General features: G+C 31.6%; 7 protein-coding genes across 8 annotated transcripts in view; 3 read left to right on the forward strand and 4 right to left on the reverse strand.

Annotated features, from left to right (window-relative positions):
* The first annotated feature begins 46,281 nt into the window (after positions 1 to 46,281).
* On the forward strand, positions 46,282 to 62,731 carry LOC139528759 (uncharacterized). Of its 2 annotated transcripts, none has more exons than XM_071324948.1 (5): positions 46,282 to 46,615; positions 49,383 to 49,588; positions 55,126 to 55,242; positions 57,133 to 57,774; positions 59,124 to 62,731. In XM_071324948.1, exons 1-4 carry the CDS (start codon positions 46,361 to 46,363, stop codon positions 57,221 to 57,223), a joined length of 669 nt encoding a protein of 222 aa, XP_071181049.1. In that variant the 5' UTR covers positions 46,282 to 46,360; the 3' UTR covers positions 57,224 to 57,774; positions 59,124 to 62,731. The 2 variants fall into 2 exon arrangements, with proteins under 2 accessions (XP_071181049.1, XP_071181048.1); XM_071324947.1 differs by having other exon boundaries at positions 46,283 to 46,615; positions 55,123 to 55,242.
* A 9,091-nt stretch (positions 62,732 to 71,822) lies between these two features.
* LOC139526702 (C-type lectin domain family 4 member M-like) lies at positions 71,823 to 78,127 on the reverse strand. Its single transcript, XM_071321863.1, has 2 exons — positions 78,102 to 78,127; positions 71,823 to 72,195 (listed from the first exon to the last, which is right to left on the reverse strand). The coding sequence occupies exons 1-2, from the start codon at positions 78,125 to 78,127 to the stop codon at positions 71,823 to 71,825; spliced, it is 399 nt and encodes a 132-aa protein (XP_071177964.1).
* A 415-nt stretch (positions 78,128 to 78,542) lies between these two features.
* Positions 78,543 to 79,088, reverse strand: LOC139526703 (perlucin-like protein). The gene has a single exon (XM_071321864.1). The coding sequence runs from the start codon at positions 79,086 to 79,088 to the stop codon at positions 78,543 to 78,545; it is 546 nt and encodes a 181-aa protein (XP_071177965.1).
* A 10,271-nt stretch (positions 79,089 to 89,359) lies between these two features.
* On the forward strand, positions 89,360 to 90,949 carry LOC139526704 (GATA zinc finger domain-containing protein 14-like). Its single transcript, XM_071321866.1, has one exon. It carries the CDS (start codon positions 89,360 to 89,362, stop codon positions 90,947 to 90,949), a length of 1,590 nt encoding a protein of 529 aa, XP_071177967.1.
* Positions 90,950 to 93,084: 2,135 nt separating this feature from the next.
* On the forward strand, positions 93,085 to 109,209 carry LOC139526850 (retinal-binding protein-like). The gene is made up of 13 exons (XM_071321995.1): positions 93,085 to 93,180; positions 93,429 to 93,498; positions 96,132 to 96,175; positions 97,195 to 97,257; positions 97,959 to 98,147; positions 99,879 to 99,954; positions 101,161 to 101,241; positions 102,704 to 102,787; positions 103,184 to 103,290; positions 104,582 to 104,721; positions 105,527 to 105,675; positions 106,086 to 106,180; positions 109,098 to 109,209. The coding sequence occupies exons 1-12, from the start codon at positions 93,148 to 93,150 to the stop codon at positions 106,163 to 106,165; spliced, it is 1,116 nt and encodes a 371-aa protein (XP_071178096.1). The 5' UTR covers positions 93,085 to 93,147; the 3' UTR covers positions 106,166 to 106,180; positions 109,098 to 109,209.
* Positions 109,210 to 111,869: 2,660 nt separating this feature from the next.
* Positions 111,870 to 114,840, reverse strand: LOC139526705 (uncharacterized). The gene is made up of 3 exons (XM_071321867.1): positions 114,775 to 114,840; positions 114,248 to 114,339; positions 111,870 to 112,599 (listed from the first exon to the last, which is right to left on the reverse strand). The coding sequence occupies exons 1-3, from the start codon at positions 114,838 to 114,840 to the stop codon at positions 111,870 to 111,872; spliced, it is 888 nt and encodes a 295-aa protein (XP_071177968.1).
* A 25,944-nt stretch (positions 114,841 to 140,784) lies between these two features.
* The window catches only part of LOC139528758 (perlucin-like protein), a 7,471-nt gene continuing 4,076 nt past the window's right edge, over positions 140,785 to 144,179 (reverse strand). The window contains exons 4-5 of the mRNA XM_071324946.1: positions 143,085 to 143,169; positions 140,785 to 141,151 (exon numbers count right to left, since the gene is read on the reverse strand). Of these exons, the coding sequence (XP_071181047.1) occupies positions 140,931 to 141,151; positions 143,085 to 143,169 (306 nt within the window). The 3' untranslated portion in view covers positions 140,785 to 140,930. The remainder of the gene's footprint in view (positions 141,152 to 143,084; positions 143,170 to 144,179) is intronic.

Genomic DNA, 144,179 nt, shown 5'->3' on the forward strand with positions numbered 1-144,179 from the left:
GATGCATATTAAGAACCCATTGGAATATCGACTGTTTGTTGACATATCAAGCCCCCAAACTCAACAAGTATGTTGTTGATCAAAAGGTCGACCGTTTTTATAATATTTTAAGTGAATTTGGGGTTGGAATGAGTGCGGTTCTTCACATAGATGATTTTTCAGACCTTGATTAGGGTATTTGTATCTACGATTTAGGAGATTACTGTAATGAATCTTCAACTGTGATGACATCAATTGGTGATTTGATTATAGCAAATTAAGTTTAACGGCGACGCGTTAGCAGAGACAGAAAACGGGTATTTGCGACTTTCAAATCATCAATTTGGGCCGTCGGAGATTAAAATACAATATTGTAATATCCATTAAATGATAATAAAAAAATCTAGAATAACAAAAATACTCCGAGGAAAATTCAAGACGGAAAATCCCTAATCAAATGCAAAAAATCAAATGATAAAACACATCAAACGAATGGAAATAAACTGTCATGTTCCTAACTTGGTACAGGCATTTTCAAATGTAGAAAATCGTGGATTGAACCTGGTTTTATAGCGCTAAACATATTACTTGTATGACAGTCGCATCAAATTCCATTATATTTACAATGATGCTTGAACAAAACAGACATAACAGGTAAAATTGTGAAAAAAAGGTAAATAAAGGCAACAGTAGTATACCGATGTTCAAATTCATAAATCCATGGACAAAAAACAAAATCGGGGTAACAAACTAAAACTGAGGGAAACGCATTAAATATAAGAGGAGAACAACGACACAACACTACAATGTAACACACACAGAAACGGACCAAGCAACAGACAAAATCTCACGAGAATAACACATATAACATCAAAACCAAATACATGAATTTGGGATAGACAAGTACCGTGACACGTCTTATCGCAATGTGAATTTACACTAAAAAATAATAGAAAACAAACGACGCAACGTTGAAATGTAACACATACAGAAACGAACTATAATATAACAATGGCCATATTCCTGCCTTGGTACAGGACATTTTTAAAGAAAAAATTTTTTTAAAGAAAAAATGGCGGGTTGAACCTGGTTTTGTGGCATGCCAAACCTCCCCTTTTATAGCCATGTGAAATATAACATTAAGATGACAACTCAACACCACAGGACTACAATATAAATAAATTGAAGAATACAATTGACAAAGAATCACACGAACAACAGCCAATAAAAGGCAAGAAGTTGAAAATTTTAATACGCCAGAAGTGCATTTTATCCACACAAGATCTACTAGTGATGCCCAGATACAAAAGTTTGAAAGCCGAAACAAGCACAAAGTCGAACAGCATCGAGGACCAAAAGATAAAAAAAAGTTGTGCCAAAAACGGCCAGGGTTTTCTGTTAGTTACCATAACATCCTTATCATAGAGAATAATTTATACTTTTGCAAACAATAAATTTATAAAATTAATAAACAAAAGCTTTACATGATAGAACTGAAATATTAACTAATTACAGGAAACAACTGAAATACATTACATAAACAGACATTTGCAACACAATAGGTAGACACATCCGAATATGTTTAAACCTCAACGCCAAGTGACGTCATATTTGAAATTGTAAAAAATGACAAAAAAATGATGAAGTCATTTGAATTTGTAAAACAGATCATCAAAAAATGAAAAATGACGTCAGTTGAATGAATAAGATGGAACTAGGACTGACCAAAGATTACATTTGAACTAAATACTGATATCGCACTTAATAACAATGCACATTTCAATATTTATTAATAGCAAACTAAGGCAGCAATTAACTATATTATAAAGCTATGTCCGGTTTGTTTTGAATCTCACTTCAAACGTAAAATATCGCACTGATTACGTTGAACAAAATGAAATCTAATAAATGAATGCGGTGATTGATATTATTTACCATAACACATAAATATAATAGAAAAGAAGTCAACACATTGACAAAATCCGATGAGAATTACAAATATAACATTAAACATTTAAACTAAATACATTAAATTGGGATAGACAAGTACCGTAACACGTCTTATAGTAATGCGAATTCACACTCAGCAAAACAGTCACAATCGGGAATAAGTCACGTTTGGTAATTAAAAGATAAGACGACATAATGACAAACAACAATCTACCATGTGGTAAAAATGTCCTTAGCTAGTTTGGTCAAAGATACATCGTATGGATCCACCAATTCGTGATGGTGTCCATAAAATTTACGGAGTGTCAATTTTAATCTGTCCTCCTCATAACTTTGTTGGAGCAGTTTCTGCGTAAGGAGCACATTCCTGTATATGAAGTCCGTATAGTGTGAACAAGCACGAGAATAACGTATCAATTGTGATATGTAAACACCATACGAAGGGGCAGAGGGTATGTTACTGCTAAGAAATGGGAAATTGATAATTGGGAAGTTGAAATCGTCCCGTTTATCATAGATTTTCGTGTGAAGTCGTCCATCTACGTCAATATTGAGGAAAAGATCAAGGTATGAAGCAGTCCTTCTAGTATCAGTAGTATCCTTAATTTCAAGTTCACTGGGATATATGAGATGTAGGTATTGGCTAAAATATGGGTTATTCAATGATAGAACATCATCAATATATCGGAAAGTAAAATTAAAGAATTTCGCAAGGTGCTTTTTTTTTTTGTCTTTTAGAAGGTTCTGAATGAATTCTGCTTCATACGAGTACAAAAACAAATCTGCCAGCAGGGGTGCACAATTAGTACCCATTGGAATACCGACTGTCTGTTGAAAAATAAAACCTCCAAACTCAACAAATATATTGTCGATCAAAAAGTCCAGTATTTTGATAATATCATCTTCGGTATATTTTCTCCAAAGCAGTCATCACCGTGTCACAATCTCAATCAGAACAAAAACAAACAAATATTTAACAGAGAAGCACAAAAATGCATATAATGACAGAAAAAGAAGCCAAATCATACATTTTCAGATCATCAATTGTGAATTGATGCCATTAAAAATTCTGACGTTATCGAATCTAAAATGAACGTTACAAACGATGACGAATTATAATTACAATGTTTTAAGCATTTGTTTTTAGATTGAACAATGTAGAGGATACTAAAGCAATATTTGTGTAGAGTGTATTTAATTTTTCTTTCATGATAAATATGAGAGAAGTATTCCGATTCAGTGAAGATATAAGACAAACATAGACAACCCTGCTTCAGTGAGACAGGAAAAGATATGTCAGATTAAATGAAACATGAAAAATTAAAAACAAATAAGCCAAGACAGGAACAGCAAGCATGTATGGAGGACAAGAACAGAAACTTCAGATATTACGAGACAAGAAAATAAGAGTTCAGATATAATGAGACCAGATATAACGAAAAAGGAAAACACCCAGATATACACAGACAGGAAACAGAGTCCACACATAATGTGTCAGGAATAGACGAGTCGCATATAACGAGACAACAAAATAAAAACAGATATGAAACAAGATTCCTTACAAAAAGAGACAGGAAAAGACAATTCGTAAACAACGAGACAATAAAATAAAAAAGACAGGAAATGATAGCCCATACATAACGAGTCAGGAAAAGAAAAATGGTATATAACGAGAAAACAAAATATGAAGACAGGAAATGAAAGTCTATAAATTACGAGTAAGGAAAATAATACTCGTATATAACGAGACAATATAATAAAATTGAAATATGACGGGAAAATATAAGCAAGTTTGGAAATGACGTGACATGAAGAAAAAAAAAAACAACAGACAAATCAAGACATAAAAAAAATATCAAAACAAAGCGAGACAGGAAAAGAAAGTTGCGATTTTACGAAACGGGAAAAGACAGCCATTTCATAACGTACCATGGAAAAAGGTCAAATATTATGTGAAAGGTAAAGAAAAATCTAGACATAACGAGAGAAAAAAACACAAAAAAACACAAAGTCAATATAAGACAAAAAGATCAAATTCATGTAAAATAAAGTTCAGATATGACGATACAAGTAAATAAATTCAAGATATGATCAGATAAGTTACGAAATTTCTGTAATGACAAGACAAGAAAAGAAAAAAAAAGAATGAGATTGGAAAGTATAGTTAAGATTTTGATCAAATATAACGAGATAGGAATAGAATATTCTAAAATTACATAACAGATTAACTTTTTTTTTAAATATATAAGCTCTGTCTGGAAATTATTTTGAAGAATTTTAGGTCGTCGATGACCTTCGACTGCAAACTTTTTTCGGCCATTTTGACTCTTTGGATTCGAGCGTAACTGGTAGGGTTTTTTTTGGACGAAACACGCATCTGGTGAAAAAAGTTTTAATCCTGGTATATAAGATGAGTTTAATCAATGTACCAGATTAATATTTTCAAAGTAAGACCAAAATGTAGTTTTACTAAAATAAATTAATAAATGATCAGAATAAAACTATTGATTTTGACAACACATTGACATGTTAGATGTCAAACAACAAACCAAGCTTGAAATCGACTCTAGTATCGAAAATATAAAACAGAGACTATCTACATGTACAAAGCGTCGAATTTGTTTTTATTGACGCCGATAAAGGTAACATGTATGAATAGCAATAAAAGATGAAAATAAGATATCGACCTGGATCAATTGCAAAAGATTTCAAACAGTTCAAAATATCAAATCAAAATGTCTCCAGCCTGTGTTTGCATCATAACATTATAGATATGTGTGCCCAAATAGTTGTCGGAGTGATTCTTGTTTGCACCTATTATAATTGCCTCTATTCTTAAATGTACCAAACGATCTGCATGTGTTTGTTTCAATTTGAAATTACCATTTTTTTGGGGTTAATTTAAGTAAAATCAGGAAGGTATGAGAAAATACTATATGTTCCTGTGGCCTTCTTCCTCTACACAATGTCCCCGACGGAAATAGTATCTGGGATACTAAATACTACTTTGAAAATCGTCATTTATAGTGCCTATAATTTAAACAAAATAAGGATTTTTTTATGCGCAAATAAAATATAACTTTGGAACTCAAGTAAATCTATAGCTTTAGTGTGCAAACTAAATACTGTATTTCATAAAGGGTTATATCATTCAGGTTTATTAACAGTTTATACATGATATGAAAAAACAAAAAACAAATACCAGAACAATATAATGAAAAATTGAACCAGGATTGGCACAAACTGAAGTGATTGGCACAAACTGAAGTGACAGAATATGTCCAAGAAGCTGACATTGTATTTCAATGAGTTTATTTTCCTTAACATGAACACAAGTTAATACACAAATAAAACTGGCGTGTAAACTTTGCACTTCTACTTCCAATATAAGAAGTAGATGATGTACCCATAAACCCTACATTTTGTCGGCCTTATTAGAAATTATGTCCGCATTGTGACACTTTGCATTGCCGTGTGTTAGATTTAAAAAGGTGAGAACTGAAACGGTTTAAACTGAACATAGTTCCTTGGAAAAAAATATAATCCATCATTTTCTACATAAGAAAATGCCTTTACCAAGTCAGGAATATGACAGTTGTTTTTCATTTGTTTGGTGTGTTTTGGCATTTGATTAGGGACTTGCCGTTTTGAATTCTTTTCTATTCACTTTTTTTCTGAAATATGTGTCACTATTTGAAAACTTTTCTTGCTCTAAAAATTTCAATATAGCAAATGTATATCGAAATGCGATATTGTCAGAGATTTAAATAGACGGAAGTATGTCAGTTTAACCAGTCAAAAATAAACAAATTTCAGTGCAGAAAGGGCATCGACCGATAACACACTGGCTTATATCCAGTTTATTAATTATTTTCAGGTGATTATATAAGTACATGTAATGTTATTAATAAATTAGCTGAATGTGCAAGTTTAGGCAATTTAAAAAGTCATCAGAGATCAAGTTTGAAATTTAGACAGCAAAAGCGTTTCGTCTACTAAGGCAGCAACCATTTGATTTGCTGGGGGCCGGGGCTTTGGGGCTATGGTTTTTTTTGGAAAAAAAAGTTTGTTTCCAGTTTTTGGAGAAAAAAATAATTTGTTTTTGATTCTGAGAAAAAAAAATTGTTTGTTTCACCCTCAGCTGCCACTATATGTAATGCTAAAATTGATAGAAAAAAATTGTTTTCGAAATGTCGCGAAATTTGTCCAGAAAAAAAACCCCATAGAGCCCCCCCCCCCCCCCCCCCGAAAATCAAATGGTTGCTGCCTAAAATAAAAAAATCAGTACGAAAATATTCATGCAAAGGGTAGAGAGATAAATGTCAATGGAAAGACATTTAACTTTATCAAATAAGTCACGTATAAAAGACAGGAAATACAAATTACACAATATTTTATTGGGGCACTTTTCATGAAGTGATGAGATATCAATGTTGATCATAATTAAATATAAGCAATTAGTATTCACGAACAAATTAAAAGAATAAGGGCATTGAGGTGTATGATAGAATTGAGTCAGTTTGATGCTTTTAATGACCACAGACAATAACGACATGATTATTTTATTTATTACATACCACAATATTTTGTTAATTATATCTTACAAATGATAATTGCTTTCAATAAAATAGTTTTACATGTGTTACAATGTACTGTTGAAAGAACGTGACCATTTACCAAAATTTAGGGACAGCACTGTAAATTTGACGTACGTCTTCGTGATTTGTAAGATAAAAACGAAGGAAGAATGGAATACAGTGCATAATTTTTGTCCGTTTTGTCTTTCATAAGTAAGGATATACATTTTCTAAATACACTTTGAATAGAAACAAATGAATGAGTGCATCGTTTATTCGAGCGACAAAATGTTGCACTTTTACTGATATAAATGAAGATTAATAGTAATAATATACAAAGTAAAACGTAAGCATACATTAATTTAAACCGCATAAAATCATGCAATAATATTAAATGATAAAAAAGACAGTAAACATGCAATTATTGTTTAGAATAAAAATGAGCATGCAATTATAGCAATATAAAATATTGAAAAAACATTCCATAGCATAAAATGTAAGAAAACAATGCAACAACAAAACTAATTATATTAAGTAAACATTACCATGTAGGTTTACGTGAAAGTTATTCATACAATACAAAATGTTAGAAAAGTGTTGTCAACATACATGTAAGAAAAAAAGCTTAGATATCACCCTTTATGTATTTTCTTGCCATGATTCCAGAGAGTTGTATCGTCTTAAAAACAATAAGAATGAAATGATTAGAAGTGGCAAGCTGCAATCAAATTAACTTTTGTTTTCACTTTACAGACCAGCTGTAACATATTTTTTTTTTTTTTTTTTTTGACAAATCAAAAAATCAAAAGTCGACGATACTTCAATTTCTTCTTTATTCTATGCTTTACAAAGAAGATTAAGTTTTCGTTAAGACAAGTCAAAAATCTAAAGTCGAAGATGTGTCATTTTTCAATTGGAGATTAGAAATATGAGTAATATACCCCAGACTTCATTTTTCAACACGTAAGCAACATTTGTAGGGGAAATTAAAATTTGACTTTTCAAAGTAAAAAATGAAAATTTTAGATATATTCCCTTCCACAAAATTTAATAGATATGACTACAGAAATATTATGTTAAAATTTGGACACATTTCAATAACTTTTTAAGAATGTGATATTATTGTTACTCCAAAGGAATCAGTATAGTTACGCGTTTCTTAAGTTGTTGAGTTTTAAAAATCTCATATATGCTGCATCTAAATACAAAAAAATAATAAGATAAGTGTTGCTGTATTCAATCAAAGCAGTTTCATTTGTTTTTTGTCACACTGCTTTTTAGGTAGATACAAACTAGATAGCGAGTTTAGCTACCGAATGGAAATGTTTTGAAGTGCAAACAATTTAAAGAAATTGAAATACTAATGGCATACTATTACATTACACATGTCTAAGGCGTTATCACATCAGAAACAAATTGCCGATAAGGAAATTATTTTTATTTATAAACCCCGTTTACACTTGTACGAATTGAACCGATCTTTATTTGAAATCACAAATCTTCATAGCTTTACTAATTTATGAATCTATTTTTTCTTATAGCTTCCAATTCTTTTTCAATTCATACTAAGATTATCATTTGATATAACCATCAGAAGCATTTTATTACCAAATAATACTGTGTTTTTCATACAAAGTTCATAAACAAAGTGATGGAATAAACTAGCATTAATAATAGTATCAAATAACATGAAATAGTAGTGTACTGATGTTTAAATTTCATTAATTCAATGGAAATTTACAAATCAAGATAAAATAAATAAACTTATGGAATTTAATTAACTCCAAAAAGGAGCAAATATGGTACGTCAATAGGGTAAATAAACTCATCATAGATACCAGGATTGAAATTTTATATTTACGATAGACGCGCGTTCGTCTACAAAAGACTCACCAGTGACGCTCGAATAAAAAATGTTAAAAAGGCCAAATAAAGTACGAAGTTGAAGAGCATTGAGGACCAAAAATTCCTGAATTTTTTGCCAAATCTATTCCTGAGGAAAAAAGCCTTAGTATTTCAAAAATTCAGTTTTGTTAACAGTAAATTTATAATTATGAGCATATTACGTCTCTACCCATACAGGCCTTAATTTCAATCAAACTTTCACAATCGGTAAATGTACAGGTCTTTTGAGATCTTTTTTTCTCTATTTAAAGTAACTTATTCGGATGTTCACTATGTAATTTATATAAACCATTTAAAAAAATGTGTTTGTCTCACATAATGTAAAATAAACATTTATTGCACTCTATTGTACTGTATACGCCTGGTATCTTTTACCTGGGTACAACCAGTAAGTCACTAGGGGTGCATATTAAGAACCCATTGGAATATCGACTGTTTGTTGACATATCAAGCCCCCAAACTCAACAATAAAATTGAGAAAGGAAATGGTGAATATGTCAAAGCGACAACCACCCGACCATAGAGCAAACAACAGCCGAAGGCAACCAATGGGTCTTCAATGTAGCGAGAATTCCCGCACCCGTAGGTGTCCTTCAGCTGGCCCCTAAAATATGCATAATAGTACAGTGATAATGGACGTCATACTAAACTCCGAATTATACACAAGAAACTAAAATTTAAAATCATACAAGACTAACAAAGGCCAGAGGCTCCTGACTTGGGACAGTCGCAAAATTGCGGCGGAGTTAAACATGTTTATGAGATCTCAACCCTCCCCCTATACCTCTAGCCAATGTAGAAAAGTAAAAGAATAACAATACGCACATTAAAATTCAGTTCAAGAGAAGTCCGAGTCTGATGTCAAAAGATGTAACAAAAGAAAATAAATAAAATGACAATAATACATAAATAACAACAGACTACTAGCAGTTAACTGACATGCCAGCTCCAGACCTCAATTAAACTGATTGAAAGATTATGTCTTCATCATATGAATATCAGGTACAATCCCTCCATCTAAATACAAAAAAAATAATAAGATAAGTGTTGCTGTATTCAACCAAAGCTGTATCATTTGTTTTTTGTCACACTGCTTTTTAGGTAGACACAAACTAGATAGCGAGCTTAGCTACCGAATGGAAATGTTTTTAAGTGCAAACAATTTAAAGAAATTGAAATACTAATGGCATACTATTACATTACACATGTCTAAGGCGTTATCACATCAGAAACAAATTGCCGATAAGGAAATTATTTTTCTTTATAAACCCCGTTTACACTTGTACGAATTGAACCTATCTTTATTTGAAATCACAAATCTTCATAGCTTTACTAATTTATGAATCTATTTTTTCTAATCGCTTCCAATTCTTTTTCAATTCATACTAAGATTATCATTTGATATAACCATCAGAAGCATTTCATTACCAAATAATACTGTGTATTTTATACAAAGTTCATAAACAAAGTGATGGAATAAACTAGCATTAATAATGGTATCAAATAACATGAAATAGTAGTGTACTGATGTTTAAATTTCATTAATTCAATGGAAATTTACATATCAAGATAAAATAAATAAACTTATGGAATTTAATGAACTCCAAAAAGGAGCAAATCTGGGTACGTCAATAGGGTAAATAAACTCATCATAGATACCAGGATTGAAATTTTATATTTACGACAGACGCGCGTTTGTCTACAAAAGACTCATCAGTGACGCTCGAATAAAAAATGTTAAAAAGGCCAAATAAAGTATGAAGTTGAAGAGCATTGAGGACCAAAAATTCCTGAATGTTTTGCTAAATCTATTCCTGAGGTAAAAAGCCTTAGTATTCAAAAATTCAGTTTTGTTAACAGTAAATTTATAATTATGAACATATTACGTCTCTACCCATACAGGCCTTAATTTCAATCAAAAATGTACAGGTCTGTTGAGTTCTCTTTTTCTCTATTTAAAGTAACCTATTTGGATGTTCACTACGTAATTTATATAAACCATTTAAAAAAATGTGTTTGTCTCACACAATGTAAAATAAACGTTTATTGCACTCTATTGTACTGTATACGCCTGGTATCTTTTACTTGGGCACAACCAGTAAGTCACTAGGGATGCATATTAAGAACCCATTGGAATATCGACTGTTTGTTGACATATGAAGCCCTCAAACTCAACAAGTATGTTTTTGATCAAAAGGTCGACCGTTTTTATAATATTTTAGGTGTATTTGGGGTTGGAATCAGTACGTTTCTTCACATAGATGATTTTTCAGACCTTGATTAGGTTATTTGAATCTACGATTTAGGAGAATACTGTAATGAATTTTCAACTGTGATGACATCAATTGGTGATTTGATTATAGCAAATAAAGTTTAACGGCGACGCGTTAGCAGAGACAGAAAACGGGTATTTGCGACTTTCAAATCATCAATTGTGCCATCGGAGATTAAAATACAATATTTTAATATCAATTAAATGATAAAAAAATATAGAATAACAAAAATACTGAACTCCGAGGAAAATTCAAGACGGAAAATCCCTAATCAAATGCAAAAAATCAAATGATAAAACACATCAAACGAATGGAAAACAACTGTCATGTTCCTAACTTGGTACAGACATTTTCAAATGTAGAAAATCGTGACTTGAACCTGGTTTTATAGCACTAAACATATTACTTGTATGACAGTCGCATCAAATTCCGTTATATTTACAATGATGCTTGAACAAAACAGACATAACAGGTAAAATTGTCAAAAAAAGGGCACAGCAGTCATCACCGTGTCACAATCTCAATCAGAACAAAAACAAACAAATATTTAACAGAGAAGCACAAAAAAGCATATAATGACAGAAAAAGAAGCCATATCATACATTTAAAATCTGTCATACGTCGTCTAGGCTTGCGCATACATTTTCAGATCATCAATTGTGAATTGATGCCATTAAAATTTCTGACGTTATCAAATATAAATGAACGTTACAAACGATGATGAATTATAATTACGATGTTTTAAGTATTTTCTTTTATTGAACAATGTAGAGGATACTAAAAGAATATTATTGAAGGGCGTATTTAATTTTTCTTTCATGATAAATATGAGAGAAGTATTCTGATTCAGTGCAGATATAAGACAAACATAGAAAACCCTGCTTCATTGAGACAGGAAAAGATATGTCAGATAAATGAAACAGAAAAAATTAAGATCAAATAAGACAAGACAGGAACAGCAAGCATGTATGGACGAGACAAGAACAGAAACTTCAGATATTACGAGACAAGAAAATAAGAGTTCAGATATAATGAGACAAGATATAATGAAACAGGAAAACACCCAGATATACACAGACAGTAAACAGAGTCCACACATAATGTGTCAGGAAAAGACGAGTCGAATATAACGAGACAACAAAATAAAAACAGATATGAACAAGATTCCTTACAAAAAGAGACAGGAAAAGACAATCCGTAAACAACGAGACAATAAAATAAAAAAGACAGGAAATGATAGTCCATACATTACGAGTCAGGAAAAGAAAAATTGTATATAACGAGACAACAAAATATAAAGACAGGAAATGAAAGTCTATAATTTACGAGTTCGGAAAAATAAACTCGTATGTAACAAGACAATATAATACACGTAAAAATAAAAGCAAGTTTGGAAATGACGTGACATGAAAAACAAATCCAGATATATCAAGACATGAAAAAAATATCAAGACAAAGCGAGACAGGAAAATAAAGTTGCGATTTAACGACACAGAAAACGACGACCCTTTCCTGTCGTGCCATGGTCAAATATTATGCGAAATGTAAAGAAAAATCTAGATATGACGAGAAAAACCCACAAAGTCAATATAAGACAAAAAGATCAAATTCAGGTAAGATAAAGTTCAGATATGACGGGACAAGTAAATGGTATATGTATAAACAACAAAACAAGCTGGAAATAGCATCTTATCGAGAAAATATAAAACAGAACATCAGATTTGTTTTTTAATTGCGCCGATAAAAATAAAATGTATGAATAACAATAAATGATGGAAATAGGATATCGACCGGGATAAATTGACAGTTCAAAATTAAAAACAAAATGTCTTGAACTTGTGTTTGCATCATGACATTATGGATATGTGTGCCCTATCTAGTTGTCACAGTGATTCTTGTTTCCACCTAAAATAATTGCCTGTAGTCTTTAATGCAGGAAATTATCTGTAGGTGTTTGTTTCAGTTTGAAATCATATTTGTTAATTTAAGTAAAATCAGGAAGGTATGAGAAAATACTATATATTCCTGTGGCCTTCTTCCTCTACACAATTTCCCCTACGGAAATATTGGATACTAAATACTACTTTGAAAATTTAATCGTTATTAATAGAAACTAAAAAGTCACTCACGGTTTTTAGTGGAGTTCGTGTTGTTTCTTAATTATTATTTATAACTGTTGATGTAAATGTCCTTTGGTTTTGTGAGTCTTTGTTTACTCTTTGGTTTTGATTGTTATAGTCATTTAAACAAAATAAGTATTTTTTTTGCGGAAATGAAATTTTACTTTTGAACGCAAGTAAATCTATAGCTTAAGTGCGCAAACTAGATACTGCATTTCATTAAGGGTTTTATAATTCAGTTTATTAACAGTTTACATGATATGAAAAAAACAATAAATAACCAGGATTGGCGCAAATTGAAGTGACAGAATATTTCCAAGAAGTTGACATTGTATCTTTGATGAGTTTATTTTCCTCAACATTATACCAAATTAACACAAAAACAAACTAATGTGTCAACAGTATTTAGTTATTTATGTATTACTGTCATTTTGTTTATTTTCTTTGGTTACATCTTTTGACATCAGACTCGGACTTCTCTTGAACTGAATTTTAATGTGCGTATTGTTATGCGTTTACTTTTCTACATTGACTAGAGGTATAAGGGGAGGGTTGAGATCTCACAAACATGTTTAACCCCGCCGCATTTTTGCGCCTGTCCCAAATCAGGAGCCTCTGGCCTTTGTTAGTCTTGTATTATTTTAATTTTAGTTTCTTGTGTACAATTCGGAAATTAGTATGGCGTTCATTATCACTGAACTAGTATATATTTTTTTAGGGGCCAGCTGAAGGACGCCTCCGGGTGCGGGAATTTTTCGCTACATTGAAGACCTGTTGGTGACCTTCTGCTATTGTTTTTTTTTCTATGGTCGGGTTGTTGTCTCTTTGGCACATTCCCTATTTCCATTCTCAATTTTATTGTAGTTCTACTTCTCATATTAGAAGTATGTGATGCACCCATATCCTCCTACATTTTGTCGGTCTAATCAAAAGTTATGTCCGCATTGTGACACTTTGCATGGACGTGTGTTAGATTTATAAGAGTAAGAACTGAAACGATTTACACTAAACACAATTTACGTTGGACATATATATATATATTCTATTCACTCTTTTTTTGTTAAATATGTATCACTATGTGAAATCTTTTCCTGGCAAATGTTATATCGAAATGTGATATCGACAGACATTTAAATAGACAGAAGTGTGTCATGTTAACTAGTCTAAAATAAACAAATTTCAGTGCAGAAAGGACATCGACCGATAACACACTGGCTTATATCCAGTTTATTAATTATTTTCAGGTGATTATATAAGTACATTTAATGTTATTAATAAATTAGCTGAATGTGCAAGTTTAAGCAATTTAAAAATTCATCAGAGATCAGGTTTGCAATTGAGACAGCAAAAGCGTTTCGTCTACTAAAATAGCACTAGAATGAAAATAGCCATCAATTTAAATTTAAACTGTACGAAAATATTCATGCAAAGGGTAGAGAGATAAATGTCAATGAAAATACTTTTAATTTATCAAATAAGTCACGTACAAAAGACATGAAATACAAATTACCCAAACTTTTATTGGGGCACTTTTCACGAAGTGATGAGATATCAATGTTGATCTTAATTAGATAAAAGCGATTAGGTTCCACAGTCTAAAAAAATAAAAGAATACGGGCATTGACGTGTATGATAGAATTGAGTTTTATAAGAGTCATGTTGATGCTTTTAATGACCACAGTCAATAATGACATGATTATTTTATTTATTACATACCACAATATTTTGCTCATTAAATCTTACAAAGGATAGGACTTTTAATAAAATAGTTGTCCATGTGGTGGACGTTTCGTCCCCGAGGGTATCACCAGCCCAGTAGTCAGTACTTCGGTGTTGAAATGAATATCAATTACTGTGGATTCATTTTTATTCGTTGGATACCAATTTTCGTGGGTTTCGTGGATACAGATGAACCACGAATTAAAATGTTGAACGAATAACATATTTTCAATAGGCTTTGTATGCAGAGATTGGCAAACCCTGTTAACAAAAGTAAGAATTAATCAAAATACTAAGGATTTTCTTATTCCAGGCATATATTACTTTAGCGGTATTTGGCAAATCTTTTTGGAATTTTAAATCCTCAATGCTTGTTATCTTTGTACGTGTTTGGCTTTATAGCTATTTTGATCAGAGCGTCACTGATGAGTCTTATGAAGACGAAACGCCGATCTGGCGTATTAGATTATTTGGCACAACGTTTTGGAATTTTGGATCCTCAGTGCTCTTCATCTTCGTACTTGTTAGGCTTTATAGCTATTTTGATCTGAGCGTCACTGATGAGTCTTATGTAGACGAAACGCGCGTCTGGCGTATTAAATTATAAGCCTGGTACTTTCGATAACTATTTACAATGTACTAATGAAAAAACGTGGCATTTATCAAAATGTAGGGACTGCACTGTAAACTAGACATACGTCTTCTTGATTTGTCGGATAAAAACGAAGGAAGAATGGAATAAAGTACAAATGTTTTGTCCGTTTTGACTTTCATAAGTAAGCAAATACCTCGTTTAACTACACTTTGAATGTAAACAAATGAATGAATTCATTGTTTATTTGAGCGACAAAATGTTGCACTTTTACTGATTTAAATGAAGATTATTAGTAAGAAAATACAAAGTAAAACTATGCATACATTAATTAAAACCGCATAAAATCATGCAATAATATTAAATGATGAAAAAGACAGTAAACGTGCAGTTACATGTTTGAATGAAAATGAGCATGAAATTATAGCAATATAAAATATTAAAGATACTATAGCATAAAATGTAAGTTAACAATGAAACAACAAAACAAACATTTTTATAGTTACTCAACATTACCACACGGGGCATACAACAATACAATATGTTAGAAAAGTGTTGTCAACATGTATGTAAGAAAAACAAGCTTAAATATCACCCTTTATGTATTTTCTTGCCATGAGTCCACAGAGTTGAATTGTCTTAGAAATAATGAAAATTAAATGATGAGGAGTGAAAAGCTGCAATCAATTTTGAAGAGGACATGAAATCATCACAGCGCTATCCAAACGACAAGAATTAATATTGGACATTTTGGTAAGCCCTTAACAAACAATTTCCGTCTTATTTTTGATTTTAGGATCATCGAACATCAGTCGAAACCTTCGTTCAAAGGAGAAGGAGCAGATAGGTTGATAGCTGACAAAATGTAAAGTACATAGAACAATGTATTATAAAAAAAAAAGTAAAATACCAAAAATACAGAACTCCGAGGAAAATCCAAAACAGTAAGTGTGTCATCAAATGGAAAAATCAAAAGCTCCAGCACATCAAAAGAATAGATAACAACTGTCATATTCCTGACTGGGTATAAGCCTTTTTTATGTAGAAAATGGTGGAATGAACCTGGTTAAATAGCTCACTAAATCTCTAACTTGTGTGACAGTCGCATAACATTCCATTATATTTACAACGATGTGTGAATTGGTCCTACAATTTGACTTTTTTTTTTTATCATATCCAGAATGGTATGTTGATTTTATAAATTTGTTCAACAAATGTTTTCATGTTTATTAAATATCTGACAAAATACTTGTGCTATATATACATACATTTATAAGGTTGGCTCCAGTTTGCTAAAATTAAGAACTTCATCATAAAAAGTAAAATTAAAAACAAATACCGAACGCTAAAGAATTTCAAATGGAAAAGTCTGTTATCATATTTCAAAACCAAAAGCTCGAAAACATCAAACGAATGGAAAACAATTTTAACAGGCATTTCCCTAAGTAGAAAATGGTGAATTAAACCTGATTTAAACGTCACTTCAATGACAATACAATCAAATTACGTCAGGAAGACTCATCTTATTTCGCCATTTGCTTAAAAGTTTACATTTGATAGGTTAAAAATTAATAAACTTATATTCTAAAATTATTTTGTTGTTAATTGGTTGTGCTCGATTTCATAAAGGAAGTATGTATGGAAAATAACGTTAATTAAGTTTGTTTGCATTTGTCCTCATAATGATGTTATTGTTCTTTCATAACTGTTAGAATGAATATCTAGTCAAATAAAATTCATGTTTCTTAAAGACAATCATTTTCACAATTTGCTTTATGTGCAGATTTGAAGTAGTTCTCAAAATCTTTAAGGATAAGATTTTAAGTGTTATATATTTTTGTAACAAATCATGAATATAGAACATTAATCCGGATGCCTAGATATTTATATTTAGATACATACTCAAACGCATCTTTGTTTAAAATAAATTTATGACAGATATTTCTGTTTCGTTTAATATCAATACCATTGTTTTCCTAGAATTCATATTCAAGCACAAATCATTACAACATTTAAAGTAAACGTTTTTGCACAAAAAGGAAGGTTTTGATAATCTATTTTTGTGGGTTTACAAATATGCATTCATATTCTACTATGTTAATCTTATTTCATTCTACTTGTTAACATTGTACGATTCATTTGTAAATAATGTGGAAACAAACAAACGCTGCAAATTGAACCTGTACTCAATGCCCTAATTTTAAGCTATGTTGTAAAAATAAGTTCGTTTCGTTACTAAATACGTTATAGATTACCGACCGAGTTAGATAAGAGAAAGTCGTATGACAAAGATCAATCATTCCCAATTGCATAAACTTGACAAAATAGTCTGACCGAAATAACTGACATCCTATCAACGTACCGATTCTCAAAACATAATACAGCCAACGTATTTGTCTATCACATCAAAGTACATGTTTATTTAGAATTATTAAAGGGATATTCCCTTTCAACTAAAACAAGAGTACGATTACATGTAAAAGAAATAATATACCAAACATATATATATTTATTAAAGTTATGTAAACCGGTATGTAAACATTACCACATGTATTTGTTTATGAAATTACACGTGTTTGAAAGTATATAATAGGTTAAATGTTTTTCATTGGTCGAGGTAGAACTGACCATAATATTTGAATAAGGTCATTTCAAATATTTCGTGCTATACTTTTGGCGGTTTTGTAAATTAAAGATACTGTATATTCAGAAATTAATGCGAGGTTTTTATTATTGCGAAAAATGCGACTGGGTTGTAGACGCAATAATTTAAACCCGCATTTTGAAATATTTTATATGAATTTAATAGGATTTTTCTCAAAATCGTAAAAATTAAAATCGCATTTAAGTCTAAAATGACAAAATCGCAATAATAAAAGCATGCAATAATTTCTGAATTTACAGTATTGTCATTCGAGGTTCGCTTTTGGTGCAGTAAAGTTTTCCCACCCTCCCACCCGACTTAATGTATTTTATTTGTGTTATTTTTTTATTAATGTGAAAAATAATGTGTGTAAGAACAGAATCTTTATTTGATTCATAATATGTATTTTCGTACATAATGAAAATTGTTTTATTTTTGCAGATTGGTTTTTGTGTTTGTTACCTGCAGCGGCCTAGGCAGACAGTAACACCGATGAAAATTTTTTACGTTGCATTTGTCTTTAATAAAATTAAAGCTTTGCTGCACACTGTCAGGCGAGCTGATCCCATACAAAGGTGTTAAGTTTATTTTGTAAATAATTTATGTTCGCTTGAAGTTATGAATTGGAAAATAATTTGAGATAGATTGTGCAATGTACGGGATATTCCTTTTAACTAAAACAAGAGTAGGATTACATGTAAAAGAAATAGTATACCAGCAATATTTTGAGCTTGATTGAGCAATGTACGGACAATCTTTCTCCCTTGTATTAATATAATATTCATTTGATATTAATGTTTTGTCAAAATTAACATGCTACATCCTAATTAACATCATGATGATATCCTGCATTTATCATGTTTTCCCGTAGCATAACGTCAAATTACCCTAAGACCCCCTCTAAGTATTTCATTTTTTATAAAACATAATACCATGTGCGTAAATTAAGATACATCCGATCGGACTATATATTACACCATATCATCATGAAATGAGGTGTTACAAGGATAGGGAGAAATAACGTTGGTTTTCCCGTTTGAATGGTTTCACACTAGTCATTTTGGGGCCCATTTTAGCTAACTGTTCGGTTACGTGTTGAAAACCGTACTTTGACCTATAAGGGTTTTTCTTATACAAATTGTCACTTGGATGGAGAGTTGTCTCATTGGCACTCTTTTGCGCATCTTTTTATATTTATTATCCTCAAAAATATAATGGGCGTTCATATATATTGACCAAATACAAAGATTGCTAACGGTACTTATTGAAATAATCGCCGTTCAGTTGTCACAAAACAAAAATAAGGAAGAAAGGACAGAGCAATACGAACCCACCAAAAACTGTGTTTGAAACTCCTCTCAATTTCCAAAATATATAATTTTCCCCAGATTTTTATATTCTTGTCGCAATAATTCAATGAAAGTTGATCAAAGTTATAACGATTCATATATCAGTTATTTGTTTCTCTAACAAATCGTACAGTTAATCTGCATAAAAGTTTCAATGTTTGCACTTTAATGAAGACTTAACTTATACTTTACATAGATTTTTGAAGTAGGCAGTTCTATAGATTAAAAATATGAAGAACAGTAAGCAAAAGCTATGAAAAATGTATAAAGTTTATGCACGTTAGTTATAAATGTGTTATGCTCTTATATCAAATTTAATTGATCTATTTAAATAAATTTGACATATTGTCACCACAACCTAGATCAAGTCAAGCTAACCTAAAGGACACTGAACTTGAGGTTAATTTATGTGACCCGGTATGAACTACGCATCTATGAACCGATCGTGTATCCTGCTGCTACTGATGTAAGACATTAATATAGAAATTGACGTCATAGCAGTAACCAATATGTTCCATTCACATTTATGTACTTGATATTCTGTTGTTTTCTAATGTTTGCTTTCATTTACTGAACGAGTTATTTTTGGAACACATCTAGTCTGATTTTTCGTATGCGTAGTAATTCCCAAATTGGATTCTTCTCTTCGCAAAAAAGGATAAATCGTAATTATTACAAGGGTAATCAAATTCAAAAGAGAAGATTATCATAGAAGCACTGTGCAATCATACCACATCTTCTTTTCATGTATACGATGAAGGTTGATCCATTTCTAAATTTTTGACTGGCCAATGCATTTCTTCTTTAATTTTGAGAAACATTTTCCAAAGTCAGTTCTTAATGTGTGGTGCATAAAATATCAAGCGATAGAGACGTCAGCTTTAAAACAGTGTGTGGTTCATTAATGATTTAGTGTGGAAGAAAGGGAGGTACATGTGAATATTTGAAGCTGTCGAACGTGAAAAGAGTACTTCTAAGATAAGATAAATTTGTCTATAATTAATTTAAAGCTGTTTTGATTTTCTATTAAAGCCGTACACTTCACAGTAAGAATCTTCTAGCCTAGGGTGGATAACGTGTAGTTTTTTAATTAAAATTTCCTTTTACTGTTACTTAACATTTAATGTTGAAAGAAATGCACTTTACCACACTTGGGATATTCAACTTTCAGGAAGATATAGCCGTTTCTGTATTTGTCAAAACCTTTCTGAATTTTATATCATTAAAGCTCTACAACTTTATTTTGCCGTTTAGTTTGATTAATTCTAGCATCACAATATGAGGTTTCTGTAGACAAAACGCGTCTGGAAAATTATAAGCCTGCTAGCATTGATAAGTTTTGTTATCGCATTAAATGTATTATCATGACTCTAGCTCTAGCTGGATTTGATATTAGTGTTTTAACGCCATTTTAAGCACCACGTTTTGGCTATTTCGTGGCGGCCTGTTTGCATTAGTGGAAGAAGCCGGGGTGCCCGGAGAAAACAACCGACCCTCGATAAGAAAACTGACACTCCTAGTCAATTATGAGTGAACCCGCATGAACAGGGTTCGAACTCACAGCTTCAGTGTTGACTGGCTAGTGATTACAGTAGTAACTATTTAGACCACGCGGCCCCTAGTCCTAGCTGGAATATTGCTTTAAAAAAATGGAGAATTAAAATTAGGAGAACTGCAGCCAAGTCAGGTAGTCATTGTTTTAATTCTGTATAGTATATGTAACTCCTAATGGACAAACACGATTGATATAGCAATCAAACTTTGAATAATTCAAAGAAAAGTCATACACTGTATTGCGGAATGTAAAATTGTTGAATAAGGCCAGCGTATTTTAATGTATCTTAGTTTATGAACAGAAAAAAAAAATGAATTCATAGAAAGTCAGGCACATATTTTACCATAGGATCCAGCATGCGTAACTGATATATCAATGAATCAAAATCAAGGATATTTATAATGGTGTCAGTTTAAAATGTTAAGAGTGAGAGATGTATTTGTTTACAAAGAATGATTTGTCCCTTCTTGTACAATATATTTGTATCTATTTTGGAACATTTATTCGATATGTTAAAACTATCATTTCAATCTGTCCTTAGGCCAGTAATACAAATAAATGGTCGTTACCAATTTTACTTGGCCAGAGAAAGTAGTTGCACAGTAACTCTAAATAAAGCTATGACCGAATCAATTCGCTTTGTAACTTAGATTTGCACTTTAAAGGTACGACCTATTGTTATATTGTGTAAGATTGATAATGTACATTTTAAATGCATGCAGTCAAAGTTGAATGACTTATATTATGTAAACTATTAATTGACTATCAAACCTGATTGAATTACTGACCTACAAAATTATAATCCTCGTATCTATGATTAGTTTATGTATACATTAAAAAATGTTTAAAGTACAAACTTTCGTTCTTATTGATAATAAATTAAAAGGTAAAAGTCCCTTTCATTGTAAAATCATGTCAACATTAGATAACCGAGATATTTATCTCTTCAATTTATTTAGAACAAACAAATCAAGTTTAAAAAAACCCACAAAGGATCGATGGCCATATCAGGATCGTGGGCAATATAATCATTTACTGCAATGCATGTGTTACCCTTCATGAGTATCCACATTCACATCCACGATAAGGGGACACCCATGTCATTCTGAGTGGTACGGGTTGTTACTGGAAAACTTTGTAATGAATAATTTAACCCCTGTTTTGGTGAAAATGGATTATCTTGCCTTATTACACATGGAAATAAATATTCTTGGCCCAAATGCTTAATTTTGTATTTTGTCCATGAAATTTTCTACAACCATTTTGACATTTTGGATAATGATACCACTCTTTCATTGGACCCTGAATCCACCCCTAAATGTAAATCTTTTGTATTTTCATATAAATATAATACATATTCTAGACTTCATTTTGACTGCATTTTTTGTTTGAAGTTGTATGTGTATCCTATAAAAAAAAGGTTATCAGCACCTCAAAAGTTGCATTACTTATGTTACTTATGTAATCCATTCGTTTAATGTGTTTGAGCTTTTTATTTTGGCATTTGATTAAGGACTTCCCTTTTTGAATTTTCCTCGGAGCTCAGTATTTTTGTGATTTTACTTTTTATCAAAGATCAAACAGTTGAATATGTGGGAAAGGTCAATTTGTGGATGAGTATAAAATAGTAATTCTGGTCCTGGTCTTAGTGAAAATAGATAATCTGGTCCCCTTTATGATGGAAATAAATAATCTGACCTCATCAAATTTGGCATACCCTTTTCACAGAATGAATTAAATTGTCGTCCCCTTACAATTTCCCAAAAGGGAAACACGTATTCATTAATCTCGATCTGTAGTATTTCTAATTTCTCTTCGCTATGAGAAATACATCTACAAAATGAAACGTGGCTTCAATATTGATATTATTATAGCATCAAAGATTCTAAAAGTGAAATTGAAAAACTTTTAAGCGTTTTCTTTTTATCTCTAAGGAAATGCCCATTACAAGTCGGGGATTAAAAGTTGTTATCCATTCGTTTGATGCTTTTGAGCTTTTGATTATGCCATTTGATGGTTTTGAACTTTCCGTTTGCAATTTTCCTCGGAGCTCAGTATTCTTGTTATTTTACTTTTTACTTTTAAAAGAATGGAAGTAAGAGATTTCGAATGGTGTTTTGTTGAACACAAGAAGTGCCGGCTATATATCACCATTTCATTATCCTTTCATTATAAACACATTTTTGTGAATTTTGGTATCTAGTATAAAGGATGTCATTGTCTTTTGAAAGATTAAATCAGAAGGAATTTTTTTTTTTTTTTTTTTTTTTTTATCAAACTCCTATTTCAAATCAAATTATTGTTTAAGCAGATAACATCAATTTTGTTTGAGGCTTTATTTGCAGGAGCAACAACATATGGGTTGTGAATACATGACTAAGCACCCCAACATTAACTTGTGCATTGCGTTTTGAGTTCACATCGTCACATGTCTTTGAAAACTATATATAATTCAAAGATTATCAAAATTAAATACTTTAATGATTAAGTGGTTTTGAAAGTATATTTGGAGGAAAAAGTCAAGATGACCCAGAGGACATCGAACTAATCGGCTCAGCTATAAACCCGTATTGTTTGAGGTAGACCTATTCGTAAGACAAGTCTGGTAGATAAAAACTTTCTATTCTATAGCTTTTTGTCTCTCCAATTAATTACAGTAGTCAATAAACTTTATTTTTTATGATAAAATGAAACCCTGCAAATTTCGTATCGTCATCTCTTTCTAATCACAACTATTGCCTGCAATTATAAGTGTTGTATTGCATTTGTCTGAACAGAAGTAAACATTTGTTATTGCAATGAAATAGGACAGGCTAATCTGCTATCACAAGGTCACAGAGATGAATGTTATGCTATTACAAGGTCACACAGGTTTCTGTATAGTGGGACACGTACTTTGTTTTGGCATGGATTTTTTTCTGCAAAATATTTTCATTGTCCTCATGTTATTACCAAAGAATAAAATTGTGGATGTGAAGCATTTTTCAAATCATACTAGAGTTTAAAATTATCAAGCCATACACTTTGTGAAAAATAATTGAATATTGTTGGGCTGGTCATGACAAAGTTTATATAAGTGTTAAAAATCACATTGTCAAAGTTAAATGTTTAAAGAATTACGATGTTTGGAAAGTGTATTTAGGAAAGGCTAGGCTGACCTAGAGAACATTGAACTCATTGTCACAGATATATATCAATATGGTGTGTGGTAGATATTCTAGTATGACATGTACATTGTTCTATCCCTATAGCTCCACAATTTATGTTATTATGAGTCTCAGCCGTCAATAAATTTTTTCTGGCATGGAATTTCTTTTAAAATCTCGTCTTTCGTGGTTGAGAATTTTGTAAGATTCCAGGATTTACTGTGAAGCTTCTTAGTAAGTAAAATAAACTGATTGTTTCAGCAGATGAAAACAGATGAGGACCACCTCCGGGTGCGGAATTTTTTTGCTGCGTTGAAGACCCATTGGTAGCCTTCGTCTGTTGTCTGCTCTTTGGTGGGGTTGTTGTCTCTTTGACATATTCCCCATTTCCATTTCCAATTTTAATATTGTTTGAGACTTTGTCCGCTGGAAAAAAAACCAACATGTAATGTCGTGGTTAAAGCATGCGTTCCTGTATGGGTTAGATATATATAGAAATATGTGGATTTATTGTTGTACAACGTATGTTTTAATGTGCGTATGAATGCATAGCAGAATGCCAAACAGTCTATCATTTTTTTCTTTTTTCAAATCGATAACTTTTGCCAACAAAACATAGTTCAAAGTGTGTTATTATCAATTCATGCACTTGTAAAACATTTGAGTATCGTTGAGTTGGTCATTAAAAGGTAAAAATATATTAAAAACCCTCATCACATTTCTTTGAAACCTAAATATGTTTCAAAGATTATCAAAGTTAAATGCTTGATTTATGTAGAGGTTTAAAAGTGTACTTATTAAAAGTCAAGCTGACCTACAGGACGTTGAACTAATTGTCACAGAAAAAAATATTCCTTGTTGTATTATAACACGTAAGGTAGATGTGTACTGTCCTATCTCTTAGCTGCTTAATTTATTTCATTTTCATTCTCAGCAGTCAATGAACTTTATAAAAATTTTTTTAGAATACTATGAAAATGTGCACATTTTATATCATATTCATTTGTTTCTAATTGCAACATATACTTTTATTTATCGTTTGTGATAATAAGATATATAATACATTCGTGTAAACATAAACAAACATTTTCAATGAAATAGAATATGACAGGTTTATCTGCTATCACAAGGTCACATACATTACTGTTATGCTATTGCAAGGTCACACAGAATTTGGATAGTAAGGCAAGTACTTTGTTCTGGCATGGACTTTATTAACAATATTTCTTATACAAACAGTTCAAAAAGAATTGTTCTTCACAGCAGATAGTTTAATTTTTCTGGGCATTTTTTTCATTGACGTATAAATCTACATCCCACGTCGCCTGTCATGCATTTGATTTATGTATATAATTATCTATCTTATTGGGTCAACGATCTAAGGGTCACCTTGTTTTTACAAAGTTAAGATAACCATATGTTGTTTTATTGCAAATTTTGGTTGTGTTTTAAATTTTGATGATTTCATCATGGTTTGCAATAATAATAATAATAATAATAATAATAATAATAATAATAATAATAATAATAATAATAATAATAATAATAATAATAATAATAATAATAATAATAATAATAATAATAATAATAATAATATAGGGTTATTGCATGAATATTGGGGAATATTGTCCGGAGTAGAATTTTATATTGCACGAGCTTGCGAGTGCAATATATGTTCTACGAGGGACAATATTCCCCAATATTCATTCAATAACCCTTTTATTGTATAGCAATATAATATTTGAAAGTAAAAATTGGTTTAAACTAAGATTTAAACGTTGATGACGTCATGAATTTTGAAAATTTATTGCACTAGTGCAATATCAGAATTTATTGCACGCTAACTTTTGGTTACGTTCTGTGGGAAATATTATATTGCTATACAATAATAATAATAATAATAATAATAATAATAATAATAATAATAATAATAATAATAATAATAATAATAATAATAATAATAATAATAATAATAATAATAATAATAATAATAATAATGATAATGATAATAATAATAATAATAATAATAATAATAATAATAATAATAATAATAATAATAATAATAATAATAATAATAATAATAATAATAATAATAATAATAATAATAATAATAAGATAGTTTAAACAATACTTAACTTTATATAAACGTTAAATATTATTAAAATTGTTTCAAATCAAACAAATATAAAACTTTTGAAGATATGGTTCCAATTAAAAATAATATTCTTGAACTGATGCAGAAAGATAAATTTTGTTAATACTGGTGAGGAAAATCAAAAGAGTTACTATGTATCGTTTTCCTCTTTTCTTCCCCATGTATCAAAGGGTGTCAAAGGTATTAAGAAATTTTTAAAAAAAACTTTATAAGTATGATGAGAGATTTGTTAATCAAATATTTTCATAACAATCTGGGTATTTAGGTCTGTCTTTTTTGTTTGCTATAGGTATTCAATACGAGGCCGATCTAAGGTCGAGATAACCTAGGTCATGATATTGATTATCGAGTGTGGTAATGACCCAAGAGTCAGTGAACTCACTAGAAACTGATAAAGAAAAACTTCCTATACATTATCATTTATCATGAGTGACAGTATTTACAAATGTAGCTAGCTTAACATATGGACAAATAACACTCTCTTTATTAAACCTCATGATTAACACAAACATAAAAATTTGAAAATATAAGAAATGTGCATTCAAACAGAAATCCTGTTGCATATCATAGATAAATAGTTTATTTCTCACAAAACCATGCACATACAAAGGTTACAAAATATTAGATGTGATATATATAAAAGAAAATGCAGTTGAATAAATAAAATATGAGAATACAAAAAAAGTAAATATACTTGTTAAAAGAAATAGTTTTGGTGTTTAAAAATGTTTAAAAATGTTGAAATTATGGTTGAGAAGAAGGAGTAATTTAACTGTTGATACTTCTTATGAAATTATGAAATTGCCAATTGTCTGAGTGTCTTTGATAAAATACCAGTTGAAAAAATATTGTATTTTACCTCGTTCCAAGTTGTATCTTTTTAGTTTGTCCTTTCTAAACTTAGTTAAGTCTTAACATAATTTTTCGTTGATCTGTTTGTGTAAAGTTGTCTTATTGACAATCATATCATATCTATGATGCTTTATCTTGGTGTGATGGCAGTTCTTGAATAACCCGGTATTAAAAAAATACAACATTTTTTTAAATAAATTTTACATTTGAAAAAAAATTGAGAATGGAAATGGGGAATATGTTAGAGAGACAACAACCCGACCAAATAGTAGACATCAGCCGAAGGCCACCAATGGGTATTCAAACTATCTCTCTCTATATATATATATACATTGTATAGATCTTTTGTATATCCAACAAATAATATATTGAGAAATAGATATAATTTTGCCAGGTATAATCCTTGAGTTCAAATATTTTGAAATATTATTTTTCCAAGCTGGCAAAAGTTTATTCCCACATATTTCTTTTTTTTCAATTTAAGTATCACTATTATTTTTCATTCTAAAAGAGGGAAGAGAGGGACTTGGGTTTGTTGGAATTTTGGCTAAGAAGCAATATCTGTTTAGGAAAAAAAAAACTAAAAAACATTAATAGGAACAAGAGAATTATTAAACCAATGTTTTGCTTATAATCATTTTGTGTTATAGATTATCAATAAAAGTTAAATCTTAGATCGGGATAACCATGTCATGATATTGACTGTGGTAATGACCGAAGAGTCAGTGAACTTTATGCAGTAAAATTTTCAATGATAGCCTATCGTATCATACGTGATAATACTGTAAACTAACGAAGCCCAAAATAATATCAATACAACACTCGTTGTATTCAACATTTACATAAAACACATATAATAGATCAAACTTTAAAATACTTAACCGAAATGTGGTTTCAATTTTTTCATGTGACAAATTACAAGTCTGCAACTAGTGAATTCCACATAAAATTGTTGTACATGAGTACAATCATTCATAATTCATAATATTTTTTGCGTGCGATAGGTTAACAGGTGCAAGTTTCAAGTTTTTATTTCTCAAGTGCAAGAATAGTTTGGAAATGTTTTTATTTGAATTTGTCCATATATATTTTTGTCCTTGAATGCCTTTGCTCATTTGTCTACATCCTCATGCAGGCAAACGTTTCTAACCAGAATTTTTTTTTAATTCAAATATCACTATTTTTTTTATTCTTTTAGCAGGAAGGGTTCGGGTTTGTTTGGATATTTCTATTAGGAAAGAAAAAATAATAATATGAATAAGAGAATTATTAATCCAATATTGTTTTATTATCACTTGGTATTATTGTGTTTCTTGTTTTGTGATAGATATTCAATAAAAGTTAAATCTAAGGTCAGGTTAACCAGGTCATGATATAGACTGTGGTAATGACCGAAGAGTCAGTGAACTCGTGGGAAATTTATGAAGTAAAAATTTCAATGATATCCTATAGTATCATACGTACTGTATACAAATCTAGACCAAAATAATATCAACACAACACTCTAGTTTTAATCCTATGTATTCAGCATTAACATAAAACAAATATAGATGATATTTAGAAAATACTTAACAGAAACGTGCTTCAAATCTTTTTTTCATGTGATAAATAACAACTATGCAACAATTGAATTCAATATAAAATTGTGGTTCATGGGTACAATAATTCATAATATCGCTTGACAATTGTAAGAATAGTTTAAAAATCATTATTTGTATTCGTCTACAGATATATTAAATTTGCTCAGTTGATTTTGGTATTTGGTATACTGTTGTCAGTGCGAACGATATTACATCTATATCTTTTTAGGATTGATGACATTGATGACATTGATGACATTGATGACAAGTCTTGGATAATCCCAGGACAATTCAACATTCATTTTTTTTTTATAAAAGGCTGTTTTGTGTATGTGATCTATTTGTAATTTTCATGATTTCTCAAACGACCAGATATCAAATTTAAATATACATTACACATTTTAAAACAATGTATTGGTAAACTTAACTTGTTTCCAAAATTTTGGACAGAATCTGGACTTAACTTAAACGCTTGATGTAAAAACGTTTAACGTTTGCTTTATACCAGGCAAAATTATATAACCAGAAACTCAGTTGAACTAGTGTATTCGGTTAACGCACCAGTATTGTCTTTATTTCTAAAGGAAATAAGTGCTTTGGTGTTGTTAGGGTTTTAGAATAATAAGTAAAAATACTTTTTATATTTTTGAAACTACATTAATATGAAAAAGAGATTTGTTTATCAAATATTTTTATAGTAATTTGTTTTTTATGCTGCTCGTTTTTCCATACGTTCAATAATATTCAATAATAGGTCAATCTAAGGTCGGGATAACCTAGGTCATTATTATTGATTGGAGTAACGACCGAAGAATCAGTGAACTCGCTGAAAAAAGCATCTGTTATGCCCTGTTATTTATCATAGTTAACTGTATATACTAGCTAAAAATGTAGCTAAAAATAAAGTCAATAAAAACTAAAAGATAAAACAAATACATCAGACATGTTTCTAAAAGAATTTAAAGAAATTAGAATTATGTTGTCTTTGCGAAAAATACACCTGCACATAATTTAGAGGGAAGTTATAAGAGTACTTAATTTAACTAGTTTTTATGAGAAAAAAATATTCTTTTTACTAAAATTTTCAAAACATAATCTAGTCAAGTAAAATGAGCACTGCATGTCAATAATTCAGTAAAATATACATGACAAGGTAAAACCGGACCTTGCTAGATCTGTACTTAGTATAACAAGTTTATTTTGACAAGTGTTGCATTTACGCAGTGTTCTGTATAAAAAATAATTTCCGAGGAAAATTCAAAAAGAAAAATGGCAAAATCAAAAGCTCAAACGCTTCAAACGAATGGTTAACAACTGTCATATTCCTGACTAGTGTAAAAAATGGTGGATTGAACCTGGTTTTATAGCTTGATAAACCTCTCACTTGTAGGACAGTCGCATCAAATTCCGTTTTATTGAAAACGATGCGTGAACAAAATAAACAGACACAGTAGGTAAACATTTCAAAAATAGGGATGCAGCAGTCAACACTGTGTTATCTTAATTACTATAAAGACAAATAAATGTAACAAAGAAGGACACAAAGGCATTTATCAAATTCAACCACCTCATTCTGCTTTTTTTTTTTAACTAAACACATGTTGTGTCAAAAGCAATGTTTTAAATTATCTGACAATAATCACGTCCAATAAAAACCAATGACTACATAAATATATTGAAGAAGGGGTCATGGTAATCAAGGATGGAGATGTATAACCTGTCAGTCAATGAACTCTCTAATATCAATGAAATCAACCTTGTCAAATTACGGAGAAAACACAACTTCCATTGATCGATATATACTACAGTTTTTAATGTAATCTTTTTTGTTGTCTGTGACAATGTCTTTTCATTCATAATTAACTCGGGACTGTGAAGTTCGTTCAACTCTTGTAAATTAACATTAACGGTACCCATGTTACCGCACCAGATGCGATTTTTAATCATTTTTGTTTTGTGATGCTCGAGGCCAATTAATTTGTGAATTCAAAAGAATTATTTAACTAACGTAAAAGGCCTGATAAAAAACCCAATAAAAGAACATAAAATATAGACAAATCTGGACAATCAGAGTTTAACGTGAGGGGAAATGTTCCCAGGTTTGAATTCATTTCCAAACTTGTGAAACAGCAGCACATTTAGGATCGTAAGTTATGCCATCAGTTTTTCTAGGGAATTTTTGTTCGAAAAAAAACACATAAAATCATGAAATTTTATCAATAATGAAAATGTGCTGACTTTAAAGCATAAACGTTTTTCAAATGAATCCTGTTTCAAGAATCAGATTGTGCCTTTTTGATATTTATGATAATTTTTTTAATTTAAGGCATATTTTGTCAAAGAGGTGCCAATCCAACCACAATATACGTATGTTCATAGTCGTGTAAAAAATATATCAACAGAAAAATAATGAAGACAATATCTCAAGTTCTGATGTAATGTAGCTTTGAACCAGAATTTATGACCAGAGATAGTTTTATGTTTCAATTTGTTAATTATAATTTCATATAAGATTTCACCCTCCCTCCGCAAATAAAATCTCCTCTTCCTCCTTAAAATAATACCTGTTGTGTATTTGTCTGATTTGTTTGTTTCTTAAACAATTTTCGAATACACTGTATGATTATGAAGTTTTGTTTTGATACACTTTTTTCCGGAGATATGTTTTCCACGAAACTGTAAATTTTCATATATTGAGTTAGACTTCCGATGAACCAGAGAGAAAAACAACCTTTAGGTCAATGAACTGTCGACGGTACCAATCAGCGATTCATAAAATTGATTGTATGGTCATTCAGATAATATATTGTCGAACTCCGAAAAAAGCTACGTTGACTTAAATGATAGTTTAGCGAAGCAACGTCACTACTGTTTCGGAGTTTGATATATTGTAGAACCAATAAGCTAAACACAATTCATAAAAAAAACTCTCCAAAAGAGACAAAAGTTAACAACTATTAGTACCTGTACAGAGATATATAAAGAATCCAAATTCAAGTTTATAATTTATTGTTATATACACTTTTTTCATGATCAAATGTTTTATTTTCTACGTTCATTTCACATATATTTCATTAAACTCCACCCAAGTAGTGGAGTAATTACAATGTTCATTTTTTATACTTTTTGAATTTCCAAGATTCATTAGTAAATTATGCATATGACTAAAACAAACATATGGGCTTTGCTCATTGTTGAAGGCCGTACTGTGACCTATAGTTGTTAATGTCTATGTCATGTTGGTCTCTTGTGTAAAGTTGTCTCATTGGCAATCATACCACATCTTCTTTTTTATATATCCAATCAATGCTATTTTTTTCAACTCTCTTCTGGGTGCACGTTTTGCTGATTTAAACGGTTAAAATTTAAAAACACTGCGAAAGGAAATGCAGACGTCAAACTGCTTGTTTGTTCTATATTTTTTTTTTTGAAGGAGTAAAATTCGCCAAATGATATCCGATCTGTACTGTATTTAATTCGATTTATATATTTCTGATTTAAACCTGTGAAATTAATTTGAACTAACTCCTACATGAGAGCTCTTTGTTCTATATTTCACTTTCGAAGGAGCGTAGTAACTACTATACGTATTTCTCCAAATAATATGCGATCTGTACTGTTTTTAAATCGATTTATATATTTCTAATGTAAGCTAGGCCTTTTGCATTAATTTAATCGAACTCAAACATGAGAGCTCTTTGTTCAGTATTCTCAGAATTATTTACAATTGCATGGGGCACAAGTTCAAAGAAAGATCGATCAGTCTTGATTTTTTTATATAATTAATCAGAGATATTGCTGTGATACCTTTAAAATTTTTCAAACTTTTGGTATGAAATGGTTGCACGAGATCTATAACAATGTGATTCTTATATTATTTACATTCCCAAGTGACATTACTCTCCCACAAATAATCAATTCGATCTGATACTAGTATTCAAAGTCTGCCAAGATATTGCTGATGTAAACTTAAAGTTCTCATGTTGCATGTTTCATCATTGGTCTATGTTAGATATATGTTTTGGAGCCAGCAAACATGTATAACCCTGTCATTTTATGTGAGTGCCTGTCCCAAGTCAGGGGGCTGTTATTTGGTTGTTGTCGTTTGATGCTGCATGTCATTTTTGTTTTTCTTTTATTGTTTCTAAGATAAATCCTGCCGTTAGTTTTGCTCGTTTGAATTGTTTTACATATGACATTTCGGGGCATTTTATTACGGAATCGTTTTAGGGTCATCCTCTCTTATCTTTTTTCAAATTGTCGATTAAATCTTGGAATTATATACTTTAATCTAGTAATTATCATCTATAATCTTGGAATTATCAACTTTAATCTTGGAATTATCTACTTTAATCTTGGAACTACATGTATCTACTTTAATCTTGGTATTTCCAACTTTATTAAAGTTGATAATACCAAGATATATATATGAATATGATGTTGATATTTCCAAGATTAAAGATTATAACACATCGTCTTATTCTTTTTTTAAAACAAGTCTTTCATTAAACCCTATAAGAACTGTAAGTGTTAGAGCTCTACCAATATCAGACAGATGGACGGACACACATGTAATGTCAATATCCCCCGTTCTCTTTTGTGGGATTGTGAAGAGATTATTTGAGACTTAAACTTAATAATGGCACATGTTTCATTTTATGCTTTTACTATACTTTTGCTTTATTTTTAATCAAAATCCAGTCGGAATGTCTGCCTTGAACACTAATGTTGGTCTGTTAGTTGCATTGCATCAATAAATAAATAATAGTAGTGTATCAACCTTTATTTTCTATTTTATTCATTTAATGGAATTCTCAAAGCAGTCTGATGTTGAACTATTTACCTCAAAATAATCTAATCCATCATAACTTCTGCTTTTAAATTGATTTCACAAGTTTATTTTTTTCTCTAATTATCTAATTAAATAATTATTTAAGACATTCACCCTTTCCAACTGTCTCCGGGAATCAGTTATCCAAGGTCGTTACACTATATTTACATCTCTTCCCGAAGGACGATGTTCGTTCGTCAATAATCCCATATTTGTTATTTTGACCTAGGTCAGAGAGAGTCAGTTACCTCTTAATTGATAAATCTTTATATGATTGGATTAAATATTATAAAATCTTATTACGTCGCTCGTTCTTCAACAGTTTCTGGGCAACTGAGGAAATTGTAAACAGGAAATAGTTGGAATAAACAAGTATCAATTTAAAAAAAAAATGAAAAAAAAAATGTAACGATGATCAAAGACTAGATTAGAAAAAACAAGGGAAGAAATCATTCATTCCATTAATAATAATTCATGAATTAGATATATACACCCACCAGGCTAATATGTTAGAGTGATTGCAAAATAATATATTTCAATAATTTAGGAGTATTTCGGTAATTTGACCTTGATAAATGCAGGATATCAAATTCCATTTAATTACATATTGGCGTAAATTACAACCTTGTGCTTTTAACCCCTTTACAAGGTTGTTTACATTATTTTCTGCATAAAAATGGCAGCATCATTTTTATTTTAATAATTTAGTTAAATGTAAAAGGAAAATGTGATCGTCCCGACGAAAGCTGTGTTATAGCTGGTGTGTGCATGTTCTTTATGGTGTGATAGACGTTTCTTAGGTTTATAAAATTTGGTTCTGACTCCAATGACCAGAAATATTTTATATTAGTTGTCTTAATCATTTAGACAGTTTGATCATACAGTATCGTGAACACAATTACCGTGCATTTATTTTTTCTTCTATAAAAGGCGGCGAAAGTTACCAGAGGGACGGACAAACTTATAGATCTAAAATAAACTGACAACGCCATGGCTAAAAAAGAGAGACAAAAAGACAAATAATAGTATACAAGACACAACATAGAAAACTAAAAACTAAGCAACACGAACCTGGGGTGATCTGTAAAATATACATAACTATGTATACCGACTTTAATAGAATGAAAAAATCGAGGCTGCACGAATTCGAACTTTTTCGCTTGCCACAGCAAAATCATTATATCTTGGCTATATCTTTTGACAACTTTTGATTGCTTGTAACCTTTAAGCGATATGTCGTGTATCATTGGACATACTCGTTGATCGAACTTTTGTCCCAATATAAACTGTTTAAAGTGACATAACCCTAATCAGAACATATTTTGACATGAACTTTAGATGCTAATATACGGTAAATCACACGAAGACGACATTGATGTAACGCGTGAACAACATTGATCTTGAACGTGTATGTGTTCGGTTCCTCAATGCTCTTCAACTTTGTACTTGTTTGGCTTTATATAAATATTTTGATCTGAGCGTCACTGGTGAGTCTTATGTAGACGAATTATAATCCTGGTACCTTTGATAACTAATTGAACCTCAAAGCCAACTGCTCTAAGTGATCCTATAATTTTTTGTCTCTTGAAAAGGGCTTGATGAAATTATAGAGATGTTTGATCGGGCATATATTTTTATAAGACTACAAGAGTTTCAATAATGTCAAAAATGTGTCAATGCTTTTAAAAAGAAACAGTCCAACAGCATAAAAAAAGAATACCGACATATAATAAAACTGGTTATATATAAGAAGTCAAAAGAGACGGCCGTTATAGGTATTCAATGTTTTAGGGGTAAGTTATATTCTGCATTGGTAAGAGCTATAGTATTATAACCTTACCAAAAACAGATTTGTCCAAGTAAGCGAAGGAGACAAATGTGTACAAAATAGAATATATGTTGTTTTCGAATAAATATTTAAAGCAATTCTCACAAAATCTGTCAATCGGGACACAGCTGCAATATAAAACATGTTGTCAATTCAAATTGAAATACTTTTGTTGTCAAGCTTTCTTAACACTTTATATGGCATCGTGAAAGAGAAAAAAACAACATGACTTGTGTGTGTTGCATTATTCAGCTACAATATATACCAAAAAAATCAAAAAATCAGTTTTTTGTTTCGAAAATTTATGCAACGGAGTATTAAGGTGATAAAATTCATATATCGTATCGTTAACAGATTTTTAAAAAATGCGAGAAGTAAACGTTCCTTTAATGAAAAACACTGTAGGCTATTGTACTGAAATCAAAACTGAGAATTGAAATAGGAAATGTGTGGAAGAGAACAACTCGACCAAGGAGTAGGAATATACATAATTACGATTTTTCAAGTTTTAGACGAAATCACATTTTGTGTTAACGATTTTGATTGTTTACAATTGAAAGTTCTTGTCGATGTCGTGTTATAAATGTGATATTACGGATGTACTTACTTAAAATTCAAAAAATCAAGAATTTAAAATTGATACTTTTATTCGGAAGAGCATTAGTTAAGAAACAAAATAAGCTTAGAATATTGATAGGTCATGAAGCTCTTATTCGAGATATTTGATTTTTTTAAATATGGCGGGGGAAAAGCTCACTCGGACTTTTACCATATATTTGCATCAAGAATCTTTTTTATTTTTATTTTGGCAAATATCCTTTTATGAGATATATTTAGTCTTAAATAAAAAGATGAATGATCGTTATGGGGCAAAATACTTTACCCTGTATCGTATGGTAAAAAAAACAAGGATTCCAAACATCTAACAAAATTCCAAAACCTCCTTAAGTGTCTTTGTTGTGGACATTTGATTTTGTTACATACACACTAGTTTATGGGCCCCCTTTTATTGAATAAAAATGTTGGATGATTATGTAGGAAATCACTAAAGCATGACTGGAATTTGCCCTCTCTTTGGAAAAGAGGGACGAAAGATACCACAGGGACAGTCAAACTCATAGATTGAAAATAAACTGACAACGCCATGGCTAAAAATAAAAGACAAGCAGACAAATAATGGTACAGAAGACACAACATAGAAAACTAAAGACTTAGCAACACGAACCCCACTAAAAACTGGGGAGATCTCAGGTGCTCTGCAAGAGTAGGCAGATCCTGCTCCACATGTGGCAGCCGTCGTGTTGCTTATGTTATTAAAAATCCGGTTAATAGACTTATTCGGTAGGTCACATTCGTGAAATGGGAAGGTTATTGTAGTTACGACATAAGGAACATATCCAATAACGGTTATTGGACGTCAGTGGCCTTTGAAAATTAATATATCCGCCACTTAAAGGCCCTACATGTGTATAAAAATTGCACCAATAAAGACTTGCAACCGTCGGGATTGATTTGCCGATTTTTTGTATATTTGCAAGTTCAACGTGGAACTTGATTCTAAATCGTGAACTGTGAAAAATCTGTAGTATGACAACTATATCGATGGTCGTAAAAGCATAGTACATCGTACATTGGGTCTCATATATATATATGTGTATTTGATTTACATATAATAACAGTAGTTAATACTCATTTCATGTTTTAAAGCTGAAAAAATATTTGTTTCAATATCACAGAAATATTGAGTCTATAATTTGTACTTATTGCAGCGAAATAAACGAGTACTCTTGCAATTTAACATTTAAAACAACCAAAGTGCAAATGTACCTCGGACAAAGTTTACACAAAACCCTGGATAAATTAGCACAAAACCTCGGATAACCTAACACAAACTCTCTGATAAAACTAACACCTAAAAACCCCGGATAAATTAACACTAAACCCCGGATAAATTAAATCAAGACCACGGATAAATTAGCACAAAACCTCAGCAAAAACTAACACGATGGTCATTTTTATCACAAACTGTTTATAATTCTCCAGAAAATAAATACATGTCAATACAGTATACATTCACAAAGAAAAATGTATATCTGTAATCAATATAAACCTCCATAAATGATGTAAATGTTAGAATACACAAGAGTTCAACAACAGGACAAGGTTGATGTGTAAAATGGTAATGGATTTATTTAAAATGCTTACACAATAATAGGTAAACTATGACCGAGTAACGACCTTTTACACAGAGATAACAGGCGTTATTGATTTTTATGACTTTTATCCGTTATAAATTACAAATTATGAGGGATTGGCAAAAAAAACATCAGATAAGACATGGGGATTAAAAAATCCAAGGTGAGACTAAAATATTGTCTACGTAACCGCAATATTATTTCTTTAGCATGTTAAGTTTAATCTCCAATTTCCTGTTTACATAAAATTGGACATATAGACAATTTAATCTTAAGTAGACAGCGTGAAGAAATTTAAACATTAGCTTCGCATGGTGATCTGCTTACTTAACCGACAAAGACATTTGGTTTTTACTAGTATATTTCAATTTCACAGATAAGAAAAATGTCCCTTTTATTTTAAAATCCTGGAGTCGATTTCACAAAAAATACTAACGACTAAGATTGATCGTAAGTATACTGGTTCGATTATGACTTAAGACCAATATTAGTCGTAAGTTTTTTTTTGTGAAACTGACTCGTTTCTTTTGTTTGCCTAACTTTTCAAAAGAATAAGAGTGAAGTAACCACTGAAATAAAATAAAACTCCTGACTTAATACCACAAACTGAATTAATATGAAAATATTTATGAACATTCGTAAACCTATTTGATAAATTAAGAGGCTATCTTTAAATTTTGCTCACAAACAAATTCGAATTATATACTTTCTTGTAAAAAGAATTGTCATGAATGGTGAGAAAATTCATTTTTGGAATATTTTCTCAGTATAGAATAGAAGAGAATATAAATTATCTTTTATTTCTTTAAGAGGTAGCCTCAATGGGCGAAGTGCATATACATATACGACAAAGATATTAAAAATAACAAATTGTACAACACAGAAGAATACGAAGGTTAGACTGTTAATATTGCTTTAGTCTATATTCATACTGATTTTTGTGTACAACGGGAAGTAACTCTTAAATTTATAAGTATACAAATAAAGATGTGGTATATGATAATTGCCAGCTGTCTGACAAAGTTCGAATAATGGATGTTGGCGATGACAATTAAAATGTATATTCAATCGTAGGGACTACAATAATGAGAAAAATCCATAACGAATCGTGGGTTGTAAAAAGTCCCGACATGAAAAATATGAAACAATTTAATAGAGAAAACTAACGGCCTATTCAGTCATAACAAAATAATTTACAAAAACAAATACTGTTGTGACAGTGAGCCGTGGTGTAGTGGTTAGGGCATCGGACTACTATCACAAAGGTTCCTGGTTCGATTCCCGTTTCGGAATGAAAATTTCAGGGACTGAATTTTCGGCTCTCTCTTGACACCATTTGCGAGTATGGTCTTGAGGAAAGGATGATAGTCCGTGGGAAGGGGACGATAAATGATTGACCGGTGTTAAGAGAGAGCCATATCTCTTGCACGTTAAAGACACCCTTGTAGATTTCGAAAAAAGAGCAGGTTGATGCCGCTACAATTAAGGCAGCACTCGCACCCGCAAAGTGGAAAGGGATTAATATAAGTTGCAAAACTTGTTTCCCAATCCACAATAAATAAATATGTTTAAACTATAACCAACGACAACCCATGAACTACAGGCTCCTGACTTGGGACAGACACATAAAGAATGTGGTGCGGTTGAACATGTTTGTGAGTTCTCAACCCTCCCCTAAAATATGTCGGTTTGAAAGCTCTAACGAGCTCATATTTGTCACTGGATGGTATATTATAAATGCACTCTAAATAAACTTTAAGCTTCGAATTTAATTGAATTTAAAATGCCAAAATAGTGTTATTACACCAGACTTTTCTTACTCGGACTTGTCCAGATAAAATAGCGCCATATTTATTTATTAATAGAACTTGGATAATTTCAAAAGATTAAGTTAATTTACAATTTTTGCAATTTCAGGGTCCATAATTTAGTAAAGACTCGATCTTTTCAAACCTTCGCGTCTTTTTATTTTAATTGTTAAGGTAATTACTCATCTGAAAATTGCTGCCAATTCCAGGCATTATTAGTTTGGCGCCCTTATTGTCACTTGACTTAGTTCCAGGCATTAATAGTTTGGCGCCCTTATTGTCACTTGACTTAGTTCCATTCGACTTATTGTGAGTCATGAGTGGTTTAAATTGTGGAAACAAATTTGTTTTCGCTTTTAAATTTTGATCCCTCGAAAACCTGTCCATGGAATTTTGTATGAAATAACATGTTATTACTAAATACAATCCTGCCATATTCTGATGTGTCTGTCTTAAAAGAGGGACAACAGATACCAGAGAGACTATCAAACTCATAAATCGAAAATAAACTGACAACGTCATGGATAAAAAATCTTAACTTATATCAGAACTTCGTTAGGGGTTGTCCTCATTTTTAATGAGTTATCTCCCTTTAAACAGTTTTATATTTTTTATTCGTAAATTACTTGCAAATTGGACTGACACTGCCATATTTATACATGTATGTATTGTCATGTTTTCTTGCATCACATATAACATTATGTTTTTCTATCTGTTTGTTCGTTTGTTCGTTCGTTCGTTCGTTCGTTCGTTCGTTCGATTGTCCGTCCGAATTAGGTTTTGGTGGCACATCTTTGATAGTCATTGTTTAATTTATTCCAAACTTTTCCAGAATTTGGGACCAAAATATATCTTTGTAAAGACCTCGGTTCATTGTCGAAAATCGAATGTTGACTTAAAAATGTCTTTTGATTGTGTTTGGTTAGGTTGCTGTCTAATTGACTGTTACCTCATACTTCTTATATATCTTATATTGTAGAACTAGATGTAATGAGTTAACAACACCAGCATAATTATAAACTTAATGTATCGATAAGTTTAGAATTGAGTCAAAATAAAATAGTTAGAGGATAATGTCTAAACGTGTTAGCTTGATCAGTAATAGTTCTCTATAAAAGCTTGGCGTGAAATTTCACTTTTATTATATCCCAACTGAGACTGTTACAATGTAGATCCTACGGAACACAATCATAAAGGAACGATACATTACTGAGATCACCCCTAGTTTTTTGGTGGGGTTCGGGTTGTTTATTCTTTAGTTTTGTATGTTGTGTCATTTGTATTATTGTTTGTCTGTTTGTCTTTTTCATTTTTAGCCATGGCGTTGTCAGTTTATTTTCGATTTATGAGTTTGACTGTCCCTTTGGTATCTTTCGTCCATCGTTTACCAATAGATAAGATAAGATAAGATAAGATATTTTATTTCCTAATCATAGGGCTCATAACAAGCATGTAATTGTAACAGTAAATTTGGTCCGGTAGGAAAATTTGTCCGCCGGACATTTTTCCCTAGGTAATCAAGTCCATGGCCATAATTTTACTAGGAAAATAAGTCCTAGGACAAATTCTCCTAGGAAAATAAGTCCATAGCTAGTAAAATAAGTCTGGCATTTATTTTCCTAGGAAAATTTGTCCTAATACATGTTTTTCTAGTAAAATTATGATCATGGACTTGTTTACCTAGAAAAAATGTCTGTTAGCAAATTACATTCTGGAAGCAAAAGAAAATGAACACTTTTTACCGGATAAATGGATAAATACAATGCAATAGATTAACATAAACAGTAAATCATGACTGGTGATTTAAACATTGGTTATCTTAAAAACAAAAATCTCTACTAGAAACAATTTTATGATGAAAACTATTGAATAAACAACCCTATCTTAGTTAAGAATTGAAAGTTTTGATAATAATTTCCAATTAACATAAAGAAAGTGGACCAAATTTCCTAGGAAAATTAGTCTTAGGAATTATTTTATTTTAAATCTAAATACATAACTCTTTAACAATATCAAACAACACTTAAAAATAACAAACATGGACGTTTCTACCTAGGAATAATAAGAACATGGACATGATTTCCTAGAAATACTACTTCTTCTTCATAATATCAATACACAATTCTAAAACAATATTAAAACAACACAAGCCATGTTAATTAACCTTTAAACATAATTGATATGGGTGTCTTTAATTCATTATTATTCCCCGATAAAGACTGTATCGAGGAATAATAATGACATTAACATGATTTCCTAGGAAAATTAGTCTGGGGACATAAATTTAAAAAATATTAATACATAACTCTAAAACAATATTAAAACCATTTATGTAAATAAACCTTTGAAATTAAATGATATGGATATTTTTATCTAGGAATAATTATAACATGGACATGATTTCCTAGGAAAATTTGTCTAGGTACATATTTTTTTTCATATATATTATTACATAACTCTTTAACAAAATCAAACATGAAAGGTACTGGAAAAAGTTAGTTTGGTTAAAAATAATTTTTAACCTTTAATTTAAATTATAAAAATCATGGACGTTTTGCCCTATTAATATTAATATCACGGACATGATTTCCTAGGAAAGTTAGTCTGGTTACTTACATTTTATCAAAAATAATAACTCTTAAAAAAATGTTCAATTATGTAAATGAATTATATGTTTCAGATTTAAAAAAAAAAGGACATGGACATTTTTACCTAGGATTATTAATGACATGGACTTAAATTCCTAGGAAAATTAGTCTGGGGACAAAATTTACTAACATCAGACTATATTTACTAGTAAAATTTGTAACCATGGACATTTTATACTAGGAATTTGGGTCCGCCCGGACATATTTTACAAGGACAAATTTATCGCTTACATATTCACATAAAGTAAAAATAAAAAAGCCTTTCTCTCCCACTCGCATACACTCACACATACAACTATCGTTCTGATTAAGGATGATTGATTTTACAGTACAACATGTAAATGAAAAAAATAAAATACAGATAAAAATACCATTACAAATGTATTTTGTTTGTGAGGAGAGTCAGTTGGCTACATTGTATATATATGGAACGAAGGATAACTCTTACTGCCCAGAAAAGAACAATTCAAGTATATAATGTTACAATGAACTGGTGAAGACTATAAATAAGTTTTATAAGTTTCAGTTAAGCAAATATTTAGTTTCTCAATGTGTAAAATGAGGATAGCAATTCACATATAGGAAAGGAAGATTCGTCTCGGTGAAGAAAACTTCATTGTAGTGGACCGAAATGAAAACTAGACATTAAGGTTATATACTTGGTTATATTAATTATACCGGCAGTTAGTAAAGTCTTGCTAATACGACATTATATTTTTGCAAGTTGTTTTCAAATTGTAATCAAAGATGAATAAAATTACTTCTGAAAACAATTATTTTGTTACAATTTTGATGAATGTTGTGAACAATGTAAGACGAATATGTAAGCGACGGTGAACGCATTTTAAGCAATGTCCCACAAGTCATTATAAAACAACATATAATTCTTGTCAAGAATCTTAATTGCAGCAGGCTTTAAATTCTTCACTTGGTTTTTTTCCTTCGGAAATATAAATCCACGAATTTAAGAACCCACGAAAATGTAACTTTTGCCAAACCCATGAGAATTGATACACGCGAACAAAAGTACTTTCACAGTAAAAATTACAATTTATTATAATGCACGATCAGGGTTTATAAATAGTTTTTAATCCGAGTATGGTTACCGAACTATTTATTTATTTTGCCACCTTAATAATAAAAAGAGTCACTTTTCTTTTGTCCCCGCGTCATCGTTTTTTTTTAAGATTGTCAATTTGATATTCCACAGGTTATAGTTAAGAAACAATTAAACATAGGTTCATTTCTTATTTTACAGATTTGTTCTCTTTTGTCACTTGCATCTATCATGGGAAGATATATGCTTTACTTCATCTATCATGGGAAGATATATGCTTTACTTCATCTATCATGGGAAGATATATGCTTTACTTCATCTATCATGGGAAGATATATGCTTTACTTCATCTTTCATGGGAAGATATATATGCTTTACTTCATCTAAATATTCAGACGGATAACCAAACTAATTAACTTTAAAGATATCCAGTTTTCAGTTGTTTATAAAATAATACACAAAAAAACGACAAATTGATCAACACGAACACGAATAACCACTGAAGATGATAACCTGTGCTGAAAGAGGGACGAAAGATACCAAAGGGACAGTCAAACTCGTAAATCTAAAACAAACTGACAACGCCATGGCTAAAAATGAAAAAGACAAACAGAAAAACAATAGTACACATGACACAACATAGAAAACTAAAGAATAAACAACACGAACCCCAAAGAAAGAGAGTAAGAAGATCCTGCTCCAGTAGAGGCACCTGTCATGCTGCTCAGAGAGAGTAAGAAGATTCTGCTCCAGTAGAAGCACCTGTCATGCTGCTCAGAGAGAGTAAGAAGATCCTGTTCCAGTAGTGGCACCTTTCATGCTGCTCAGAGAGAGCAAGAAGATCCTGCTCCAGTAGAGGCACCTGTCATGCTGCTCAGAAAGAGCAAGAAGATTCTGCTCCAGTAGAAGCACCTGTCATGCTGCTCAGAGAGAGTAAGAAGATCCTGTTCTAGTAGAGGCACCTGTCATGCTGCTCGGAGAGAGTAAGAAGATCCTGCTCAAGTAGTGGCACCTGTCATGCTGCTCAGAGAGAGTAAGAAGATCCTGCTCCAGTAGAGGCACCTGTCATGCTGCTCAGAGAGAGTAAGAAGATCCTGCTCCAGTAGAGGCACCTGTCATGCTGCTCCGAGAGAGTAAGGAAATCCTACTCCAGTAGTGGCACCTGTCATGCTGCTCATTGAAAAGGAGTTATGATTTGCAATGTAATTTCCCACTGTGTAGACAAGTTGTGAAGTTTACATTTTGTTATGACGTATTGAATCAATTTATCTAACACGAAATATAATTCTACATTGTACATCAATCTGTTTCCATAGATGCATTTATTCTTAAATCAGTTGTTAGCTTGATACAGGTTATGCCGTTCTTCTCATATATTCTATGATGGATGATACTAGAAAACCACTAACGGGAATGGGATTGATTTTCATATAATGAAGACATAATTTTCCATCAGTTTAATTGAGATCTGGAGCTAGTGTATGTCAGTAACTACAATTAAGTAGTCCTTTGTAACTTTATGCATCATTTTCATTTTGCTTAGTTTCTTCTTTTACATATTCTGACATCGGTTTGGACTTCTTTCAAACTGAATTTATCTTGCGTACTGTTATGTTTTTGTTTATTCTACATTGGTTAGATGTATATGGGAAGGCTGCTTCTGGTCTTTGTTAGTCTTGTTTGCTGTTTTATGAATTTTAGTTCATTTATAAATATAATATATATATATATATATCAGGGGTGTGGAAATGCTATGCCCGACTCGCCCGACTCGTACATTTTAACACCCGGACAAGTAATTATTTTTGTCTTGGTTGCCCGTGGACAAGTAAAATAATATACAAGACAAAGTTCAAATTCAGCAAAAATATAGGATTAATTTCAAAACGTATAATGATGTTTAATTTATGTAAAAGAAACCAATAATCAGTGAGTAAAACATATTTAAGTATAAACATCAATGTTCATGACGATAAATATTACATAACTCCGGAAATAGATCGCTTACCAAAATGAGTAAAATTAAGTATGCAAACCCGAGTCGCGTAATATTGCATTGGCTTTGTCCATTGACCCGGGATCGCCGATTATGTTTTATCCACTATTCACCGGAAGTGTCATTATTTAAGATTTTGAATCGAGATTCAAATTGATGAATACTTTTAAAATAAAACATCGGGCAAGCAAGACAAAAAGAATGATTTTTTTTGGAAAAAAAAGTTTGTTTCCAGTTTTTGGAGAAAAAAATAATTTGTTTTTGATTCTGAGAAAAAAAAATTGTTTGTTTCACCCTCAGCTTCCACTATATGTTATGCTAAAATTGAAAGAAAAAAATTGTTTTCGACTTGTCGCGAAAATTTGTCCAGAAAAAAAAAACGTCAGGGCAAGTAACTTTTTTTCCGGACAAGTAAAATTTACAGTTTTACTTGCCCAGGGACAAGTGCTCACAACAAATATTTCCAAACCCCTGTATATATATAAAGTGCCTAGAAAATCAACCCAAGTCACTTCATATATCTTAAATTGGATTTATCTAAAAAAAATATCATTCATATAAATGTGCTGAAATAAATATTTACTTTCTTTCTGGCATGCTGCAGAGCTAGTTTTAAACATACCTAGCTGTAATAATTTCACTGCCATACATTAAAATGGGTTTTATTGTATGGTCATATATATGTAATAGAGTAGAAATACTTTGATTGGAAGATGATAAAGATCTTTACAATTTGAATACAGCTTTTAGTGATTTTTTGTATAATTCTTCCTTTCCTTGCTTAAAAAGTCCACTAGATATAAATTTTAAACCTAAATACTTATAATTGTTAACACTTCTATTGTATCTTTTTCGAAATAAAAATATTCTTTTAAAAGTTTACCAGGTTTGTTAAATATAATAACTTTGGTTTTAGATTGACCTCTAAACACCATTTAGTACAAAATTTGGATAAATCATCAAGTCATTTTTTGAAGACCTGCCTTGGAACTAGAAAAAATAACAATATCATCTGCATACATGAGGCAGTCAATCCTGCGACTGTTTATATCAACAGCATCTGGGCTTTACTCCAATTTGAGAATAAAAATTAGGAGTAAGCACATCACCTATTTTAACACATAATTCACTTTTATTGTACATGTCTCTCAGGATTGCATAAAAGTTAACCACATGTATCATGTTTTAATAGCTTATATTTTAAACAAGAATGAATGACTTTGTCAAACGCTTTTTTGAAATCAACAAAGCAAGCATAAAGTTTCCCACCTTTCATAGATATGATCAGATATTTCTTACAAAAACTTGAATATATGTTGTTGACAATATGTGTGTGTAAAAAATCAAGGTATAAAAGGAACAAAGAGTCATTCTCCTTCCCTCAAAAGTTCGAAACCCGGCTTGAGACTACTGTGTCTATTAATATAGTTGTCTCAGGATAACCTAAGCACCTAAGGCAGTAAATTCTTATCCTAATTATAAACACGGAATGCTAACTATTCCGGATATAGGTCTAAAATTAATGTACTTCCGGTTTATTTTCGTAAATGGAGAAGTAGGTTACGCAAATTGGCGGTTTGTTCAAAAGAAATTAAGTCAACATGTCGGATACCAATATTAGAAATAGAATGGACACGTTAAGAAAGTCATTCAGACTTCCTTGGAAAACAGGAAAGAGATACAATGTACTGGAAGGGAAGGAAAACACATACTTCAACACACCAAAACCGTCGCACAGACGACTTAGTTCAGATGGGCAGATACAAAACATTGAACAAAATAACAAGGAAAGTCGCTTCAAAAGAAATACAAGTCTTACAAGATCAGTTCGAGACGCTGTTGGAACAATAAAACAGGTAATATACCACATCTTACCTTAAGCATCGAATTAGTTAATAATAATATTAAAATAATTTAGTATTTATAGATGTTATTTATTTTTATATAAGTTTTTTCCACAGCATGCATGCATTTAATTAATAAAAACTCCAGCCGCCAACATCTTAATAGGTTATAAATTATCATGACCCGTTTAGACATTATATTTCAAATGAGAAATGGGTGCTGTGCAAAAAGATTTTGGAGCCAATGGAGGTCGCGTCGCATAACATTAAGATTAATTGTCATGACTCAGGCTCTCAATAATGTGTATTCATTCAGGCATTTTGACTAAGCTGACATTTTAAAGCAATTTGGGGCAGGAAATGAATAAAAGTGGCGTTTATTGACACATTGAAATTCATATCATTTATATGATTACATTTAATGTACATTTTGTACATGATGTATATATAATTTTGTAAGTTGTTGTACATTTCATTATACATGTATTTGTGAACAAATACATCATGTATATGCACAGTAGCTACATGTACTACATGGAATTATAAGGGTATTTAACTGGAGAGAAACTTTAAAAGTGGAATGACAAGAACATCTACATGTATATAAAGCTGTACAAAAATAAAGAAAAAGGAAATTAGCCAATTTAATTTATACATGCATATGTATCTACCAACTCTTGACCCAACTTTAACTTTATCATGTTTATGGATTATTTCCTTTGAGATTCCATTGTGACTTGCATGGACATACATGGTCATAGCATCATTTAAATTTGTATTGAAAGAAAGTTTTTATTTTGGTTGGTATTTTGAAAATTGGATCTGGAAACACACTAAGTTATATATTCCCTATGTGTAGCAAAAAAAATATAATTACTAACCAGCTGTTGTTTAGTTTCATATGTTTGAAATGATTTCCTAATTACTTTAACTTTTTGTCAAATTAAAAAATAAAGAATTATAATTTAATGTATGATGTTGTTTTGTTATGTAATAATTACACAATAAAAAACCACTTTACACAATGCAATATTTACCCAATGGTCAGATCTGACCCACAGATAAAACATGTTGTTTACATTTATCTGTAATTATATTTAATCACATTGATCTAGGTGATAATTGCCATCAAAGATGTTTTTGTTGGATTAAGACCACTTGAAGAATGTGACATTAATTGTATGATGTAATATCAATATTTGGCATCTTAAGTCTTTTCCTATTATCAGTGGTATAGTTTAATTTGATAGTGAATAAAAATCAAACACTGGGCATCAAATAAAGATATGATATAGTGTCACTCCACCTACATCATGTACATGTATTGTATGGTGTTGTATTTTTTAACTTACATAATATTTTTCAAGTTGTCATTGACATAAAATGTATGTAAATAAGATATATCTAGTTTTGCCACTTCAAAATAAGCCATCCCATATTTAATGGCCAATTTTTTTCCTAAATTGTAAAAAATGGTAATTATGTATATTTAAGTGGGAAAAAATCACACATTTAACAAATGTTAGAAATAAGTTACAGATCAATTATTTCAATTTTTGTACAAATGTTTTGTCTTTGCTCCTTTTTCAAAGTAAATTGGAACTTTTATTTGGGGAAAAAAATATAACACATATACACATGATCAAAAAACTAAAAACAAAGGATTTTTTTAAAGTGTTAAAATATGTCCTGAAATCCAGAAGACTAACAGGAAATGTAAAATTAGTGAATTGAAACCAGTCAATTTAACTGTCTGATGAATTGTTTTAAAAACTTGACATTTACATGTACATAGTCAACAGATTTGTTAAAATCCTTGGAAAATGTATTCAATTGCAATAAACAAAAAAAAATAGAAATAACACACCCGTATATTTCAACTTTTACATGTTTAATACTTTGTTACTAGTTCATATTACAAATGTAACTACATTGTACATGCAATATCGATGAACTTTACTAGGACTTTTAATGTTAAATTTAGTATATTGACTTTTCTATGATACAGACCAGAACAACACCATCAGCTATTGTTATTTTTTCAGGCCCTGTTCTGGCCCAAAAGCATGGTCCAGTGGCTTTCATATAATATTAAAGCAATTATCTGTTTTCTGTAGAAGTTATAGAAATGTAGTTTGATAGGAATAACCTATGATAACCAATTTCCCATTTCAATTCTCTATTTCAACAATGTTTTCTGTAGGAGTTATAGAAATGTAGTTAGATAGGAATAACCTATGATAAACAATTTCCCATTTCAATTCTCTATTTTAACAATGTTTTCTTTAAAGTTGCATTACATTATCAGTCTTAATCAGCTTGTAACCTATTTTGAAGCCCTGTCCCTAGTTCATGGTCCAGCAACTTTCAATAATTCAATTAATTAAAATTTTCTACTGACAGACAAAACTTTTCTCTGTGTCAACAATTAATTTGTACTTGCATCATACATTGTACATGAAATTCAGAATTTTCCTGTTATCAGGCTTCTTTGTTGAGTAAACGGTGTATTTAAAATTACGAATAGAGAATGGAAATGGGGCATGTGCCAAAAGAGCAACAACCCAACCAAAGAGCACAAAACAACTGAAGGCCACCAATGGATTTTCAACACTGTTCACATTATAGTTCCTTGAGAGTTGCTTTTCTTCCTTTTTTTTATAAAATTTGTACATGTATTGATCGTAAGATCTAAGCCAAAGTATAATATTGTGGCCTTACTCTGTTAATAATTTCAGAACAAAAAGAATAATAACTCTACGTTTTATTTTCACACTAGAAATTTCGATCATCAACAAGACAGAGGAAAAGGTTAAGAGATGATAAACCCACAACTCCTTTACGTAAGACAAAGAAAACAACACAGAGTGCAGGGAAATCAGCCAATCAGATGGCTTACAGAGATGTTAAAATGTACTCGCCTTTTACTATTGAGACACCAAGGAAACACAAAGGAATTAAGACAGTCACACAGTCTAGAGCATGGTTAGTTTACATATCTCTGTAATTAAAGCTAACAAACAATTAAATTATATATAAAATGGGAAATGGAAACAGGGAATGTGTCAAAGTGACCACAACCAACCAAACAGCAAAAGGCCACCAATTGGTCATTAACACAATGAAAAAACCCTGGTATGGGCATCAGCTGACCCCTTAAAAAATGTGACCTATACATGTAGTTGTTAATTTCTGTGTCATTTTGATCTCTTGTGGAGAGTTGTCTCATTCATGTCATTGGCAATCACACCACATCTTCTTTTTGTCAGGCTTTCGACTTAAGTTGAAAAAGCGAGACACAGCGATCCTACATTCCATCGTCGTCCACAAATATTCTCTCTGTGGTTAAAGTTTTTGAAATTTTAATAACTTTCTTAAACTACATGTACACTGGATTTCTACCAAACTTGGAGGACAGAAGCTTGTTTATGATCATAAGGCCACACCAATTTGAATCCTTGTTCGACGGACCCGCCCGCACCTATTTTTTTCAAAATAGAATTTTTTTATTTTTTTTATATTCCCGCTTCCCGTATCCGGAAATGTAATCATGTCCATTTCCCGCACCGTTTTTTTTTGTAAATATTATAAAAAGATATCAACATTTGTTTTTAAAATCACAGTCTAACCTGTATATAACGATTTTAAACATAAAAGCACCCCACCACACTGTGTAAATATCTGTGAGAATATTTGTTTCAGCATGAAACCTATTTATCCAAAGCGGGAGTGCTCCGAAATAAATTTATAACAGCGATACCTGTGAAGAACAAAAAATTTATATATTCCCTATCAAAACAAAAAATTTATATATTCCCTATCAGAACAAAAAACTTATATATTCCCTATCAAAAAATGTTCGTTGTTGGAATAAAGTACAAAGAACTTCTGAAGGATTTGCCTTCAACTGCAATTATATTGTATGCTGGCGAAACAAAACTATCCATAGCCGCTGCATGTTTATGTACCTGTCCTGATTGATTGAGGGGCCTGTCGTTCAGCAGTTATCGTTTGTTGATGTTGTTCATTGGTATTTTCCCGTTTGGATATACATTGATATATAAACTAGATCGTTGGTTTTCCTGTTCGAATTGTGTACGCTAATAATTTTGGGGTCCTTTATAGCCTGCTGTTTGGTCTGTATCAAAGCCCTGTGTAAAAGGCCGTACTTTGACCTGTGTTTGTTATTATCAGGTTGAAAACAACCCTCCCTCAGACAAGGGGTCATTTAACTGATGTAGAAAAGAAAATAGAAATACCAAGGATTTGTATAGTTCTTCTATACAAAACCTTTGAAAACTTTTGTACTCAAAAAGAGGAGAGATACATCATATTTTAAACAACTTTTTCTAAAAGAGGGGTCCACTTATTTTGAATATAAATATTAAACTGTTAAAGTAAATGTGTTAACATGGTTAAAGTCCAGGAATAATACAAAATTCTTGGACATGTTTTGACCATTTAATACCAGATAGATATATAGTTCTAGTTTGAGAAAATATGAGCCCTTTTGTACAAACAAATATATTATAAGTTAACTTATATTGATCCCTCATAAAACATGTAAAAGGGATATTTATAACATTAAGGAGTTGTCCCCAAACTGATTATGACTTTGATGGAGAATCGTCTCATTGTCAGTCACACATACATGAGGCTTGTATAGGGTACAAAAAAAATGTATATTGGGATACAGGATATTTGCCATTTTAATTTTAGGGATATGGGATATTTGTCCTAAAAGTAAATGGGATATGGGATATTGATGCATTTATCAGGATATTGAATTTTTAACATGAAAACAAATAGTGGAATTTAAAAGTTAAATACAGAAATATTTACATCTCACTTGATAACATTGCCAAAAAAAGTTTAATATTGAAGGTCACTTTAGTGCTTTGTTGATTTTCATTGAGTTTATGGTCGTTTTATTTAAAAGTCATCCAAACCCACCCAAGCAAAAAGTATTTATCTATTTTCGATTTGGGGGGGGGGGGGGTATTCGATATTTATATGCTCATATGTAGTGATAATTTTAAAAGTATTTGTTTTGCTTTCCATACTTCGTTCCTTATTGTTAATTTTCTTTTTTTTTGGATGGTGATGTTCCTTTGGCAATATCTTACGGTGTTTGTATATCACAACTCCTCCGCTATGCCCGTGTCTGTTCTAACGTTTCGAATTTTAATGAAAATAATCTATGTATTACTGGTAAATTATTAAGTCAGGGATTTCGTTAGCACAAATCACTTAAAATCTTTACTAAATTCTTCCGTAGATGTAAAGATTTGGTTTTGAAGTTTGGTTCTACCTGTAGAAAACTTATTTCAAACGGGATAGCACATCCTCATTTTACAGAGATGTTGTTTACCGTGCCATTGGATGTTGGATGTGTAATGATAGATAATTAAGTCTCAGATGCATTACTTTTTTTATTAGTTGTTATTGGCTTTGAACTAGTTGTCAGTAACTGCGAGTACTCTCAGATCTGTACTTTGTTTTTTGTTGTTGTTGATGTGATGTACAAGTACTCGGTCACGTCCACTCTGTGTTTTTGTTAGATGTATTAAATTTCTATGTGTATCCATCTGATGAGTTAAGCCTTTTTCAACTGATTTGTATAGTTCGTTCTTATTTTGTACTGTTACACCACTGTCCCAGGTTAAGGGGAGGATTGGGATCCCGCTAACATGTTTAACCTCGCCACATTCTGTATGTATGTGCCTGTCTAAATTCAGGAGCCTGTAATTTAGTGGTTGTCGTTTGATGCTGTGTTACATATTGTTTTTTGTTCATTTTTTTATACACAAATTAGGCCGTTAGTTTTCTCGTTTGAATTGTTCTATATTTCAAATTGTCATTTCAGGACCTTTTATAGCTAACTACATGTATGCGGTATGAGTTTTGTTCATTGTTGAAGGTCGTAAAGTGACCTATACTTGATAATTTCTGTGTCACTTGGTCTCTTGTTAAGAGTTGTCTCATTGGCAATCATACCACGTCTTCTTTTTTTTTATATTATATGCTCATGTGCATTGATAATTTATTTGAAATAGTCATAGATTTTTGGTGTATCCATCTGATGAGTTAAGCCTTATTGTTGTCAATATTTTTATTTATTTTGATGCTTTATATGATTACAGGATATTTTCGAGTGTTTTACCTCTTATTGTTTACGTGGCGAGGATCTTCAGAGGTCTCCACGTTTCACAGATTGCTCTGATGTGCAACGGCTGTTATGCCAGACAAGCTGGGGCAGAGGGATGTCAGAACACGTATTATATAAAAAAAAAGTAGATATTTCGCCGTATAAAATGGATGCCTTGTTTTAATTTGAAATTATCTCTTAAATAGCTTTTTAAAAGCTTAAACTGTGTTAATAACGAATAATTACTAAATAATCAATGTAAATTAATATATTTGTCTTTTATTACTGGTGTTTTGAGGAAGGAAATTAAAAAAAAGGTAACAAACATATTATGATCAATGAAATTCATAAAGTTCAAGATCACAGAGTCAAATGTTGGGTTATGTCTTTGCAAAACAGGGCTGTGCACATTTTGCATGCTGTAAAAATATTGCAACAGTTAAGTGTAATGTAAGTGCATTAGCAGAAAGCTTTCTTGTGTTAGATTTTGAGTTATTGAACTTGCATGCTAAATATCCACTTTTTGATAGGACGTGCTCTGACGTTCCACAATCTCAGCTTGTCTGGCAAAACAGCCGTTGAATGTCAGAGCAATCTCCGACAAAATTTATCGTTTAAGATCACATAAAAAGATAATGCTCTTAGATGGAACACTTCATCTTTTGGACACATATATATTCTTATTTAACACTGGAAGCATGCACTGTAAATTTCCTTTACCACAGTTTGTTTTCCCTTTATATTCTAGTTCAACAAGGAATATAATTTTAATCAAACGTTAGTATTTTGAAAATAAATAATGTAATTTGGTCATTTTTCAGTCAAAATTGTTGAAGTTGTGATGATGCGGGAAAAAGTGGGCTTGGGAATGAATTTATAATGATTTTTGGGGATATTTCAAAATAGTTTTAGGGATATGGGATATTTGTAAAAAATATTTATTGGGATATTAGGGGTAAACATTATAAGGATACGGGATATTGGGATAAAAACTTAATGGGATATGGGATATTGATACCCCCCCTATACACGCCTCATACATAGACCAGATTTAATTATTTCTTGGTGAATAGGGAAAAAATACTTCAGAAATAAAAGAAATGTCAAAGTAAAAGTGATAAATCAAGCTTTAATATTGTCAAAACCTACTATTTTATGTTTACAAAAAAAAAAATTAATCGCTCGCCTTTACTTTTCAAGCTTCGCCTCCAAAATTTGCAAATTAAATATTTTTTTATTAAAATTTTCAAATCGCTCGCTCGCCCCAAATTTTGGAGTCCAAAAATCCGTAGAACAAGAAATTAAATTGGTGTGGCCTAAGATACGTGTACATTGTAGTATCCAGAAGTAAATTTTGTAAAAATAAAATTCCATTTTTTCCGTATTTTACTTATAAATGGACTTAGTTTTTCTGCCGGGAAACATTACCCATGTAAAAATTTTGTACCTGTGTATCTGTATTTTACTTATAAATGGACTCAGTTTTTCTTCCAGTTAACATTACTTACAGTCTGCAGTTAAAGTTTTTACAACATTTATAAGATTCATAATTATAATCTAGCCTGAATTTTTACCAAACTTAGACAGACGCTTCAATTCTTACAATCAAAAGATAGTGTCGAGAGGAATATTTTTATTGATTTTTTCCTCTTTTTCATTGAGCCATCAACATGATCAATTAACAGTAAAAGTAGGGGAGACACTGGTTTCTGCGGAACCCTTACAAATTTTTTATATTACATGAAAGTGGTTGCTGTTTGTTGGTCAACATGTGGTTCATAAGTGTTTCTTGTTTCTCATTTTTTATATAAATTAGACCCTTTGTTTTCTGGTTTGAATTGTTTTACACTAGTCATTTTTGGGCCCTTTATAGCTTGCTGTTTGGTGCTATTCAAGGCTCCTCGTTGAAGACCCATACTTTGAACTATAATTGTTAACTTTTTATGCATTATGACTTGGCTGGAGAGTTTACAAGTCTCATTGACACTAATACCACATCTTCTTATTTGTAGTTCAGCGAAAATGTATCTCACAATTAACTCCTAAACATATACATGATATAGATTAACCCCCCAAAAAAACAACAAGAATAACAAAGGCCAGAGCTTCCTGTTTTGGGACAGATAGCAAAAATGTGGCTGGGGTCAAACATGTTTTGTGAGATCTCAACCCTCCCCATGCCTCTAGCCAATGTGGAATGGAAAAAAACACACAGCAATACGCAGCTATGTTTTTATTGCAAAACATCTTGATATTACCATCATGAACAAAATATCCTAGAGTTCACAATTTGAATTGTGAAGATTTATACATGAACTTTTAAAAGTAAACATGCATGAATGTGCTTTTCTAATCTTAAATTTATTTTCAGTAGGCAGGAACAGTTTGAGACCCCTACCAGACTAAAGAGAGAAGTAGAAGCATTAACAGCTAATATGAAAGCCCTTGCTGCTTTAACACCAAATACTTTACAAGACAGAGCGTCCCGGAGGTAAGGTTTTGTTCCAAAGTCAGAGATATATCAATTACGATCCCTTTAATATGTTAATATAGCCATTTTTCCTGTACAGAGGTAAAATAAAACCAAATCAATCAAACAACGAGAATTAATCACTAAGTCAGTGCTTCTAGGTCATGAAGATACCATGTCAGTAACATCCAACTCATACAATTATTGTACGTCATGCTTTCTCTAAGATTGTGTATGTCATATGCATGTTTATGATAGAAAAACACCAAAAGATAAAAGACCAAGGAAAGGACAAACAACAGCCAACAAAAACTACAGTTAGACGAAGGATTGGACAACAGGAAATGTAACAAAAATCTGACTTTAATACAGGTGTCCATGCTTTGCTTACAAGTATCTGAAAGTTGAAAGTACTCCTATCTACTTTCTGTTTAATAGACATTTCAAGATGGTTTTGTTGGATTGATACCCACCTTCAAAACTTTATAAAGGCAGAAATTATATTGACTGATATAAGAATTACTAGATAAGATTTTTAAAGTGAGTGCTGTTAAATCCTTGTAAGCAAAGCTTTGACACAGGATCTGTATTTTAATCAGATTCATTCAATCAAAACAAATTAAATCAGGTGTTCCAGAGTGGTAAGCAGTTTCTGCTCCAATCATACAACCAAAACAAATTAAATCAGGTGTTCCAGAGTGGTAAGCAGTTTCTGCTCCAAATAATCATACAACCAAAACAAATTAAATCAGGTGTTCCAGAGTGGTAAGCAGTTTCTGCTCCAATCATACAACCAAAACAAATTAAATCAGGTGTTCCAGAGTGGTAAGCAGTTTCTGCTCCAAATAATCATACAACCGTTCCAGAGTGGTAAGCAGTTTCTGCTCCAAATAATCATACAACCAAAACAAATTAAATCAGGTGTTCCAGAGTGGTAAGCAGTTTCTGCTCCAATCATACAACCAAAACAAATTAAATCAGGTGTTCCAGAGTGGTAAGCAGTTTCTGCTCCAAATAATCATACAACCAAAACAAATTAAATCAGGTGTTCCAGAGTGGTAAGCAGTTTCTGCTCCAAATAATCATACAACCAAAACAAATTAAATCAGGTGTTCCAGAGTGGTAAGCAGTTTCTGCTCCAATCATACAACCAAAACAAATTAAATCAGGTGTTCCAGAGTGGTAAGCAGTTTCTGCTCCAAATAATCATACAACCAAAACAAATTAAATCAGGTGTTCCAGAGTGGTAAGCAGTTTCTGCTCCAAATAATCATACAACCAAAACAAATTAAATCAGGTGTTCCAGAGTGGTAAGCAGTTTCTGCTCCAATCATACAACCAAAACAAATTAAATCAGGTGTTCCAGAGTGGTAAGCAGTTTCTGCTCCAAATAATCATACAACCAAAACAAATTAAATCAGGTGTTCCAGAGTGGTAAGCAGTTTCTGCTCCAATCATACAACCAAAACAAATTAAATCAGGTGTTCCAGAGTGGTAAGCAGTTTCTGCTCCAATCATACAACCAAAACAAATTAAATCAGGTGTTCCAGAGTGGTAAGCAGTTTCTGCTCCAATCATACAACCAAAACAAATTAAATCAGGTGTTCCAGAGTGGTAAGCAGTTTCTGCTCCAATCATACAACCAAAACAAATTAAATCAGGTGTTCCAGAGTGGTAAGCAGTTTCTGCTCCAAATAATCATACAACCAAAACTATTAATTGACTTTTAGCGATCAGTGATATTCTTTGCCTTTAATTACATCTGTACAGTAATTCCATTGTTTCCTTAGAAAAAATTCTAAATTATTCAAAATATCGGATGTAAATTATTCCTTATATTTGTTTTTATGTATAACTAGTCATGATGCTGTATAGTTCACATCTTCATTTTCAATATTATTTATTACACAGAAAGTCACCAATCACAAACGGTAGCTTGAAAACCAGGACCACAAGAACCAGCATGTCAGCTAGGAAACAGATCCATACATTTGTATACTGAGTGAACCAGCATCTAAACAGAACAGTTCAATATGTATATTTGTAAAGAGATTACTCTTATTGACGATTTAGGCCAAGTTTTTTCTTGTCAAATGTTATAACTTAGATTATATCATTGTATATGGTGCTTACACATTTTTGTTTTGATTTGATTTTTATACCAAAAATACTTTTTTTTGTAATTTGTAACATAACATAATATGGATGAATGGTTTCCTAGTTCCATTAACCAGTTGAAGAATAAGTAATATCTAGAACTTTTTGCATCAGCTAGTTTTAAGAAAAATCTCAAGTTAAATTTGAAAAGGCCTTCTTTTGGAAACTCATATGAATTGGAATAGAAGTCGGTGTTGTAAACTTTCCAACAGATGATATTAAAGGGCACTTCATGAACAAAAACAGTTGTATTAATCAGATCAAACAGGGCAAGTTGCAGTGTCAGTTTAAATTTTGTTAAAAATTGATAAATCTTTTGATGTCTTAAATTTTATTTCCAACAAGATGTTGGGTAACTTGGTTCTATATTTTCAGGTTATGATAAGTGTTGATAAGGCCACACCAATTTGATTCCTTGTTCGACGGACCCGCCCGCACCTATTTTTTTCAAAACAGATTTTTTTTATTTTTCTTTATATTCCCGCTTCCCGCATCCGGAAATGTAATCATGTCCATTTCCTGCACCGTTTTTTTGTAAATATTATAAAAAGATATCAACATTTGATTTTAAAATCACAGTCTAACCTGTATATAACGATTTTAAACATAAAAGCACCCAACCACACTGTGTAAATATCTGTGAGAATATTTTTTTCAGCATAAAACCTATTTATCCAAAGAGGTAGTGCTCCGAAATAAATTTATAACAGTGGAAATACCTGTAAAGAACAACAAATTGGTTTCTTTCCCCCTTACTTATATTCCCTATCAAAAAATGTTCGTTGTTAGAATAAAGTACAGAAAACTTTTGAAGGATTTGCCTTCAACTGCAGTTATATTGTATGCTGGTGAAACAAAACTATGCATAGCCGCTGCATGTTTATGCACCTGTCCTGATTGATTCAGGGGCCTGTGGTTCGGCAGTTATCGTTTATTGATATTGTTCATTGGTATTTTCCCGTTTGGATAAATAAATTAGATCGTTTGTTTTCCTGTTCGAATTGTGTACGCTAATAATTTTGGGGTCCTTTATAGCTTGCTGTTTGGTCTGTATCAAAGCCCTGTGTAAACATGGTAAAAGGCCGTACTTTGACCTGTGTTTGTTATTATCAGGTTGAGAACAACCCTCCCTCAGACAAGGGGTCATTTTACTGATGTAGAAAAGAAAATAGAAATACCAAGGATTTGTACTATAGTTCTTCTATACAAAACCTTTGAAAACTTAGAATTTTGTACTCAAAAAGAAGAGAGTTACATCATATTTTAAACAACTTTTTTCTAAAAGAGGGGTCCACTTATTTTGAATAATATTAAACTGTTAAAGTAAATTTGTTAATTTAACATGGTTAAAGTCCAGAAATATTACAAAATTCTTGGACATGTTTTGACCATTTAATACTAAATAGATATATAATTTAGTTCTTTGAGAAAATATGAGGCCCTTTTGTACAAACAAATATATTATAACTTATATTGATCCCTCATAAAACATGTAAAAGGGATATTTATAACATAAAGGGGTTGTCCCCAAACTGATTACGACTTGAATTGTCTCATTGTCAGTCACACATACATCATTATGTTTACAAAATAAAATTATAATCGCTCGCCTTTACTTTTCAAGCTTCGCCTCAAAAATTTGCAAATTAAATATTTTTTTATTAAAATTTTCAAATCGCTCGCTCGCCCCAAATTTTGGAGTCCAAAAATCCGTAGAACAAGAAATTAAATTGGTGTGGCCTAAGTTATACAGATATTATAAGACATGCAACAATTTTTCATCGAAGAAGATGATATACTTTTAACATGTGCACTTGTTAGGTTGTCATAATGTAAATATTTATAACTATATACTCAATACCTGTTTATGCTGCTGCTTAAACATTAATACATGTATAGTGCTTTAAAATGCTTCTGTCTCTTACTATCACTTTCTACGCAGTATTGTGTTGTGTTTTGCTCTTTGTTCCGTTTTTTGTCTCTTTGACACATACCTTGTTTCCGTTCTCAATGTTAGTTCCCATATAAGTGTGGATTTATATAGCATTATTAAATGATAACTGCTAGTATAGATTTGTTTTTTCCTTCTTTTTCTTACTACTTGTTCTTTTCTTGTGTTTAGTTTGCATTTGAATGAGATTAAAAATGCTTTTGATTAACAAAAGTACTTTGAATTTATAGTATTATGCTTTTGCTTTGATACTTTCTTAGATTTTATAAATAACTTTGGATTAAGTAGTTATGTGAACGATAACAAATGTCACATAAGAAATTCTTGTGGTTATACTATTATGAGACTTCACCCTAATTTAAAGATACCCAAAAAAAGTTGATGCTAACTAAATCATTGTAAATATTGTCATTAAAATCATTGAAAAAGTTATGTATTCTTTTTCAATGATTAGAAAATATGTACTCTTTTTGTGAGACCTCATATAGATATTGAAAGATTATATTACCACATAATGATTCAATTCATGCACCAAAAATGCTAAAACTCACAATATGAGATTTTAAGGTTTTCTGTTTGCATAAATATGACAATACATTCTTTAATAGCTTGCTGTCACTAATAAGTGTATATGAAATTAAAGTAATAACAAAAGAGACATATTATATCTGTAACCTGTACTGGGCATTATCACAATTACTCTGGTCAGTATATTATCAATTTCACTGTGTATGCATTAAGCTCTGTGTTGAAGACTGTACTTTGACCTTGAATGGTTTACTTTTTACACATTGTGACTTGGATGGAGTGTTGTCTCATTCATATTACGTCCATTTACTCCAAATATAAAGAGTTGTTAATGTATTAATTTAAAATCAGAACAAAAATAGAGGAATACTTGAAGGAAATTAGTGAAGCCATTAAAGCCTATTGTATTTTAAAATCTAAAGTAACTTAAAAATAACATATGATAAAAAAGCGTATTAATTTTCAGTTTAAGTTTATATATTGTTTTAATTTTTGTTGATTTTATTTCATATTTTTACATAATTTTAAATCCAAAATTTGTATGAAAGATTTGGGATATATTGAACTGAGATAGCAACCCAACAAGCATTTATATTAAAGACGCAAGTTGAAACATTTTACTTACTGATAAATGTTTATTTTATTATTATCCTACATACAGTTGTGCTGGTCACTTTTATTGCTTTTATCTAAAAGTGTGTTTAATTTGAGCATCTTACGAAGCCCAAACACATGTCTGGTTTACCAAATTATAAGCATGGTTTGTTTGATGAGTTTTAATAGAGAAATCAGAATCTTCCTTTTTTCTTTCATTTAGTTTATGATACCAGGTTAATTTTGTTTACCTGCTATAACAATATGAATTGATTTTACATAAGGAACACATTTGATAAAGTATAGTCATCTCATATATCCTTAGGTTTTTGTTCTACTGTAAATGTACAATGTTTGCAATCATAGTAATGAGATTTGAACATTCATAAACTACTGTCTGTAACAAAATTATAGATTCAGTCTCATTATTTAAATTATAAGAAATGACTGTAATATTTTTTCTGTCTATGAAGAAATAACATAAAAAATGTGGTGCACACCGAATAACCCGCATAGCGTGTTATTTAACATTTTTTATGTTATTTCGAATAGACAGAAAAAATATTTCAGTCATTTCTTATAATTTAATTCTAAATTCCATTTTAAAACGTAGAAAACCATGAAAAAACATTGACGACGTCACGGTCACATGACTAAATTATGTCTATGGGCTGATAACAAAATAACATCAGCCAATCAGAAGACGCGTTACTTCCAAAATTAAATTATTTGTTGGTAATATTTATTATTTAGATTAATATTGATCCAGAACTGTTTATTATGTTTATTCACTTATCTTTTTTTCACATATTGTATCATGCATGTAGTCAATAATGAGCGTTTTTTTTCTGTTTGAAAATCATTTAGTCACTGTGAAATCAGAATTTAAAATTACCTCATTATTATATTGGTGAAATTTAAACCTAAATTCATTACTCTTGTTGAATTTATATAAATTACCTCAATGACACACTATTTATGAATAATTTTACATTAAGTATGATAAATGAAATTCTTACTGTAACCAGAATATATTCAAACCAAACATATGTTATATTATAGTAAAAGACCACATGATGGTTCCAAGGTAGCTACAGTGTTTTGCTATATATTTTGAATTTAGTATTGCATTTAAACATGAGCTTAATGAATTATATTTTTTTTAAGGTAACTTATAAGGATAGAAGCTGCAGTTTATATACAATATTTATACTTTGCATGTAATGACTTACACCTGTATTATTTAAGGAATGACTAATATTTTTTCTGTGTATGAAGAAATAACATAAAAAATTTGGTGCACACTGAATAACGGGCATAGCGGGTTATTTAACAGTGTGCACCACATTTTTTATGTTATTTCGAATAGACAGAAAAAATATTACAGTCATTTCTTATAATTTAATTCTAAATTCCATTTTAAACTGTAGAAAACCAAGAAAAAACGTTGATGATTTCACTGTCACATGACTAAATTGTGTCTATGGGCTGATAACAAAATAACGTCAGCCAATCAGAAGACGAGTTACATCCAAAATTAGATTATTTCATAATCTCATTACATTTATGTTTCATTAGCATCCATGGTTTGATTGTTAGACAACCAAAGAATAGTCACTCTAATACTCTAAAAATATACTTCATTTCCCAATTAAATGAAACATATATGACTGTATGTGCTCCACATGACAACAATGCTTAATGAAACAAAATAGTTATACGGATCCACAATCGCAAATTTGTATTCTCATGTGGAATAAAAACAAATATTGAACAATAATTTAGTGGTGTACTGTATCTAAAACGCATGTTTTTCTGGGATAAATCAGACTTTTAAAAAACTTAAGGAAATTGCATAAAGTACTGTAAATTCTGAAATTATTGTGATGTTTTTATAATTGCAAAAAATGTGACAGGGTTATAATCACGTTTCAATAATTTTTTTTATGAATTAAACATTTTTTTTGTAATGTCCCAAAAATTGAAAATCGCAATTTAGTAAAAAAATGATTAAATCCCAATAATAAAGCTCGCTATAATTTCTGAATTTACAGTATTTATAAAGTTGGACAGGTTGCATTGAAAAGGTAAACATCTCCTGCTATGCATTCTTCCTACATACTCCTATACAAAGTTGTTTCTAAAATAAACATATTGTAACAACATTTCTATCATATTGATATTCATTAAATGTAAACCAAATAACTTAGAACCATAGTTGTTCTATCAACTGATTGATCTACATTTGATCTAAGCTTAGTATTAAATATGGATTCTTTATTTGTTTTCTTGTCTTTTATACTTTTGCCCTTTGTCCTGTATCATTCCTCTACTAATTTTTATCATTTTTGTTTCAGATTTAAATACTAAATTTGAACCCCTTTCTTTTTGTAAATACCACCAAACATTCATGTGCTAGAATATAACAATTTACTGTGCTATTATGGAGAAATGGACTTGCTTTATCAAACAATAATGCTCTCCAATTGTATCATATGTTCATAAATAAATATGGACTGTTGAAGAGCAACACCAAATACTTCCTATGAACTATAGAAGTTCCATAACATGTATAAGTAATTTTATATACCTATACCTTTAATTATTACATATTCCTTACCTTATTAGGGATTGCTATGAGACAACTACCATAGACAAAAAGACAAGGTACGAACAACTATCACACTGTAAGGCATTTAACAATGAGTAAAATCAAAACTGTTATTAAAGAGTGCCGTGGAAGGCCCATGGCATGACAAATGTGACTATTTAAACAATAAAACTAACATCTGGATTGATGCTTAACAAATCAATAAAAAACAAATATGACTTTAATAGAAACTAGCAAAAACTTTGTCTTTCTCTCAAGGAATTAGGAACAACAGGTGTCTAAAGGCATCAAACAATGAAATAAACACCATTACATATAAGATATATATAGTGATCTTTAAAAGATCTATGGCACGAGAAAAACAAGAAACTAATACAAGAAAAAAATTGTTACAGAAAGCATCTTACGAAAACTTTTACTTTTCTAATATTTTAACATTACAAAGAAAAAAATCGAAAAAAAATCAAAATGAAGCATTAGGAAATTTAAAGATGATTACAGTTATTCGAACACCATTAACAATTTTGACACTAATTTTCATGCTCCTGGTAGATGGCAACTTAAATAAACAGCAACTCACTTTAAACAAGGCTTTTGATACCTTTATTCTGTGTGGGTTTTTGTTTTGAGATTTGCAGTATCCCAATTTTTTCCCAGGTTCTGTTTTTTACTTTTCAAATAACTTACATATTTGACTAGTTTCGTGTAAAATTGATTGTGATTTTTTTTTCTATCTAATTTTTTAGATTCTTTGCATAGTATGCCACAGTACGGAAAACACTGAATAATTTGAAGAAACAAAATCAATTTCATACTTCTTGTGCTATGCTTTGTCATAATGAAAACCATAAATCTTGTAAAAATATGATATGGTCTTGAATTGAATCTCATTTGGCACTTCATAAATTGAATGTTCTATACCACAAAAAATTGTTAATTGTCCAATGTTTTTGTATTGAAAACATGTATATTTTAATTTATCAGATAAACCCAAGGAGTGTTTCATTCCATTGCAGAATATGCAAAAGAGAGGCGAAAATTGCTAAGGGACATTCAAATTCGAAAGTCGAAAATAAACTGACGAAGCCATAGCTTGAAAAATTTAAACGTAACCTAAGAACAAACAACAGTATACAAAAACCAACACAACAAATTAAAGAATGAGGTTTATCTCAGGTGTTGTGAAAAGATGAACAGATTATACAAAATTATATTACGATTAACGTAAAACGAAAGCCTTCAATAATAATTAACTAATCATTTACTAATGCACTGTGTATAGATACATTTCAGGTATCAGTCATCCTTATAATTAAATATATTAACCTAGGAAGATATTGGCTCTCATTTAAGGTTCATCATAAGCAATTGAAAAATATGGCCGTGTTTACACCTCCAAAATTACTATGAGTACAGACAAACTGGTACATCCAGGAAAGTTTTAAGGCATGGCAGGAACTAGATATATAAAAGTTATATGAAGTCTTCGCTTTAGAAAATTAAAAACTTACCTGGATTTTGATGTTCATTTTTTTCCAGTCTGCAGAAGATAGCAAAATAAACAAACACCCGAGTTTCATTTGATACGGTCCACTCAGTTACACAGTTTAAACCTGTTAAATAACCTATTGTTTACAGGTGTATATTGTCCATCTATTGTCCATTTAAATCAATACTACTCACAACATTGATTATATGAGGGGAGCTTCTCAATCGTTTTCACTACTTAGTTAATTTTTGCACCTTCTGCAGGAACGAAAAAAGATGGATAGCAAAATCTAGAAAAGTTTATAATTTTCTGAAACATAAAATGCATTTAAAATTTATATATCTAGTTCCTGCCATCCCTTAAAACTGTTGTAGGTGTATAGGTTAGTCTGTACTCAGAGTAAAATTTGGGGTGTAACTACGGCCATTTTAGCCAAAAGGTTATGATGAACCTTAATAAGAGGAGACACCATGGAAACAATCAAAAACAATAAAGACAGGATATTATTAACAACAAGATCAATGAAACACTGACAAAACAAAAAAGACAAACAACAGTCTATAAAACTAAACCAAAAACTTTTGGGCACCCCAAAAAACTCCGGTGCTCCATTACAGTAAGCAGTTCATACTTCACTAGCTTCCAGTTTATGTGTTTATCATTGAAAATAATAGTTTGATCATGTCGAAATTGAAGGAAAGATGAAGGATTGTAACGACGACAAGAAGAACAATTTTACCATTTGAAATAACTTGGTTCAATAGCTTCTATGTTAACAGAAACCCTCTTCCAAAGACATCCCGACAGAAACAATTTGAGATATTTACTAACATGAACAACATAATGTTGAGCAGGATCTACCTATCCACGAAGAGCACCCGCAATATTACTCCCAGTTTCTGGTAGGGTTGATTTTGCTCAATCTTTGGGTTGGGTGATGTGTATTGCTGGCGTATATACAAAATTTAGTCCTAGTATCTATGATGAGTTTATTTATATATAATTGATTGGTTTTTTTTATTATCGAATTTAGTTTTATGTTTGCCACGGCATTGTCAGTTAGACTGATGAGTTTGATTATCTTCTTTGTATCGTTAGCTCTTTTTATCTTCATATAAAGAAGTTGCTACATAAAGTCTTGTCGTAAAGTTGAGTCGTAACCGACCCTCATTGTCAGTTTCTAGATCATCATGATGCATGTGAAGATGTAAAGTCTGCCTAATAAGAATCAGATTCAAGTCACTAAAGGTGGAGCACAGTTGGTCCTGTTTAGAATGACTACTTCCATTTGAAAAACACATTCTCCAAACCTAACAAATATGAAGTCAATAAATAGTATTTAACTATGAATTGTCTCTCTTTGGCTTAGGTATTATTTTTTAGAAACCAAATTGGTTTTAACCTATTTCTGAGTTAACTTTTAAAATTGTGAGATCTTTTAGTGAAAGGTGAATAAGTTAACTATTTCATACTATTGTAAATGAAATTGGACTTCGATTATAAGAACTGTAACCGATCATTTAGACTCTTAATATGAGTAACACCCCCTCAACGTAAGTAGTGTTACATTAACTCTAAAATATGGTTTTATTGCTGATTTAATGTGTATTAATAATTTGGAAATAATTTTCGTGAAGCACTCCACAAGTGGTTTCTTTTCGGAATGTATTTGGTTAAAGCATGATAATGCAGGATATCCTATACTAGTATATTGAATGACATGATGGTCTTTATAAGATATTTAAAATTGTATGCAGCTACGCTATTATGGAATGTTAAATAAAAGTTAAAGTAACTAACGTGAAATTGATACATATTACGACCTTTCTTAATCTGAACAGAACTATATCCTATACATATGAAGACAAATTAACTGACCAACAGCTTTTAAGCTTTTTAAATTAAAACTTATTGCATGCACCTTTCAAGCTAATATTGCCTTTTCTTCTGCAGTTTGATTGATTGATTGTTGGTTGCTTTACGCCGCATTAGCACAAAAAGGCTATATCGCGGCGATTCTGCAGTTTGTAATGTCCACTTATTTGAGACAACTCTTTATTCATATATTTTAAGATCACAGATGTATGATCTGGTTAAACGCATATTACTACGTCCTTGTTATAGCTCATTTGGATTAGTGAATGCACCTTGAGAGGCTGGTACTACAATCTAAAACAGTAATCGAAATACAAGACTTATTATTTAGTAAGCCTTGTATTAGAGACTAAAATAGTTGACACCATAACAACACATTAAAAATTCATATATCACCAAAGAGATATACCCGGGAATCGCATGAACAACAAACGAAACAAAATCAGTTGCGATGATGATGTAAGTTTCTCCTGCTGAACATTAATCTCCTCTCCTTCAATACGACTCAAGTCTTAGTAAAAATATTTCAATAGGGAATGTTTAAAAAATATTCAGATGAGACATAAAATTCAACGTTGGTGCTTTGATAAATTGATAAAATTCGAAAACATTTCTAATCTTTTGCACTTCATAAAGATCACAGTTGTTCTTTCACGTGTTTTTTAATGTTTTAGTAAGAATATTACGAATGAGATATGATGTATTAAAAATCAATTAAAGAAAGGCAAAATCATTGTTATTTAGAAATTTTCCAACTAATATATTGATATGTTAAACTAATAAACTTAATTTTTTACAACATGAGTGACGAAGCTTGATCAATTACAAATTGATCAATAGTTTTGTTTGTATATGTACAGGAAAGTCTTCGTTCAGTCTAAATATTATTTTAACAATCTTTATCAATTGGATAATGAAGTAGAACTGATTTTTTCTTGAATTTTTTGTCTCAAGGTATACCGTTGCTTTCTATTTCGCACACAAAGTTCAAGTGACCAGCACAGTGACTGTCATTCCAACCTCCAAAACTCCATTCCATACAATCCTCGATATGACTGCCATTATTTCCGTTATTTGGACCTGGTCCTCTCCAGTTGGTATAAACACCGACTGGTTTACCTGTTACCCATAACCAATTACCTTCTTTAGCCAAATCAGAAGCTCCGATCCAGGTATAATGAAATGTCCTGTCGTTTACATCATAGCTTTTTCTGCGGTCGTCCATGTTTCCCTTGATGTGCTATAGTTATAAAAATGTAAATCGTATCTTGTCCAACCGTCAGGACATCCGTTTGACTGGAAAATAATTCCCGAACCAGTTCCATTTTGAATTAAGAATCCATTTGCTAGGGTGAATAAAATCACGAGATTTATAGTAATACGCAGATACATCTTTCAAATATTCTCAACTTGATAGACGACCATCTACTCACTGAGATAATCTTTTTGTTATTTCAGTACTGAATGGACATTTACATCGATATACAAGAGCCTTGACTACAAATGAATGATCGTGTAAACTTTAACATTAAAATTCGAACGGGTCACTTAAAACTGGTCATAATCATTTCAAGTTTATGTCCGTATTCGACAGGTATAATGTTTGACCAACACAATAACTCTAGGTTTACACATACAACACCATTGTTTGATGACTATATTCAATGTCAAATAACTGCTTAAGGAGGGTGTATGATTCGACCACTTTAGTTTGTTCCTTGATTTTGTTATGCGACAACACCATCTTCAAGAAAGGTCACAATGAAATACCAAACTTGAGAACAGAAAATAGTCGAGACATGAGACTATCACCATTTAACTCAGGATCACTTGACCACTTTAAATCTATTCTGTCTGTAATGCTTTGGAAGAAAAATGCAAATAAAAACTATACTACTCTCAAAGGAAATGATTAAATCATTCGGAGTCTCATATGGTTATATCTCAAGGCGAGATTTACCTTTTTTTTTTTAGATAAAGCCATGAAATCTTCTCAGAGAGGAATTACGTAGAACATCACGTAGGACAAAACTAATGAAAGGAAGATAACTTCGACAGAGAACGACGAAATCCTACACAGGGTCATCTTGTAATACTTCATAATCGATCGTCCAAATTTTGTCTTGATAACTTAAAAAATAAAAACGGGAAGAAGTTATGTCAATAGAATATTGGAGGAGAAAAAAAATATCAGATTTATGTAAAAACTGGAATTTTGTCTTACATACCTATCAAACGCTATCAGACTAAATTTAGATATGAGCCACATATTTCTAGATATAAATTGTCTACGATAAAGTCTACATACTCAGGTTATGACGTAATTAGAAAAATATGTCGTACACGTAGGAGTTTTCGGTAGATTGGAAGCCAGGTTCAGGTTTAAACCACAATTTCCTTCGGAAATTGCCTGTACCAAGTCAGAAATGTAACAGTTATTTTCCATTCGTTCCGTTAATTGATATCGTTTTGTTTTATCAGTTTGTATGCTTAGTCTTTAGTTTTTTATGTTGTGTCTCCTGTACTATTATTTGTCGGTTTGTCTTTTTTATTTTTAGCCATGACGTCAGTTTATTTTCTATCTTTGAGTTTGACTGTCCCTATGGTATCTTTCGTCCCTCTTCAAGAAATGTAACAGTCGTTTTTCGATCGTTTCGTTGATTGATATCGTTTGATTTTGTCAGTTTTTACCTTGGAGTATAAAATAGCACTTGTATATATCTAATTTGTATTAATTCTACAGAAAGGGAATTTCTCAAAATGTTATAGTCGTTTGCATAAAATTCAAAGGTTTTGACATGATGCATGTTGGCCCCTTTTATATCCTAAAACCGAAAAGTATCAGGGAAAAAAGTATATCTTTTAATTGTTCAGGGGAGCCTATGCTGTCATATATCAGTTCTTGTATGTTCAAATGTTGTCTTAAATCAGTGCCTTAATTAGGACTTTAAATAACTTTTATAAGTGGAGATATGCAAATACTACCAAAAATAAACCCAATTCCAATCTTTTAAAAGCTATGAGCCAAGGTATTATAGGATTTTGTTTTGAAATATATTTTAAAGATATCATTGAGTGTAAAATGTTTGTAAGGGTCACTCATTTACTCATAAGTATTGTGTCGCAAAATTGGTGTGTTCAATTTTTGAGTATGTAAAATCCGTCAGTTTCGACATTTATATAAAAACAAAGTGATATTTATACACTTTTAAGAACATAAGAACTTAAAAATCTTCATTAGCTGTTTTTAACCACCTTCCTGGGGGATTTTTTATGGAATGAAATTCAAAACAGTGTGGCTGTGGCCATTGATTGACATATTAAATTCATCCATTGACTGGGACAATTTAGGTGAACGTTTGTATGTAACGACCACTGCTCACTATGTACTTTTTAAAGACACTTAAACTATTGGGTCACCAAAGGTTCTCAACACCTTAATAAAGTAATTCGAAAAACTAATCAGAAATAACACGATGTTTTGATTTATATCAAAAATATATAAATCAAAACATAAAGGTTATTCCTGATTAATTTTTTGAATTATTTTATAATTAAAGGCGTTAAAAAACCTTTGGTGAACCCACCGTTTAAATGTCTATCGTAGGTACTTCGTGAACAGTGGTCGTTACATACAAACGTCCACCTAAATTGTCCCAGTCAATGGATGAATTTAATGTGCCAATCAATGGCCACAGCCACACTGTTTTGAATTTCATTCTATTTTGCATGGTTTTCTGTGAGACAAACTCAATGTCCAGATGATTTTAGCCTGATAATTAATTTATGATATTTAAACAATATTAAAAGTCTGAATTATTTTACTATTTTTCAGTTTTAAAGTGCCAAATTCCTAATCCTTTCCAGTTTATAAAGTAATGGTTGTAAACAAAAAACAAAGGATGCAACGCCCTGAGCAAGATTTACATCAGACAGTTTCTGATGTTTTATCTATCATAAACATTGTAAACCCCGTTACAGTTTAGTTTGTTTTTTTCACTTTGGCGAGGAATTGACCTCATGAAGATTATTACAGAAACATGCAGTGTGTTGACGAAAACATGTCAATTATTACCCCCTGGGTGATATCAACTGCAGTGAGGACAGGTTTAGGCAAGTATTTAAAAACATAGGATGTTGCTATATGTCCATGAAATAATAACCGGGATGCAAAAGCATTATTTAAGAAAACTTAAAGATGGACATTTTAGACCAAACAATTGAATCTGATATTTGAAACATCGTCGTAGTTACATTAAAACATGAGAGAGAGAGAAATTGATTGAAAACGGAACATTACGAAAATATATCGAAAATGAAGTGACAGTGCGATGAGAAAAACGAAAAAGTAAAAAAAAAAAAAATTGTTTACAAAACATAGTATAGAAAAACAAAAATACTGAGCAACTGAGCAACACGAACCCCACAGATCACAAGTGCACAGAAAAGCAGACCCTGCTTGACTTGTTGCTCATGTAGGTACAAACTCGTGACCTACCGAATTAGACTTATTAATGAGTTTGTACTTACAAGAGCAAAACGTATTCATTTTTGACTTTTCTGTTGTGGTTTCGGTTGTTTAATGTGTTATGTCTCATATTTTGTAGTCCGTATAATTCGAAAATAGCCTATCAATACCATCATTGTCACGCAAGTTGTTTGGACTGGTATTGTGAAAATGTATGTAAAAATGTTCGTTACGTAAGTGCCTCACTGTTTGTGATGTCCTGTGGTATTTATCGGTGATGGAAGATGTTTGTTGTTGTTCTGTGGTTTGCATTTTATGTTGACTATTATTTATAATATTTGTGTGTGCGTTTTCTCTGTGATAAGTGTTCTTGTGTGTGTTTGCGCTGTATTGCTGCTAAGAAATGTTGTCATTTTAGAGATGATTTTTAACATTGTCATTTAAGTAGCAGGTTTGGTGAGCCATCAAACCAGGTTCAATGCAACATTTTTCTTAAAATGTCCCGTACCAAGTCAGACATACTAATTTGGCAGTTGTTATCAAATAGATCGTTTGTAACCCATATTTGTTTTTTTTTTGTTCTCAATCGGTTTATGACTTTTGAACAACGGTATTCTACTGTTGCCTGTACTCATACAATGCAGAGGTATCTTAATAGTACAACAACAAGGATCAATTCAAAATTTCAGTCTTAATAAGAAAGATTACACTTTTGAATATCATCGTCGCCAATAATAAACGTATAGTTAGAATTATATATCTGGTAGCCTTCTTTTTCGGTGTAAGATATAATTAGTAGTTCAGTGTAATAAAAGTATAAAGAAACGAGTTTGTGAACATTACAAGCAAACTTGATGCATAGATAAGCACAATCCAGTTATATACTAAAATATTAAAGATTCATATTGTTGATTATTGATTTACAGTTTTAATCAACGTTCGATTCTATTTCGCACACAAAGCTAAAGTGAGAAGCACAGTCATTGTCATTCCAACCTCCACCACTTAGGTCCATACAATCCTCTGTATGGCTGCCATGATGTGCGTTGTTTGGACCTGGTCCTCTCCAGTTGGTAAACACACCGACGGGTTTACCCGTAACCCACAACCAATTACCTTCTTCTGCCAAATCAGAAGCTCCGGCCCACGTATAAGAACTTGACCAGTCGTTTGCAAAAGTTTTCGACACATTCAGAAAACTTTGGATAAAACTGTCTTCATCGTTGTCCTCAATAATAACGAGGTGACCTCCAAACTGTTCACATGTATTTTCTGCGGTCGTCCAGGTTTTCCTGGATACACTATAATAATAACAATGAAGTGAATATTTTGTCCATCCAAAAGGACATCCATTCTGTTGAAAACTGTTCCTGGAGCAGTTCCATTTTGAAGCAAAAAGCCTTCGGCAAAAACTAATAAAACCATCAGGTTAAGAGTAATACACAGACGCATTTCACAAGTTATCCTGTATTTTGAAACGCCAATTTACTTACGTAGATAGCAGTAATATGTATGTTAGTTTTCTACTATAGGGACACTTATAAACTAGTTAACCTTATCTACAAATGAATACCAGTGTGCATGTAAACATCGGAATCTGGCTAGTGAAATGAGTCTCTTCAAATACCTTTTGTTTATTTACAGTTCATTACCTTATGAAAAAGATTTTGGAGGGTTAGTGTTACTTTGTCTGTAGTTTTCTATGTCTGTTTGTCTTTTATTGTCAGCTTATTTTCAATTCATGAGTTTGAATGTCCTTCTGGTATCTTTCGCCCCTCTTTTGAGCGTATAACCCACATCTTCCCGCTTGCTTCATACAGTTCTGATTTGCCTCAATATATAACATAACAATTAACTTTTCCATCAAGATAGTGCATTAAGTAAACATTTTGACTCAACCACATGTTTGGAGCATTGAATTAATGTCAAAATACTTGGTCAAATAGCTCTAAAACTGTTTCGGTTCTTTTATTACGTTAGCTCTCAAATATTCGGCTTTTAGTGTTCATCAGGAAGATTAACTCTGAAAATTTCTTCAAACGCATGCAATTCATACGGTGTTGTTTTTATTTTTACACACCTTAGATGCCCACGAGAAAGATTATACAGCTTTTGGTAAACATACAATACTGTAACGAAATGGGGGTCCCTTGAAATGGAACTTGTTTTCCCTAAAATTGTGTGATGATGTTGTTAAAACCTTACCGTTAATTGACTGTTCTTATAATATATTTCTTGTATAACCATGTTTGTTAACTTTTTATTATTCTTGTCTATGTTTTTACAATCGGAACACCTGTGAATTGTTTACTTCAAATGACGTTCAACACAATGACGTCATAACCTATTTTTGTTATGTCGTCGGCTCTGGATTTGGTAATTTAGGTGAATGGTAAGCCGAAATGGTAAATGGAAAACCAAATCGGTAGATTGGTTTGCCTAAGTATAAATACGACGGAGAAAACGGATAAGACTTCAGTACGACTTTACCCTAGGAAAGTAACACACGCTAATTCCAAGCGATTTAAATATACATGTACCGAAACCATTTACCAGACTAAGTAATAACCAGACTTTTTCCGTATAATGTGGGCTTGTCAGTTCCTTTAACAAGTTGCATTTAGAGAATAACTTCTCGAGAGAAACGTTATCTTTTGACATTGAATTTGATTTATCATTTTCCGATTACCAAACTATAGTTAGTAAACTTTCGGGGTATATATATATTTCCGCTATCCATTTTCTTTACGATATCCTAATAGAGTGAAGTATTTATTTGTTAGACTAGAATACTGTTACAAAAACCTATACAGAACCAACCTTAGATCTACCGGAATACCGCAAAGTACCACGATACCAGAGTACCACGCTACCAAAGAAGGGTCGCCAGTTATAACTTTAGTTCATATATACTTATACATTGTTATAAAAAGCATTCTTATAGCAACACACTAAGGTTTAATATTTATAGTTTACTCTAAGGCCTGACCGCTCAGTTTTCGTTACAATACAATTGTGCTTTACTAATTTGCTTAGAGCCATTCTCAACAAGTTATTATGCAGTAAATAGAATCAGATTACGACACATTCACACTACCAATGAATGGTTCTATATAGAAATGTTTTTAAAAAATCAATTGGTGTTTGTCTGAATTTCATAATTTCACACTTTGAAATGAATTTGTTTCTTTCATAAGTCGTAATACAAGTTAACGTATAGATTTTCCAGGTCAGGTATGCGTAATGGACATGCTTTAAATTGTGGATTACTTTGTGAATAAACAAATATGATAGTTATTCGATATCACCAGGCGTTATAAACTATACAATACGTTATAATAAATCCTAAAAAGAGTCTATGTTGCATGTATTGATCAAAAACAGTCATCTCAAAATAAGTCAACACCATGGCTAAAAGATGGTCACTAGCACACACCACGAATCACTACACAAAGAAACGATTGAGCAACACTAACATTACCTTCAACCGTGCTGAAATACTGTAAACCAACTTATTTTCGCGAGAGATTTATTTTCGCGACTTTCGCGAGTAGAAAAATAACGCGAATATGTAAAACTTGGATCTTCCCTTATTAAACTTCACCAATTAAATAAAAAAAATCGCGAAATTAAATAGCCGTGATGTGGTCAAGAAAAAGTAAAACGCAAAATAAAGTATCCGCGAAAATAAGTTTGTTTACATTAAGTTACCTTCAACCGTACTGAAATAAAATGGTAACTTGGCGTATGCATTTTCATTGCTTTAGTGTTATTGTATATATAAAGAAAAGTACGTACGTACGCAAACAAACTAGTTTTAAGAACATGAATATCCTTGATATACAACCAATTAAACTTATACATTGTAATCAATAATAAAAGACTTGGTGAAATTCGGATGCCGTTGAAATAAAACGGTAACTTGATGTATGTATTTTCATTATTTAGTGTTATTGTAAAAATTAAACTTATCATCAATAAACAAAAACTGTATACGTTGAATACTTTATACATACATTGGTAATCATCTGAATTGACATCTCATAGAACAAATATCTACACGGTCACCCATAGGTGCGAAAACATTAAATAAAACAGGTATTATATATTGATCACAAGAGTTTATAAAACATATAAGAAATGTCAATGTAATGTCCAAACCTGATTGAAGTGAAGTTTAAGAATCGGCTATGATATTTTACGATTGGTCAATAGTATGATTTACCTATTGATATCGCATGGGTGGTATTCATTATTAATGATTGTGTGATCCTCTCTACAGAAGTTCATTTTAAGACTTAGGAATCAACAATGCTATCATTGCAACAACAGATTTATACAATTTTTTCTACCTAGAATTAAACAGTAATAAATTCTTCCATTAGAAATTATATTCCAGAAATAGTATTCCAATTGGAATTGACATAATAAAGACAGTTATATTACTTAAAAACATGACACTTTCCCTGAACTATCTGATCAACAAGTTTCTATTTCTGTCATAATTCGTTTAAGGACTATGTATTTGTGTTATTGTACTATTATTTTTTTTGAATTCGTGTCTTTCTTGTTTGCTAATGTGCCTTGTTGCATTTCTGTAAATATCTACAATGCAATTTCCCTTAGGAACTTGTTTTACAGCTAAAACTGTACCACTTTAACTATGAAGCTTTGAAAAAAAAAATTCTAGAATGGAAAGTTCATAAACTTCTATTTTTTTCAAAGGTCAAAATATAGGGCTGTGTGGCCTATTTTCAACGTTTACATGCCCCGAACTTCTAAGAGTTTAAACTTACACTAAAATTCTCTATCGCACGCAGGTAAATTATCACGTTGTAATTGGTTTAACGCTGTCACGTGGTGACTCCCTATGGATCCGTAGGGGGTTAGTAAATTTCATACGGGGTTCATGACGTCATGTCTACTGTTAATGGTGACGTCGTCCATGAATGTGATTGTGTTTTATTGTTTATTTCTCTACAAAAAGCAGCAGAAAAGTTCAGCGTGCGATATATTCGATATACGGTTCACTACTGAGCCCCTACATACCATAGAGGGTGAATAAAATCCATGTCACATCAGGTTGCATACAAAAATAGGTCGAAAAAAGTATTCCCTTGAAAAGGCAGTTGTAGGTAATGAATCCTACTTTTCATTGCATTAAAACGTTTCTGGGTCATTATTTCTTTTTTATTTATGTTTCTATAGAATATTTTCTAAACTTTAGATCCCTCGGTAACTAAACATTGTATAGAGGAAAAAGAGGTAAACATTTGATTGGTCAACTCCCAATTCATTTTTATCTTATATGCAATGAAATGTTATGTGAACTTTTGTTTATGGTACTGGACAGGATAAACTTTACTCATATCAAGTGATTCTTTTTTTGAAATAAAGAAAAATTCTGCATAATTTTTTTTAAAAAGTGCAAATTTAACAAAGACTTCAAATTGTTTACACCTAATATGGGAAGCTGTACATGCACCTTTGACCTTTTAAGTACTCTCATGTGTTTTTGCTATTTAAGGAAAATATTTTAAAAAATGATATATTTTGAGTGGATTGAGTCTTCAAAACGAATTTTATAAGAATCGCTGTCGATTTCGTGTAACATTATACTAGATTTTTCTCAAACTATTGAATTGATTATGAAAAAAGCTGACAGGAATGCTCGAAATAACCAGTTTTACAAAGAAAAAGTTACTTTCAGTTTATACCACCAAATCATAGTACGTCACATCCGGTTGCATACGAGAATAAATCGAAAAAGTATTTCTTGAATTTGACTAAATCCTGTTTCCAACAGATCCGTAACATAGGACGGATTCGATCATATATAACGGAGGACGCATGCAAAACTCATGTGTGCTCTTCTGTTACGTCGCGACTTGATTATGGTAAAGCTTTAATGTATAGTGTGAATGTTTCGAGTCTATCCAAACTTCAGCGTGTTCAGAACACAGCTGCGAGGCTAGTAAACCACAAAAAGGAGTTTGAACATATAACTCCAACACTTATGACTCTTCATTGGCCATCATTTAAATTCCGATACCAATACAAACTGTTGCTTTACGCATTAAAATATTCATATTCTTGCTGACAAATTCAGTATAAATAAGTGAAATGCCTTATTGACAACTATACCACATCTAACTTGTTAATTCTAAGTAATCCTAAAGTCGTGTAATGTATTGTGAATATGAAATACATGGCGTTATTAAATACGGCGGGTCTGAGTATGTTTTTACACTAATGTACGTGTTAACAAGCAAAAAGCAAGTAGTATGGTGAAATGAACTAGAGGCTCTAAAGAGTGTCGCTCACCTTGGTCTATGTGCATATTTAACAAATGACACACATGAATTCATGACAAATTGTGTTTTGGTGATTGTGATGTGTTTGTAGATCTATCTTTACTAAACATTCTGGCTGCTTACAATTATCTCAATCTATTATGAACTTAGCCCATTAGTTTCAGAGGAAAATATTTTGTAAACATTTACAAAAATTCAGAAAATTGTTAAAAATTGACTATAAAGGACAATAACTGCTTAAGGGGTCAAAAGACCATTTTGCTTATGTTCGACTTATTTGTAGATCTTACTTGGCTGTTAATTATTGCTGTTTACAGTTTACCTCTTTCTATAACATAATAATATTGAAGATAATAACCAAAAACTGCAAAATTTTCATAAAATTACCACTTCAGGAGTAGCAACTAAACAACAGGTTGCCTGATTTCTCTTAAAATTTCAGGGCAGATACTTGACTTAATGAACAATTATACCTCATGTCTGATTTGTTCTAAATACTTTGGTTTCAGAGTTATGAGCCAAAAACTGCTTTTAACCCTTATGTACTATTTTTATACATGTCAACCATATTGGTTAGTAGGTGGGGTCAGCAGACCCATTTTTAAACAAGATATCTTAAGGATGATTGTGGTCAAGTTTGGTTTAATTTGTCTCGATGTTTCAGAGAAGATTTATGTAAAAGATTATAAAAATTAACGAAAATTTGTTAAAATAAAGACTATAAAGGGAAATTACTCTTGAAGGAGTCAACTGTCAATTTTGGTCATGGTGACTTGTTTGTAGATCCGACTCTGCAGGGCTTAAAGATCTTAACCTAATGAACATATTTACCCCTTGTCAGATTAACGCTTTGGTTTCAGAGATATAAGCCAAAAACTGCATTTTACCCCTACGTTCTATTTCCAGCCATGTCGGCCATCTTGTTTTGCAAGTAGGGTCATCGGACACAGTTTTTAAACAAGTTACACTAAGGATGATTCAGGCCAAGTTTGGTTAAATTCGGCATAGTAGTTTCAGAGGAGAAGATTTTTGTAAAAGTGAACGACGACTTCCAATGACTGACGACGACGACGGACGACGGACGACGGACGCCAATTTTGATGAGAAAAACGCACTTGAGTCAGGTGAGCTAGCAATAAAGATATAAAAGCGAAACTACGTACCTCGTGAAATTTATTATATATTTACTAAAAAGTGATAAATCCAATATTTCTAAATTTCTAAATGAAATAAATTTATATGTTCATTTACAGGTAAATCGTCATTTCAAATACTTTCATCATATTTGTTATCGTTAATCAAAATAAAGCCTATATTTGGTTGAATTTACTGCTTTAATTGGTCCAATGTCTACCATTGCCCTCTTTTTCGCAAACAAAATTCAAGCGAGAAGCACAGTTGTTGTCGTTCCAACCACCAAAACTCCAGTCCATACAATCCTCCTCAAAATATCCATTTCCATTATTAGGATTAGGTGCTCTCCAGTTGGTGTACAAACCGAGTGTTTTGCCCGTTATCCACAACCAATTACCCTCCTTTGCCAAATCGGAGGCACCGATCCAGGTATAATTAAATGTCCAGTCATGTGCATAATTTCTTGACAATGTAAGAAACCTTTTGATAAATCTTTCGATAAAACTGTTTTCATCGTTGTCTTCTATAACCACGAGTTGACCACCGAACTGTTCACATGTATTTTCTGCAGTTGTCCACGTTTGTCTGGATGAACTATAATGATAACAGTGTAAATCATATCTTGTCCAACCGTCAGGACATCCGTTTTGCTTAACAATAGTTCCTAAACCAGTTTCATTTTTAAGCAGGAATCCTTTGACAAAGGTGAATAAAATCGACAGATGTAAAGCCATATAAAGATGCATTTTGCTAATTGTCATAAACGTCAATCTTCTCACTGAAAAAAGGTTGATGTAAGTCTCTGCTATAGGGACAATGATGACATATGTATTAACCTTACTACAAATAAATAACAGAGTACATGTGAACATAGGAATCTGTATAGGGAAAACGGGTCATTTAAACCAAGTACTATGTATTGACAGGGTCCTACCTTATTTACCATATTGAGCATATAACCACATTTCAGATGCTCAGAAGACAGATTTTCCAGGTTTAAGTAAACATTTAATTAAATTGTGGTTCACATAATTGCTTAGTGCCTTTTCTCAGCAAATTATTTACAGAAAATTGTCTTAGACGACGATACGTTCACTTTCCATATGAACAGTTGATTGTTTGAAAACTATTGTATATCTCCACATGCTCCAGGTGTTATAAATTATTGCATACGTTATAATAAATCGTCAACACAGTCTATATTACATGTAATGTTTTTATTCCAATGAATGTTATAAAAAAAAACAGTCTAATAGTATATAATAAGATTTACACTAGTTATGTACCAGAAAAAATCATTCCAATGTTCAGAAGCCAGCATACTGTACATGTTTTTATATTTTGTCCAGCAAAAGCCATAAGACTTAACACTTCGTTCATTTAGAAATAAAATAATCCAAAGTAGACCCGGACTGTTATTTATGTTTAGACAAGAACAAATAAACCGTATCCAGCACACTATTTTCAACAAGATGTACTAAACGAAAGTATCAAGGAATACACGATATTTAGTAGGGTAAGACATTGGCTCTTATCTTTTGGGCTAATGCCTTGACTGCTATTTTATGTACATCAGGAGGGATCAGGGAACTGCACATTACAATAATATTTGTATGTGAACAAGAAGTACCATGTGTTGCGTTTTCATCGTTCATCAACTTTCCTTTCACCGAACTTTTAAAGTGGGGAGTTTTACTTGTTGCAACTTCCTATAGAAAAGCTTATTTTATACCGAGTTTAGCCGTTATTTTGATAGATTTATTATCATTTCTATTTCTTGCAAGTTTCAGACTTATTTATATTGAAAGAGATTCGAATATATCTAAGGGACATTCAGACTTGTAAGTCAAAAATTAAACTTACAACGCCATGCCAAAAAAAAACTTTAAAAAAACTGACATTATACAAAACACAATATACAAAACATAAGACTGAGCAACAAGAACCCAACCAAAAACTAGGGGATTGGAAATAGTAATAAGTCGTTAATGATTTTTAACAATTTTCCTTGCAGTGCATTTAAGAAGGTCAACGGTATTTCGGTTTATTATCTAAACATTTTACGACCTCTGAGTCTTTAACAATGTTAAAATTATGTAATAACAAATCCAGTAGAAATATAATATTTCACAGTCACAAGAATAAAGAATGTTTCTTCGGAAATCTCTGTCGGCAGTACTAGACGTGTATAGCTAAGGATTATATTTCTCATAATCTTTTTTTTTTGGTACATTATCATCGCAAAACACCCGAAATAGTTTTCTCTCAATCGATTTATGACATTTAAACAGCGGAATACTGCTGTTGCCTTTATATGTGAAGAACGCGAATGACCTTTTTATGCCGGAAAATTAAACGTGAAATTAAGAAAGAAAAACTGTATACATTATACGAACATAGGTAATAAGCTAAACTGAAAACTATTGCAAAAAATATATACACGGTCACCAATAGGTGCGAAAAAATTAAATAAAACAGGTATTATATATTAATAACAAGAGTTTATAACACATGTAAAAATGTCGATTTAATGTCCATATCTGATTGATGTGTAGTACGAGAATCGGCTATAACATTTAACGATTGGTCCATAATATCATTTACTAGTTGATATTACATAGGTGGTATTATAATCGTATATGTGTACCCTCTGACAGACGTTCATGTGGTGACTTAGTAATTAGAAATGCTATAATTGCAGCAAAAAATTTACACCATCTATTCCATTATACAATACCTGATTGTGGAGAAAGTGTTCCGTGATTAAATTGACATTGCACAAAACATAAATGCGTTACTATATTTAGGAAATAAACACAACTAGTTGCAGTATAAAGTAATATTTCTCAGTAGAAAGTATTTCTAAAAATATCATTCAACTTGGAACTGTCATAATAAAGACAGTTATATTCCGTAAAAGTATGACACAAGCCCTGAAATATCCGATCAACAAGTTTCTATTTCTATCAAAATTCATTTAAATATTCTGTTGATGATGTATCAAACATCTCGAATATCATAATCATCATGAATACAAATGTATCATATATTGTTGTCGAAATTGTTCGTATACAATATTATTACGTACCTTGCTCGGATTTGTTAGTTAGGCAATGTGTTGATATGCAATACGACATATCAAACATGTGAATAATTGTATTAAAAAGACAACATTACTGTACAATAATATGCCTTTAAATATATATTATAAAAGAAGATGGGGTATAATTGCCAATGAGACAACTCTCCACAAGAAAACAAAATGACAACGACATCAACGTTTATAGGTCACACCACGGGCTCCAACAATGAGCAAAGCCCATACCGCATTGTCAGCTATAAAAGGCCCCGAAATGACAATGTAAACCAATTCAAATGAGAAAATTAACGGCCTAAATTATGTACAAAAATTGAACAAAAACTAATATGTAACACATAAACAAACGACAACCACTGAATTACAGGCTGTTGACTTGGGACAGGCACATACATAATGAAAAGGGGCGCGTTTAAACATGTAAGCGGGATCCCAACCATCCCCTTACCTGGGACAGTGGTATAACAGTACAACATAATTTATGAAAATCAGCTGAAAAAGGCTTAACACTCATCAGATGAATAAAAATAAGTTTGTTTAATTCCCATTTACATTACCAAAGTGCATGAGATGAATCATATGTCGAATGCCTTAAAAAGGTAATCGCAAATAAAGATCATCGACTCAGATTTAAACTTTTTTTTACGAGACATTATGTAAATCATTCAGCAGTATCCTAAACAGAAGTGTCTGTTTTCAACAATAATACGATTATAAACTTAAAAAATGCTCCATCTACGAACATTCATGGCACCTCCGTCTTGTAATAACTGACCATCTTGTGATGAATATAGTATACTCATTCAAGAAGTACTCGTTTGTTAACTTTATTACTATATCCTTGTAGCCAGTGTGTTACTTAAGAAATAATTCATGGAAGCCATATATTTGTTGGAAATTTACACATGGCCTGGGCCGTGATATTCGAATTTTATCCTGAGCGTTAGCGAGGGATAAAATTAACGAATATCACGGCCCAGGCCATGTGTAAATTTACAACAAATCTATGGCTTCCATGAATTATTTCGATTCTAATAGGACAAATACGATCATTAAAAAACTGAAGCGATGATGGGTATACCGTGTGTGTGGCTGTTCTATTTTACCCACTGTTCGGTAAATGTAAAACAAATCTAATAAACCTGCATGAATGATTTCTTAAATAACCGCTAGAAAAAAATGTGATTACTTTTTTTACTTCTCAGTAAACCCAACATTTGCAATTTTAGATTTGCATTTTTTATCGTAAGCTACCGTCAAATTCACTGTTGACATGTTGTAACCAAGGAGCCGCCATGTTGACTTGCTGAAATCAGTAAATGTGCGAATATTGCAATAGAACAGAAAACAAGCAACACCTACCTCAATACTTTATTTTAATGCAATTGTATCCGAGTTTAGAAGGTAAACGCAATCGAAAAACCTTCAGCTTTGACGTTTTCATTCGTATGACGTCATGTTATGAAATGACGTTAATGCGCAAAAATCACTACTGGAATTTCGCGGAATTTTAATTTGTTTTGTTTTTGTCCATTTTTCCGTTCTCTAATGTGTAAATTCTTTTTGTTATGCATCATAATCAGAATAAATGCTCTGTAGGGTTTTATTCAATTGTAATTGTTAACACAGCGAAATCCACAACCGTTTACACATAGGTTACGATACATGTGGATTTACGTGGGAGGCATATTTAAACAGCCATTTGTGTACATCTTGGAGTCTGCGCTAAGTATAGATATATCGAGAATTTTATCACGGTGTTGTTTACAAAGCGAAAGAAGCACGTCATATTAGAATATTTAGTTTATATCCATTTGGTTTAGTCTGATGCACAGGTGTTTGGACGGTCTTGATCGAACCTGGTGAAGTTATTTTTAAAACATGTGTACTGTTAAAACACTTTCGTATCGTATGCTGATTTAGTCATATTGACAAGACCAATCATTTTACTCATATGACATATCAACAAATAATTATTCTTCTCAATGATACAGCAATAAATCAAGTTGTTTTGTTGTTATGAGCAAGTGAATCGGTAAGAGTTTTATTTTAACTATAATTGTAATAATCATTAAGGAAATTTTTGATTGTTTTTTGTTTTGTTTTTAGCAATATTAAATTGTAGTTTTTTTACCAGCCTTATATAGAATTATGTAATTGTACTCTTATAGCATGTACATGTAATAATTAGTAGATTGAAAATCCACAAATATCATTATTGATAAGATAACGTTTTGTATACTTATTTCTGCATTACTTGTAGCATTTATTGTAATAATTCAATTATTATATATCATTATTCAATATTCATAATATAATATGATTAGTCAATTGATGTAAACAATTTGTTTTAATCATTCAAGAAGAAAATAAAAGAAAAGCATGTAATGCCACACAAATATGGTGGTTCTTTGGGAGGTTTAGGTTTAAGGAAAGTGTGTGCTCTTTTGACACTTTGCGTGTGTGTCTCTGTCCTATATGTTCTCCCATTTTTTTGTATTATAGTCCTGTCATGTAATTTTGTATATTTAACATTGCTATAAACGCGGGAGGTTTGGCATGCCAGAACACCAGGTTCAATCCACCATTTGTGTTCTATACGAAGTTAGGAAAATGGTCATTGTTATATTATAGTTCGTTTCTGTGTGTGTTACATTTTAATATTGTGTTTCTGTTGTGTCGTAGTTCTTCTATTATTTGATGCGTTTCCCTCAGTTGTAGTTTGTAACCCGCATTTGTTATTTTATCTATTTATGAATTTCGAACAGCAGTTTACTACTGTTATCTTTATTTGGCAAAATTTAGTGTTTGAAGACTGTTATTCTTTCTGTGATTTTTTTACTAAATGCTTTTCTATGGTTTTCAACCTTTGAATATTGATAGTCCTTTTCAAATCTACCGCCTCTTTTCTTCAAGAATAAACAAGAAAGGAAAATCAACAAATAATCACCATGATATGGGTACATTTTGATTTTGACACAGCATTTCGAGGCGTTAATGACTCTAAATTTTAAATATACGAGCCGGTTACTTGTACATGACTTATGTTATTACATTATAAATTAATAATTATCACCGACAGAATAACCGAATCATATGATTTTGCTGGAATGAATGGTAGCAGAGGATGTTTTATGACAGAAGTAAGACGGTCAATAGCTTTAATAATATAGTGTTAATAACCTCCATATTCTAACAAATTTAAATTATCTTTCATAAAATATTACTATTCTCACATAAAATTAGCCAGTGTCAATGAACGTTCATCTTTAGAGTTCTAGACTTCTGCCTAAAGTCAGTGACATGATATACAATGAATTATGCAATGCATGACAACAAGATTTGAACCTGAACTTTATTATGGGTATACAATAAAACAATGCACCGGCAATGATATCAACTAAGAAGTAATATGAAATTTTAAAGAAATTTGTTCTTTTAAATAGTCCTGGAATTTAATTGTTTTGCACATAAAGATTCCATCACTACAACAAGTGTGTTACGATATTTCTCTACTCGAAGCAGCTAAATTTTTGTATTTATAGCGGGAGGCTTGCTGAGTTTTAGTGGTGGAATCTGTTTCTCTTATGAGTTTTGCTATCCTTTTCAAAGATTTGTAGGAAGATGTGTTCTTTATAGGTGACGTCACAATAGGAAATTCAGAAGAAATCAAGAAAATTTAACGTCACAATTGAATTCGACCAATGATGAGGCTATTTTCAACCACTGGGTCGATGCCACTGCTGGTGGAGATTTATTTCCCCGAGGGTATCACCAGCCTAGTAGTCAGCACTTCTGTGTTGACATGAGTTATAATTGATTTGTTCATAATTATAAATTAACTGTTAACAAAACTTTGAATTTTCGAAAAACAAACTCAGGCTTTTCTACCTCAGGAAAAGATAACCTTTTAGGAATTTTTGGTCCTCAGTGCTCTTCAACTTCGTACTCTATTTGGCCTTTTAATCATTTTTTTATTCGAGCGCCACTGATGAGTCTTATGTAGACGAAACGCGCGTCTGGCAAAATTTTAATCCTGGGATCTATGATAAGTTTATTTGCTGAGTAAAGATATTTAACTAGTGATGAGAATTATGAGAAATGTGAAAACATCACAAAAATAAGGGAAATTAAAATATAAAAATAGAAGATCAACAAAACCAAATATAACATCAAAATATAAACAAGAAACATAACCCTTGTAAATTGTGTATCTGGAAGATAACTTTTATAGAAAGAAAATTTGATCCACTCTTTGTATCATCATGCTATTACACCGACGAAGAGATACCCTTGATTACTTACAGTAAAATAAATCCCACAGAACATGAGTGTGGATAAGTGTTCTTAGACTTATCTAAGGTGTAAACAGTGTTAACCATACGAAACGTTCAACCTCCTAAAAAGGAAGACCGAAACTCCTTTACCAATGCACTACAATAAAACAATCGGTAAAACTGAGACGATACACACTTTTTTCTACATCATTGTTCTATATGACTGATTTAGAATTTAACTTTTCTTTCAAATCTAATATTCTAAAACTTAAAAATAATTATGTTATCGCTCTTGAAATGAAAAATCATATTTTTCCAAGAATAATATTAAGCGGTCATTAATTACAACATGCAACGCATTAAAAAAAATACATAACACAGTTTTCCGTGACGAGGATATTACAGTAAACAACTAATTAATGTTTGTTATGACAATAATAGTTTATTTACTAATAACCATTGTAATGCTGTTATTAAACAAGTTTTTATTTTGACAATTATACACTGGTTGTAAACCGTGAAACATGAACTTTGCCAAAAGCTAGTATAAATAACTAAGATATTAAAATAGTCCAATGCCCTTTCAAGACGTCATAATTATATGGACTTAGGCAATGCGTTATATGATGAAAGTGATATATAGACGTTTTTATAAATTGTTAATGAAAAACTCCAACTGATATCAACAGTGCTTATCTCAACCAAAGGATTAAAAGAGGGACGAAAGATACCAAAGGGACAGTCTAACTCATAAATCTTAAACAAACTGACAACGCCATGGCTAAAAAGGAAAAAGACAAACAGAAAAACAATAGTACACACGACACAACACGATTAATGTAGTCAGTGAATTAAAAAGAACTTCATTTGTCATTTCGGGGCCTTTTATATCTGACTATGCGATATGGGCTTTGCTCATTGTTGAAGGCTTTATGGTGACATATAATTGTTAAGTTCTGTCTCCTTTGGTCTATTGTGGAGAGTTGTCTCATTGTCAATCATACCACATCTTCTTTTTTTATATTCAAAATAAGACAAATTATATCTGCATCGTTCATCTGGTAGCTCCTAATAACTAGAGGCTCTAAAGAGCCTGTGTCGCTCACCTTGGTCTATGTGAATATTAAACAAAGGAAGCAGATTGAAAATTGACTACAAAGGTCAATTACTCCTACAAGGGTCAATTGACCATTTCGTTCATGTTGACTTATTTGTAGATCTTACTTTGCTGAACATTATTGCTGTTTACAGTTTCCCTATATCTATAATAATATTCAATATAATAACCAAAAACAGCAAAATTTCCTTAAAATTACCAATTCAGGGGCCGCAACCCAAAAACAGGTTGTCCAATTCATCTGAAAATTTCAGGGCAGATAGATCTTGACCTGATTAACAATTTTACTTCATGTCAGATTTTCTCTAAATTATTTGGTTTTTGAGTTATAAGCCAAAAAATGCATTTTACCCCTATGTTCTATTTTTAGCCGTGGCGGCCATCTTGGTTTGATGGCCAGGTCACCAGACACATTTTTTAAACAAGAAACCCCAAAGATGATTGTGGCCAAGTTTGGATCAATTTGTCACAGCAGTTTCAGAGAAGAAGATTATAGTAAAAGATATATAAAATTTACGAAAAATGGTTAAAAATTAACTTTAAAGGGCAATAACTCCTAAAGAGGTCAACTGACCATTTTGGTCATGTTGACTTATTTGTAAATCTGACCTTGCTGAACATTATTGCTGTTTACAGTTTACCTATATCTATAATAATATTCAATATAATAACCAAAAACAGCAAAATTTCCTTAAAATTACCAATTCAGGGGCCGCAACCCAAAAACAGGTTGTCCAATTCATCTGAAAATTTCAGGGCAGATAGATCTTCACCTGATTAACAATTTTACCCACGTCAGATTTGCTCTAAATGCTTTGGTTTTTGAGTTATAAGCCAAAAACTGCATTTTACCCCTATGTTCTATTTATAGCCATGGCGGTCATCTTGGTTAGTTGGCGGGGTCACCGGACACAATTTTTAAACTAGATACCCCAATGATGATTGTGGCCAAGTTTCAAATAATTTGGCCCAGCAGTTTCAGAGGAGAAGATTTTTCTAAAAGATTACTAAGATTTACGAAAAATGGTTAAAAATTGACTATAAAGGGCAATAACTCCTAAAGTGGTCAACTGATCATTTTGGTCATGTTGACTTATTTGTAGATCTTACTTTGCTGAACATTATTGCTTTTACAGTTTATCTCTATCTAAAATAATATTCAAGATAATAACCAAAAACAACAAAATTTCCTTAAAATTACCAATTCAGGGGCAGCAACCTAACAACGGAATGTCAGATTCATCTGAAAATTTCAGGGCAGATAGATCTTAACCTGATTAACAATATTACCCCTGTCAGATTTGCCCTAAATGCTTTGGTTTTTGAGTTATAAGCCAAAAACTGCATTTTACCACTATGTTCTATTTATAGCCATGGCGGCCATCTTGGTTAGTTGGCGGGGTCACCGGACACAATTTTTAAACTAGATACCCCAATGATGATTGTGGCCAAGTTTGGTTTAATTTGGCCTAGTAGTTTCAGAGGAGAAGATTTTTGTAAAAGTTAACGCCGGACGACGACGACGGACGACGACGACGGACGACGACGACGGACGCCGGACGCCAAGTGATGAGAAAAGCTCACTTGGCCCTTCGGGCCAGGTGAGCTAAAAAGGTGATGATGGAAAGAAATCGTACATTAGATCTATATACAGTTAGAATATTACCTTTGGTTTTTTTTTTTTTAAATTTTTTTTTTTTTTTTTTTTTATTTGGTTATCTTTTTATGTATGCAGTATCATAAAATATCCATGGAAATAAACTCATCGTAGATACCAGGATTAAATTTTGTATTTACGCCAGACGCGCGTTTCGTCTACAAAAAAAAAACTAATCAGTGACGCTCGAATCCAAAAAGTCTAAAAAGGCCAAATAAAGTACGAAGTTGTTCAAAAAAATTGAATTAAAAATAAATCGCCACTTAAAATAATATCTTTATGAATTTCGTTGTTCCGAAGGAACACAAAAAGAAAAAAATCATAGAAAGAAATCTTTGCCAGAGAATTTAATTTCTTATTCCATGGACGGGGTTATTTTGAAATAGTATGTTCTAAATTATATGCCTTTTCTAAAGAAATGACACAGTGTTGGTGATACCTTCATGGTTGTATATATTTCGTATGTTATCATTTGCTTTAACAGGAGTATTTTAACCCTCCTAACTAAAAGGCCGTTTTATACCATATCTAAATAACCATTGTGCAGTTTGAATATTAACAGTTTACAAGTTAACAGGAATTAAATAAGGCATATTTATAATAATAACATATCGAAAGTATTTATAGGGGGATGTTAATGTTATTTGATCTCTAACATATAGTGTGCCCATAGACTATTTCACTAATGTCATTCGATCTATAGCGTATATTGTGCAATTGACTATTTTGTTTATGTCATTCTATCTTTTACTTATATTGTGCCCATAGACTATTTTGCTAATGTCATTCTATCCATTACATATATTGTGCCCATAGACTCTCATTTAATTTGTCTTTGCACGTGTGGTTTTCTTTTTCAGGTGTTAACTATGTTTCTTGTGATAATTGTTCTGGTGAACTGCTTATTATCTCTAAAGGAGATAGCAGCAATGGATTGTCAGTGCACGTGTACCTCTCCTGATCATCCAAACGAAAAATTTACTGGTACTATAAGTAAGGATATTTTTACTTTCAATGCTATGCAAATGGATAAAGAGATCGAGCCACGTCCAAGTGAAATGATTAATACTAGACCTGACGTAAAGAGTCGAAGTGAGATGACTAAAACGAAAACTGAAAAAAAATCAAATGCCATACTTAGAGACACAACAAAGCAACAAGTAGCAAACAAAGAAAAGAACAAACTTTACAGCGTATGGGATACAATAGGTATACAACACAAAAAGAAGACCAACTCAAAGAAATTGGATAACTCTGTAACTAATAAAAAGGATAATAACAATGTTTGGCAAGGTTTGAAGAGAGTTACGAAAAAGAATAAAAGTTTAGATTCAAACATGAACGTATGGGGGCTTATCAAAGGTGTAGAGAAGAGGCACATTAATGCAAACAATTCCCCACAAGTTATGAATCAATTGGATCATACAATTATAAGCAACGAATTTAACAGCATCTCTCAACCAATCGGAAATACCAATCATAGAAATAGTTATAATTGGATGCAGCAGAACAACAGAAACAACCATCAAGTCCACATGGTTCCAAACCTCTGGGATCATAGCAACAATAATCATGTGAATACCATGAACAATAATCATGATAGCAATATGCGTCATGGTTCAAACATAAATCACGGAACAAACGTAAATCACGGAACAAATTCTGGGCATGGAACAAACATAAATCACGGAACAAATGTAAATCACGGAACAAACGTAAATCATGGAACAAACAGAAATCACAGAACAAACGTAAATTACGAAACAAATGCTGATCATGGAACAAATGTAAATCACGATACAAACATTGGTCACGGAACAAATATAAATTACGGAACACATATTGGTCATGATTTCAATAATTATCATGGCACTAACATAAATCATGGAAACAACAATTATCCTGGCACTAGCAATAATCATGATCGCAATCACATAAACCATGGAAATTCATGGACAAGTCAGAATAAAAATGACCACGGGCACAATAATGAACATTGGGTTCAAGAAAATAACATTAACACTGCAAGATATGATCATCATCAAAAACAACAAAGCAAAAACCGTACAACCAAAAATAATTGGAGTGCCCAGACTCATAATCATTATGCAAGAGTGCATCAAACCAATCAGGGCCATGCTAATAGCCATAACTTCCATGCTCACAAAAATCATCAATGGGGTAAAGAAAACAACAAGGAATTGATTTCTATAAATTCATTGGGAAAGCCAGAAAAAAGTAGCAAAACGCAATCTATGCTAGGAACAAAACCTCAAAGTGTTTCCAATTTTCCGGCTTGGATACCATGGCAACCAGTTCAAACAAACAATAATGATCACCATAGCCAAACAGTTCATGTAAATGGTTACGATCTTGGACACACACAGTGGTCCACGACAACAATTGATTCACTCAATAACACTGACATCGAACCAATAGAGCGTGAATTAGTGCACTAATCTAATTTCAGATTATAAATATATTTGTCTTTCAGGGGGAAAATTCTATGATAAAATTTGATACTTTAGACACTACATTTTTTTTCTATGCTGCAAATTCTTGTGTATATTATATATATATGTTTGCGATACTATTTTGTTGATATAGACCTGTAAAGAACAGTTTTGAATATTTCTTAATGAGATCATCAATTAAAAATAACACTTCCAAAAATGTACACAATTGTAATACCTACATAAATTCCTCCGAGAAGACTGCATTTGAACAACAAATCAATTGCTGAAATATATATGTATAGTTTATTATTGAAATTCATGTTAAAAAGTCGAATTTTCTGGATTAATTTTGTTCCAAAGAATCGATCAAAGTCAAAGGTATCAAAACATAAATAGTATATACAACGAAATATGAAAACTACACTTTTTAATTGCATAATATATCATAAATGATATGGTTACAGATTTACAGTTTACCTTTAAAAACTGCATATTCACCAACTGGAACTCCTTGTAAACACCAAACAACCGTCTATCAAAGAAATCATTATAGGTAATTCAAACTTTGAAAAACCGTATCAATTAAGATATATACATTCTATATTCACGCGATTCCGGAATGTTGCATCATAGAAATGTTAGTTTACAATAGGTAATCTGAAATCTTCTCTTGTGTCGTAGGTTTTTAATAGGTCGTGAACTATGCCATATCATGCAAGCATATAAGTTTTGCTTCCTGTGCTAATGATACCATCAGAGAGTAAACATCAACCAGCAATTGACATTGAGTCAGTGGGAATAAGCTCTCATTGAAGATTCCGGCTTTAAATATGTCGTATATAAAGGCAGCAGTAGTATACCGCTGTTCAAATTTATAAATCGATAGAGAAAAAACAAATCCGGGTTAAAAACTAAAGCTGAGGGAAACGTATCAAATATAAGAGAACTACGACACAAAAGAGACACAACAGCGAAATTTAATACACACAGAAACGAACTGAAATGTAACATTGGCCATTTTCCTGACTTGGTACAGGGCATTTTATGAAAAAATGGTGGGTTGACCTTGTTTTGTGGCAAGCCAAACTTCCCGCTTTAATGGCAGTCTGAATTATAACATTAAAATGACAACATTACACGACAGGGTTACAATAAATAAACAGATAAATGGGAGAAAATATAGGACAGAGAAACAAACGAATAATAGCCATCAAAAGGTAACAGGTTAAAAAATATTTGTATACGCCAGATGCGCGCTACGTCCACACAAAACTATGCTCAGATGTAAAAAGTTTGAAAGTCATAACAACTACAAAGTTGAAGATCGCCGAAGACCAAAAGTTCCAAAACGTTGTGAGGCCAGGTCTATGCGCCTAGGACAAAAACATCATTGTTATCAAGAATAATACATAGTTTTCCAAACAATAAATTTTATAAAATGACTATATAATAGATATACATGATTAAACTGAATTGGTGACTAGCTATAGAATAAAATCGAATGCATTACAAAATCACAGCCCTGTAAGCCATAGTCAATGCAACGCCCAAAGTGACGTCACATTTAAATTTCTAAATCGTGTTCCGAAAATTAAGAAAGAATACACCAGGTACAATTTTGTCTTCACAAGACTTTCCAGGCTTACCAAACTGCATCGGGGAGAAGTTACAAAAAAGGCAATGGAGTTTACGGAAATATTTCAAATTAGCTATTGCTACATTACATTTTCGGTTGACAATAAAAATATGATATTAACATGAAAATCAAACACAAGTGACACCGATTTCGCAGATATCCTAAAGTGATAATGTAAATAATACGAGCAATAACTTTAGCGCAAAGTTTTCACTTTTATTTAATAGAAGCAGGATCGGATAGTTCAGCTTGAAATATAAAAGGTCCAAATTAAATGAAAGTAAAGCAAACACATCAGATTGACATTGCCTTTTTGTCCATTTTTTTCAAGATTAATATAGTGATAAAAAGAAATGATTAAAATTAATAAACATCTCCTCGTTTCCCTCATTTCATTATGTCAATGAATATCAAGGTTATTTTCTATTAATTTTAACTGTTAATAAGTGTTACACAATATATACTTACATTGATTTTTTTCGTGTTATGAAGTATAATTTTCACCTAATGGTGGCACCCGTATATAATAGGATTTAGAACTGAAGAGATGTCAGAATGATACACGATGACAAATCCGAAGGCTGAGTTAATTTCTGTGGTAAGGTTTTTCTTTTACTATAGAAGAAACCATTTTGCATAATAATTAAGCTGAATTCATATGTAATAAAAAGATTTCGTGATTTTTTTTTTATTATCGAAGACTAAAACTTTATTTTGAAAATAAGAAATAGATATTACAAACGTGTCGCAACATTCACGATCATTGTTATGCTCAAGAAAACTCATATTTTATATGTTGAGGATTTGAAGTTGATGTTCAGATATTTTCTTTGTTTTTAATTTTAGCTTCGATCCAAAATGTCCGATGTACTAAACCCAGAATTTGATGATTTTGAACTTCAAAAATGGCTACAAGGTGAGGCTTTTCTTTTGTTTTTGGAAACAAAAGTCAGTTTGTAAGATTCTAAGGTGACTAAATTGAGAGCAATTCCGTTGCACAGTAAAAATTCGTTATTTTTTATACATTGCTCTAATTTCTGAATAATGTTTAGCGGTAAATGATCAAAAGTCCGAAATAGTTTGGTTAAGTTAAGGTAATACCAAGACATATTTAGACATCGAATGTCACTAAACGGATAATTATTACTCGCTGTAACTGCAACAATATTGGAAGTGTTAGATAAAGTTTTGTGAAAGTATCCACCATTTTGCTGAAAAGTGGAATTCAAATATCCCAGTAGCTTTTATTATAGTATCTCCTTTGACGTTCCTAAGTCAAGAACATCGTCAGGGATTGTCTTTTGTCATATTTCAATTGTATGCTTTTTTCTTTTTTGTTGTTATCCTTGTTTTCTGTTGTGTTGTTTGATTGATGCCCCATGACATATACCCATATTTTATGTTATTCCTATGTTCTTCAAGAAAATGGCTAGATGTTAAGCCATATATTTTACTCACCATATCTTTGAAATAAATCCTTTTTGGAAATCAAAATCATTAATCCATTTTCTTTTATGAATGAACTACACATCCCTTTAACAAATCGTACGTGGTAAATGATCACTCGATCAGAAATGAAATGTAATTGAAATTAACATAACAAAAGACTTGCAGTACGATAAAATTGAAACTGCTTAATAAATACAGGTAGCCTTTGTGAGAAATAAATAAAGATAAAAAACATACTTTATTCAAAAAATTATATATGGTGAGAGGTAAAGATATATAGATCGATAATGATTGCAGGTACATATACAATTGTACGAGGATAGATAATTGTTATAAAGGTTGATGTTAATAATTCATAGTTGGATTTTTTTTTCTCATTCGCTTTTTCCCCGACAAATGAGACTGTAAAAATTGGGGCCCCCTTAGTTGCTCCCCTGGGCAACTGAGGGTTGATGTAACAGGTGATTGTTAATAAAATATGTTTAATATTAAAAAAAAAATTTAAAAAAAAATAGTTAAATACTTGAAAACTAAAAAAAAGAAAAAGCCATATATTTTGTTTACTGAGAAGAAGTTGTTAAGATGAAAGGTGGTGTCGATAAGACGCAAACAGATAGTATGCTAACAACATAATAAAATCAAAACACGTCTCTTGGAGTCGATCTTTAACAATAGACATCTTATATTAATCTACTGTCTTTATTATTTCCATATGAAATCTAATACGTCTTATTAAATACGCGAGGTATATCAAACCAGCTGAAATAAACAGTCCAAAACAAGAAGACAACAATGTCCTCCAAGAATTTAAGTTATACTAGCAATAGGAAATAGAATCTCACGTGTGTTGTAAATTTTTATATAAAAGTTGACATGAACAATTTAAATGTCCATTTATCAGGTCTTTTTTTTTTTTTTTTTTTTTTTCTATGTTCAGATACTTATCTGGTCAAATTTTATAATTCGAGACAACGTTAACATGAAAATTCCCGTAGTTTTGTTTTTGTTTTTGTTTTTTTTTTTAATTTCCTTTTGTCGTGAGTGTGCAACCAAATTCAAATATCGACAAGTTGCATCCGATTAGATGTCCAGTAGTCTAGTTCTCGATCGGGTCTCATTAAAAACTTGATATTTGACCTTAAAAGAGATTCTGTCCTCCATGAATCGAACATACCCCGTAAAAGACGAGATGTTCTACACTATGATATCATGAACGTTGTGACGTATCAAATTCAGAATTTCTTCTTTTGTTTGTATCAATTTAACAACAAACACATGGATGAAAAGAACGCACTAGAACAGTTAAAAGTGAAACCTTTGTGGACTTAAGATTGTTTATTCCATATAATAACTCAGAATAAAATGAATGTAAGGTGTGTCTTTTATCCCTATCGTGATTGTAGATATGTAATTATCAAGATGAAAGATACCGACAATAACATGTCAGGAAGAAGATTAAAAGTAATTGATTTAGTGTCTGATTTATTGATAATAATCATACTACCACAACTTTACAAGTATAGTGATTTTCTTGCAAATTTACCTTATAGTTTTCATTCATCATCAAAGATTTGCTATATACCTCTTTAAACTTCAGTAACAAGGTACATGGAGTATATCTCTTCCATGTTGTACAATATTAAAGGGCTTGCATTGCATCCGTCTTTTTTTCTATACACAGGGTTGTACGGAAGCTGTAGTATCATTTTTGTTTTTGCTACATTGCAAGTAGAAGTCACTTCGTTGAACGTGTTACGGATACCACTATAATTTGTTTAACCCTTAATTTTGAATTTCTTTGTAACAGACGGTAGTTCCTGACGTAACAATATTTCATTTAGTTTTCTGAGAAGTGTTATTCTGAACCTCTGTTTGTCTTTCTATCTTTTTCATATTGGTTTAAATATTGTCCGTTTTTCTTTTGCTTCTGTTTTTAATTACACTTTTGGTATCCTTTCACGAATTTTTATTGTAATTGAAAATCAAAAATCATTTTAACATTTCTTCACTTAAATATGGAGTATCGAGAATGTATGAAGTGACTTATTGCGATAGATATTGACAAGTACAATCGGTTATGTTTTTATTTGTTTTATTTAGCTAGGTGTTATAACATAGACGAGGCTGAGAAAATGCTTCGAAATGTAAGTTAACATTACATTTTTCTGGAATCCTATCAAAAGGGAGACATAGATACAGTTTTATGATTTTTGTTACCATGCCTCATTTATATTCTAAAAAAACATTATATTTACAAAAGTTACAGGCTATTTATGTTATTGATATATAAAACTTTCACCCAATTCTGACTTATATCATCTAATAAATGTCGCAAAAGGCACACCATGACTACTTCATGATAAAAACAAGCATTTACTTTCACAGAGTTTGGTCATTTAACATAACTGCTGATAGATTTCAGGTCATCTTTTATTGAACTCTGCATATACGAGGATCTTAATGGGGATTAATGGGGAAAAATGAATAGAGAAAAATAAGCAAAAGAACTTAATACCGAATAATAAGGTGCAAAAGTATCAAAAATAGCTATGGAAAAGAAGAAAGAAAATAGGTAACAAAGTATCATTGACCAAAATAAAGGTCTAAAACAATGAAATCATATATATGTTAAATTCAATAGTGATCAGAAGTTATTTGTTTGGGAATTTCATAGAATGCGCGTAATTCATAAAGTGAAAGAAAATGCCCCAAAAATGAAAGAATACAGAAACGGAGGACTGACATCCACCCAGAACTTCTTATTACGCTACGCTGTCTTTGTCAGATACCGATACGTAGGGTATTAAACATTGTAAAAGTCGTGTTATTTTTTTTTTGTCTTTTAAGGTTTTATTGTAACATGTTGATTTTTTTTTCAAATTAAAGATTATTTTGGATGCATTATTGAAACATGTATGTTCATTTTGGCATAATGGTCACAGGTTCACCTTACCATTGTTTTTAGATATTAAAATACAGAAATTAAATATTTGTCACTACGACATTTGCACCTTTGCACCTTACAATGAAGTGACTGAAAGTCTAAGCAATATATAGGATTACATAAGAAATGATTTGTTTCACTTAATGCTTCTATAACATCTGGTTTCCAAGGTGATAATTTCATAATTTCCTTAAAAGATCAATAATTCTGTTTGTACAGAGCATGGCGTACAAGGAAAAGAATCATGTTAAGGATCTAATAAGAGACTACAAACCACCTGAGGTAAATCTTTATATCTTACATTTTTAAAGCATCCCCAGCTTACAATATATTTTTGGTAAAAACATCTAGACCGTTTACATGTAATTGATGGATTGTAGAAATATTTAAGTGTATGATCATGAAGTATTTGATTCATGTGGTGACCAATACGTAAACTCGAACTAATCCTCTATAGACAATTTTATATTCAAATATAATGAACGAGGTGAAGAGAAGCTAAATAAAATATACATCTTTCACCAAGGGATTGAAAACAAAACCATCAGAAAGATTTTAAAATTCGCACTGGATTTTATGATATAATTGTTTAAAATCATTAATGATCAAGATCTAGAGCTAGATAGAAAGCAAAATTCATTCGTTTTAAACTTGTTTAATTTATTGTTATACATATATAACTATTAATAAAAATATTGGAATAATAATTTTTACCTCGGTCATTTAAGGAATGACTGTAATGTTTTTTTCTGTCCATGAAGAAATAACATAAAAAATGAAAGTTAGAATAATTTTTAAACGCTATCAAGTGAACTTCACAATGTACATTTTTCGACAGTTTATCTCTTTGGTGATGCTCGAGGCTAAAATATTTCAAAATCCAAAGAATATAAAAAGAAACGAAGAGATTATAAATCCAATTAAACAAGTAAAGCCAAAACACGAATAAAAGTATGAAGGTTGCTAAATTTATTTTTCCTAAGGTTCTTGATAAATATTTGGCTGGTGGTCTTATTGGTCTAGCTAAAGATGGATCTACGTTACGAGTGGAACTCTATGGACGACTTGACATGAGAGGTATAATGAACTCGGTAAAGAAGTCTGACCTTGAAAAAACAAAAATTCTCCATTGCGAGGCTAATATAGAGGACTGGAAGAAACGGTCAGAACAGGTATCTATTCGCTGTCACAGTTTTAAAGACTATCGTATCTCCAATAAATGATCAAAGCTATCATACAATACACATTCATAAACAATATTTAGTTGTGGTTTGATTGCCAGTTACACAGTTATTCACTGTAGAGTTCAAATTACGACTGTAAGTCTAATAATAATGAGAAAATGCTAAAATTGTGAATCATCTTTAAAATGCATGATATAAGAAATGTGCCACAATTCAAATGAGAAAAAGAACGGAATGTAATTGCAAAAAAAAAAAATATATGAAAGATAAAAACAAGACAACCACTAAATTACACGATACTGGCTTTGCATATGTACATAAACAATATGGCTGGTTTCAACATGTTAGTGAGCGCTTATCCTCCATATAAAACTTGGACAGTGATATTTCAGCACAACATGCGAATAGAAACTGTGGAACTACAAAAGAGAGCAAAAATGCGGAAAATGTGTAGGCTGAAATATTAAAAGACATTCTGAATATTTACGGATGGAATAGTGGGGCGAAAGATAACAGAGGGACATTCAAACTCATAGATCGAAAATAAACTGACAACGCCATGGCTAAATATGAAAAAACAAACAGACAAATAGTAGTCCACAAGACACAGCAAGATGTGATTGCGTCCGTAAAATTTACGAAGGGTTCAACTTCACAATTTGGAAAGCATGGGCATACGAAACAGTTACAGGGGAGGTAATGACGTTGCTAACGTAAATTATTATTTTCGCGACGTCAAACTAAGACTTATCGGGAAAAAATAAGTTTTCGACAGATTTTTATCTTTCAAACTTATCTAACTTGAAAATTTCATGGACCCCTCTGTTGTAAAAGGCCATTTGGTTTGATTGCGTAAGAAGATTATGTGGGTTAATTTTCATGAAAACGTAAATAGTGCAATTTTTTAAAATTTGATAAATATACAGCAAAAAATGACGTTTTTTTCTACATTTGTGAAATATGAGTTATTTGAAAATCAAATTGCACAAATTTAAAGGACATTTATAAAAAAAAACATAATTTACAAATAATTTAACAAAAAACAGATTGTGTTTATCTTAAACAAAAAAGTTGTGTATTTCTGTCGAAAGGAAAAATACGTCCACAAATCTGAATTTTGAGCAAATGTATAAAATTTGGACCTCATTTTACTCAAAAAGTAGCACATGAAGGTACTTATGAAAAAATAAAGAATAACTGTCTTGCTTGATTATGGGGCAAAAATTTAACTAAGTCCAAATGACGTGGATATAGAAACTACCGGTCAGCGTACGGATTCCAACAATGATTTATGGGATTTTCCTTACCCATTCATGGATATCGGAAAATCTAGAAAAAATGTTAGAACTGTAGTATACGCTTCCCATTCTGAATATAAACTCCTAAATTCAATTAATCTTATATTAGCTTGTTTTTGGTCATTGAGGTATTCACTGTATCTTTTAGTCTTATAATTGTTGGAGTATTAGGGAATTGTCAATATATACACCTCGGAATATAAGCATGTGAACTTTGTTCACATTTTTCCTAGTTTGTTAATTGATTCTGCGAAAAGAGTTATTATCCCCTTCTTTCATTCCAACCTTTCATATTAAATCAGTTGGAATCTCAATTTAGGATACAAAACGTATTATGCTTTGTTTATACAATCGTTTATTTTATTTTAAAATATATGACATTGTGGTTACATTTAATTTTCGTTGTATTTGTTGTTTTCAGACTGGTACCAGAATAGATGGACTTACTGTTATATTTGACATGGAGGGTGTTGGAAGGCACATGCTTTGGACTCCAGGTATACAATTCATTATTTTTTATTTTTTTAACTTTTAAAAATAAACAATTTTATTTAACTGAATTCGTCTTATTCAATGAAAGATTATACTAAATACTTAAGCATGAACATCCATTGCTATTTTGTGAATTAGGTAGCATTTAACTGTTTCAGCGAATAAGGCAAAATTAAGAAAACATATGTTCAAAGATGACAAATTTACCTGTTTTCTGTTCCTCAGTGACAAATCTATAGTGTTTCCTGGTTCCCGAAATGCTTGATATAATGTCAGTTTGATTTTGAACAGGCATATGATTTATTCATTGTTGTGTGTATTTTTCGTTTGTCTATTCTGTTGATATATCCGCAATATAGCCTTATGTGATGGTGTAGTGTAAAGTAGACAACCGTGAATTAACCAAAATAACGAAAAATATCTTCGCTATCAAATTATGCTATAACCAAATGTTGATTTCAGTCTAGTCGCTATAAGTTTAGAAAAACACTGCCGTTCTTCATTTATCCCTGATCACTTGACACTTTCTAGCGGTTTTAAATCTGAGACACCAGTATAGTTTTACATATTGACTGAGTCTCATTTCGCATAAAGAGTATTTATGAATAGGAGGTTTCGATTTTCCTCCGACTCATTCCGGTCTCTTTCGTAAGGAATTCTGAATATTTTCTTCTTTTTTTTTGTGATTTCAAAAAGGGTGGACGAGTTTGAACATCTGTAAACTAATCTTGCTTTTTATAATAACAGGTTCTTCTTTTCATATTTTACTTGGAACTATATTTGTAAATGCTTCGCCTGCTTTGTAAGGATGAATTATAACTTTGAAAGCCTTATTGCTGTTTGCACTACGCCCATAAAAAAATATTTTACGCTCAAATAATTAGACAAGATCAAATAAAACAAAGCATGATGTAAAGATGTTATTAACATGCACCCTTGCAGCTTTTCGGGCTTTGTTATTATATGTTATAATTCATAAATATGTATATGCGAAGCGCAATGTGTTCTTCCTACGCGAGGGATTGGACGGATTGCGTATTCCATACCCTACACTGCTAAACGGACATCCTTTCACTGTAAAGATAAGCACCGTCTTCCGGATGAAATCAAGTAAGCATATTTCTATACCTGAGGTAACCTTTGTTTTTTTTTCAAATGATGAAGTAATCCAGACAATCTCATGCAATCAGAACCATCTTCTTGTATTGTAGGTATACAGATGTACTTACACATGGTGAAAATATTAGAAGACAATTATCCAGAAATGCTCAAACGGCTGCTGGTCATAAATGGTAAATGCACGATAGAATAGATCAAATTAACTTTCTCAGGAAATTAAACTCTAAACATCATTTACAGATGCAAATGTAGCATGCTTAACACTAATGAATAGATAAACTCATCAAAGATACCAAGATTGAACCAGACGCGCGTTTCGTCTACAAAAGACTCATCAGTGACGCTCGAATAAAAAAGTTAAAAAAAAAGGCCAGAAAAAGTACGAAGTTGTAGAGCATTGAAGACCAATAATTCCTAATACAGCTAAGGTAATATTTTCCTGAGGTAGTAAAGCATTCAATAAACATACAAATTTTCTTCTTTGCGTAACGAACTATCAATTGTAAGAGGCCTATTTATATTCACATATGAACTACTTTTTAAAAAGTGGGTTTTTTTTTTGTCAAATTTAGCTTATTGCTAAGAAATTACATTCACTTCTGCTCGATTTGAAAACAATCTTTGACAACCTCACAGACAGAAAAACTTGTAAATAAGTCATTATATGTGTGAAAGGTATCAGTAGGTGTCACGTGTTACATGTTAATGATTCGTGTAATGAAATAAATGAATAAATCATCCCACAAAACTAGTCGATTAGTTATCAATAGAAACATTAATATATCTTAATGACACCAAACGCGAGACTTTAAATACGCACATTAAAAATAATACTACAAATACACTCATCTTGTAAACCAGACTTAATATTTTGTACCTCAAATACGCGCTTCGTCTACAAAAGACTAATCAATGACGTTCGTTAGAAAAAAAGTATCAAAAAAGCACAATAAAGTTTGAAGTTGAAGGACCCAAAATTCCGAAATGTTTTGTTAAATATGGTTAAGATAACTTATTCCTATGAAAGAAAATCCTTTTAATTTTCGAACAGTTAAGTCATAACTATGATTATATTAAGGATGACTCATAACAACACGGACAACTGGGCCTCATTGTCAAGCCGACATTCTTTAAAAGTATGATTTCAATTTGTAAAAGTAAATGTAATGATATAATGTGCTGTAGATCATTCAGGGTTGTGGCTTGGTATACAATCAAATAAAATCCTTCTCAAAGTAAGCGAACTGTATGTGAATATTTCAGCTCCTGGGATATTTCCTATCCTATTTCTGAGCCATTCACAAATTCAAACATTAATTGAATCTTAAAATGTTGGATCCGGATTTTTTCCTATCCTATCTCTGATCAGTTCACCGTATCGCACATTAGTTTATCTTAACACTTCAGCTCTAGGGATCTTTTACATCTTATTATTGAGCCTATCACAGTACCAAATATTAGTCCTTGGTGAATATTTTAGCTCCAGGGATATTGCCTATCCTATTACATGTAATAAACCACACGTCAAAGTATCATAAAAAAATTGTATGTGAATATTTCAGCTCCAGTGAAATTTCCTATCATATAACTGAGCAAGTCCCAGTTGCAAACATTAATCGTATGTTTTTATTTTAGCTCCAGGGATCTTTCCTATCTTATACAAGCTATGTAAGCCTTTGATAAGCAAAGATACTAAAAACAAAATTGAAATTATTGGCGGTAAGTTTACATGAAATATGGTTTTCTTTATTCCTATTTTATTGAGAAAAAAATATGAAACTGCTAAATTCAGAAGAACACACATTTTATTATATACCATGCATCTTTCAAGGTTGTTTAGGTGTGTGACCCGATTTAATTTTCATATTCATGATGTGTCATTTATTAAAGTCCAATACTCCAGGTTAAGTTTTTATCAAGTCCTCATGTTAGTACACACAAGTTTATTATATTGTAATTGAACAACAGTATAGAAACGATGACCATACTGCATTTGGTTTACCGTACATATGAGACATTGAAGATTCTGTTTGAGTTATAACCATCATGCTTGACTTCATTAACCCGAGGGAACACGTCGCGTTGAAAACTGTTTCTGAGATATCACTATTCCAGGAAACTATCAGGAAACACTGAAGAAGTACATTGATGATGAGTACCTTCCGATGTGTTATGGTGGAACCTTAACAGATCCTGATGGTAACCCGAGGTGTGCAACAAAGGTTAGTACATTTCTACATGTTACCACGGAACATTAACAAATTCTGGTGGTAAATTGAGATGTGCATCAAATGTAATTTCATTCCTATGTGTTACTTGTAACCTTATGTGATTCTTCTAGATAGCTAGACAAATCCGAAATGTTATTAAAACTTGGCCATGAAAATAAATAATCTTCTATCAATAACATCTCAGGTTATAGAAAATAAAAAAAAGACACTTGCTGTTTATTCTTTCTTATCTATTTGTAAAATATCAACCGGAATCAGCGTAAAGGTGTAATTCTGAAGGGACACAACAAATGGTATTTGAAGTTAGGTGAAATGAATATCTTAAAACCATAATAGGTATTCGGTTTCTTCTTTAAATAATATCAGGTAAACAATGCTACGATCTTTTAAAATGTTCTTATGCTTAACCTAAATTTAACATGTCTTTCCTTAAAAAAAAACATGAATTTTTACTTGACAAAGCAAAGATCTACTTGAAATCATCTTCTCCGAATTATGTCATTATATGCATTTATTGATGGTAAATTTTAATTTGTGTCTTAAAAAGGCAATAGTAGTACACCACTGCGCAATATCTATTTCGACCAACTACCACCCCCTTTCCATAATGTATGTTTTTTTTAGCATTAATCGACTTTTTAATCAAAACTGTCACGAATATTTTGATCGTTATGGAATATCCGTTGACAGGTGACGACAAAAAAGATTGTATGGACATGCCTCATTTATAGAATGCACAATAAAGGTAACAGTAGTATACCGCTGTTTGAAATTCATAAATCGAATGAGAAAAAAAAAATCCGGGTTACAAACTAAAACTGAGGGAAACGCATCAAATATAGGAGGAGAACTACGACACAAAAGAAACACAACATTAAAATGAATCACACACAGAAACGAACTGTATAACTATTGCCCGTTGATACGTTGACACCAAATAAACATGATAATAATGAAAATGATAAAAAATAATCTACGCGCATGAAACCCATAAAACCTATTGCTAAATAATCTTTAAAAAAAATCCCAGTACCCATTAGGGTGGAATTGTACAATTTTGTAAAAAGAGACGGAAGCTAACAAACTTAGACATCGTTAAAGACATGACAAAATTCAAAAAGAGACTAGAAACAAGCAGCAGTCTACAAACAATACTATATAGAAAACGAAAGACTAAGCAACACGAACCCCACTAAATACCGGATTGTTAAAGCGATTTTAGTTCTGTGCCGTATCGAATGAAAACAATGTAAAAAGTACTGTTTATTTATAATTCATACAGATATGTCAAGGAGGAACAGTTCCAGAGGAATATTACACACTAAACACAGATTACATTGAGCGTATGGAAAATGCTACCATTCCAAAAGGGGATAAGTTGTCAAAGGAATATATCGTTGATATTTCAGGTAGTGCGCTCAGGTAATTTAAAAGAATGCTTCTATACAAAAGAAGGACAGCTTGTCAAAATATTATCAGTAGTGCTCTTATGTAATGACTTGGATAGGGATAACGGATAAAATGTATCACTAGCCAAGCATCTATGCTATTTTATTTTATTTTTTGTTTTGTTTAGAAATGACTTGTTTGGAGAAATGTTCAAAATTTGTTTTTGATGTGTATTTTCACATAAAAAAGAAGATATAGTATGATTGCTAAAATGAGACAACTCTCCAAAAGAGATCAAATTACACCGAAATTAACAACTATAGGTCACTTAACTGCTTTTAATAATGAGCAAACCCTTACCGCATAGTCGCTCTAACAGCCACCGAAATGACACTTATTGTCAGTCAATTGTTGTTCAACGGTTTAATTCATTATATTGTACATTAAATATTTGATTGACCAGAAAAGCTTTACGACAAAAGCATTTAGTGCATCAAATATCTCAAAATATATTTTCATAAAACATGGGATCATGGAATGCAGTTAGGACAGTTATAGAACTATTCATTATATATCAATATTTCATTTTGTCAAAATTTTGCAATATACGCTTGGCTGATACATCCAGTAAAAAAACCACTGTATATAAAATACATATTAAATCTATTGATGTCACTTTTCTTCCTAAATGTTTAACTATACTTTATAATGGAAGGGAAAAAATATCAATCATTACTTTTTTACATTTCGAATAGAATTTTTCATCAAGATGTTGTTTATGACCAACAAATCGGGTACCTCTTCTGATAACCAATAAACATAGCATACACTTTTACAGATGGGAATTTATGACTCAAAATCATGACATTGAGTTCGGAGTTTTCTACAAGCAAGACAGTAAGAAAGAAGCAGTTAAATCCTTGTCAAAAGTCAACAGTCATACGATTACAGAAGACGGATTCCTAACGTGTGACAAAACCGGTGTTTGTAAGTAATGAAACATCCTTAGGCATATTTAACTTTGTTGATTCACCAAATTACTCATATATATGTTCAAATCGTCCTTAAAATCAATTTCGTATCATGTTTTTAATTACGCTCACTAAAATTGGTTACTAATGATTTTTGCAAATAACCTCATCATAGATTCCATTTGAACCCACTGAAATCGTTGAAAACATATTATAGTAGCATATAGACAAACATTCTATCTGACCATATTCCCCACAAAAGAGTAGAAAAGATTAAATGTCAACATATATTGGTATGACAGAGTCTGAATCACAGCAAAACATTGCATCACACAACGGCGACAACACAAAACATCAGTATGCACCGATAATTATTACTTTTCACTTCACCTTCTCTAATTCTTATATTTTTTCTATTTTTTGCAGATGAAATTGTATTCAGTAATGTCAGCTGGTTCAGTGACAAAATCATATATTACACAATTGAAGTTCTAACCCCTTATTAGAATGAAATCGTCAAGGTAGGTACAGTCCCTTGCGAAAAGTTGACAAACATGTATTACGCTTTACTTCGTTGATGTGTATTTCTACTATAAATAATACCTATTTAAATGGATGTTTTTTGCTGTGGAATTTGTATTCGGTATTGTATATTTATTTGATCATAATACATGTGAAAACACAGTGTTTTGGTCAAGGTAGGTACAGTCCCTTCAAATATAATCTTAAATCAATCCTAATTCTATCTTATTCATTCAAATTTGACGTCATTTTTCATTTTTTAATGATCTGTTTTACAAATTCAAATGACGTCATTTTTTACAATTTCAAATATGACGTCACTTGGCGTTGAGGTTTAAACTTATTCGGATGTGTCTACATTTTGTGTTGCAAATGTCTGGTTATGTAATGTATTTCAGTTGTTTCCTGTAATTAGTTAATACTTCAGTTTCATCATGTAAATCTTTTGTATAGTAATTTTATAAATTTACTGTTTGCAAAAGTATAAATTATTCTAAATTATAGGGATGCTCTGGTAACTAACAGAAAACCCTGGCCGTTTTTAGCACAACCTTTTATATCTTTTGGTCCTCGATGCTGTTCGACTTCGTGCTTGTTTCGGCTTTCAAACTTTTGTATCTGGGCGTCACTATTAGATCTTGCGTGGACAGAATGCACTTCTGGCGTATTAAAATTTTGAACTTGTTGCCTTTTGTTGGCTGTTGTTCGTGTGTTTCTTTGTCAATTGTGTTCTCCAATTTATTTATATTGTAGTCCTGTGGTGTTGAGTTGTCATTTTAATGTTATATTTCACATGGCTATAAAAGGGGAGGTTTGGCATGCCACAAAACCAGGTTCAACCCACCATGTTTTCCTTTAAATATGTCCTGTACCAAGTCAGGAATATGGCCATTGTTATATTATAGTTCGTTTTTGTGTGTGTTACAATTTAACGTTGCGTCGTTTGTTTTCTCTTAATTTTGAGTGTAAGTTGACATTGCGATAAGACGTGTCACGGTACTTGTCTATCCCAAATTCATGTATTTGGTTTTGATGTTATATTTGTTATTCTCTTGGGATTTTGTCTGATGCTTGGTCCATTTCTGTGTGTGTTACATTGTAGTGTTGTGTCGTTGTTCTCCTCTTATATTTAATGCGCTTCCCTCAGTTTTAGTTTTGTTTCCCCGATTTTGTTTTTTGTCCATGGATTTATGAGTTTGAACAGCGGTATACTACTGTTCCCTTTATTTTTTTGTTAATGGAATATTTTTATGTATCTTTGGATATGTAAAAATTAATACAGACGTTATATATATGTTACAGTAAATAGGTGAAATTAGGAATTACAAGTAATTACTGAACAATTCAGTAAATACGTGTAATTCCTAACCAATTTAGTAATTACATGTATTTACTGATTGTTTCAGGTATTACAGGTAATCACTGATTTTTTTTTGTAATTTTTACAGCTATTAATTCGAGAAATCAAATACGAAAGTAAATGGGCAGGGTCTGTATTACTTACTTTAGGGTTAATGAATAATGAATCAAATGTCATTTAATATTGAATGTTTTTACTTATAGTTTGTGAATTGTAACAAGAGAATGGCTGTTTTATAATTTTGGAAACTAGCTGATAATAATATTTAATTTATTTTGAAACATGCAAATTGATGATATAAACCCATGACATGACAATGTTTTATACACAAATCATATGAACCAAATATACACATTTCATCATTTAACATAGAACATGTAGAACGAATACCTATTTACATAATGAATGTAAGTTACTTGTTATTGCATGACAAAATCTAGAGTTACATAAAACGTTAGATTTGACACATTTGCAGGTCTTTCTTACACAACCTGTTTACAGGCACACTTTGGGAATCCCTGCCCATCCCCGATTGACTGTTGGCGCGCTGCTTCCCTTACACTTAACTCTACTAGGGTATTTGCATCTCGCAAAGCTAACGAATGAATTGGTGAAAAAGTAAATTGATTCCTCGAGTAAGATCCATTTAAAATTCCATCTTTTGAGTCGAGTTTGAATTGGTCATTTGTCTGATCATGTTCCAAAACTATGCAAAAAAGATTTCTCGGATCTTTACGCCCCCTATCGACACTAGGAATTGGAACAGTAACGTTATCACCAACTTGTACAGGTCGCAAAATTTGATTGCTTCGGGCAACCATCTTTTCGGCTTGCTTTGACAAATTTCAGCCACTGACATGACGTTCCCGTGGAATGCATTCCGAACGGATACATACGTCGCAACAGATCTGTAATATTGAATCAGTCTGAAAACATCAGAGGTCTGTTGCCTATCATGTGTTTCGGAGATTGGTTGCCTATCAGAGATGTCAGATATTTCAGAGGTTGGTTGACTATCAGGTAATGAACTATTCACCACGGGCATAGCACTGATTTGGTTAACTGATGTTACCAGCTGATAATCTTGAGCAACCAAATCCTCATTACTGCTTTGAGAAACTAGACCATGCTGTCTAGTTGTCATCTCAAAATTCAAATCCTCTTCTTGCTGCAGAGTTTTAAGCAATTCAGTTGGTATTGGAGAAGACGATAGGCCAACATTTGGTGGACAACCAAACATTGCCTCGTTTGGTAAACGTTTGATTCCAGAATGGAATTAGTGGTAATAACTGGGCAGTTTCAGAAATTACTTGTATTTACTAAGTGCATTTATTTTAGTAATTTTAGTAAATACATGTTATTCCTAATTTCACCTATTTACTGTAACATATATATGTTTATTCATAAAACGACAATATTTAGAATGAATGGTAATATTAATATCTTATTTAGATAGTGTGTATCAATGTAAATAAGTAAACACTTTAATAAAAAGATATTGTAAAGCATATTAAATCAAAATGATCCTAAATGTATCTGTTTTTATTTTATTTCAGATTTGACTTAAATCTGACTCTTGGTCAAAGAAGAAAATAAAATCGTTTGACTGCGAACTGAGTGACAAACTTAAATTTGATCAATTTTGTAAACTGGAAAGATTTCCTGATCTTTGGAGTAATATAGTTTGTTTTGATTTTTCGATACTTGAAGACATTAACAGAATGGTTTTGATCAAAATTATTTGAAGACAAATTGCGTTTATGCTTATGTTTATCTGTTTTTGCGTAAAATATTTATAAAAAAAATCTTTAAAAAAGTTGCAGATTTTAGTGATGTCTCATATTTGCAACTTAGAATAAAACTTGTTAACATTATATTGCGTAATTTATTTGTTTGAGTTATACATTACAATAAGGGTTATATGGCTTTGCATCTTCAACAATATCTGTTCCACTGCGAAAAAAGACAAATGTCACTTTAAATGTAAGGAAAACACACTAATTCGTCAGATGGTCGCCAAAAGTAATTTTGGGTGATATCTATTTCTTACAGATTTATTTCTCACCAAGATCGTGTTAAAAGTGTAAACATGCTTAGTATGTCAGTCAAGATGCAAGAATGATAGTGCAGTAGGAGTATTCGATTTCTTCATACTATCTTTTTGTCCAGAAATATTACAAAATTTCGGTTTTAAGTTCCATTTAATATATAATTAGAATGTCTATGACTTTACTTACAATAAGGCGACAGTTGATTCCGATGTTCAAATCCCGTAAAAAAATAAAACAGAAAAATTAAGAAATCAAACAAAAACTAGATGAATCGATGTAAAAAAAACAACACCGGATGTGGCGCCAAGATAAACATTTCCTGATGTGCATTACCCAGTGTTACATACGAATTCATTTTCAGTCGAGTTCAATTTGCAATAGGACGCGATTAGTAAACTTACGTCTGAAGACTTTACTGATATGTAAACTTTTAGTTTGAAGACGTCCGTCTGTGTAAATATCGATGAAAAAATCCAGAAATGTCGCAGAACTTATAATGTCAGGTAGGTTTTGATGTCGATATTACTGACAAAATGTAAAGAAAGTATTTGGAGATCTTCAGAATATTTGTGAATCATCATCTGATTGACAATGGTAATTGAATAATCCTTAACACAATATTATGATGCCAAGAATTTTAGAAAGGTGTTTGAACATTCTGATGATTCGACGATACATTGATCTTTTTTATAATATTTGTGCAATTTAGATATCCAGTTTTTATGTTAATACCACATTTACCAACGGAGTACGGAAGTAGTTATGAATAAATTAAAGAGAACCTATCAAATAAATGTCATACGCACAAAATATTCAGCAAAATAGAATAATCAATATCACAATTATGAAAAAAGTAAATCACAAAAAAATCCTGACTGATTGTCGAAACGTGAAAAGGTGACGGGATTATAGTAACTTCAAAATGTATCAATTGTCGTTACTACAATAACGTCTCCCCCAAATGTGACCTACCGAATTATCAACGGGTTTGTACAAACATGAGCTACACGACGGATGTTACGTGTGGAGCAGAATCTGCTTACATTGCCGAAGAACCTTGGATCACCCCAAGTTTTAATGGGGTCCCTATTGCTTAGTTCTTGTTTTTCTATGTTGTAATTTTTACTGTTGTTTGTTTGTCCTTTCGTTTTAGCCATGGCGTTGTCAGTTTATTTTCGACTTATCGGTTCGAGTTTCCCTTTGGTATACTTCGTCTCTCTTTTAAGAACAGTCCCGGACGTTAATTATAAGATTAAATAATGTTCTAACTTTAGCTCATACAGCTAGGGTTAGAAAGTATCAAAGTGGTGTAGTTTGATATTTACTAATGGCGTTGCCCGGATTGGTTTAACCAACTTTAGACTAATGGTATACTACTATTGCCTTTATTCAGCATAACTTCGACTTGTGAGTTTGATTATCTTTTTAGTAACTCCGCCTCCTTTCTAACATGGAGTTGAGAATTATTGATAAATAGAAACCAGCCTAACATAATACTCAACACGCTCATCCTTTTCCCTGTCCCATATAAATGTACTTCCTTACAAAATATTTGAAGAGCCCAGTTCCATAAACATGTTCTAACCTTACAAAATATTTGACGTTAAACTGAAATTCACTTTTGGAAGATCTCAAGTTTTAATGGCTGTCTATACGGTGTATTTTTTAAGTAACTTGCTTTCATGCAAAACATTAAATTTAGATCCATCAATGTATGTTAGATCAAATGCGTATCATAAGCTAAAATATCAAACTATATATATACAAGTCTATACATGAACTCATCATAAATAGTTATCAAAGGTACCTGGATTATAATTTAGTTTACATAAGACTCATCAGTTACGCTCAGATCAAAATAGTTATAAAGCTAAACTAGTACAAAGTTGAAGAGCATTGAGGACCAAAAATTCAAAAAAGTTGTACCAAATACGACTTAGGTAAGATACCTATCCCTGGGGAAAAAAATCCTTAGTTTTTCAAAAAATCGGTTTTGTAAACAGGAAATTTATAAAAATGACCATATCATTGATATGAATGTCAACACCGAAGTGCTGACTACTGTGATGGTGATACCCTCGAGGACGAAACACCAGGATATAAGTTTTGGTTTTGCGCCACACGAATACATGTGACAACCGAATGATAGACATGCAATAACAAATCTTTAATAAAAAAAAAAAACGAATACAAAAAAGCTTGAGAACACCACAAACGTTTACAAATGAATTTCTCATAAAGGTAGATTATCAAATTTCTATACTAATAAGAACTTTTTCAACAACAGCTACCTAGATCAGATTTTTTGTTAACGAAGTTTTGCTTGAGCAACGGTACATCGGGACATCTTTTATTTTGAGAATTTGAGCCCCTTGCTGTTTTTGGTCTTTCATTTTTGGAATCAGTATTCCTCATTTCAAGTTGTCTTTTTGAAACAGAATTATCGTCTATGGCGGTCTTGCTTCTTTCTAGTGTAAACTCATTCTTTATATTATCAGCAGAGCAACTTTCCTTTTCAATAACAATAAAGTATTTATGCTGTACCGATGAGACTAATTCTGGTGTTTGTGATGCACTTTGTTTGCTTTGTTTCATGTGGTGTTCATTATGATCTCCCATAGAGTTGTTACCTTGGTCTTTTTGTTTATCGTATGTATCTTTTTCATTTTCTTTTTCATCTTTTTTGCCTTTGCTTTTTTTGTTGGGCGTAATTTCGAGTTTTGATACATCATATTGACGTCTTAAAGGAACAGTTTTATCTTGTTTGATGCTTTCAGTTCCAATAGTACTGACATTTTCTACTTTCTTAGACTGATCACTACGTCCAGATTTATCAGCATTGGTATCTAAACCCTGATTTCCTTCGATATTCCGGTTTGGCGTATTTGTATTCAAATCCCATTCATTTTTCTTTCTTGTTCCTGTAATCGATTGCTTTCGTTCACCATGGTCTTTTCCTGACTTCGAACTGGTTTTATAGACGTCGACTTGGCTATTTTTAGTCCACCTTTAAGAGATAATTAATTTTCAAATCTAATTTACATGGTGTGAAAAAGCACTATACAAATACAAAAACAAATACAAATGTACTATAACAGAATAATTTGATGACGTTTGTTAACATATATCATATTGTTATCCGTTTTTATCTATTTTAATGGCAGTTTTTAAGTCAACAGATGACCGCAGATATTCTGTATTTATTACAGACCTAAAATTTCCCTTTTGATGATATCACCGAATTAACAATTGTAACTAATAATAAAACGGGCGTTACTAGAAATGGAACGGGAGTTTATTCCAGATTTTCAAGCTTCGTATTCGTGTTGTGAGATTTTCAGTTCATTATTTAGTTTGTTATTTCGAATTTCAGGATATCTGTTTATACTTTTCAATTTTATTATTTTTAACATCCGTGCGTTTGTTTGGAGATCTTTCTTGACTGAAGGTTAAAAAATCCTTTATTTATTTTCTATATTTCAAAAACAATTCAAAATCAATTCTATTCTGACAAAATGTGAGAAATTGGTAAAAAAAAATCAGACGTAAGAATTTACAAACAAATGGAACGAAAGGAAACAATTATCATATTCCCGATTAGAAACAGGAATAATCCGACGAATATTCCCTAAGAAGGTGGGGTTAAATCTTGTTTAAAAGATATCTTCCCCATCTAGGTCAACGTTTACTAATGATGGTGTAATGCAATAAATCTTAAACATGTTAAAATTAATAAGTGTGTAGTATTTTAAATAAAAAAGTCCAAACAATGATATTATCATAGATAACGGCATTTCTTTTATTATAGCACCCTCAACGGAGTTGGGGTGACATATTGTTATTCTACGTTTCTTTTTTTTTCCTTTTTTTCTTTTTCTTCCACACTTTTTGTCCGCGCTAGTTCTCTGATTTGCATGACCAATTTTGATGAAACTATGCTTTAATGTAAAGCACCATCTAAAGTTGTGCATCTGACTATGGAATTTTCCAAAATGGCCATTGTCTCCATGGAAACGGCACAAATATAATAAAAAAAATCCAAAATCATTTTTTTTTCATTATAAAACTCAACTGGATGAAACGTTATGGAAATATTACCTGGTATGTCTAGATAAAAATTAAGTATTCAGAACATCCAAAATGGCCACCATTGGCATGGAAACAGGGCGAAACTTTAAAATTGGCCCTCTGGGAAAACATTCAGAAGCTGCATTTTCTTGAAGAATATAAGCTTAAACCCATATGACCTAAATTGGTATGTAACATGTATTTAGTTGAAGCGGTACCTGTCTTTGGAATTATGAAAATGGATACCGTTACCATGGAATTAAAAAAATGTCAAAATGCACCAAACTTCACGAAACTTTGTTGTTATTGTAATTTATTTTTATTTCAGCTGAAAATACACCAAGTATTGTGATGCATAATTATATAGTTAAATCATAATACATGTATTGATATTATTTTTTTCAGTAACAGTCTTAAAATGACAAAAATTTACGTAGCACCGAGTTTTATATCAGACTGTAACAACTTTTATCTTGGTTAGCGCCTTCATTTTTCATTTGTACTTTAAAAAAAAACAAATAAATGTGGAAGGAATAACTTGTCTAGTATTTGGTCCATTAGGCACTACAATAACATGACTAACTTACCATTTGTATAAAGCTATAACTAACACCAGGATTAAAGCAATAATTACAACAATTAATGCAATTCTAGTTACAATGGTGACTGCTTTTTCTTCCTACAACATAAATGATATTAAGGTGGTACCTAACACTACAGGGAGATAACACTGTAAAATCAGCTAAATGTTTTAATAACGTTTTATTGATAAGGAAATATTAAGCTTCTCAATGATCAAAAAGAGTGTTTGTTAATTACATTAACGGTACCAATTTTCCTACACAAGATGCGCATTTCGACAATAAATGTCTCTTCAGTAATGCTCGTGGCCATAATATATTTAAAATTCAAAGTTTGTATAACAGATGAAGAGTTTTATCCAAAAGGTCCAAACATTATAGCCACATACATGAAAGGAATCAGAGCTTTGCATGAGGGAGATACATTCCTTAATTTATAATAATTTAACATTTTGTAACAGCAATTTTAATAACACAAGAAAATCCGTATTTTCATGCCAGTACCAATGTATTGGATACTGGGCAGGTGATACCCTCGAGGACAGTCCACCAGCAAAGGCATCGACCCACTGGTAGTAATAACTGCTATATCCAACCATTTTTTTCCGAGAAAGTATTGGTTTAAGTTTTTTGCAATCTGTATATTTTTTAAAGGTCAAAGTAATTATTTTGTCAAAATTTTATGAAAATTAAACTAGTCAAAATAATTTTAGTAAAGGTATTTGGTTCCACCTTAAATACTCGCTCAACGAAATGTTTTCTGCAATATCAGAAAATTGAAATTATCAGAACAAAAAGCTAATGGCAACAGTAAGATCATATACAATCAACGGAGTATATTATATGCAAGTTTTAGCTGACACTTACGATAGAAGCATCGTTTTTGAATAAAAAAATAACGATAACTCTCTCTCCACGACCCATTGAAAAAGTTTCGTCACTCACCTTAAATCTCGCACGATTATTTTTTTAATGGCTGTCGTATTTAACGTTTCAACGAGAACTTGAAAAAATGGAACAGATCGGAATAATTTCGATGTTAAAAACGACATGAATTTTAATTTGTTTACAAAAACATGAATTCAGAAATTTTGGTAACTTGTGTAGTTTATTAAACTTTTATTGTACCACGGAAATAACCGAAGTTTGGACAACAACATCTGATGCTATGTTTCGTCTGCTCATCTTTTCATTATTAGTGAGGTGAAAACAAATTCCTGAACAATCACAGGTACTTCATTCAAAAGTCAAACAATCATAATTAATTATAACATAAAGTGTAAAAGTTCCGTCCAGACATGGGAACACAGAATAAATCTTTGCAAGCAGTACATTTTGGGATTTTTTTTATAATGGCCATGGCATGCGGGGTAAACTCCGGTGCACTGGTTGACCATGATTACTAATGTAAGTTATGTTCATCTGCCACATAATTCCCCAAATCAAGGAACAGTGATAATGACTTTAGTTATCCTGTTGAATGTGGTACATTGAATTTATTTGTGAAAAAAATTTATCAGGACAGTAAATAGAAATAGTTAATAATGTCCCCGAGGTCATATGTTACAGGACTAACTGTTGAATGTGATCACGGTTATCCATGTAGCCCACAGACTAATTCAAAACTTAACAAAAGTTTAAAACAAAAAATAATATTCGAATAATTCATAATGTTCTAATTCTGGACAAACTCTCAACAAATCTTTTCACTGATTATGTCATTTATCAGATATATACCTTCTACAGTCCGAATCGATGGAAACTGCTTTGCTTTCTCTATTTAAGTTTAATCATGCGGAGACTTGAGTCTGAGTAGAGCTTATTATAAGTACAGACTGTATATATATTGTATGCTCCTATATTGTCCAAAATTAGATTTTATGGGAAGATGGAGTTAATATTATAAACATTGATAATACCATGACTTTGATAGGTATATACAGGGCATGTTACTTGGAAGTATGTGGGCTATATCATTTAAATTTCAAGCTGCAGCAGTCGCCTGTATATGTTATGCGTCAGTTTAAACCTGGTCAAAACATTTTCGCTCGAACGAGTACTTTATCACTTTATCAGGCTCATAACCTATTTAGCAATACACACTTTTGATTATATAACTTCACAGTACTAAAATTGTACTCTGTAACCAAATTGCAACAACAAAACAACAGAAAGCTTTGGAAATCATACAAGTCTGCTTTCACCATGTGAAGTTATCTAATTGTCATCTTTTTAAAATGAGCAATTGAAATTTGTAACCAAACACCTGTTTAATTCCAGTTTTAAGGATTTGAAATTAAACATGTAATGATGTTTGGGTATTGACCTCATTAAAGAATCATGGACTGTTTGGACTCTTCATGGACTCAAACCTAAATTGGTGAAACTGTATTGTAAACAAGGACAATCTAGAAGATAAGCACAGAATAGACGTTTGTTTGGTTCATAAAAAAAAGATGGTAAAACACTGACAATATAGGTGCAATTTGGGTACTGTTAGCAACTTCACAACTGTAAATTTATTTTCAAGACCAAATTAAAATAAAAAAGTACAAACCGAAACGCAATAAAATACTTTGCCACGCACAGTCTGATACGACCACATATGCATATTTAGCAAAAAACACCAACTGTTTATGTCAGTTGAAATCAAACATATTTTGATTTTGGACCCTTCAAACTTTAATATGGACTTATTTGAAAGCAGGTAACATCTGAACCAAAACAATTCTATTCAGCAGCAGTCTCTTACTACATATTTCCTTAATTTTACATGATACTCGTACAAAAATATTGAAAATGTGTACATTTGATTTAATTTCTTAGCTTCACTCGTGTGAAAGTGGTACCTTTTTGGTCACTATTCATGTTATAAATTTTCTGTTTTCAAAACTTTGAATTTTTCGAAAAAAACTAAGGATTTTCTAACCCCAGGAGTAGATTACCTTAGCCATATTTGGCACAACTTTTTAACTATTTTGATCTGAGCGTCACTGATGAGTCTTATGTAGACGAAAGGCGCGTCTGGCGTATAAAATTATAATCCTGGTACTTTTGATAACTAGTGTGTCTAAATAAGTATTGTAATACTTTATAGTGACTTAACAGGTTAAACAAATGCTTCTCAAGAAACAGAAAAAGAAGAAAACTTGGAACAGCACCAGCCATGTCAGTATATGTATGAATATAAACTCAGATTAGAATAGCATGGACAATATGTTAGTTTTATCACATATTTGTTATGAGTACCTTAGTTTTTGCATATGTAATTACCTCCAAATTTATCAAAGTCCGTCAAAATTTTCAGTATAAATACAATAAACTATAGTTGTATTTTTAATGTCATGCCTATTTGTTTTACTATAAATAAATAAAAAGTAATTTCCAGAGAACCTCCTCTCAATTGATAGAATTTCTTTAAATAAAGGAAAAAAAGGTAGTTGCATTTGTATAATGTACAGTTGGATATAAAGTAGTCGTATATGATATACATGTACTTTTGCATCGTTTCATATTCAATTTATGTTATTTTAGGTAACCCTGAAGCCTTAACAAACACATTTTGGTTAAATAACAGTCTCCATTCTGGAATGAGAAGTAGACAAGAGCATACAGATGTGTTATTTGGTGATGTAACAATGAAAGCAACATCTGAAGGAAAGCACTATCTTGAATATTCAGAAAGAATGACAAAAACAAGACAAGGGGAGTCTGGAAATACAAGGTCGTTTGCACCTAAAATGTTTGAAATAAACTCATCATAGATACCAGGACTAAATTTTGTATATACGCCAGACGCGCGTTTCGTCTACAAAAGACTCATCAGTAACGCTCGAAGCCAAAAAAGTTAAAAAGGCCAAATAAAGTACGAAGTTGAAAAGCATTGAAGACCAAAATTCCAAAAATGTTTGCAAAATCCAGCTCAGGTAATCAATGCCTGAGGTAGAAAAGCCTTAGCATTTCAAAAATTCTAAATTTTGTAAACAGTTAATTTATAAACATAACCATATCAATGATAATGCATGCCAACACAAAAAAGTGCTGATTACTTGGCTGGTGATATCCTCGGGGAAATAAATCTCCACCAGCAGATGCATCGACCCAGTGGTGACCCAGGTAAATACCGTATAGAATTATATCGTGTCATTTTAATCTTACAAAAACATGTGTTTGTAATATCAATTCATACATAAACTCACAATAAAACTACTTTGCAGCAAATTGGAACAGAACACGAAAAGCCGAAATCGAATTCTTAATAATAACAAAACATATATTCTCAGCGATTTACATTTAAGAATATTTATAAAAAATGTTGTATGTTTTATAAAACAAAAATATGTTTAATCATGTGTCTTCTTTGTAGGCGACCCAAGATGTCCTGTAAATAAAGTTAAAGAGTTCAAGAAAAGACGGCCTGTTGATTCTTTGACACCAGACAGTAGGATGTATCAGTCAACACTCCACAATATTTCCCAACTCTCCCAGCTATTAGAGCTCTATGGTTTAGTAAACAACCACTTGGAAAGAGCAAGTTTGGTGACCTGGCAAAAACTATGTCTCTTAAAGCTGGTCTCACAGGCCGTTAAGTTAACCACAGTGCCAGAAAAAGTATGGAGTAAATGATAAAAACTAAATTTGAAAATGTGATCAAATATTTGTGATTTTTTTTAACATTTACCTATTTTGTTTCATTAATTTTTTTAATTTTTTTCCTCTTTCCTGCAAAACAAAATATGTGATAAATAGATTATAACATGTCTTTTCGATATTGGCCCTGGTATCATCCCTCGACCCATATCGGCCCTCAGCTAAATCCTCGAGGCCGATATGGGAGTCTCGGGATGATACCAGGACCAATAAGGAAAAGGGCGTGTTATGATCTACACATATGTTCTTTTAAATGTATAGTAAGGAAACACAATGTTATTGTTTGTTTTAAATTACTGGAGAATAAAGACTTTTTACCCTGGAAAAGAATCCCAATTTGAAAAAAAATGGCTTAAAATTATTCCCCAAAAAGACAACAGGCGCATGTCAATTATGAATATACCTATCAAACATATTTTCTTTATCGTGACAATGAAATCGACATTATCAAGGAGTACACATCGTAGGGAAAATGCGCAAATTACAAATAAAATAATCATAACACCATATGTTGTGTGCATCTCCTGCAAAATCAGTATGTGTTGATTCTATATATTATAGATGAGTAATACTCAATGTAAATATGGTAATTTTTTGAAGAAACACCTAAAATGTTGTAAAAAAACATCACCAAAAATGTTGTACCATAACGCTTAAATTAATTCTAATCTTCCTTTTATGTATTGAACCTTCTAGTACAAGTTCATAGAGATCCATTCACTAATACTAAATTCCATTCTTAATGTTACTTCTACTTAAGTTATTGTCTTGAAACCAAATGTGTCTTCTTGAAAACAACTACGACATGATTATGCATTATTGGAAAACAAATTTTTTGACATGCTTGTATTTCCCGTTTCCTTCGTATTAAATAACTTTCACATGTTACAAACCTTATTTGTTTTTATGTTTTTAGAAGAAAATAAAATAATATGCATAAACAAATCAAAAATCAAAATCATCACGTTGATCATAGATGCTAGTTTGGGTCTGTTTCAATATCGAAAAAAGATCAAGATGTGAAGCAGACCTTCCACGTGTATGACATATACTGCTGTTTATATGTCCGTTAAATTGTCTATAATCTGGTACGCCAGAGGCGCGTTTCGTCTACATAATTAGACCCATCGGTGACACATAAATCAAACAAATGCAAAGTTGAAGAGCATTGAAGACCCAAATTCCAAAATGTTGAGCCAAATACCGTTGAGGTAACTATGCCTGGGATAACAACATCCTTAGTACTTAGTATTGTCTTGGTATAAAGCTGGCATTTAAGATGGCGCCTTTCTCATATTATTGCATTAAGTTTTTGTATTACCGTGAGAATAACGATTGTTATAATCACGACGGGTGCCACATGTTGGGAAGGATCTGCTCACTCTTCCGGAGCACCTAAGATCACCCCTAGATTTTGTTTGGGTTCGTGTTGCATATTCTTTAGTTGTCTATGTTGTGTCATGTGTACTTTTGTTTGTCTGCTTGTCTTTAAATTTTTTAGCCATGGCGTTGTTAGTTTATTTTCGATTAATGAGTTTCTGTCTTTCTGGTATTTTTCGTCACTCTTTTATAAAATATGATATGAATGTTAACACATATATTTCAAAAATATAAATGTAGTTTACGTATTTTCTAAAATCATGTTATTCTCAATATATTTATTAATATTTTATGTAACAAACTATTTTTAAGTAGAACTATTTTGCATATCTCAGTATGTTATTATCTATTTCCATGCTCATTTTTTTTTATGACAATAAGTCACATGACGTTTTGTTTGTGTATTAGGGGGGGGGGGGGGGGGGGGGGGGGATATTGTAACTTCTTCAAAATTAAAAATATTCAAACTTAAAATAATATGTAATACTGATATCTGGCTTAGTACTTCGAAAAATTCATATTTTTGTAAACAGGATTTGTTTTTAAGCTTACATATATAATTAATATTCCGTAGTGATAACTAATGGGCTGGCGATACCCGGGGACCAAACGTCCATCAGCAGTTCCATTGGGCCAGCGATGTAAGTAGTTATTAAAGGTTAACATTTTGTGATCCAGTATTTTTACGCATTGTTATTTAAACATGTATCTGCCAGTTTCAGAAGGCCGACATGGATTTGGCACATGCTATGATTCTTCAATTGACAAGGGTATGTAAAGCTAATAACCCTACTATTGTCTTCGGTAGAATTCCCGTTCAAAGTCAGAAGTATGAGAAATTTCTTTATTCATTCGGTTCGTTGCTTGTAAAGGTCCAACATTTAATTTTGTCAATTTATAAGAACTTTCCTCTAATGAACTTAAATTTCCAAAAATTGATCGCCCTGAAGATCAGAAAAAACATTTTATCAGAAAAAAAAATATGTCAATAATGGTTTTGATTGTGTAAATATTGCCGGTATATTTAACGACCATTCTGTTAAAGAACAAATTCCTGGATATTTTGACATACTGAGCTCCCACTTATTTGTTATATTTACAAGAAACCTACTCGAAAATTTGTGTTCAATTATAACCAATTGTGTAAAGATGATAATATCAGTGAAAATACACCTACTTCATGTTATTATATTAATTCCGCTTACATTTATGGATCCATTTCCCATGTTATAACAGGAGATCTTAACATCGTTCAAGACCGAGAGTTAAAATCATTCCTCAGTAAAGGACCTAAATATCGTCTCCCTTTAGTTATTAATTGGAATGAGTGTCGTAATATCATCCACGACTCACTCCGTTCTTACTGTTTGAAATGGTAAAAACGGGAAAAAGCTGACAAAAAATCTTTGGACTTTTTTCAATTCAGTAATGAACATAGTTGATATACGTATTCAACATTTTAAAGAGCATTTTATTGTTAACAATAACCACACTAAACCTATTTCTCGTATCAAACATAAACTAAAAGAACTAGCCAAGGAATTTGTTTTTGTCCCGGCCGATAAAGCTGCTAATAATATTATTATTGTTTGACGTAAATTTTACATGGAGGTTCTGAGAAAAGAAATTACCAATTCACCAACATTCCAACTGACTCCGTTTTCTGAAAACGACATCTGTAACCAGCATAAACCTTTAGCTTTCACTTTACAAGCAGAACCAAATACAATGAAAGTCCCAACTATGTATTGGCCTCCGAAGCTCCACAAAACACCTTACAAATATAGATTTATTTCGTCTTCAAGCCATTGTACCACAACTAATTGTCTATTCTTCTTACCAGTACACTGTGTACAATAAAAAACCTGATAATAAATTGTTCAAATAAGGCTTTCAAAAATAGTGGAATTAATTACTTTTGGAGTGTCAAGAACTCGTTGGAAATACTTGAGAAATTGCATGCTTATATTGGTGATTTTGAATCTGTTCAAAGTTTTGATTTTTCTACCCTGTATACCACATTGCCTCATATTCTCATCAAGAAAAAATTCACCCAACTTATTAAATGGGTATTTAAAAAGTCAGAAAGTGAATATATATGTTCAAACTCTTTTAGGTCATTTTTTAGTAACAATAAACAAAAAAACTATGTCAATTGGATATGCTTTGATACTTTATATGCCCTTGAATTTTTACTAGATAACATTTTTGTTCGCTTTGGAGATTCCGTATATCGTCAGGTTATCGGAATTCCAGTGGGGACTAACTGTGCACCACTTATTGCGGACCTGTGTTTGTATTGCTATGAGTTACAATTTATGACAAAAAATCAGCAAAGACCCATCGAAACAACATCTGATACACAAATATTATAATACTTTTAGATATATGGATGACATTTTGGCTCTCAATAATGACGACTTCAGTATGTATACTAAAGAAATTTATCCTGTTGAACCTACTTTAAATAAAGCTAATACTAACAATGACCAGTGCCCTTTCCTCGATCTTAATATCTATATCACTAACGGAAAGCTTAATACTAAAATTTATGATAAAAGAGATGATTTTTTCATTTCCTATCGTTAATTATCCATTTTTAGATGGCGACGTTCCCTTGTCACCATCTTACGGTGTTTATATATCTCAACTTGTACGATTTGCTCGTGTATGTAACAATGTTTTAAATTTTAACGAGAGAAATTTATGTGTTACTGAAAAATTATTACACCAGGGTTTTCGATATCACAAACTAGTCAAAACATTTACTAAATTTTATCATCGGTATAAGGACATCATTCGTAAATATAGCTCAACATGTAGACTTCTTATACGTTCAGGTATTTCACATCCATTTTTTTATGGAAATAATCTTTATGAAGCACAAAAATGTCAGTATTCACCGCAGAAACTAACAAAACCTTTAAATAGACTTATTAAGAAGGGATATAGTTACGATACTGTTGTCAGGTCATTAAAGATTGCATATTTTTGCGTTAATATTGATTCACTTATAGGGTCTTTGAATCGGAACTGAACACATTTATTCAAAAAACAGTTGTTGGCATGACACGGGTTATGTTCTTCTCATATATGTTATGATGGTATGATATTAAACCCTTAACGGGAAGGATTGTGCCTGATATTCATATGATGAAATCATAATCTTTAAATCAGTTAAATTGAAGTCTGGAGTTGGCATGTCAGTTAACTGCTAGTAGTCTGTTGTTATTTATGTATAATTGTCATATTGTTTATTTTCTTTGGTTACGTCTTCTGACATCAGACTCGGACTTCCCTTGAATTGAATTTTAAATGTACTTACTGTTATGCGTTTACTTTTCTACATTGGCTAGAGGTATAGGGGGAGGGTTGAGATCTCATTAACATGTTTAACCCCGCCGCATTTTTGCGCCTATCCCCCGTCTGGAGCCTCTGGTCTTTGTTAGTTTTGTATTATTTTAATTTTAGTTTCTTGTGTACAATTTTAAAATGAGTATGGCGTTCATTATCAATGAACTAGTATATATTTGTTTAGGGGCCAGCTGAAAGACGCCTCCGGGTGAGGAAATTTCTCGTTACATTGAAGACCTGTTGGTGACCTTCTGCTGTTGTTTTTTCTATGGTCGGGTTGTTGTCTCTTTGATACATTCCCCATTGCCAATCTCAATTTTATTAACTTAGATTTCGGTATCTGTATTAACACATTTTAGCAGTGGGCCTCTAAAATAAGAACTTCTCAGGTTATATAATGATAATGACGCAAAAACACAAACATTTATCATAACAATACATACAGGGTTATTGTGTGTAATTACTGTTATTGGAGTTCTTTGTGTCGTAGTATGTGTTGATAATGTCGTTGTTAGCTTTGATGTTGTTGACGTCGACGTCGTTAACGATGGTGTTGATGAAGGTTCAGAAGTTTGCTCCGTTGTTGTTACTATAACAAAAATTAAACGCAGATTAGGTAAACTTTCTTCAGCATAAGAACTCGATTATTTGTAATTCGCATCTTTCAGACATTTTATATCAAGTACTTAACTTTGAAATAATTTACGTTTGTCTTACAGAGGGATGTTGACTGATCTGAAAACCCTTACCAAAACATACCGCTTACAAAGAATACCGATTAGTTACGCTTTTTTAAACCAATTAATGACTTGATAAAATGTTATACTGTAGGTTTGGCGTTAATAAAAATATGTTATTCCGCCGTATTCTGTATATGCCTATCCCAAGTCAGGAGCCGATCATTCAGAGATTGTTGTTTGTTGCTTTATATCAAATTTGCTTTGCTGTTTATTTGACTTCGTACTTTATTTCGACTTTATGATATTTTTTATGATTACTTTATAACGAAACGCGCGTCTGACGCAAATACAAAATTGAATTCATTGTATATATGATAAGTTTATATACTTAACTTATTAAACTTACCACAATGATTACATAATAATCCAGTACACAGAGTTGAGGAACAAACTGTTATAATTTCAATTTCAAAACTGAAATTAAAAAAAAAGTTAAAGGTTTATAATTTTGCTTATAAACTCTTATCCAGTCAACAAAATAAAGATTGAATCTTTATAATATAAAAGCTTTTATGAATATGAAACGAAAAACAGATTTTTGTATTCCGCATTAAAAGAGTTTGTGAAGTCAAACGGAAAATCACATTTCTTTAATTAGAATTTAGTTATCATTGATATGTATGCCTTCATATTTTAGTCCTTGTATTGGCATGCATATTTTTTCAAATCTGCATAGGGTAGAAATATCCACGGCGTTGTAAGATTATTTTCGATCTATGAGTTTGAATGTCCCTCTGGTATATTTCAGCCGCTTTAAGAGGAACGAAAGATACCAAAGGGACAGTCAAACTCGTAAATCTAAAACAAACTGACAACGCCATGGCTAAAAATGAAAAAGACAAACAGAAAAACAATAGTACACATGACACAACATAGAAAACTAAAGAATAAACAACACGAACCCCATCATCATTTAACAATACCTTTTTATAACTACACCAACTGTCTTTATTAGTGACTAATATAAATTTGTCTTAGTTCAATTTCATGCCAGAAATATTACATCCATGTTGTACAGAAAGGTTTTTGGATGTTGCTTTCACAGGAAAATCATCACTTTTAAAGAATAAAGCTATAGCATATTATCAAGTTCTTTTTTTAAATTCTCTGGTTTTGTATGCCAACTTAAATAATGAATGTTTGATGTCAATCCCAACTTTGTGATACGAAACAATAATTAAATAACATAGACTGGAAACATTTCGCTCTTCATTGATTTGCATAAAATAACATACATATATTAAAAAAACACCCTTGTATTGAAAAGAAATACTTTATATTTTTTTTTTCGATCACTGGCAATAATTTTAATCCGGTAAAGACTATTTTCTCTAGTGTATCTTACAATAAACTTTGGATTTTAAAGTTTGGCATAATAAACAGACTTTCGCGTTTCGGGCTGGTCCACTGCACGCATTGTTTGTAGTTCTGCAATATATGGTTAAGATTTGAGTTGGGTTTTTTTGTTGATTTTTTTTTGTTCAGCTGAAGATTCTTTTAATAGTTGTTGCTGTTCATACCTGTATTTCGCCGAACCAACAAAATATGCATCGCTGTGAATAAAAGTCGTGTTTCCTTGTTCCTGTCGTAGATGTAAGTTCTCACAAGAAGTTGCCTTAAAATTGTCTTTGTTATCTAACACAACCACAATTAAACGTGGATTTGAAGTCTGCAAATATCCGAATAAATTTTGTCGATTAAATAGATGGATCATTTGTGGGTTAATAGTCATCAAAGGTACCATGCAATTTCCATCCCACATGTATTTTCAAATAAATTTGTCAACACTTATTCGAAAAAAAAATTCAGTTTCAAGTTTTGATGATTAATTTTCTTAAAAGTATTATTTTATGCAAATGCCCATATCTACTTATGGTTTTATTTTCTTCCAAATTTGATCAAGATAGGTATTCAAAACCTGACCATATCACAGAGAGGTTTAGCCTTTTTGCATATTTCCTTGTATGAGTCAATTAAAGCTATATAAAACAATTCTTAAATCCAAAATGTCATAATGCTAGTAACATGAGTAGGTCGTATTTACTAAAAACTAAATATTTGACATAGTGCAAAAAAATAGCTTATGAATTTCAAATTATTCGAGCTAAATTAAAGGATTCACCTTCATAAAATTTTAAAAATCATTACAAATAATTTCATACGTTAGTTCTGTTCTGTTGTCATTGCAAGACATCCAATTAAAATTCACAGAACCAGAAATCATTAAGTGTTTCAAAAGTGTCTTATTATTCCTTTTTTTCGTTTATAAATGAGGTTAAAATGCCAGGGTTGATGATTTGATCTTGAAAAAATTACATAATATACTATAAGATAACTAAAATATTATATAATTAGTTATACGAATATCCTTACTATTTAACTTCTTGACCACATTTTAAACTAAATCTGATGTAGCATTTTTTAGTATTTCATATTTCTAAATGTATGACATTTCATTTGATGACAAGAAGTATAACTGAAAACCTTCTTGTGTTTGTCTGAATATTTCATTTCACGTTTTTATATGTATAAGCATTATGATCAATAGGTTAGGAGCATGTCAGTTGTTATCTTATCATTCGTTTCTCTGTGTGTTACATTGTCGGTTTGTTTGTTTGTTGCACTTTAGGTTTTAGTTTGTAAACCGTATTTTTTTTTCTCTTAATATATTTTTGTGTGTCGAACAGCGGTATACTTCTTTTGCCTTTGTTTATATTGATATGACAAAAAAACTGGGCAGACAAAATCTATCTCGTCTTCAAAACATAAACATTTCTTTAAGGCTCTATGGTTTAACTATATATATGTCGTTCATTCTATATTTAAATGAGATGGGGTATTACCCATTGAATTCCTTTCTGCACGGACGTGTTTGCCCAATGCGACGCTCGTTACAAGATAGCGAGGACTACGTTTGTTTGGTATATATACTATTCCCAACCCACCCATCCTTTTTATATGCAACCTTATCGTTTCGATTCGACTTGTGTATGGTAAATATTGATTCATTTATGTATGACTACTATATATGTTTATGTTGAACATGTTGAATTAAAAGGCGATATTATTCTGTGTTCGGTATTTTTTCTACGATATATAATTTAGACAAAATTTATTTTCGGAAGAGTGAAACGAGGGGGTAAAGAAAGTACACATAATTTCCAATTAACATTTTATGTTTTATTACATACACTTTTAGGAATGTAAGTAAATGTAGTTCCATTTCTCGACGATAAAGGAAAAGTTACTTGGTTTTTGTTCTGAGTAAATGCAACTATGGCATCTGTTGACAAAGTACACTCTGGTGATCTGTAAATGAAAATTCATAAGCCAGTATACCTACAGTAATTTCATCAAAGTTGCATTTCATTTCGGCTCAATATCCTTAATTTCATGGGTAATATGTTTTGAAAATCATATAGATCGATTAAATTTAGATGAGAAAGATAAGCAATTAAAATATAGATTTTTAGTCACCTTCATTTCAATACAATTCGTGAAGATAAACAATAGTAAATGTAATCCAATAATGTTGAGGGAGAAATTCATTTTTCATCGTTTTCTTCTAAAACAAAATCGCAATAAAACTTTAATAAATGACTCAACAAACAACACGAATTTTTTTTTCTAAAACATCTAAAGCATTATTTTCAGGAATAATAAAACACGTAATTTGATTTTATAGGTCATTCTTACTTTGATTTTTGGAAAACCTCAGGAATAGATTAACCGTTTCACAAATGATATCGGATATGTTCCTTACGTAGTAACTACAATCCCCTTCCCTTTCATGAATTTGACCTACCGAATTAGGCTATTTACCGGATTTGTAATCACATAAGCAACACGACGGGTGCCGCATGTGGAGCAGGATCTGCTTACCCTTCCGGAGCACCTGAGATCACCCCTAGTTTTTGGTGGGGTTCGTGTTGCTTATTCTTTAGTTTTCTATGTTGTGTCATGTGTACTATTGTTTTTCTGTTTGTCTTTTTCATTTTTAGCCATGGCGTTGTCAGTTTGTTTTAGATTTATGAGTTTGACTATCCCTTTGGTATCTTTCGTCCCTCTTTTATCTATTACCTTAGCTGTATTTGGCAAAAATTTAAGGAATTTTTTGTCCTAAATGCTCTTTAACTTTTCAACGTTTTTTAATTGGAGCATCACTGATGAGTCTTTTGTAGACGAAACGCGCGTCTGGCAATGTCTGGTGTAAATAAAAAATGGTAATCCTGATATCTATGATGAGTTTATAAACATACCTTGTATATCCGATTTTCAAATTATAACCCGAACAGCGTTGTAACCCATGGTTTGTACAGTTCCATTTAATGACTCTGATGTTAGCAGTCATTACTTTTAAAGATGCTTCTGGTATTTTCTAATATATATAATGAACTCATTCAAAAGTTGTCTTTCAATTGTTTTGCAATTTACTTTATGCCATGAATCTTACTAGTACCTTAATCTCATATATTTTTGTTTTTGAAAAAGGTTAACTTTATCAATGCCTACCCGGATGTTTATGAAGTTTATATAATCAAATGTTCTCACACACAAATTGTAAATTACATTGTTTGTATCCATCTTTAATCAGAAATAATTCGTAAATGATAATTTCCATTATATGTCCTACAGTCTGCTTCAAGAAACACAGGCTAATTGAGGTTAACATTTATTCGTAATTATATACTTGTCTAAAAGTTAAAGCTAAATAATAAGAATTGATATATTTCTTGTCGAATTTAACTCATTTCGAGGTTGCTAATAAATTACCGTTGACATGTTTATGTTGGTTGTTGGCATTTTATACTTCTGTTTTAAGTTGTTGACCGATACAATTTCTACCTTTTGTCACAAATGTGATCGAAAGTCATCAGTTATTTTAAAAGAGGCAAAATATACGAAAGGAAAAATCAATGTTACTTAGCGAATTAGACTATTTATCGGTTTTGTTATAACATGATCAGCACGACAGGTGCCCATTATGAAGCAGGATCTGCTTACTATCTCGGAGCACCTGAGATCACTCTTAGTTGTTGGTGAGGTTAGTGTTGCTTAGTCTTTAGTTTTCTATGTTTAGTCTTGTGTACTTTTATTTGTCTGTTTGTCTTTTTATTTTTTAGCAATGTCATGGTCAGTTTATTCTCTATCTAATGTATATGTTTGATTGTCCCTCTAGTATCTTTCGTCACACTTTCAAAACCATATTAAAAGGAATTTTGCGACAAATTAAAATACAAACAGAAAGATTGTACAAAACACTTTGTTCTGCTTATGGTAATGATAAAATTATAGAATCCGAAATAAGAGAACATACAGAAGTTAGATACATAAATAAAATATTGATGAATTGATGAGGGTATAGTACATGGTGATGATCAGGATGTATTGAAGAAACAGCTCGAGAATTGTGCTTCCATTCGATTACTTCATGTCCGACATGGTATTCGAGCCTTAATATTATATTCGACATTCAGTTTATGTTTGTATTGAAGTAAATTTCATACCATTATCCATATCAGAATAATAAAGTGTATCCGAGTCTGCATCTCTGTTTACTTGTGAAAGAACCAATAGTATGTATTGATTAAAGCATCCTTATTCTTGACTGTTTTAAGCGGAGAGCTGTCCTACACAAAGAAATGATTAAACGTTATCAACTCTATTTTTTTCATGTTTTTTCATCATTTGACGGTAATAGTATATTCATATTTTATCTTTCTTACTGTTAGTATAAAAAAATAAACTAGATTTTTTATATATTTACAGAAAAATAAATTAATGGCTCCACCTGATTACATTTGTATTTATAAAAATACATTAATGTTCTTTTTAACCTCGTCTTATTTCGGATTTGTGTGAATTGTATAATGTTTTCGGTTTAGATAAAGTAGTTGCGGCCAGTTCTATTTAAATGCTAGCACAACCTGCTCCTGTTGTAACTATTGATATGTTCGTGTTTTCAAAATTATTTGCAGATTTCAACTCTTCCTTAAAAAGAAAGGTTAATTCTACCACAACAAAGTTAAATTGTAATTATCAAGTTTTTTCTCAACTGTTTTCTAGTGTGACCTTCCCTCCGAATTTTCCCTACATCTATGATAAATAGTGTGTCTGATGCATGTAGTCAAGGTTGCACATTTAAAATACAGCAGCTGTTTTTCAAACCACGCCTCTTTTGGGGAAATTTAGAATATTCATAGAAAATTAATTTTGTTTACATTCTGGTTCCCAGTTATGATCTCTGTGTTCCATCTCATAGAGACATAACTTGGAAATGTTACCAGTAAATACACATGGTAGGGGTAGTTAAGAAAATTGGTGTTAGTTTAAACTGTTGGAAGTTCAAAGCATATAAACGTTAAAAATATGCCTATATTTTGACCTGTGAAAAAAATTGTAATGCATATGAACTTTCAATTCTAGGATAAGATTTTACTCAAAACTTCATAGATAAAGTGGTACAGATTTAGCCGTAAAAGTAGCTCCTATGGGAAACTGCATTGTCAATATTTACAAAAATGCAACCTCAAAGGCATCAGGCTTAAATTTGGAGTAGGTCCGGTAAGGATTCATTTTGGCCTCAAATTTCAGTTTCATCTGACGAAAGATTTTGACCACTTTTTAAACACTATATATATATCTCTTTCATATTCATTTGTTAACATTTACTGTTTGCAATAGCATTAAGTATTCTATATAATAAGGATGTTCTTATCCCGTGCATAAAAACAATGCCGTATTTGTCAAAACCTTTTCAACTTTTAATCTTTAGTGCTGTACAACTTTGTACCTTTTTCACGTTCGATCTTTTATATCTAGGCGTTATGTATTCAGGTTTAGTTTTCTGTAATTAGTTAATACTTTAGTTTCTTTGTGTATATCTCTTTCATATTCATTTGATAAAATTTACTGTTTGCAATAGCATGAATTGTTCTATATAATAAGAATGTTCTTATCCCGGGCATAAAAACAATGCCGTATTTTGCGAAACCTTTTCAACTTTTGATCTTCAGTGCTGTACAACTTTGTACTTTTTTCACGTTTGATCTTTTATATCTGGGCGTCACTGGTGAGTCTTGTGTGGGCAAGGCGCGTTTTTGGCGTATTGAATTTTGGACCTGATGCTTTTTGTTATCTATTAATCATGTTTTTCTGTGTCTAATATGTTCTCCTGTTTGTTTGTGTTGTGGTCCTGTGGTGTTGTGTTGTCGTTTCGGTGTTGTATTTAACTTTGCCATTAAAGTGCGAGGTTTGGCATGCCTTAAAACCAGGTTCAACCCACCACTTTTATTCCCCTTTAAAAGTGTCCTGTACCAAGTCAGGCAGATGGTCATTGTTATAATATTGTTCGTTTCTCTTTGTGTTGCATTTTAACGTTGAGTCGTTTGTGTTTTCTCTTATTTTTGAGATATTGAGATAAGACGTGGCACGGTACTTGTCTATCCCAAATTCATGTATTTGGTTTTCATGTTACATTTGTTATTCTCGTGGTGTTTTGTCTGATGATTGGTCTGTTTCTGTGTGTGTTGCGTTTCGGTGTTGTGTCGTTGTTCTCCTCTTATATTTAATGCGTCTCGCTCGGTTTTGGTTTGTTACCCCGATTTTGTTTTTTGTCCATGGATTTATGAGTTTTGAACAGCGGTATACTACTGTTGCCTTTATTTAAGTGTCTATTTCACTTGATTCAATTAATTTATGTGAAAGATTTTAACTGATTTAGTCATTAAAAACGGTCCGATTCAAGCTAAAATATGAAAAATCTCTCAAATCTGCCAAAAAACGACACTTTTCAGAAGGTTTTTGTCAAAAACGAAAGTGGCCGCATCCGTGTTCATCCACAACCTTTATATATGTTATGTATTATCATGAAATACAACTTACATTTCAATATTAAGGATGAACACGAATGCGGCCACTTTCGTTTTACACGGAAACCGTCTAAAATTTAACTAAAATGATAGAATTTTGTAGTTTTCCGTAATTTAGCATGACTTAATAGTGCTACAACCCGATATATGTGCATTGTATTGTCAAAAACTGCCCATATTTATGAAGCAGAACCATTTAACTGTCCAATAAATAACTAAAAGTTTACATTTTAACAATTTTGTAAAACTGTTATTTTTTGGGGCCAAAAAGGGGTCTTACCGGACCTACTCCTTTTAATGCATAAGTCGTGAAATGGACAACAATGATATGGAATTATTGGATACCCAATGACTATCAGAATGATATTGCCTTTTAATCATGACTCAGATACATTCAGGTGTTCAGTTTAAAGAGAAAGACATACATATTACATATACATTTAATTAGATAGAGAATGCAGAGCAAATATATTCGTTGACAATGATATCCTCGAGGTTTATTAAGTTCCATATCGCGTTTTTAAATTGTCAATAGTAATATTGATTTTCAACTATAAACGTAAATCATTTTATGTTCCGTAACCTTTTTTGTTTACTTTAAATTCGTTTAATTTCGTAGCTAATTCTAATACATAACGGACATAATGATTGCAGACAATGGTAGAACGTTGACAAATAGGATATACTTCCATCCGTTTGATGTGTTTGAGCTTTTGCTGTTGTTATTTTTTAAAGGGATTTACGGTTTTGACTTTTACTTGGAGTTTGGGATTTCTTGGATTTTTTTTACTCTTTCCCTAAGATCGTTTAATTTACAATAATGGTAATTCAAATGGAAATGAGAAGCCAGATTGTTTTACTTTATATTGATAAGAACATTATACGAATATACATTAGTGCGGTACGTCAGAATATGTCAAAAATAAGGTCTCTTTTGTTGGTGCATCACAAAACATGAATCGGTTCTTAAATTCTCGAATAAAATATTGACTACACACTTTGAAACCCAAGAAAGACCCACAACTGAAAGTTGTCAAATAAAGAAACAATCATCCTGGAAATGAATTAAATATGTTTTTCCTATTGTCTTTTCTTGAGGAATAATTCACCACTCCACTTAATACCACATTAATCGTTTACCTGCTTACCAACATATGTACATCAAAGCTCGACCTACGTCAGAGTTCGGAGTCTGTTCCAGTACTTAAAATCTTTCAATGTATGGGTGGATCTTACATAGATAGATATAAAAAATATAATAAAAAAAGCAATGAATGGGGTTGTTAAACTTGATATATGCCTTTTTGTGCTTCTTTGTTACATATTTTTTTTTTTTTTTAAATAATTAAGATTATAGCACAATGTTGACTGCGGTATCCATAATTTTGCCATTTTTACTTAAAATGTCTGTTTGTTTTGTCACGAATTGTTGTCAATATAATGATTTGATGCGACTGTCATACATGTAAGATGTTTAGATAGCTATAAAACCAGTTCAATCCACCATTATCTACATAAGAAAAATGCATGTACCAAGTCGGGAATATAACATTTGTTATCCATTCGTTTGATCTTTGAGCTTATGGTTTTGCCATTTGATTAGGGACTTTCCTTTATGAATTTTCTTCGGAGTATTTTTTTGATTTTACATTTTTACCAACAAAGATATTTTAAGTTGTCTTTCAAATGCTAGTTAATCAAGCCTATTTACTGTTCTAACATCTAATAATATCCAAATGAAAATAATTCGTCAAAGATACCAGATTTATAACTTGAATCGTCAGATCGGACGTTTTCAGTTTATAAGATTATAAAATATCGGAAGGGCAAATCAAGTATGACGACGAAGAACGGTCTTCCAAGTTATAATGAATCTAAAATTGAGAATTAAAATGGGAAATGTGTCATAGAGAACAGCAGAAAAAATCCGGAGGACATCAATAGGTCTTCAACACAGCGAGACAAATTCTGCACCGGTGGCGTGCTTCAGCTGGCCCCTAAACAAAAATGTGTACTAGTTTATAGAAAATGGACGCCATACTACGAAATAAATAAATAAACTAAATTCAAAAATTATGCAAAACATACAAAGACCAGAGGCTTCTGACCTGGGCCAGGCGTGGTTAAACATGTTTTGTGAGATCTTACCCTCTCTAATACCTCTTACCGATGTAGAAAAACAAACACACAGCAATACGCACAGTTGAAAAGAAGTCCGAGTCCGATATCAGGAAGGTTTAAAAAAAAAGGAGCTAAACAAAATGACAATGATACATAAATTAACAAAGGACTACTAGCAGTTGCTTACATGCCACCTCAGTGCCTCTATTGAACAGATTAAAAGATAAAGTCATAATATTAATACCAAGCGCAATCCCTCCCGTAATGGGTTTAGAATTATAACATCAAGAAATGTATGAGTAGAACATAACCCGTATCATGCCAACAACTGTTTTTAGAATAAATGTGTTTATTTTCAATGCAAAGACCCTATATATGAATCAATATTAAATCCAAAATATGCCATCTTTTTTTCTGACAACAGTATCATAACATGCATAACTATTTCCCTTTTTAAAAAGTTTGTTCCCAGAAAGAACAGTGTTTATTGTAAGTATATGGATTATTTAAAGTTTGTTTAACAGGATAAATCTTTTTGTTTTGGTGTACATATTGAAGTCGTCCTTATTGAGAGCCACTACATTATCCAAATATCTGATGTTGTTTCGATGGGTCTTTGCTGATTTTGGTCATAAAACTCATAACTCATAACAATACAGAAACAGGTCTGCAATAAATGCTGCACAGTAAGTCCCTATTGGACAAAATACGGCATCAACAAAGCGAATAAAATGTTATCTGGTAAAAAAAAAACAATAGGCAGTTATAGTATCAAAGCAGGTCAAATTGACATAGTTCATTTACTTCTTGTTAATTAAAAGTGTCGTAAAAGGTTTGTGTATTTCGATTTTTTAAATGCCAATTTGATTATCAGTGATTTTTTTTACTTCTATTTTGTTAAAGGGGCGATATTTTGTTTCGTGTGAATAATAGAGAATACTGCTTTTTTTCCAAATTTAAATCAGTTTCAAAATTGAAGGAAAATATGCGACCATTCAATGTGGACCTTACCGTATTGTTGGTGGACAGACATGGAAATGCATGACACTCATCGATAGAAGGGTAACCACGATTTTTCGTGTTAAACATATTAGAGGTTTTAGTATTTTAAGAAGATTAAGACGTGTTAATACCTTTGAACGAATTTAGAATTAAGTGTTTTTCCAATTTTACAGTGTTCACTTTAGGTATGAATACCATCTCCAGCTGCTTAGGTAAATACGAACAAAACAGTAACTAAACATCATATTGTTCGATGGCATTATCAATATATTTCATTATGTTGGGAAAAGGTATGAATTCCATTGTGGTTAAAGAAATCTTAGGTATCAAAGACTTCGCAATTTACTTCCTGATATGTTGTCACTTATTGAAATACTTACGTGTCACGGTACTTGTCTATCCCAAATTCATGTATTTGGTTTTGATGTTATATATATATGTTATATTTGTTATTCTCGTGGGATTTTGTCTATGTGTGTTACATTTTAGTGTTGTGTCGTTGTTCTCCTCTTATATTTAATGCGTTTCCCTCGGTTTTAGTTTGTTATCCCGATTTTGTTTTTGTCCATGGATTTATGAGTTTTGAACAGCGGTATACTACTGTTGCCTTTATAGAATAACATATCGCAGATTTTAAATAAAGGAAAATATTCACTGAGTGACCAAACAACACATTCCCGAATGCGTGTATCGCATGTGCTAGTTATCGGTGTAAAATCGGTCACGAGTTGAATATTTTTTGATATTTGAATCCTTAGTTATTCTTTTTTATAACATTGGCAAATGCATTCTTTTTTAAGAAATTAATGTAGAAAATGCAAGGATCTATAACTTCCTACACGTTCACAATTTGTTTTAACCCGACGCTACCGTCGTCTGGCAAGTCATATTGTTGTATGACGTCAGATGAGTTAAATAATCACGTTTATTTCACATGTGAAATTATCAGTTTTGGGTGCACTGGGAAATTAATGAATTTAATTGCAACCATTAATTTTATAATAGTTGCCGGGAGTTACTTTTATCAAATGTTTATGACCATATCCATTTTTAAGATCTTTATATTGTTCATCTATTTTTTTTTATTAATTGTAAGTAATCGGAATATATGCATTCTTTAAACTATTCATTTGTCATTTTTTAGTATTACGGTTAGGAAAATTCATAATCCTATTAGAAATGTTAGACGTGTGTGATATGATATACTGTTACATAACCCGGTTTGTTTGGTTGTCATCTTAGTGTTTTTCGTAGACAAGTGACATGCACATAGATACTAAAAACATAATTAGTTATCTGCAGTTGCTACTAATTTTTATGTGGTTGTTTATATGTCACACGGAGAAAGAACTTTAATTAGTTTGATAGATACATAGCTTCATGTGATATGAGCTGCGATTTTGAAATAATTGCTACTCCTCTCTAAAACAAAATAAATCAATTCATTCTTATATGACCGACGGGATCGTTGATGAAAGAGCCTTTGTTATTATTTGATATTTAACTAAATATACAACATGTATGTCATATATCAGCATTCAGTACTCATCTATAATTGTATTGATTTATTTATGTATTTATGCTTATGAATTGTATTTTCACTTATTAAAATCCGGTGTCCTTCAAGCTGTCTGGGTTGTCTGTATTATGTATAAATATGCATGAGGAATTTTCAATGGTTTTGTAAATAAAAAAAATATGATAACATCAACAGCTAAATCATAGTGTCTCTTGACTGATATTTGTTCATATATGTTAATAACATTTATTTAATTTTTTCAAGATGTTTATTTTGTAGCTTATGAATATTTTGATTTGAAAAGCGCACACAATGTCTTTTGACTTGACTTTTTGTAAAAAATTATAAAAAAATATCTATGTACTAATTTTGTTTAGGGTCCTACCTTATGAAATGCATGTATCCATGTTCTATCTGTTGAAATCAATAAACGTTATATGTACATAATGATTAAAGAATGTTTAAAAATTTCTGACAATCTGATATGTTGCTAACTTTCCATATGTATTTTACCCATATCAAAACAACATTGATTATGTGGTATTGATAAATATGTACCATAGGATACGGATTGTATCGAAAGATCTTAAAAGACCTGTAATTTGAATATTTAGATTTTTCCTCTTTTTTACTCTATCCGACTGGACGCTTGTAACGTCACGATCATCAATGCGTTTTTGAACATTAACATTCGGTGTAATTAAACAGATATAGTAGTTATCAAAAGTACCAGGATTATAATTTTATACGCCAGACGCGCGTTTCGTCTACATAAGACTCATCAGTGACGCTCAGATCAAAATAGTTAAAAAGCCAAATAAATACAAAGTTGAAGAGCATTGAGTACCCAAAATTCCAAAAAGTTGTGCCAAATACGGCTAAGGTAATCTACTCCTGGGGTAAGAAAATCGATAGCATGTTCTTGGGGGGTATTTGCGATAAATACCCCTCCTTAACATGATATATCTGTTTAATATTCTCTTATTTTCATGCATCGACGGTTTTTAATTGTTCACTTCTGAAAAAACCGGCACCACACCTTGAACATGTTGAACAGATTTATATAAATGTATTTTAGTCTTAGATGCATGATTTATTAGTTGTTGATGGCTTTGAACTAGCCGTCAATGACCATAAGTGTTCTCAGATTTGGACTAAGTCTCTTTTTGTTATAGGGTTGTATAAATATTTATTTCAAATATCGATCTAATTAGATAAGTGCCTTTTAACTGTATTATAAATTATGTTCATATGTTGTACTGATACACCTCTGTCAAGTGTTGAGGGTATGCGTTTGTTGCTGTCTATATAATATATGTTTTTGTTCCGGCTGTTAGTTTTCTCGTTTGAATTGTTTTACATTTGTCATTTCGTGGCCTTATATAGCTTTCTATATACTATCGTTATTGCTTATCTTTTAAGGTTGTACGGTGACCTATAACTCTTAAATGTCTATGTCATTTGGTATCTGGTAGAGAGTTGTATCATTAGGATCCACACCACATCTTCTTATTTCTACATTTCGTTAAAATAATAAAGCTACTATATTTTGTCTCTTAAATCCGTATAACAATTAAGAAGAGACAAATCAAAATGAAAAACAGACAAGCAAAATCTGAAGGAGTTGCGTGGATGGTTGCAAGTTCATGTGTTTCCACATGGTATGCGTCTTGTATGCATCACCCTCGCAACCATTCAAAGAGAAGCGAAAGTCGTTTCTTTCAATCAACCAATTTAAGATGGTGACCATAAAAATCATATAGTGAAGATTTAAGTCGTTTTTGCATTCTTTCTCTTTTTAAACAGTTTTTATTTTGCAAAGGGTGGCATATATAAAAAAAAAGAAAAAAGAAGAAGATTGCACGATTGTATTTGGCACAACTTTTCGGAATTTTGGATCCTCAATGCTCCCCAACTTTGTACTTGTTTGGCTTTCTACTATGTTGATCTGAGCGTCAAAGATGAGTCTATATGTAGACGAAACGTGCGTCTGGCGCATCAAATTATAATCCGTGTACCTTTGGTAACTATTTACACCACTGAATCGATGCCGCTGCTGGTGGACGTTTAGTACCCGAGGGTATCAACAGCCCAGTAGTCAGCATTTGGTGTTGACATGAATATCAATTATATGATCATTTTTATAAATTTCCTGTTACAAAACTTTGAATTATTTCCTAACCCAGGAATGGTTTACGTATGTAGACGAAACTCGCGTCTGGAGTATCAAATTATAGTCCCGGTACCTTTCATAACTATACACATGGAAAAAAGTATTGCAACATCTTAATTTGTTAAAACTTGAAAAATCAGCCTCTTTTTTTGGATGAAATATCATAAAGTATGTGTATAATATTATTGAAACATAGTTTATGATAACATTGGCATTTAAACGAACAAAAAATGTTTGGAAAAAAAAGATTTGTATAACCACAATTTTAATAACAAAATGAAAGTGTTTTTTGTACAAAAAAATGCATTTTACAACTTATACTGTAGTCGAACTTTACAATGTCAGACATTACAAAATTAATCTTCAGATGACTGTTCACATCATGGTTGATCGTTATATGCCAAAGAATTAGTACTTTGTGCGCAGCCTCCATTCAAACGGATAACCGCATCTTAACGTCTTCCAGCCATAAATCGACTAATTTGTTGCTAAGGTAGCAGCAACCATTTCTGATGAAGGGCATTGTTTATTTCATGATGTGTTTGAACTGGGGTGTCCTTTCGCGCACTTTCCGCCCAATAGTGTCCCATATATGCTCGATATGGTTAAAAGTCGGGCTACGATCGGGCCAAGGAAGATGAACCAAATTTCATTTGAACATTGGATCTTCCTCCACGATGCTAATTTCCAACTTTGGCGAGCTCTGCACTACATTAGATACGGAAAACTGTGTGTCTGTTCGTTGACAAAGGTCTCCGAAATGGTCTTATCGCACGATAACCAGTAGCGATGAGTTGATCTCGAACAGTTCTTGTTAAAAGGCTCCTGTATGGCCACCACTCTCTTTTTAGGATTGTCTTGTATGCAATGGGTTTCCTTCTGACCAACAACCTTCATTATGCTTGATTTCCTCTAGCAAATGGTATAGGGGGTCTTCATTATCTCGGAAGGTCTTTAACAGCGTTTATTGCCTGGTGTTTATTCTCAAAACGACTTATAGTGGAATGGTGATGACCAACAATACGTGCAGTTGTTACAGCGACATCCCTGCTTCTCTTATGCTGATAATCTGCCATCTTGCTGCAGTTAAGAGTTGTCAAGGACCCATTACAAGGTGTCAATCACATAACTTTAAAACTTGGTTATTTAAAGTGTTGAAAACAATGAGGGTAAAAACATCTGTTTTGCTGTTTACGGGTACAGTAGCTGCATGTGCAGATAAAAACTTATCGAGTCGATATTTATTGATTAAACTCAGGTGATACTTAAATAATGTTTAACTAGTTCTATTTTACCAAATTATATCACAAAAAAATCAAGAGTGTTTTTTTAATTTCAATTTCAATTTGGTGTTGCAATACTTTTTTCCATGTGTATATATAAAAACGCCGTACTACAGAGATAAAAGAGAGTTTCTGCTGTGAAATGTGAAGTCACCAATTGGAACGTTAAAATAATCTCGTTTGTCATAATTACAGTTTGAAGATAACCATCTATAAATAATGTGTACAGTTATTTTATTTGTTGGTAGAATTCCTAATGTGCTTTCCAGTATGAAGAGCAATGCATTTTTCAACTATATAATCTTTATTCTTGGTGAATACTCAAAAGAATGTTATTGAAATTTTAAGAGGCTATACAGATTTTCAGACAAAATCTTAAATTTGGTTTGAACAATTAAATCAAATACAATGTATAAGAGCTAAGATAGACAAAAATGTACAATGAAAATCTAGCTTTTGTTTAATTGTAATTAGTTATCTTTCAATATGATATTCAAATATTTGAAAAATTATTACAAAGAGACCATTACAGCTAGTTTTAGTTCATCCGACGTACAAATGTTATACAATAACAATTAAAGACGGTTCACTTCAGTTTAATTGCAAAAGTTTCTTTCGCAGATGTATGAAAGCTGAATAGAACAGGTTCTGTCACCCCATTTTCCTGAGAAGTCACCTATATCAACACAGTTCTTATTTGTATTATGTTTTCCAGTACCTGGATACCAAGGTATAGATGAAGCTACAGACTGGTCATACGTCCAACGGAACTCGCCTTCTTTGAAGTCTGTAAGTCCAATCCAGTGATTGCGGCCCGCTAAAATATACGATAAAAATGAGTTGTTTTTGTACTTAAAATTTCTGATTACCTAAATTCTTTTTTCGTTATGAAAACCCTTTAAAAGCAGTCTGATAAATAAAGGCAACAGTAGTATACCGCTGTTCAAACTCATAAATCCATGGACAAAAAATGAAATCGGGGTAACAAACTAAAACTGAGGGAAAGGCATTAAATATAAGAGGAGAACAACGACACAACACTACAATGTAACACACACAGAAACGGACCAAGCATCAGACAAAATCCCACGAGAATAACAAATATATAACATCAAAACCAAATACATGAATTTGGGATAGACAAGTACCGTGACACGTCTTATCGCAATGTGAATTTACACTCAAAAATAAGAGAAAACAAACGACGCAACTTTTAAATGTAACACACACAGAAACGAACTATAATATAACAATGGCCATATTCCTGACTTGGTACAGGACATTTCTAAAGGAATAAATGGCGGGTTGAACCTGGTTTTGTGGCATGCCAAACCTCCACTTTTATAGCCATGTGAAATATAACATTAAAATGACAACTCAACACCACAGGACTACAATATAAATAAATTGGAGAATACAATTGACAAAGAAACACACGAACAACAGCCAGCAAAAGGCAACAAGTTGAACATTTTAAAACGCCAGAAGTGCATTTTATCCACACAAGATCTACTAGTGATGCCCAGATACAAAAGTTTGAAAGCCGAAACAAGCACAAAGTCGAACAGCATGGCGGACCAAAATATCAAAAAAGTTGTGCCAAAAACGGCCAGGGTTTTCTGTTAGTTACCAACACATCCTTTTTATTTAGAATAATTTATACTTTTGCAAACAGTAAATTTATAAAATTACTAAACAAAAGCTGTACATGATAGAACTGAAATATTAACTAATTGCAGGGAACAACTGAAATACATTACATAACCAGACATTTGCAACACAAAATGTAGACCCATCCGAATAGGTTTAAACCTCAACGCCAAGTGACGTCATATTTGAAATTGTAAAAAATGACAAAAAATGATGACGTCATTTGAATTTGTAAAACAGATCATCAAAAAATGAAAAATGATTTCATTTGAATGAATAAGATAGAATTGGGATTGATTTAAGATTATATTTGAACTAAATACTGATATTTTATTTAATAACAATGCACATTTTAATATTTCTTAATAGCAAACTAAGGTAGCAATTAACTATATTATAAAGCTATGTCCGGTTTGTTTTGAATCTTACTTCAAACGTAAAATATCGAACTGATTACGTTGAACAAAATGAAATCTAATAAATGAATGCGGTGATTAATATTATTTACCATAACACATAAATATAATAGAAAAGACGTCTAAACATTTGACAAAATCCGATGAGAATCACCTGTTGATTTTGATGTATTCATAAATGGCCATTTCGTATTTAGTTTAAACATATTCATTTATAATGGATTGGAAAACAATTTATTACAACTTATATAAATCCCTGTCCACTTTGCAAGGGTGTCCTTTACGCGCAAGTGATGTTGCTTTCTCCTAACACAGGTCAGCCATTTATCGTCCCCTTCCAAAGGACTATCATTGTTTCTCAAGACCTAACTCGCAAATGACCATTTAGTGTTCTTAGCTATTCAAAAAATGAAGGTTCTTTTTCTAAATCGATAACCTTCATTTTTGTAAACTCTGGAGGCATGAGAACAACTCTAACACATATTACTTGTTAACGTGGCAATAATAAGGATCCAATACCCAAAATTTGTGAAAACATTTTTTGCAACTAAAACAAGCGCATCCTTGACCATAAAATTCTTCTCCTTTAATGATAAAAATGGGCTTCAAAAAGTATTGTATACATCAATGATTGTATACATATATCTATATTCGTTTATTTTATAGGTCAATCCGATCACTTACTTTTCCTTATAATTGAATGAATTCTCCTATTTTCTTCTGTGTTGTCAATTTTTACAAGATATCCTCCAATCTTTTGGCAGTACCTCTGTCATATAAAAATCATAAGATAAACGTCACAAATTCCATGATAAGTATGTATGGATATATATATTGATATGCATGCATTTGAAGAATCCTATAAAAACAGAAAATTAAATATGAACCGTCTTAAATAGGCGATACTAGAAAGAATTATATAAAAGCATACTATTTATGTTTAGTGTTTCAACATTATTTAAAGACTTTTATATATATGTATGAAATTAACATGTTATAATGAATATTGGATATCGGCATTTTTACAAAGTTTAATTTCTTTGTATTATCCTTTTGTATATACATATTAACAACTGAATTTTTTATTTTAATCATTCCAAATACTATGTAATTCTAATATGATATATCAATACCGCATAGTTTGGATACTTGAATGAAATACGAATTTTGTGTTATTAAAATTTGTTGCTACAAAAGTTTTGAAATTATCTTAAATCAAGAAACGTATCTTCCTCCTGCAAAGCTCTTATTCCTTGCCAAGCTTTGGCTATACTTTTTGTCCTTTTTGGTTTATAGTTCTTCATCCTTTAAACAAGCTTTGAATTTTCAAACATTTTTTCCTCGAGCTTCGCTAAAAAGACATTGATTGTCGAAATGCGCATCGGGGGTAGAAATATTGATACGATTTATGTTATTAGAGAGTGATGAAGCAGATTGTTACCTCAACTTAGGGAAAGCCAATGTTGACAATATTCAAAAGGGTGATAATATCCGATTATTACATGGCATTTTTCATATCGCCATGTATTATCAGCCCTAGGTTCAATATCAGCCCATGACCCGCATGGCTTGAGGGCTGATATTGACCGAGGGCTGATAATACATGAGATATGCTTCAAAAATGGAGAAAAATAACAGATTCATATATTAGTCCTTTTACGTGTTTCCAAAATAGTAGTTCAAAGATTGAAAAGCTTGCGGACGTCGGACCCCAGATTTAGTACATTCGATATGAAATCTTTCTATAGAGAAGAAAAATATTTTAATATGGACGAATCG

Source organism: Mytilus edulis, chromosome 6 (genome assembly GCF_963676685.1).
Source record: "Mytilus edulis chromosome 6, xbMytEdul2.2, whole genome shotgun sequence".
Classification (NCBI taxonomy): domain Eukaryota; kingdom Metazoa; phylum Mollusca; class Bivalvia; order Mytilida; family Mytilidae; genus Mytilus; species Mytilus edulis.

Excerpts from the sequence above, each read along its gene's own strand:
- LOC139526705 (XM_071321867.1), bottom strand. The coding sequence starts at position 114,840 with ATGGTTGGATATAGCAGTTATTACTACCAGTGGGTCGATGCCTTTGCT. Across the intron at positions 114,340-114,774 it reads CTGGTGGACTGTCCTCGAGG|GAAGAAAAAGCAGTCACCAT; the intron begins GTATCACCTGCC and ends TTTATGTTGTAG. Across the intron at positions 112,600-114,247 it reads GTTATAGCTTTATACAAATG|GTGGACTAAAAATAGCCAAG; the intron begins GTAAGTTAGTCA and ends TATCTCTTAAAG.
- LOC139528759 (XM_071324947.1), top strand. The coding sequence starts at position 46,361 with ATGTCGGATACCAATATTAGAAATAGAATGGACACGTTAAGAAAGTCA. Across the intron at positions 46,616-49,382 it reads CTGTTGGAACAATAAAACAG|AAATTTCGATCATCAACAAG; the intron begins GTAATATACCAC and ends TTTTCACACTAG. Across the intron at positions 55,243-57,132 it reads CAAGACAGAGCGTCCCGGAG|AAAGTCACCAATCACAAACG; the intron begins GTAAGGTTTTGT and ends TTTATTACACAG.
- LOC139526702 (XM_071321863.1), bottom strand. The coding sequence starts at position 78,127 with ATGGCCGACATGGCTGGAAATAGAAC. Across the intron at positions 72,196-78,101 it reads GACATGGCTGGAAATAGAAC|TGTATCCAGGAAAACCTGGA; the intron begins GTAGGGGTAAAA and ends TTATTATTATAG.
- LOC139526704 (XM_071321866.1), top strand. The coding sequence starts at position 89,360 with ATGTTTCTTGTGATAATTGTTCTGGTGAACTGCTTATTATCTCTAAAG.
- LOC139526703 (XM_071321864.1), bottom strand. The coding sequence starts at position 79,088 with ATGCATCTTTATATGGCTTTACATCTGTCGATTTTATTCACCTTTGTC.
- LOC139526850 (XM_071321995.1), top strand. The coding sequence starts at position 93,148 with ATGACAAATCCGAAGGCTGAGTTAATTTCTGTG. Across the intron at positions 93,499-96,131 it reads ACTTCAAAAATGGCTACAAG|CTAGGTGTTATAACATAGAC; the intron begins GTGAGGCTTTTC and ends TGTTTTATTTAG. Across the intron at positions 96,176-97,194 it reads CTGAGAAAATGCTTCGAAAT|AGCATGGCGTACAAGGAAAA; the intron begins GTAAGTTAACAT and ends CTGTTTGTACAG.